This window comes from Perna viridis, chromosome 4 (genome assembly GCF_037379345.1).
Source record: "Perna viridis isolate PV_CMFRI_1.1 ecotype Kerala chromosome 4, ASM3737934v1, whole genome shotgun sequence".
Lineage (NCBI taxonomy): Eukaryota > Metazoa > Mollusca > Bivalvia > Mytilida > Mytilidae > Perna > Perna viridis.
The window spans coordinates 28,840,182-28,962,077 of NC_142448.1; the positions used below are offsets into that span (position 1 = coordinate 28,840,182).

At 32.7% G+C, this 121,896-nt stretch overlaps 3 protein-coding genes and 2 pseudogenes across 12 annotated transcripts; 3 read left to right on the forward strand and 2 right to left on the reverse strand.

The window, feature by feature from the left end:
- Positions 1-12,612: 12,612 nt before the first annotated feature.
- Positions 12,613-13,490, reverse strand: LOC148619631 (uncharacterized; annotated as a pseudogene).
- A 23,109-nt stretch (positions 13,491-36,599) lies between these two features.
- Positions 36,600-43,255, forward strand: LOC148619632 (patched domain-containing protein 3-like; annotated as a pseudogene). Its single transcript, XR_015921621.1, has 4 exons — positions 36,600-36,810; positions 37,784-38,552; positions 40,652-40,852; positions 41,328-43,255. The product of XR_015921621.1 is annotated as a patched domain-containing protein 3-like (transcript).
- A 16,267-nt stretch (positions 43,256-59,522) lies between these two features.
- Positions 59,523-76,903, forward strand: LOC148619633 (patched domain-containing protein 3-like). 5 transcript variants are annotated; one of them, XM_088579778.1, is made up of 6 exons: positions 59,571-59,589; positions 64,956-64,981; positions 71,034-71,252; positions 72,130-72,904; positions 73,480-73,680; positions 73,970-76,903. In XM_088579778.1, the coding sequence occupies exons 2-6, from the start codon at positions 64,976-64,978 to the stop codon at positions 75,394-75,396; spliced, it is 2,628 nt and encodes an 875-aa protein (XP_088435904.1). In that variant the 5' UTR covers positions 59,571-59,589; positions 64,956-64,975; the 3' UTR covers positions 75,397-76,903. The 5 variants fall into 5 exon arrangements, with proteins under 5 accessions (XP_088435902.1, XP_088435904.1, XP_088435907.1 ...); XM_088579781.1 differs by having other exon boundaries at positions 59,572-59,589; positions 64,956-64,996; XM_088579780.1 differs by lacking the exon at positions 59,571-59,589 and adding an exon at positions 64,503-64,628 and having other exon boundaries at positions 64,956-64,996.
- Positions 76,904-91,328: 14,425 nt separating this feature from the next.
- On the reverse strand, positions 91,329-101,669 carry LOC148619634 (uncharacterized). The gene is made up of 8 exons (XM_088579782.1): positions 101,335-101,669; positions 100,454-100,614; positions 99,925-100,128; positions 99,180-99,361; positions 98,790-98,964; positions 93,106-98,571; positions 92,449-92,601; positions 91,329-92,182 (listed from the first exon to the last, which is right to left on the reverse strand). Exons 1-8 carry the CDS (start codon positions 101,541-101,543, stop codon positions 92,046-92,048), a joined length of 6,687 nt encoding a protein of 2,228 aa, XP_088435908.1. The 5' UTR covers positions 101,544-101,669; the 3' UTR covers positions 91,329-92,045.
- Positions 101,670-102,240: 571 nt separating this feature from the next.
- On the forward strand, positions 102,241-119,764 carry LOC148619635 (patched domain-containing protein 3-like). 5 transcript variants are annotated; one of them, XM_088579785.1, is made up of 6 exons: positions 102,241-102,286; positions 108,638-108,663; positions 114,272-114,490; positions 115,454-116,228; positions 116,805-117,005; positions 117,298-119,764. In XM_088579785.1, exons 2-6 carry the CDS (start codon positions 108,658-108,660, stop codon positions 118,779-118,781), a joined length of 2,685 nt encoding a protein of 894 aa, XP_088435911.1. In that variant the 5' UTR covers positions 102,241-102,286; positions 108,638-108,657; the 3' UTR covers positions 118,782-119,764. The 5 variants fall into 5 exon arrangements, with proteins under 5 accessions (XP_088435911.1, XP_088435909.1, XP_088435913.1 ...); XM_088579787.1 differs by having other exon boundaries at positions 102,261-102,286; positions 108,638-108,678; XM_088579786.1 differs by lacking the exon at positions 102,241-102,286 and adding an exon at positions 108,103-108,144 and having other exon boundaries at positions 108,638-108,678.
- The last annotated feature ends 2,132 nt before the right edge of the window (positions 119,765-121,896 follow it).

The following is a 121,896-nucleotide window of genomic DNA, read 5'->3' on the forward strand; positions in this document are numbered from 1 at the left end:
AGTATCGCATGGCAGTTTGTACCTCCGAAACCAAAGGAATTTACACAAGCTATTCTTTTACCATCACAGCCGATTTCCCATTCTGATAAGCTGGTTGTCACTTTCAGTGATATCTTATTAAATTCAATTGCTGGATTTGATAGTTTTGAATGAAAATGCAATGAAGGAACTATTTTCCCATGATGCATCATCAAAATGGTTTTTATTAGTCCCGCTGTACCTGCTGATGATTCGAGGTGACCTATATTTGTTTTCACTGACCCGATAGGAATGAATTTGCCCTTTTCTATATATTGGCCAAAGAATGTGGCTAAAGCTTTTACCTCGATTGGATCACCTACTGGTGTGCCTGTTCCTAAATGAATGAAATAACATATCAATATATCATTTTTTTTTCAAATCCTGAGTTCTTTTATTGACATCAAATATATTGAGACACTTTTATTCACTCAATAACTTTTTTTTAAAAACTAAGTACATGTATGCTAGTGTTACTTGGCCTTACGAATAAACTTAAATGTAGGACAAAAACGACATTGTCAGATGGCATTTCAAATTAGAAAATAAGTTTAACAAATATACCGTACCGGTTTAATCTAAAAATAGTTCACGGTTTACTTACCATGTGCTTCGATGTATTGAATCCTTCCAGGATCGATTTCGTACTTAGCATACACTTCTTTCAGTAAAGACTGTTGTTGGAGACTAGAGGGCGCTGTGATAGGTGTATATGTATGGCCGTCCTGGTTACACCCAGTTGCTATTAATGACCAAATACGGTCACCATCTCTCAACGCCTTTTATTAACAATCAAAGTATAAAAGAGTAATCAAGTGGTAATCAAGTTATAGTGGTAATCAAAAGAATGCAATCCAGGGACAAAGACCAGACATGGAAAACAGACATACACAACAAAGAACATAAAGTAAATACAATCATACATACAAAGTAACAAAAACAAATGAGCAAATCGGACTCCACTGAAAACTGGGAGCATGGACCAGGTGCACCCGTAGGGTAAGCGTCCTCTGCTTTTCTAGAAACACCCGCCGAGTTGCTCATAAAAGTCAAGTCCGGAGTAGACAAACGAGGAAAGGAGACTATGAACCGTTGAATAAATCAGTTTTCATGGTGCAGATGGATACACCATAACGATCCACGAGTTCATGATGACGACCATAAAACTTCTGTAGTAAAGACTTCAATCTTGTAGCAACATACCCCTGTTGCAGAAGCCTATTTGTTAGAGTTCTAGCGCGATACAAAAAGTCTGCGTAGTTTCGGCAAGCTCTTGCATAACGTATGAGTTGTGATATGAAAACTCCATACGTATGTGCGGAAGGGATGTTGCTACAGATGAAGGAAAGTTGACAATTCTGAATGAAAAGTCATCACTTTTGTCGTAAAGTTTGGTCAAGAGTTTTCCTTTACCATCGATTTCTAAGTATAGGTCAAGATATGAAGCTGACCTTACAGTGTCCGAAGTATCCTTTATCTCAAGTTCTTTGGGTAGATGCGATGTATCAAATCACCGAAATTAGGATTATTTAAAGATATAATCAATATAGCGGAAACTGAGATTAAAGGATCTAGCCAAACGGTATTCTTTCTTTCTGATCAAATCAGCTATAAAGTCAGCCTCATAGGAGTGAAGGAATAAGTCAGCAAGTAAAGGAGCGCAATTTGGTCCCATTGGAATGCCGACTGTTTGTTGAAAAACACGTCCACCACACTGGACAAATATGATGTCGATTAAAAATTCCAGCATTTTGTAAACATCTATCTCTGTATATTTAGAAGGTGATTTGGAATTATTTCTTACAAAGTATGAGGAATCTCTTCCAAGAACTATTTATTTGCAAGAAAAGTACTACCTCATCAAATTAAATAAAAGTTTTCAATATTTGTCTTTATTCATGTCCAATAAAAATATAAATATATATTACCACTTTTACCTTACTGTACTTCTTCAATATGACAATTCCACATCCCTCTCCTCTGACATAACCATCTGCATCCTTTGAAAATGCATGACTTTTTCCAGTTGGTGAAATCATCTTTGCTTTACTCAAGGGAATGAAATTTAATGGTGAAATAATGCAATTCACACCCCCACAAATTGCTATTTCGCTTTCACCTAAAAAGAAATTAATACCTTTTAATTTTTTTTGCTATTGTGTATAGTACGGGAACAAATGGGTAAATACTAAAACAATAATGGACAACTGAATTTGGTATCATTTTGAAGGTATATAAAAGCCGCTTTGATTAATGTCTGTCGTAGAATTCTTCCGCGGTCAAAGGCTCATTAAAGTTACAAAATATATGCATCCATGTCATTTTCTTCTTTGAAAAAGTTTGTCTTATTTTGACGAAATTTGAACATAGCTTTACCAAGGCATTTTTCGAAGTGTAAAATATTCAAATATTTTTTTGTCCATTTCATTGTCAAAATTTGCCTACTCCTTAAAGACCAAAGAGATTCAGAAAAAAAAAACAATTGAAAAGGGTATCGATATTTTGTTTGTTTTTGTTTTTGTTTTGTGGTTGGTTTTGTTTTGTTTTGTTTTTATTTTACAGTAATAAGTGTAATTAATCGTATATAAGATGTTTGTGAAAAGTGTACATGAAATCCCCAAAAAACAAAGCGACACGTGTGCGTCAAAAGTTACCCATCTTATAACGTTGAAGCCGAATAACAATTATGTCGATGTCTCACAATGATGATAATTTTCTGAATGTAAAACATATTGAAGTGGATAAGCAATGTCTATTAAAGACCGGGGCTTGGGTAAAAAAGAGAGACAATTTGTAAAATTATGCGACTACCATTTATGGTATATGTGGAATTTAGATTTCTAATCCCGCTCTCAAGAGCAGCTTGCTTCTTAAGTACATAATTATATTTTTTTATTTGTGATGCAAGATATGCATAAACAAAGTGGGTACTCCTCACATTCATGGTCCTGAGGATCACAAATTTATTTTGAACATTATCCTCCTGTTCTGAGATAAATTTTGTGTAATGTGTTTATACTGCTGAATTTACATAGCTTCTCTCATTCTTTTCATTAGCATTATGTTCATCCCAGTTCCAATGTCCAAAAAGATTTAACATAATTTATATTTAATATAGTTTCGCTTATATCATCTGTTACTACTAAAGAAAGTTCTTCCATATTCACACTAGATTGATCATTTATATTAGAACATCAAATCTGATGATTTTCAACACTTCCCTGCAAATCAGTCTGAGACAGAACCTTGCATTGGGTGTTTCATAGGGTCTTATTTGTTTAGTTGCCTTTTAACATGTACATAAATGCAATCTATATTTGCATGGCGGAGTGGTGTGCATTTACACAAAAAAATTATTGGTTGATTTGTATTGTAAGATCAAAAAAAGTATTTTAATCAAAAATATTTATGATAAGTCCCCACAGAGTTGTTGTCCCTGGGCATGTGTTCACCTTCAGAATTAAAACAAAATATGGGGCCATTAAAAAAAGTATTTGTGCAAAGAACCTTTAGTTCCACGAAACTTTTTTTTATGTAAAATAAGATAACTAATAATATTTGATTGACATTATGTACTTATCAAATAATAAAGTATCAATCTGATAACAGGACAGATGAAATCATAAATAGCCTTTTATAGCCATACTTAATAAGTTAGGTCACAGAATTGGTCATAAACTAAAGATGTGATTTTGTTATCTTACATTTTCATTATAAGATTGGAGTTGTAACTGAATCATACAAATTACATCCAATTACATTTTCAATATGGATAGAGATACAAAATTACTTCCCTGCTTTACAAATTTTGTTCCTGATGATGACAATAGAAAGCAACAAATTTGGTCAAAATTGAAATAGAATTTCAAAAATTTAAAAAAAAATATCTGAACACAAATGCCCCAAAAACTGGCTGCATTTTAGTGCATTTTAAATGATTAAGGGATAATAAGACACCGCAGAATACTACAATGTACTAGTATATCGAAACATTTTGTTTCTGAATTCGAATAACAAAAAAAAACATAACTTCCTTGATTTCATCTGCAGTATGGTTTCTGAAAATGAATGAGCCCGAAGTTGCATGTTTTCACATATTTAAACTATAAATTGTAGTAAAACAAAGACACGTGTAAACATTTCGTAAACTTAACCATTTTGCGAAAAGACTTAAGGTTCTGTAATGTCTTCATAACCCTCTTTCAAATTTGTGTGACACCTAATTTGAAAATACATGTCACAGTATTACTGTGCTAAAAATTAGACGTAGATAAATAACCAATCACCTAAATTACTATTGTACACTAGTACAACTGTATTGACGGGCACCCACGTGAAATTATAATAAAATTTCATTTCACGTTGTAGTTCTGATGCACTTTATTACAAACAGATATTGGATTTATATAACACTATATCTATTGCATGCACTTATAAATAAGATATGCAAATTTGATCCTTCCGTATGGATTTTGTTTTCATGTTATTACCTGATAAACCTTCTATGGAGGTGCACAATTACCTTCAAAGAGTAATCAAGGGAACCAAGGTTACAGCGGTAATCAAAAGAATGTAATCCATTGACAAAGACCAGACATGGAAAACAGACATACGCAACAAATAACATAAAGTAACTAAAATCATACAAATGAGCAACTTACTCATGCAGATGAGCATGCTGAGCAACTCACTCGTGCAGATGAGCATGCTGAACAACTCATATTATTCCTTAATTGAGTGAATATTGAAAGAATATTATATACATTCAATATGTGTTCGTAAAAAAGTGTATGAGAACTACAACATGACATGAAACTTTATCATAAATTTTACTTGGTTGACTGTCAATACAATTGTACTAGTGCAATACACTTTATTACCTAAATAATGTACAAACGGTCATATGGGTCACGGAGAAGCTACTTTATGTAATAAATACAATAATTAAAAGAATAAAATGATAAAAGTTCACTGCGGGACGATATCAATTAAAAATGAACTTAAAATTATGTTCAAGCAGGTGAATAGACATGCTATAATTACATGATAAGGTACATCATTGACTTGATTGGTAGGCGATTTAAGTCATCCCCTATTCGTGAATAGGTCTCCAATCTCCATATACAGTAGAACTCATTAGGTGATTAATGGAAATTAAAACCAGTAAGCAAGGTCATCGTAAATTCAATATATTTTTCTTACCTGTACGTATTGATTGACAACCCAAATGAACGGCTACTAGTGCAGATGAGCATGCTGTGTCCAGTGTCATTGACGGACCACGTAAGTCATAGAAATAAGAAATTCTGTTTGATGTTATACTTTGAGCCATACCAGTAACCACAAAGTTGTCGTACTCGTGGCGGGCATTGTGTAAACCTACGGACATGTCGTCGTTCATTACGCCTGTTGAATTGTAATGTGCAATAACGCTGTTGTACGTAAACTATATAACAAAACATTCACAAAAATGAAAAGAGTAATATAATTATTTGCCTGTATTGTTCAATTATTCTAATTGAAGTTAGTCACTAATCTTTTTCTGCCAACAAAACATATTTAGATGTTCGTTTTTTGAATAAGAGAAATTTGCGTTTTTTTTTATACAACGGCTTATCTAATCACTAACTGAATGCCTAACCAAAACAAAATTTTGCAGTATATATATCTGAAGACAATGAATACAATTTATGCAAATCATTTTTGTCATATTTTGTATTTAATTTGAGCATTTGTTTCATCATTTACACGAGAGTAATTTTATACATATATCATACCTATATAAACAGATGTTTTTGATCCTTTTATTTTGTCCATCGTTAGTCCAGCATTTTCTAAAGCTGAATGCGTCACCTCCAGGGCAAAACAATGTTGTGGATTTATCCATTCTGCTTCAGTGTCACTAATACCAAAGAACTTGTTGTCCCATTTATCATGACTAAAATTAAAGAGAAATATACTTCATTATTCGTTAACATCACATTCATACAACTGCTGAATCGAGGAACAAGGCACTAAAAGTTGTTAAAAATTGCTTTTATGAAATGACTACCGAATGTTTCATTCACTTATATCAATACTGACTACAATGAATGTGTTCTTCAAATATTCCAGTTTTTGTTTGGGATCGTAATCCAATTTTATAACAAGAAATGTTTTCGTAACTGTGATAAGTAAAAACATTGTAAATGATTCAAGACTGACAAACATTCATACTCTTCTATTTTAAAGAAAGGCAAGTTATCATATCTATCATTAAATCAAATTAAAAGCTGTGCTACAGCTAATGCATGTAGCTACAATTGATACACAGGCTACATCATTAAGGAAACAAACAAACAAACATACATACAAAACTGAAAGAAAAAAAACCCATAACATACTCCGAAATAAGTGCTGCATGTGATGCACATTTTTTCCAAGAGATATCTGCATCTTTTACATCTGCTTTGTCGACGTTCCATCGTTCTTCAGGTACTTCGTCAATGAAACATTTGCCCTCTTTCAAATTTTCCCAGAACTCATCAGTATCATCTGCACCAGGAAATCGGCAGGCTATTCCTATAACTGCAACAGCGTTTTCGTCTTCCATGTTGCACCCAGTAACGCATAATTCTTTAAGTATATCAAAGGAATATAAATCTTAAAGTTTTTGACATAAAAAAATGACAATAACATATTTAAGTGATTTGAATGTGGCAACCATTATGCATGAGATTCATTTATTTCTCAGAATAAAACAATTTAGATTTATCTATAATTTTATCTAAAATTTATAATCGTGATTGTTTCATCGTTTTCTATTTTTTTACGATTGTAGTGATTTATAGAGTGATTTTGTTAAAAATCATAAAAACATAAAAAAAAAATACGAACCACTTATTCACATCTGATTGCATTAATTTGAAGTTCAAGCATGAACATGTCCTTTTATATCGTTTACAATCAGGAATAGGATGGTTTAATCACATGGATTGTTTAGCTAATCACGGTGAATATCTGTCAGATTATTTAAGTAACCAATAAATGGTTCTGAGAATGTAAAGAAAATCCCCTTCTTTCTAGAACCACACACAAAACAGCTGACGCATTTGTTCCTATTAAGATAGACACACCTTTATTTGCATAACTTTAAATTGATAACCATATAAGGCAATTTGATTTTTTTAAATGTTGCCAGCATACCTTTGTATTGTATCCAAATTGTCCTGTTCAAGCATGACAAAAGAGCAGCTTTTTTATGAAGGTCGGTGTTTTTCTTAATCATGTATCGTTTATGCTGCAATAACTGTTGTCCAATACATTGCTTTAAGTCAGTTTTAAGGTGCTATGAATTAAAACATTTAAGAAATTTCACAAATTTAGGACTTTTTATAAAGAGTGTTCTACCCAACTGGTGCATCTGGCCCATGTTCCCAGTTTTTAGTGGAATCCGATTTGCTCATTTGCTTTTGTTACTTTGTATGTATTTTTGAGTTACTTTATGTTCTTTGTTTTGTATGTCTGATTCCATGTCTGGCCTTTGTCCCTGTTCTTTTGAACCGCTAGATCCATGGTTCCCTTGATTACTCTTTCTACCAGACAGGTGTCTTGAAATATTTTCTGTTAAAATCAATATTTATTTCGATTGAAGAAAGATTTTGTATTTTCAGATCATCTGTTATATGTAATTTTCCTGCAGCTATATCAATTCTTTTTATGCTATGATAAATATATAAAAAAAGATGTGCATGAGTTTGAGACTAGTTTTTTTAAGAAGAAGTCTCGTTGAAATGTTGTTATTAAAGTTATCTCACTAGCACTTAAAAATAAGTTACCATTGATCACAAATTATTTGTTCATTATGTCACCGACCACGAAGTGTTGGTGACTTATTGTTTATTGTTTTTATCATTTAGTCCCCGAACACAAAGTATTTTTTGTTCGGTTTCTTATGTTTCATTATGTCGCCCCAAACGAATGTCGAGGCGACATATTGCTATTGTTCTGATTCTTATGAAGTCACTGACCACGAAGAGTTTTTATGATTCGAGGCAAAAAAAAAAAACGGCTGCCAAATAAGAAAAAAGGTCAAATTATAGAGCATTGTAATATCTCGAAAAACTATTTGCCTAGGAACTTGAAATTTGGTACTGTGATAGTTTGATGTTCCAAACAAGATTATGCAAAACAAATGGAAACGATATGTTGCCCGTTGGCATGGAAACCGTTTTGGCCGCCAACATTTCAAAATACTCCGATTTGAATGAAATTTGGTTTTTACGAGGGAAATGACATGCTGAGTTGGAATTTTGATGTTTCAAGAAGAAAGTAGAAGCGAAAGTCGCCGTCACCATGATGACTGATTTTCCAGCCTAAAATTCAAAATGCTCTGATTTGTGTGAAGATAATATTCCGCACCAAAATGTTATGTGTTGAGGCAAATTTAGTACGAGAGATAATTTGCCCCACGTTTCGCGTAACGTAAACTTGACTTGATTTATTTTATTCGGTACATGTTTTGAGTTATCATACTGTAAAACCAAATATATGAAAATAATATTTTATTTATAAATGTTTGGACGGAAATTCATTTAAAATATTCTGCCAATTCATGAATATGCATATTTTTTATTAATTTGAATAAAGAATATTGAAATTTGTGAACAATAACTGTTTAGAAATACGTTATTATCATTTTAATAGATGCCTTTTTAAAAACGATTTTAAAAAATGGAAATAGTTCACTACGGTCTATTTAGTCTATTCCATTGCTTCAATTAAGTAAAAGTAGGATATGAATTTAATCAAGAGAATCAAGATTCGAACGGTTATCAAAGTAGTATATATTGAATGGACAAAGACTATACAGAAATGGACACACACAACAAAGAACATGAAACTACCACAATAACACATATACAGAAACAAAAGTAAATCTGGAACTTTGACTCCACTCCACTCCAAATGGGATTAAAAAGTTATTGAATGAAGGATACCACAATAAATTAGTTCATATTAAGTTTTCAAATGTTTTTAGTATGGTGCAATAATCAATATAGACTTTACATGATCAATTTCCCTTTGACTTCTACTCAGAAGCAGATATTGTTTTCCGTGACACTTTCATTAAGTAATTTTATACAGTCCTTTGCTATCGCTTTTATACTATTTTTTGGCCTGTCATCCAATTAGGTATAGTTTGATGTAAAATGATGCATTTGAGTTGGAAATCCTTTCTGAATAAAATTCAATTTAACAAAAGAGCCGTTTAGTGAATTTCATGACTTCCATTATAAATAATGGAAATAAAAAAAATACCGAACTCATTATCATAATTCCTGAAGGGTGTATTAAATAGTTCATGAACTGGAAAAAAAGGGATGAACAGGTTTTATGGCCAACCATACCTTTAGCATCTAGATTGTCAATATTAGTTTCGTTGAAGGTTTGTGCTGTGCACACTAAATTCAAAATAGGTAACTTGTAGTCAATAAATAAGGGTAAAAACACAAATACCGAACTGTAATCCGTTCCTTTAAAAAAGTCAAGTCTCATGGAATAATCTGCGATATGATATCGATAATAGTGTAACATTATTTTGTAATCGTTACCACTTAATTACATTTTCCCAGAAAAGATGGAACAGAATTGTAAAATTATGGAGAGTCAATATCACAGTAGAGATGAATATGATGAAGGTGAAACCTTTTAACGCTCCCAAAGAAACAATAATAAAAAACAGCTGTGATAGTTTTTGTCAACTCTGATTTAATATAGTATACTTATAACCTTCATATATGATAAATTTTGTAACGATATATGTCCTTTAGCATTACACTAGTTGTCATGGTCTGATATATCTATTGGCCGAAATATCTGGCATTCATAATGAATTATTGGTTGTCATGGTCCGGGATGTCTTAAGGTAGAATTGTCCAACTCTGGTAAACATGATGGTTCTTAACACAATTTTTTTATTCAATTTAATTTGGCTCATTCTGTTTCGATTTGTATCGTTTAATTATGTTTTTATTACGATTTGATTCATTTTATCGAATTGTTTTGCTTCGATTCTTTCTTTTATCGATTATTTTCGTTCCGTGTTTGTTTCACAATTTTTATGACCCGCGAATTATTGGTAATATTGATTACGTAATTTCCATGAACATCTGGGCACCATACTGCACACTATTATGGCCAACCCTATCTTGGAAAAGCTATGAGACGATTTGTATTTAATAATCGAAACTAGCGAATATTTTCCGACACTAGTTTGGCTACCAATCGCACATATACAAAGCTGCCATTATGCTGTTTTTCAGCTCCTGAAAATGAAGATACAGACCGGATATTGATGTCTTTTCTTGCCATAAGTATACAGAACCAAGTTGAAAATACAACCATAAACGCTTCTTCGGGAGCGTACAAATAGAAGAAAGAAAGAAATAAAATACAAAAGAGTAACACAAGTTATGTTTAAAATATGATATAAATGTGAACTCAGAAGGAAACAGCTTGATCCTTTGGGCCTCGGGTTTCACTTCGCTGCTATGGTAAATGAATTCTCTTTCTTGCACGACACGAACATCCATGCTTGTTGGAGGTCAAACCTATTGAAGAATACCCATTAACTGCGTGAAAAACTTCTGTTACCGTTAGTAGATAAAAGTTGAGTTTAAAGTAAGAAACAAATGGAAACTTGCATCAAATTGATTTAATTTATGAAATTAAGCATTTATTTTCTAAACAAGGGACTAATTTCAGACTTTCAGCATTTTTCTATTGATTTTTCATATCACACCTCATCCCAGAGCTTGGGAGGACACTTTTAACACCGTGCTTGAAATCTTACAATTAGTCTTCTAGACATGGTTATGATGCTAAACAAGATTAAAGACATCACAAGTGTAATGTCTTTATTATGAACTTGTGCATGGAATATTATACTCTATCCACTGCACCACAAGATCACCGCGTAAAAGTTTTCCGCGTCCCTTTGATCTACCATTAACGTGGCATTTTATAAGCAACTCGGAGGAAGTTTCCAGGAAGGAGGATGATGCTTACCCTACCTTGGTTCTCTTGATAATTCTTTCGTATTAGAAATATTAAAATTAATATATTATTAATTACGTTTTGTTTACTTTATGTCAATACAATAATTAGTTTGCTGAATTTTCACTTAATGTCGCAATACGATGAAAAGCAAATAAATATCACAAAAGATGTTATTGACATAGGTTTCATATCGATTCCTATAAAAGAATTGATCTAGAAAAAAGATAAGAAAAATGAAATACATACAAAGGACCTTATAAGAAATTGTTTTATTTTTTAGTTTCCCTTGCGTCTATGAATAAACAATTCTATTCATTTTGAAAGATCAACTTTAGATCAACTTTCGGTTCTACTTTTTAAAAGGGATTGAAGGCCTAAAAATGCGTTTGCCATGCGTCACTTTTTGATACGATTTATTAAGGTTTGTTTGACTACGTACTTGTGAAATTTGCACAGAAATGTCGACATTAAATACGTATTTGGCAGTCCTGGAATATAATTTAATCTTAATATAACCCAGATATGCTTGTTGAACTTCCTTATTGCTTCATTTGAAGAGAAATTGGTTGACAAGCACATCAAGTGAAATACTTTATGTACGATTTTCGATATCTCGCCAGCCCCATGCATTGCCAATGATTCCATCGATGTTACAGAACTTCCAAATTTCAAGTTTCAAGTACTTCATTGCCCTATGTTTTTAGGCCTGTCTATTATCTTGAGTGTTACAATGTTTATAATCAAATGAGACATCAACAACTTGAAATAATTGTATTTGCAATACATAACACCTTATCAATTTACAAAAATAATAAATGTACATGTTCTGGTTTTTGTTTTTGTTTTTTTTTTGTATTACCTTATCATGGATAATCGCATTGCATTCAACTTTTCTTTTTTCGTTGTTTTTTTTTTTTTTTTTTTTTGTTTTTGTTTTTTTTTTTTGGTACACTTGTACTACATGTAAAAACGCATCTTACTACATAATAATCATAAAATCAATACGAACATTAATATAAAGAATATGATTATTCGCAATATGCACTAATTTAGCAAATAACACAGTCGAATTTATTCACAAATTGCAATTCCTATACCCGAGTTCCGTAAAATTTATGGTACTCCAGTACTGAAGGTCTTTTAACACCTTGTAAGTTTACTGGGCACAAGAATGTAACAGAAGCCATACAGTCAAAAATAAATTAAAAACAAAAACGAAAAAAAAAAAAAAAAACGACATGAAATGAAAACGAAAACGAAAAAAAAATAATACGGATACTGGTTTATCTTAGTTGCACACTAATGACAGGCTTTTCTAATATTTCATGGAGATTAAAACGCTAAATATTTACATTACATGTTCTATTGGTGAAGGTGTTTTCGGTGGTATGTTGCATCACTTTTTATTTGCATACAACTCATTGAAACCTTGCATGGGGACCTCTTCAGAAATGACAAATATGTTTGTAAAGACATGGCTTTTTGCATGATTGTCCTCTATTGAAAAAGATGCATGTTTTGATTTTTTTTGGAAACTGTTTGGAAACTGTCTTGTTAGAATTGGTGTTTTGATTGAAATCCTGAGTGACTTGAAGTGCGAAGAAATGGCTGGGGACGAACATTTGATAAGTCTCTGTTGTTGCATAAATTAGCTTCTTTGGTGTATAGCTTATCTACAATTTTCCTCCAAGGCAACTGAAATGACTCCTTTAATTTTCTAAACCTTTCACTATAAACTCTCCATGGGTCATCCTCATAGAGGTCATGTATTTCCCTAATATCGAGCATGTATTTAAGCAGTTGTCTAGCCTCCCCATGAAGTTTTTCAATTTACACGTCCATAAAAACTAAAAAGGCAGTAGTCCACTTTCCAGTACTGAGAGGAGTTTTATTCTTGCCTGTATTGTTGATGATTGAGAATCTCTTTTGAGTAACAAACAAACTGAAAGGGTCAGATTTATAGTGGGGAGACAGAATATTAATTTCAATCAATTTAATTGCCCATATTTTGTTTTTAACTTTCTGCGAAATAGTAGAACCTAATGGTATACCGTCAGATATTTGAATCTGAGGTGTATATTGAATATTTGCATTACATGTACCTGGCGGCTCACCTATAAAAAGTTCATGAACGATACTTTGTACAGATAGTTCATCTTGTTCAGGAATTGTAAAAATTTGATTACTTTCATTGTCTCTTCCTGGCACTTGTTTCGACAAATTAGCTTCAACAACTGATACATGTACAGATGTAAAATTGTGCTGTTCAGCATTGGATTGCTCGCTGGACTGTTTTTTGTTGTTTTTAAAATTTCAGCCGCGAGCAAAATGTAGTCAATATCTACCATTTTAGATTTTATTCTGGATGGTACAGTAGGTTCGATGGTTCCTGTAGATTCAGGTGAAGTTGTAGTTTTTTTCCGACGTGGCATCTTCTCCAAAATTAAGATTAAAAATGAACAGTCACAATGTAACTGCGATGAATAATAAGTGTTCAAAAATATGATACAAAGGAACCAATTACCGACAACAGAGTGGAAATAAATTTTTTTTGACGAAAAACATTACATGTATAACTGAAAATACACCGAATACAATGCATACATGTAGTTTACACTGTAACTATGTTGGGAACAAATTTATTTGAATAAAATGTTTATGTGACATATAATGTTTATGTGACATATAATGTTTATGTGACATATAACAGTTCACTCATATACAAGTACAACATATTCCACTAGACTGTACCAGTGCACATGTTGTATATAGGGTTACTCATTACACTGTAAGCAATAGAGGTAGATAGGATTATGTTGAATAAAACAGTCAACAATGTTAACTGCATATTTTACATTGAAATTCCATGTAAGTGTATTACAATGTATCACATTAGTCAAATGTACAAACGGTATGCTGTACTAATATATGAAAATGTCATTCATTCTCACACTGTGAGAAATCATATATTGTATTTGAAACTTACCTTCAAAACTAAACTTGTTATACCTTCAATGCTATTTAATACATATATAGCTACTATACTCACACTGTGATTAGATATATATTGTAATGAAAACTTACGCTGTAAGTAGTTAATATTGTACATATATTTTAATTTGTTGAGTTATGAATACCCTATAATCTTTGTCATGTTTCAATTTTGAAACTTACAATGTAAGTCGTATGCATATATAAGTAGCGCACGATTGTACTCTAAGCTAATAGGTACATTCTTTTAAATTCACACTGTGAATCTACTTTGTGTGTAAATGATACTGTATACGTAACAAGTTTCCTACAAACTGTGCAAAAGATTACTGCTATGTACATTGTGACACTATATATATATGTACAATAATTGATGTATTTCAAGCATACTAAGAATTACGATATGTCAAAAAGATCCCTAATTTAAACTGTTAATGTAATAATGCATATAAAACAGCAGCAACTACACTTTAAAGTAACGTCGGATTTCAAAATGGTTCAAATGAGTTCCATCGAAAGACAATGAGTCATGCTGTTGTCAGAATCCGCGGTGATGCCAAAACTTTATATTATTCAAACCTTCTGCTTGGATTCTTTCTTCAAGTCTTAAAAGTCTTTATCTTTTCGTTGTACCCTGGGAAGGTTGATCTTTCGCTTCTAGGTTACGGCTGACCTATGTTTATATTCTTAATTCACAGCCCAAGATGACAAAATAAAGCTGGAGAATAAATGTTAGCAGCTAGTTGGTATGCTTTATTTCTAATATTGGCAGCCTCCAATTTGAAGGAACAATATGTCTGGAACAAATGAAAAGGATAGAAAAGACGAATCCGAGGAATGGGATGGTCTTCTTACAGTTAAACCGCCTTGTGTGCCACAGGAAAAAACAAATTCATCAAAGTCTAAACGTAAATTGTAATAATTGTCGCAAGAATTCAAAAATCTATTCAAACGCCGTATAAAACTGTGTTCAAATAGCATCACATCTCGCTGGGTCATGGTTATACATTGTTTACATCCGTTAATAACTAGAGCGCCGTCTTGTGGCAGGAATATCAAGAACTAGATCAAATACATCGTATCGCGTTACACACCACTGCACAATATGAAGATGTTACTGTCAGAGTTTGTGCTCTCTATTAAAGCTCCATATGAATAACACTAATGTTTGTTCGTCGTACACAAAATATAATGAGAATATATCTAACTATTAAGTAAGGTTTGATGTTAAGATATATAAAAGTTATACTCCATTACGTCATAATTGGACACACAGTCCAGTAGATTTATATTGTAACACGAAAACTCTGAACTATCGTTAAGTTATAATGTCCAAAAACAATAAAAACACAGTTTCGGCTCCATAACCCATGGCAAAAACACAATGCAAAATAAATAAATCGATTTTCGCCAAAACAAATGTAGAGTTTTTATAGTAAATTTTCCACTGATGATACTAAGAATCACCTGAACGAATGCTTTATTTAATAAGCTGATACTGGTAGTGAGGGGTCTAGTCTAATTTTAGAAATGTTCACAATAAGCCTAACTGTAACTCCATAAATCTAACACCCGGTTGAAAATGAAACCAAACAATATTCATAGCCGATGTAAATTAATTTAGGCCCCTAAATTTGGGTTTATTGCTACAGGATGATGGAGTGCGTAGCCACGAGATATATTGGTTATGTATATTTGTATATTTGGCTCATTCAAATTGTGCATATATTACTTAGAGACTTTATTATATTTTGTATTTTGTTGCTTTATGTTTGTCTGTACCAATGAAGTGGATTACTATTGTTAAAGTTTCATACAGAAAGTTCAGTACATGTAGTTCAGTCAAGTATAAACCGTTATAGTCATTTTCAATCTTAATATTCTTTAAAAACGAGAAATGTTAGCTAAATATACATCACTATCAATCTAGTATGACTAAAAGTTTGTGTATGCATGTCTATACATTTTCTCGACGAAAATTGAATGTCAATTGAACAAACACTGATTTTTAAAGATCAATATTCCTCAACGTAATACATAGGAAAATGTATAATTCGAATTTATCAAGAAATCAAACACGAAATTGGTAGAAAACGCATTGTTTTCACAGTGTACTGCGTTCTTTTCTTTTCTTTTTTTTTAAATTATAACCCCAACAACAGTTTCTTCTGTTTTATCAAATCACACAACACGAAATGTTTGGGGGTTATTGATTTTGTATTTTCTTCTGTTTTATCATTACTATTTTTATCGACTACTACAGGGGAAATTAGAACCAAACATGGGCGTAAAGTAATTGTCCCGTACCACACAGATGTGCAAGCCCCTTGAAATTATTTAAAAGGAGTGGAATTTCGGCCACAAAGAAGGTAAGTCATAACATAGGACTTTGCGATATATCGACAACCTATGTGGACAAGAATTTGAAAATTGGTACGGTGGTAGAATTTCAGAGTCTCTTTTTATTATGAAAAAAAGTAAGTGATTGTTCATATTTAGTGTTCCAAAAGTAATGAAAAAATAACAATTTTAATATATTTTTTGTGATTTGCTCATATACTTCATAATGAGGTAGATATTACAATAGTCTCAGAAAACTTAAATCACATATAGAGCTATCTAAGAACGATCAAACGCATATTCGAGTTATTTAAGATCGTGGCCATGTTATTCAGAGACGAAATGTAAAATATTCAGATAAATCAAGACAATTATTAATGAAAATATTAAAGTATGTAACATAATATAACACAAGCACAAATTTTTGGTTACAACGTACGCCAAAATAATTAAATTTTAACCCTGAAAATTCAGTTTGGAGGGAAAAATCAGTGTGCTATCTTTACACATAAATAATTCAAACTTAAGAAAGTGAACATAAGTTATCAATAAATGTAGATCTAAACAATAGGAAAAACATTAGCAATTAAATGATAAAATCAATAAAATAAGTACCAACGATATCTCCTTTTTTTTTTGTTTTTTTGTTTTTTGTTTTGTTTTTTGATTTGTTTTGTTTTTGTTTTTGTTTTTTTGTTTGTTTTGTCTTTTTTGACGAGTTGGTCACACTATGTTCGATACATTATTTAATAATTCAATTTCATATGTAACACGCTTTGTGATAACATAAAAAAATGACCACCATTGCATGGACAAATGTTTTGTAATGTGATTGTGACGTCATCAACTTTTTTTGCTGTACTCGTTAAATTGTGATACTAAAACTTAATTATAAGGAATGCCTGTGATATTATTTTAGTCAATTTGAAATAACCACAATGCCCGTGGTGCACACTTAACAATAATCTGCTTTGCAGGTTATTTAGTATGCACCATGCGAATGAGCTTATATCCTCATAGACCAAATATATATAACAACTTTCTTAATAGGAGAAGACGAAAATTCGGTTATATATTAAGTAGCAGTCTTTATAAAAATCAGACAAGAGTCGAGTCAGCCACCAAATGTATTTGTATTCTAATTCAGAAACATTTACAGACCATACAACTAGGCAAAGTCTTTAAGTCGGTTAAAGCACTTTCGAGATAAAAGTTGTCAAGATTGTGTAAGAAATTGGCACTTTGCAAGAGTTACAGACTTTTATTTGCTTTGGTTGATTTTAGTGGGAGATGAATGTATTTTTTTCTAAAATAAAGATACGGATCTATTTACAAAGGACTGTCATGACATGTACATAGATCGTAAATCATCGATTGTTCAGTGGGATTTTCTATAACATGAATAACTTTTACCAAAGGCAGTGTCTGAATTTTATATGGACTGGTACTTAATCATACAGAGTTCATTTCATACGAAACGTCAGTCAGTTTGTTTTAATGTAAATAGAAAATACAATGACGAACTTAAATGCATAATAACAGCATACGTGAATAAAATACTTTAATGACATGTAATAAAATGATTAAATTGTATCTGTCGTATTTTATAACTTGTAGTATGGAACTGTAAACATACTAAATGTGGCATTACTTTTACAAATCATATTTTTGAAAATCCAAGTTTGTTTTAATACCGCAACATATATTAATTAACGTGAAAATTCCTCTGTTTCCTTCTAAAAGAACTACTTTAAAAAGGCCATGTTTCTATTCACTCTCTATAGTATTGAAAAAAATGATATGAAAATATAAAATTGGATCAATTATAAAAAATTAATTCAATGCAATTGTCAAGAAGGTGGACTGAAAAGGGGGTATATTTGCATATATATATAAAAAAAATTCAATTGTTAAATCAATTACAGTAACTGTAAATATTTAACACGTATGGCGTATGGGTATAATCGTGTCAAATTAACTTCTATATTTAGCATAAATATTGACGTCATAAAAAGATCTGGTTATTGTTCATTTACAAGTGCAAAAATAAACATAATCATTTTTTATTCAACACAACTTAGATAATACATTTCACAATTAATACTTTTCAAAATATTTATAACTATTTTCCGTCTATAAAAAAAGTATACTGTTTTCTAGTTAAAATTATTATGAAACAGATTTACTGTACAAATAACTCACACTCAAGTCAAACAATTTAACCTTGTGACAAACATTACATACTTTGTAATGAATACTATTGTGTGCCCATATACGACTCCAATCGACATTTCCACTCCAAAACGACTTTACCTAAAGATTTGTCGATGCAATAACCTCCCCAATCTTCCCAGCAAAAGGTTCATTTTGTTTACGTCTACTGATTTGAAGACATGTTCTTTGTTCCTATTTGTTCGTATCTTTATCAATTCATAACCTGTTTGGTAACAATATGTCAATTGAAATTAGATGATGGGTCCTTCAACAGAATGTATTTACAGACAATATGTAGAGGCAACAATTCATCTACTCACAATATTTTAAACGTTAGAGTAAGTCGTCAGAAGAATATGTCTCTTATGAAATGACAATTTGGGTTAAAAAGGTAAAATTAGTTTTAACACAACAATACAATGTTTTAAAAGGTTTGAGACAAAACAATGTTAAAAACGGTTACCACGTGAAGCCATTGCGACACAACGGTTAGTCAGTTAAAGCACGAAAGTTGTTATTAATTAATTAAAATATAACTGAACGAATTAAAATGTCGGAGTACTTTAGTCTCGTATCAACAATATCATTAAACCAATGAAGATATTGTGGACCTGATCCATTTATAATCAGCAGCCGAATATCGCTACTTTTCCCATTTTCTGCATCGTACGTGACAAAAATAATTTAAAAATTAATTAAAATCATTCTTGAATTTGGTGTTCAGTGAATAAAAATTTAATATTGATCAGTACTAAACCGGTACTATGTACATTTATTATCAAGACCGTTATTAGTAGAAATACTACTTAACATTAGTTTTTTGGAATCGATCGAAAATACAGTCCTCTTACAAGTTTTGAAATAAAATTGCCGGTATCTGTTCTGTATCTAAAATCTGTTCGATATCGTAGACGTATACAAAATAAAGCAAACACAAAAAAAATTAAGTATAGTGCTTTAAATTCAACATACACACATACTCATATTTTTTGATTTTTTGTACGTTATAGTATCACCTTTAACGTTTGTCAAAACAACAGCGTCGTTAATGCCTTCCTCATGCGTTTTTTTATTTAATTCTTCGTTTTTAAACCCATGGTCTTGTTGTAGTTGACCTAGGACAAGCCCAACGATTGACATTGGTGTTGCATTATCATCAAGCACAGCAACCACTGATATGGAACAACTTACATGTTTGTTAATGGCATTTATAAACGCCATTGCTTATATGGAATCTAAACCTAAGGAGGACAGTGTTGTTGTCGGTTTCACTATTGAGAGTTCAACTGCACATGCCTCGGCAGAAAGCTTGCAGACAATATCTAAAAGACATACTCTCCGCTCATTAAGAGATTGTTTTCGAAAATCATCAATACCAATGATGGGTATTGACATCTTTTCCTTCACGCCAAATACACGCCTACGTCCAAATACACTTTTAACAAAACATTTGATGATCAAATCTTTCTCCGAGGCCATGAATCCTTGAGCTCTAAGATGATTTTCTACATTTTCATTGACTAGTCCAAATTTTAGGGCACCCCAATTAATTGTCTGACCTGATAGACTTAATGCCCTTCTGTGAAATGCTGTTACATCTTTAAAAGAATTTCCAGCGCCATAATTTGTTTGCCCAGCATTTCCAAACGCTGCTGTAATTGATGAATGAAGAAAAAATAATCAAGTGACAAATCTTTCGTTACCAGATGCAAATTTCACGTTCCTAATATCTTCGGTCTGAGTACCTTGTCAAATTTTTCCTCGGTCATTGAAGGCAATAATCCATCGTCAATCACAGCTGCGCCATTGAATACCCCTATAATAGGGCAGTCAGGAAATCCAGTTTTTTTTTATTTTTTCAAACGTGACTGATATTGAATGAAAATCTGAAACGTCTGCGTAGAAGTATTCCATAATACATTTGTAGCTGGCAACGATTGCATCGATTTCCGACTGTTTACGCTTGTTTGGCTTACTTTGTCCCAACAGAAGAATGTTTCCTCCACCAGACATAGCGATAGTAGTCGATATTTCCCACTCAAGTCCTGTCAGACCACCAATTATTACATAAATTGCATGTTTTATGAACAGTTGCTGTCTCAAACAGTGTACTTGAAAGGCCGGAACACTGTGAGCACAATGGTTTTCACACGGATTGCAAAAAGAAAACACATCTCCTGTATCATTCGTATTTGCATTTGTACTTATTGAATCTGCAAGCATTGTTTGGTTTTTCTTCATTTTAGCCCAGACAGTAATTTGTTTCAAAATTACTGAAACAGTGTCTTTGCAAAACACTTTGTTACAATTAATGATTTTCAGTGAAAGGTTTTGAAAGCGTTGTAGTATTTTCATTTCAGTAGATTTTCCAACAAAACAGAGTACAAAATTACTTTACAACAATCCATTCTCGACACTATTGTAAGGGCATTTTGAAGTATAACAGTGTTTTTGGTCAACACAATCACTTGGAAACGACCATTTGTCCGCAAATCGACTATTTTGTCAATGGGATTGATATTTTTTAATTTTCTTCTTGAAATAGATAAGAATACTGTCAATCAGTTCAATTCTCATTCTTACTGCAGGGTCGTAATACAGCAACACCCTTGAAGTGTCATCAATTTCAGCAGCCATGAGAAAGGTCATGAATACCTCTACATGTAACCCCGGTGTGTATGATAAGAAAAGTGCTTTGGGGATTCTCTTGGAATATCAACGATATTAGCTGCAATTACAGGCATACAAGTAATATACTCTTCTGTATTGGAGTATTTCAATGGTTCTTCTCTAGAACAGTTGAAGCAACTCTTCGATTCAATCAGATGGTCATCGTACAATTTTATGACGCCTGATGTTTCCAAAAATAACTTTTTTTGACCATCCAATTCTTCTAGTATCCAGGGATTGGCATATGAAATATCCTCTGTTGATGACAGTAACCATTGCAAGTTACCAAGACCTGTAGTAACTTTCATTCTAATAGTATCGGTAGGACCAGTTGACAATTCTTTACTTAATCTCGGGACAAGCCAAATATTGTCAGGTCTACAATCATCGCCCAATCTTAATTCCAATACCTCATTCTCTGAATAAGAGTTTATTCTACTCTTAGGCTCAGTGTAGTGAAACTTACAAATTTGGTTCTAATATATTTGTCCATTTTCAATTTTGAACTCTGCTACGTTTCGCATTGTGCCGATTTTTGTATGCTGCACAATTTCAGCTACATGTTTAACATCTCGATTTATTTCAAAGTCAAGTAAGTATATTTTTGAGAACATTCTTTCTCTCATAACACATCGTGTCATTCCCCATAATTCAGAACCTATCACATTGTACCACGGATTCCCAAGGAAGTCATTTGTTTTCATCTGTGTTTGCTTTGTAATAACATACAATGGTATGTCAAATGTCGAATCGGCTGCAAGTCGTTGCAAAAAGTGCATAAGAATGATACATGACATTTTTGATGCCACAAATATTTTCTCAGATATTATGTCTGTTGATTTACAGAAAAGTCCAAGGAAGAACAAAACTTTAGAAACTTCTTTGAAGCTACCAAATTTAGCTTCTATATATTTAAATAAAACCTCCATAATTTCAGTCGTGGATATCTTATCAAAGTTAATAGGCAGGGCAACGACGTGTTTGACATCAAAGGCAGCTTTAATTAGTTGCTTTGTTGGCCTTTGAAAATGGATGACTTTTTCCAGTTGATGAAATCATCTTCGCTTTACTTAAGAAAATGAAATTCAATGGTGTAAGAATGCAATTTACACCTCCACAAATCGCCATTTCACTTTCACCTAAAAAATAAATTAATACCTTTTATTTTTTTGTTTGCTATTGTGTATAGTACGAGAACAATTTGGTAAATATTTTAAAAAAAAATTATGGACAACTGAATCTGGTACCATTTTGAAGGTATTTAAAAACCGCTTCAGGGTGCATTTATCAAAGGTTCGAGGTTAAAGGCTCATTAAAGTTACAAAATATTTGCATCTATGTCATTTTCCTTGAAACAGCTTGACTTATTTTGACGAAATATGCACATAGCTTTACCAAAGCTTTTCTGCGAAGTGTAAAATATTCAAATATTTTATTTCGTCTTTTTTATTGTCAAAATTTTCCTTCTTCTGTTCTCAGTGATGACAATAGAAAGCAAATAATGTTGTCAAAATTACAAGAAGTAATGAGTAAAACCACCCGGTTAAAAATGCAGATATTTTGGAGAAAGTTCAATTTTTTGACAGTTAACTTCAATGAGCAGAAAAAGAAATTATATGTACCAACTATGGATGCTTACATTGAAGTAGAAAAAACTGGAATAGCTCCTTGCAGTGTTTTGCTTGCAGATCATTTTCAGCGTTTTAGCCTATCTGAAATCGGCATTTCTCTTCTTTGGCAATTTATTTACCGTAGTTACAGTAGGTCAAATGGGGGATTTTTGTGTATTTATTGTTCAGTGGAATGCCCTTATGTATAAGTAGGTATGAAGTAGTGTACTAAAAACCCGAATGTAAATTCTAGAAACAACAAAAATGGCGGCGAAATTTGGTGGTTTCGAGAGGGCACATTTTCGCGACCGAAAAGGGTATGACGTCTTGGAAAAAGGACATGGCGTTCTGCAAAAAGGGCATGGCGCCGCGCATGCTACTTTGCTTTAGATTTAACTCTAGAAAAGAGAGATATCAACCAACCTATATTTTTGACAAAAATAAAATTCAAAAAGTAATAAAAGGTGAACACAATACAAACGCAGATGTTAATGTTTCTCAAAGCCATGAAAAGGTTGGCAGTCCAAGAATCTACCAGCACTTTGACGAAAATGATGTTAAAGTGCATTCTAACGACCGTAACCAAACTGTTAACAAGATAGTCAAGGTAAAAAACATTACTGTCAACCAAAACGCCACTTGACATGTCGATAAAAGGTTAAAATTGATTGTAATGAAGAAAATTTCATCAGGACCTCAATATTTAGAGATGTTCATCAGAACTGGATGACAAAATGGAATCACTTGCAACAAAGTCCATTAGGCTGTCAGAAATTATTACGAAAGAAAATGCAGGATCATTTCCTGAGCACATTGGAACAATTATCAGAGGTGAAATCCGGACTCGCAAAATTGCAGAAAAAGCTACAACTAGCCAACCTATGATTTCATAGGCATATAATATTAGTGTTTTCAATGAAAAGTTATATTATAGATATAGATAAGAAGTAAATGGTAGTTTGAAGTTATATATATATACTGTTGTTGTGTATATTAGAAATACATTATAGAAAAAAAAACTTTTTATTATTTAAAAAAATCTGATTCTTAGGATTTTTATCACATCAAATCTAGCAATACTAATTGATTGGCTAAATTGCTGTAGGGGTGTAAAATTTTCTAGGTCCTCCTCAATCTGTAAAGTATTTTATACAATTATTGCATTTTTTATTGTAAATTTTGTGTTGATAGCTGATTCCTCTCCCTATTTTGACCGTCCATGAAATAATATTTATTATACTAATGATTTCACCATTTAGAATAGTTTTGGGCACATGGTAAGATTTGTTTACTTATAAAGGCAAATTCAGTGGTCAATGTAAATGTATAAAGCTATGTCAGGATATGTTTTGTGCAAGGAAAGGTACGATTTAAAAAATAGGAATAAAAATAACCAGTATCTTTCATGAATGACCTTGTTCGGAATAAATGCATATCTTCCCAATCGCATGTAAACATATATTAAGTTTTATGCTTAACAGAAACTCTTTTTTTAATTATTGGACTCCACATCAGTATTATAATGCAACTATTCATATGTTTTCATCATTATTATTTTAATGATATTTTACTGATTTAAGGTCATTTAATTCTCAGTTCATACTGATTTTCTTATGGTCTAAATTTTTGATATTCTAAACGATTAGATATATAGATTTTATTGAAATTATTCCATTCTTTTCTCATGTTTTTGTCACTCCCTCCATACCTTTTTTGATTTTTTAAAATTTTCATTACCTGTATCTGATTTTTTTAAATTTTAGAATTGGCTGTTTTGCATACATGTATGACACTTTTATGAAATTACTTTCCAATGTAAATAAAACGAATTGTACATATCACCAATATGTTGTCTACATACACTTAAACGAAATAAAACTGCAAGAAAAATGTAATTAGCGGAACAATGAAACGGCAACTACGACCACTGTTGCCCAGAATCGATTAAAAAATAAGGCCATGATAACTTACAACCACTTAAAATAGTACCATGTAGGGTTTACCAAATCATAAAGAATTAAAGAAAGTATACACTAAGCCATGTATAGAATATATATGCAGAATGGAGCGACGGCAGTTCATGGCGACCGTTTGTCTTACTGGACATGGGGTAAATGTGTTAGTATGTCAACCGCGAGAAAAGGCATTGATAGTAACTATACACTTATATTTGTCATTAGGTTTGCATTAGCTTAAAATTTCTATTGTGACCGATGAAATCGACAAAAAATTCATGAATGATTCTACCCCTGTTTTTGACAAGGGCGGAAAACATTCGTAAAATTAACTTCAAAATTAAAGTCGTCTCTTATATCGCAAACGTGATGATACGTTCATGGAGTGATGAGAACAATGATCAGTGATCAGTGCAGGGGCATAGATCAATAAAATACACCAAATATGAAGCTCTGAATACTAATAAATATGTGAATGAATGTACACAATTAGCGTTGGTAAACATAAATTTCAATCTCTCTCTTTTTTTTTAAATAATGCCAAAACATAAAATAAAAAAAACATAATTTTTTTGGTAAAAGTAATCACGGGAACCAAGGTTATAGCAGTAATAAAAAAAATGCCATCCAGGGACAAAGACCAGACATGGAAAACAGACATACACAACAAAGAACATAAAATAACTAAAATCATACATACAAAGTAACAAAAGCAAATGAGCAACTCGGACTCCACTAAAAACTCGGAGCATGTAGCAGGTGCACCGGTAGGGTAAGCGTCCTCTGCTTTTCTAGAAACTTTTACCGAGTTGCTCATAAAAAGTCAAATCCGGGGTGGAGGAAAGGAAACCTATGACAGGTTGAACAAATTAGTGGTACAGATGGATACACCGCAATTATTCGTGAGCTCATGATGACAAACATAAAACTTCTGTAGTTAAAACATGAAATCTGATGGAAACATTTGTCTTTTTTTTTGGAGAATTTCTTTAAAAAATAAACGAAAATATCTTAATATAACATAGATTGTATTTCAAAGCAAAATAAAATAAAATATATTAAAAATATTGACGAAATGGTGTTAGTTTTTGCATTTGTTTTTTACAGTTTTTGATTTAGGAGAGGCATTTGTTAATTATCAAAATGCAAAATATAATTTTTGATCATTTTACATGGCAGAAATATCTTAGCAAAACTATGTTCAAATCTTGTCAACTTAAGTCAAATGACAAAAATTAATTAATTATGATAGCCTATTGAGTCTTCGATATAGGTCTACGACCCAATTTTTTCGAAAATTGTACCACCGAAAGCTTCTACGTCAGACATTAATCGAAACGCCTTTTAGATACTTTGGACCAGTTGCTAAAAGGGGACTATGTTTCCATAAGTATAATTAAAGAATGTCTAGTTCTATTATACATCGTTGTTTTTTCGAAAAAAAGGTGGTACACCTAGATACAAATATATAATTCTTGGTAGAGATTCTTCATACTTTGTAAGAAATAATTCCAAATATCAGAGGAAGATGTTTACAAAATGCTGGAATTTTTAATTGACAACCTATTTGTCCAGTGTGGTGGACGTGTTTTTCAACAAAAGGTCGGCATTCCAATGGAAACAAATATGCTCCTTTACTTGCTGACTTATTCTTTCACTCTTATGAGGCTGATTTTATTGCTGATCTGATCCGAAAGAAAGAATTTCGTTTGGCTAGATCCTTTAATCTCAGTTTCCGCTATATAGATAACGTATTATCCTAATTTCGGGGATTTGATACATTGCATCTACCCCAAAGAACTTGAGATAAAGGATACTACAGACATTTTTAAGTCAGCCGCGTATCTTGACCTACACTTAGACATCAAACTATTGACCAAACTTGACGACAAACGTGATGACTTTTCATTCAAAATTGTCAACTTTCCTTTCATCTGTGGCAACATCCTTTCAGCACCTGCGTATGGAGTGTCCATATCACAACTCATACGTTATGCCAGAGCTTGCCGAAACTACGCAGACTTTTTGTATCGCGCTAGAACTCTAACAAATAGGCTTCTGGAACAGGGTTATTTTGCTACAAGATTGAAGTCATCAATACAGAAGTTTTATGGTCGTCATCATGAACTCGTGGCTCGTTATGGTGTATCCATCTGCACCATGAACTCTGATTTATTGAACAGGTCATAATATTCCTTTTCTCGTTTGTCTACCCCGGACTTGACTTTTTATGAGTAACTCGGCCGCTGTTTTTAGAAAATCAGAGGACGCTTAGCTTACCCTACCGGTGCACCTGGTCAATGCTCCCAGTTTATAGTGGAGTCCGAGTTGCTCATTTGCTTTTGTCACTTTGTATGTATGATTTTATTTACTTTATGTTCTTTGTTGTGTATATCTGTTTTCCATGTCTGGTCTTTGTCCCTTGACTACATTCTTTTGATTACCGCTTTAACCTTGGTTCTCTTGATTACTCTTTCAAAATGATACAGAATTCAAATACAGGGGTATTTGGTCCATTAAACTCTTAGAATAAAAATTTTATTTGGAAATATTTTTTCCACTACGTATGTATGTATATATAGTGCAGCGGATGGCTATAAATTTTCAGAACTTTGATAGTCCTAGATATACCGACTCTATTATATGTCAGTGAATAGATAAATCAATGTAGGTTTCGAATATCATAACTGAAAAATGGTAAAATTTTCCTTTATTTTGCATTTTTTAGCGGAGAGATCAAAGATCAATCGACCCCAATACAATTTGATAAATAATTTGAGTGAGATCGTGCTTGTAGGTGTTGGAAAACAGGTAACATGGAAAGATTCCATGTATAGAATTTCAAAAATGTAAAAAAAGAACAACGTTTTCCAAAAAAAAGTTGACTATATAATGTCTGAACAAAAATGCCTTAACACTGGTTGCATTTTAGTGGTGCATTTAAAATAATTTAGGGATAATAAGACACCGTAGAATACTACAATGTATATCTAAATTTTCTGTTCCTAAATAACAAATAACAAAACACAACTTCCTTGATTTGATCTGCAACATGAGTTTTGAAAATGAGTTTGAAGTTGCAAATTTTCACATATTTTACTATAAATTGTACTACAATTGTATAATACGGAATCATTTCTGGACATTTCGCCTTGTTTCCGGGATGTTGTATGAACAGACACGTGTAAAGTATTACGTGTTCGTTACCATTTTGCAAAAAGGTTTTGAGATTTTTTCAAAAACCCTCTTTTTTAAATGTGTATAATGATCTTATTTAAATAATAAATGCACAGTATTATGTTGCTAAAATAATGATGTAGAAAAATTACCAGTGGTTCTTAACAGCCCATGACCTCAATTACTATAGTACACTAGTACGACTGTACTGACAGTCATTCACGTGAAAATTATGGTAAAGTTTCATGTTTTGTTGTAGTTCTGATGCATTTAATAACGAACACATATTAGATTAAAATGATATTATATCTATTCCATATTCTCATATATGAAATGTGGGTATTCCATCATGCCGTGTGGATTTTGTTTTCATGTTATTACCTAATAAAACAATTTTTATGGAGGTGCACGCTTACTTTCAACTACATTATGTAATGAATACAATAGTTAAAAAGAAGAAAATGATAAAAATTGAAAATGAACTTAAAATCATGTTCAAACAGGTGAGTAGGCATGCGATAATTACATAATAAGGTATATCATTGACATGATTGAAGTCATCCCCTATTTGCGTATATGTCTCTAATGTCCCTATATAGTAGAACTCAATGCGTGATTAATAGAAATTAAAACCAGTAAGCAAGGCCATTGTAAATTCAATAACTTATTCTTATCTGCACGTATTGATTGACAACCCAAATGAACGGCTACTAGTGCAGATGAGCATGCTATGTCCAGTGTCATTGACGGACCACGCAAGTCATACAAATAAGAAATTATGTTTGATGTTATACTTTGAGCCATACCAGTAACCACAAAGTTGTTGTACTCGTGGCGGCATTTTGTAAACCTGCAGACATGTCGTCGTTCATTGCGCCTGTTGAATTGTAATAACACTGTTGTACGTAAAATATATAACAAAGCATTCACAAAAATGAAAAGAGTAATATAATTGTTTGCCTGTATTGTTCAATTATTCTAATTGAAGTCAGTCACTAATCGTTTTCTGCAGACAAAACATATTTAGATGTTCGCTTTTTTTTAATAAGAGAAATTTACGTTTTTTATACAACGGCTAATCTTATCACTAACTGAATGCCTAACCAAAACAAAATTTTGCAGTATATATATCTGAAGACAATAAATACAATTTATGCAAATCACTTTTTTCATATTTTGTATTTAATTTGAGCATTTGTTTCATACTTTACATGAGAGTAATTTTATGCACATATCATACCTATATAAACAGATGTTTTTGATCCTTTTATTTTGTCCATCGTTAGTCCTGCATTTTCTAAAGCTGAATGCGTCACCTCCAGGGCAAAACAATGTTGTGGATTCATCCATTCTGCTTCATTGTCACTAATACCAAAGAACTTGTTGTCCCATTTATCATGACTAAAATTAAAGACAAATATATTTCATTATTCGTTAACATCACATTCATACAACTGTTGAATCGACCAACAAAGCACATAAATGTGTTAAAATTGTAATTTACAGACAACAATTCGGTTATAGAACACAACTTTTAAGAACGCGTCGACGTAATAACTGCATGAAACTGTTTATATTCCCAAAACTTTTCCGTAACTGTGATAAATAAAATACAGTAAATACCTTTATATTGACAAAATATGGAGAATTTTCTGGTTTTTTTTAAGAAAAGCACCCTAATGTATCTATCATTAGAGCAAGTCGATAGCTGTGCTACTACTAATAGCTACAAACGATAAACGAAACAAAAAAAAAAATTTTTACGGTGAAAATGACATACTGAGTTTGCATTTTGATGTTTCAAGAAGAAAGCAGAATGCTCTGATTTTGATGTTATTTAGTTTTTATGGTCAGAATATAATACACAGCATCTAATTTTTTTATGTTTTGAGGCAAATTGCGTACAGGAGGTGACTTGCCCCACATTTCACGAAACGTTATCTTAAATTAATTCATATTATTCAGTACAAGTTTTTGAGTTATCATACTGTAATAACAAAGAATTGACAATCATATTTTTATATAAATAATGGGACGGAAATTTCTTTAAAATGTTCTGGCCATTCTCGAAACTAAACTAATAATTATCGCTTATTTTGATCGAGAGTAAATATCTTGCATGAGTTTTGTTAATTTGAATAAAAATATTGTAATATCTGAACTTTATAATATCTAAGTTCTTTCAGTTGCAAACTTTATTTTTATGAGATAGATATTTGGTGTAGCTTTGAAACAGGGTATCATTTTTAGGATCTATGAATGATGTAATTGTGAAATATTCTTAAAACACAAATAGGATTAAACGAATAATCAAGGGAACCAAGGTTATAGCGGTAATCAAAAGAATGTAATTCAGGGACAAAGACAAGACATGGAAAAAAGACATACACAACAAAGATCATAAAGTAACTAAAATCATACATACAGAGTAACAAAATCAAATGAGCAACTCGGACTCCACAAAAAACTGGGAGCAAGGTCCAGGTGCACCGCTAGGGTAAGCGTCCTTTGCTTTTTTAGAAACACTCGCCGAGTACAATGAAAAATGAAATGGTTTCTCTTAAATCCCAAAGGACTCAAACTTGGTGTTGATGATTGTAAACTCATCATTTCAAAAGGTTTGTACTTTAAAAAGGCTTACAATAGACCACTTATGTTATATGTACCACCGATTTAATTCATTCTGACAAACTTGATTTTTTTATATGTTGAAGTTTTTTTTTATTTTGTATTATCAACTGCTGATTTTTGTTTTGTTTTAGCGTTTCCTTTTTTCAGGCATCTTTATTTTTGTATTAAGAATTATCATTTGTATACTGCCTTGAAATGAAGCTTGGTTTTTCCTGGAATTTTGTTTTTTGTTTTCTTAACTCGCCTATGCCGGAATTGAAAATTTAGAAAAAAAAGCGTGATATTTTTGTCCATTATATAAAATCACTTACAACACCTCTATAATTGTTACTGAATTAGTGTATCTCGATAAAAATCATTTTTATTTCTTACATTTATGTGAGCAAACAGGTTTCGTGCAACAACTGAATTCATCTGTAATTGTCACGTTATATCATCTTATTCACTCGTACAAAAGTCCTTCATGGAATTATGTAATGACAGTGGTAAGCAAAATACCGTGTCAACTTAGCAGCTGTTTTTAATGATTAAATAACACTATAACAATAAAGTTGAAAAAAAGGTAACACTTTCCGTACATCCGTTACACCCTTCATTGTAAAGCAAGGACAGCGTTGCTTCTAGCAGAGATTTTGACTGTCTTCGTGGAAATAAATCACTAAAATCAACAAAAAATTTTCATAAAACAATGTCAGCCGATCAATTGCACGATATGAGCTGCCTGTTCCGATACATGATGTAATAGTCGTTTTCGAGCTAACATAAATACTCAATACTATTATATGCACTCATATGTGGTATTTGTAATACATGACGGACTGCCGGATTTCTTAACACGGTTGGCTATCCTTTGGAATCTCTCGAAGACGGTGTAAAGCATTGAAACGTTTACACAGACCCTGGACGTAGCCATACCCGTGAATGTGGGTAATGGTGTGGTCGTGGAAATTAGATGTAAAGTGACCACGTTCATTCGTTAAATACATTATCACGTGATCTAATGTGTGATATGAAAACAATATGTACTGCATTTGACCACGCAAAATACATTTTGGGATAAAATCAACACTTTCCAGTGCTTGCAAGACAGATTGGTATTTTTAAATATTTTTAATATAAAAATGCTTACAAAGCAGCCCGAGAGGTAGACATATTCTTCGAATCGTATAATATTAAAAACACAAGTTAAATATCGTCCATATTTCGTCATATTTTGCTAGAGAAAAAACTGGGCGTCCAATGTTAAAAAGGACCTTACTTTTACATATCTTTGAATCCGTAATAATTATTATTCACGAACCATACACATACACGTATATTCTGTATTTGAACTTTAACTGTATGTTATTTCGATGTTTTGTTGCAAAACAAGTTGTATTGATAAATCGGGAACCTAGTACTGTAACATAATGTCTGGGGGACTGTATATCATATATAATATATATATATATATTATGTACAAGTAAAAGTACAACGTACATGTAAGTACATTCCTGAGGAGCTCTAAAAAATTATAGTTTTTCTATACATGCATAAGCTAGAGTGCATGTACTGATAACTTGTGACAAAAAAGTAAAATTTATACATGTACTAGAAATATCAATTTAGCCACCCTTATACATATACATTGCACATGTTAATATAACTCTTTTCCAAGATGTTTACCCCATAAAATCTTTTATAATATATTACCTACTATATTTTGGTTAATTTCTGATTAAAAGAAAACCATTATTTAATAACTTTATGTACATGTAATTGTGTGTAATAGTTTATGAACCTTATCCAAGCACATATGCATTTAATTAAAATTTCCAAAAACAATGAGGCGTGGTTCCTCATAAGATGAAGCTACACAACCATCTGGGTGTTTTTTTTTAGTTTTGGTGATGCAGAATAAGCTGTACAAGCACGATGGGTTCTTTATAGTCTACATTTGTTAAATCAAGCATGTTTTATACGTGTACAAAAGTACATTAAGTGTATACGGGCTTTTGAAGTCGAAACACTTAAATACATGATTAATCGTGAACAAAATTTTAACGACAAATCTGATGATTATTTTTCAGGTTTCTGTATACATGCACATGTATTTGTATCACTAAACATTTTTTCTCCATTGGAAATGATAAGATTTTGATTTTCAACATTTGAGCTTTAGCATAAAAAGTGGAGAAATAGTTTAGGAAATAGAAATTAGGTTGTATCAATCTATATTTCTGAGCTCATCTTATTATGATATAACACAGACGTGCATGTATGTTAAAGTACATTGTACATGCAATGTTTATAGTGATGTCAGATGATGTTTTCATTATAATACTCAATAGACATTGATTTTGAATAACACAGTAAAATCTACTATATGAGAAGATATATACGAGTAACGACAAATACTCAATCAATAATATCTATCAAATACATGTACGCATTGAAATACAAAATGTAAAATAAAACAACATTTATAATATTTTTTGTAAAGTAGCAAAAACATGTCTACTCTTTTCTCATATTTGCAGAAAGACAGATTTGGATGAATCACTTCTCTGTTAAAAGGAAGAGGGTATCAAGACAATAATTTGATTTCAGAAGTAACACGTTTATCATCTCATAGACCCAATTTTGTAATGACTGTGACGTTATCAAACTTTTTAAAATGATTTACTTGTTGAATTTCGGTACACAGATGATTAAGTGTACACATGATTGAAGTTATTGCTTTCTACCGAAAAAAAAACGTAACAATCATTCCTTAATAAATACTACACACAGCAAAAAATAACAAAGGTCTGTTTAATTGTGAAGAATGTTTACATGATTTCATGATAAAGAGGTTCAAAAGAAGGTAAATGACAGTGTAGTGAAGGTACTGAATGTACATACATGTTATGTTAGTTCTTAAACTAAATGATAATGGTGGTGCTTCTTGATATGTTTTATACAGCTGCACAACAAGTACTGTATTATACATTTTAGCCCAAAGAACTATTTTTGGAATATAAATGTATATAACTATTTAGAAGTTGATATAATTGCGTGATCCAATAAAAGGAATATCGTTTAGGTATATCTTTGAATCTCAGTGTCCGCTATATATATGACGAATTATTGTGAAACAATCCTAGCTCCAGGGATTTTATCCATCGCATCTACCCCAAAAACTTGAGATAAAGGATACGACAGATTGTGTGAAATCAGCCTGATATCTTGATCTACATTTAGTGATCGATGGTAAAGGAAAACTATTTTATTTTATACGACAAACGCGGTGACATTTCAATCCTTTCATCTGTGGCAATATCCCTTCAGCACCTGCGTTAGGAGTGTTCATATTACAACTCATACATAATGTTTTATGGTAGTAATCTTTAACTCGTGGATCGTTAAGACGTATCCATCTGTACCATGAAAACTGATTTGTGTCATCGCGTTTCTTTCCTCTTTCATCTACCATGGATTGACTTTTTATGCACAACTCGGCGGGTCTTTCTAGAAAAGCAGAGGACGCTTACCCTATCGGTGCACCTGGCTCCCAGTTTTAGTAGGGTCCGAGTTGTTCATTTACTTTTGTCAGTTTGTATGTATTATATTTGGTTAGTATATGTTCTTTGTTGCGTTTGTCTCTTTCCCATGTCTTGTTTTTGTCCCGGGCTTACATTCTTTTGATTTCTGCTAGAATTTTGGTTTTCTTGATTACTTTTTAATATACGATATAGTTGAGATATTGATGTTGAAGTGTAGTCAGTATCGACGGATTTAGCCTTAAAGTCCTCCATAAACTGTTTTTGTAATTTTGTTTTATATGAATTTCAAATGTGGAGTACATGACTTTGTTTCTGGAAAATATAAAAGATATCTAAAATTTGTCCATTATGTAGTTTAATTATCTTTTGCTAGAAAACAGTTTACTTAGAACTAATGTAAGAACCATGAAAACCATATAGATGTATTTTTTTAGCAAATCACACTCCTAAGGAAGATTAATGGACAGGATATTTAGGGATTTGAAAATGGAGCAATTATAAGCATAGTAAAACATCTTGCATCTGAAATGATTAAATAATGGTATTATTTGGCTCATTATACGACCGCAAAAATTGCGGTTGTATATTGTTATGGCCATGTCAGCGGCGTAGGCGTCATCGTCGTCGGTGTCCGTATCGACGTCGTCGGTAAACACTTGGTTTTTGTGTGATGATTTTAGTTATAATCAGCCAATTGTTATTAAAAATTGATATGATTTTACAAATTACTAAAGAAAGCTTCTTATTTAATTTGGAGTTCATTGCATCTACCATTTTAGAATAAGAGCTAAAATGATACATTAAAAACCTTGTAGAATGTTTGTTTTTCTTCCGATTTGGATTAGTATTTTTTGTATTATGTTCTTTATTTCATTCTTGTAAACAAATGTATCAGTAGATTTGATGCTTATTTGACTGTTTTCGAGAAATATTTGGTTAAGGGAAAATCGACTTTTTTTATCAGGTTATTGGATTCGTTATGAAACAATGTAGAATTTATAAAGCAATTGAGTTACCCAGATTCGAAAGTCTTGATATCTGCATTGATAGAGTACATGTGTTATTTTCCTTTATGCTTTTATGGAAAAAAAATTACCTTTAACAGCCTGAATTTCTTAACTGGTAATGTTAGAAATCTGGTTACTTTGTTATTTTTTCCGGCAGAACTTTTTTTAGAATTTACAGAGGCCTATCCTGATACACTGGACATTTTCGTAATATCCATTTCTGTATTGTTCCATCATAGGAATAATATTATCACCTGAAATGGTGTTCTATTTATAGCTATAGCATGTACTATTATGTATTATGCATGGTTTTCAAGAAAAAAGTTGAAGAACCCATTAAAACTACAACTTCATGTGATCTACAGCTTACAAATCAATATACTTTTCTACAACATATCAAAAGAGTAAAATGTGCTACATAAAATTGCAGGTTTGCAGCATGCTTGATTTCGACGATATATTTGTAATATTTGGAGGAGCTATTTTGCAGCAAAATTTGCTCCTTCCCTGTTCGACTTGATTTTGTATTCATACGAGACTGATTTTTTTCATAATTTCGTAAAGAATAAAAATACAAAAGATGCTAAAACCTTTAATTTCATATACATATATTGATGATGTATTGTCCATTAACAAGTTTTTCAGAAAATGTTAACCTTCAATATATCTACCACGGCTCGAGATAAATGACACTACAGAAAGAGTTTGTTCTTTTTCTATCTCAGTACTAAGATTTGTGATAAAAGAGACGTCTTAAGTTTTAAAATTTTCCTTACCTGTACAACAATATACTTTCATCTGCAGATGGTGTTTATATTTCATAGTTGATTTGCTACGCTAGCGCAGGTACTAACTAATCTGAATCTCTTTAACGCGATAGATATCTGCAGAACAGACCCCTGATTCAAGGGGAAATCTGTCAAAAACGTCTCTTTCCCGAAATCCATTTCAGATATCAGTCCTTGGTTGAAAAATACTCAGCTTCTTCTAAAACAATGAGTATTCATTGCTTATGTAAATAATTTATTACGCTGATGCGATCACCGATTTATGACATTATAGCATGCCCCACCAGTTTATTCACACTACAATGGAAGAGAAAATTTGGCGAGCTGTAAAACCCAGATTTGACCTACCATATAGTTTGAAATAACTGTGCGAAATCGGGACCATTGCGATACCAACTGCTCCGATGATATAATATCTATTTTTCTCAAATTTAATTTGGACTTGATTTGGTAATGTATCGGATTAGTGTTCCGTAATTATTGTGTTACTCTTATTTAAAATAAGTTTAATGGGCGCCTTTGTTCATTTCTTTTATGTACGTGTACACTGTCATTCTGTTATTGTTTTTTTTTTTAAAATGTACACCATGTGCATGAATGATTCACATCTTGATATTGAAGTTACTAATTTTAGATGATTTGCTTTTACAAACTACATAAAAGGTTGAGGAAGTGGTGGGCGGAAAATTTGAAAGATACGGACATTTTGTTGCTTGTCACCCTTGGAAAACATTATCGGTGTTCTCAATTTATTATTTGGACTGGGTCTTCTTAAAATCAATTCTGAGTCCGGAATTGATCGGTATGTTCCAATTGGCAGTCAAGCGAGCATAAATGAGGCAAAGGTAAGACGAAAGGTCTTAATTATATCTACGAAAAGAGAGTTGGGTTCAAAATAATCAGTTGATTATGGTCATGCATGACGGTTGTAACCAAATTGTTGAAATGAAAGTGATGAAGAAGCATTGTTTTGTTAGTTTAAACTTTTGTGCATGTTTAAATCGTAAAACAAATTATGTTTAAATCGTACAAACATTGTTTTGAGATCATTCAGAAGGGACCGAGACCAACTCTCATTATGTTGTATTTCAGGAGGTAGAACTAGAGTTAGGATATGACTTTAGAAATCAGTGATATATTTGTATCATATTAAATTTCACCAAAGCTATCAAGCTTTCATTTGAAACATAATTAAATCAGTCAGTTAGTTTGATGCTTACATGTGATTGACGTAAAATTCTGAATATAATAGGTCTAATGTAAGAATTGTGTCCCTTACGCTAGGTCTACCTCCTTAAGTTACCTCTCAGACTGTTACCCATCTTTTTTCTGTAAAAAAATGAAACATTAATTTAAAAAATACAAATTTACAACTTAAACTTTGAATTAAAATATAGTTAAAATTAATTGATTTATAATTTATATTGTTGTTGAAAATTATACTTTATTGTTTGTTATACTATTAGAATATAAATGTAATTGTATTAATTTTTGCGGTGTATTCATTTTCTCGTCTTTCGTGGTGGTTAGAAAAATGCAAAAAATAGTACCCGCGAAGTTTATTTTTAACACTATGTAACACTATTCATCAGAATTGATACCCGCTTATATATTCACTTGACAGGATCAAAAACCAATATGTTTACAGTATTCTATTTATTTCTATGTTTTGTTTTTGTTTTTGTTTTTGTTTGTTTTGATTAGTTGTTCACTTTTTCTATAAAATATTCACGATTTATTGATGACGTCTTTGACAAAGAATACAATTATTTAATAGATAATGTTTAGAAATATTGTAACTGATACTTGTCGTTTTAGGTTAGGTCATTGTTCGAAGTCAACACAACAGAAAATTTCTACATTCAAAATTTACCTGGTATTGGTTTATATGGTGAAATCATCGTAGAAATGAAAAGCCAGGGAAACATTTTAAACATTTCTAATTGGTCAGAATTACGTCAAATCTTAAACGTAATTAAAAACATTTCCGTCAAAGATTCGTCTGGTTTGGTTTATAAGTTTGATGATCTTTGTGCGAAGAGAAACAAAAACTGTGTCATAGATGACGAGTTTCTTCAAGAATCATATTTTGTTAGTAATATGACCTCTGGAGTCCATATTATAATCAGTCGACAGTAGAAACAATTCTCATAGGCAGGTTTATTGGACTCTCACATAACAATAATATCATTACAGAGGCAAAGGCCTTGAAATTTAGATTTAATCTTAATGATGAGAATTTTGACCTTTCACGTAAATGGGAAGAAACATTCGTTAAAAAGCTTGGACAGTACACCAGCAAATCATTGAATGTTAAATACTACTACTTTGATAGTCTTAGTGTAGAATTAAGTAATAATGTCAGTGGTGATATCACTGTTTTCTCAATCACTTTCACTTTTATGATTGCATTTGCCTGTTTTGCGTTTTGCGTTAATGGGCACAAATTGTGTGGACAATCGGTATAATTTAGGTTTAGCTGGTGTTCTGTCGACATGTCTAGCCATTCTTTCCGCTTTCGGGCTAGCCAGTCTATGTGATGCGGTATGTGTTGACATTGTTGGAATAATGCCATTATTGATATTAGGTGAGTACAAAACCTTAAATTGTATGTCATCTAAACATTCACTGTGTACCCGATGGCTTGTCAAATTCTGCTTTAAAAGTTTAAAAAAATAATGATTAATTGAAAACAATGTAGACAGAGGCAAAATTCAGTAACTGAAAAAATAAAGACTCGAAAAATGTCAATACAAGATAATTAGTTTCTGCTTGTAAACTAACCAAGTGGTGTTGATTAAGAGTAATCAAGGGAACCAAGATTCTGGCAGAAATAAAAAGAATGTATCCAGGGACAAAGACCAGACATGGAAAACAGATATACACAACAAAGAACATAAAGTAACTGAAATAATACATAAAAAGTAACAAAGGTAAATGAGCAACTCCATTAAAAACAGGGAGCATGAACCAGGTGCACCGACAGGGTAAGCGTCCTCTGCTTTTCCAAAAATACCCACCGAACTGCTTATAAAAAGTAAAGTCCGAGGTAGACGAAAAAGGTAGGGAAACCACTGAGACGTTGAACAAATTAGTTTTCATGGTGTAGATACACCGTAACGATCCACGAGTTCATGATGACGACCATAAACTTCTGTAATGATGACTTTAATCTTGAAGCGCTATAGCCCTGTTCCATAAGCCAAATTGTAAGAAGTCTACCGCGATACAAAAAATCTGTGTAGTTACGGCAAGCTCTGGCATAACAAAAGAGTTTCATAAGAAAACTCCATACTAAGACTAAGTTACTAATTTTATTTACAATGCCAAAGGAAAAGGGAAGTCTAGAATACTTTAGCACAGTATGCTAATAATTTGTTGGTCCATTCAAATAATAGTAATATGATTTCCGGTATATACATGTGATAGTAATACGATTGATATATAAAAGCGAGTGCCGCCAAGCGTTGTGAGCTCTACCGTTATTAAGTGTACTTTCTAACTTTCCCTTCAGGTTCCCCAATATACTAAAGAAAAAAAGTCATGTCCCGGAAGTAACAAAAAGTGAATGTCCTTACGGAGAAAATTCATCATTTCCTTCAGTCAAGCACATAAAAAATATAGGTTAAAATTGTTTTTCTGTAAAAATAAATTTGATATTTTCTGATAGTTTTCAAGTCTTTTTCTAATGTTTTACTTATTTAAAGAAGTGAATATTATGTTTATGAAAACCTCGGAAAACACGTGGATGTACGTACGTGTATCTTCGCTGTTCCACTGTTGTTGTTGTCAAGAACCTTACCCGCCTCGGAAAAAAATATAACTCCGATTATATTATCACAATCGAAGCATAGCTTTTTTAGGATAGGAATACCAATCATTTTCTTGTTTGGAATTTGCAGCTGTCGTCTGAATTTTGTTTTGCGTCACATGATATTTGTAAAATATTCCCATCATCCGTAGAGAACTGTATTATTTTCGGTATATGTACAGATTAATCTGACAGGCCAAAACTGAAATAGATGTTGCCCTTAAGGGATAAAAAATGTAAAGTATTGCGAAATTCCATAAACTTATTGACAATTTTGAGAGCGAGGGGAAGGGAGTATGCTCATGGGGTTGGAAATTTGGGGAAAAAATGTTCAAGTTATTCGTTTATTTAGAACAAAACTCCCCCATTAATTAAGAAAACAGATTTTCAAATAGAAATATTGATTTTCCTTGCTGTTAAAATATACATGTAGATAAAAATATTGCACTTGCGAAGAAAAGTTTTCAGCCAGGTCGATCCCCCCTCTTTATAATGTCCCTCATTATTCTTACGAGTCTCGCACAAACGGTACATGTATAGTAAAGCAGCTCACAGTCCTCGCTGATTTAGGCAATGCCTACCCCATATTACTCTTATAGAAAGATAGGCTAGCTTACATTTGATTATCATTTCGTTGGGAAATAGTATGATCAGTTACTGGTAATTATGTAAATGTAAACTGGTACATTTCTTTCACATATTACACTTAATATGAACATCACGTGTGGCATTTGTATTGTATATTTCCATTTTCGCTGTACGTATCGATGACTCTCCTGTCGTATTTCAGGTACTGATGTCGATAATATGTTTATTCTACCACCTGGTTAAAGACATTCGTGTCGTTACATATGTATTCTTCTATTTTATTACAGGAATTGGAGTCGATGATATGCTAATTCTACCGTCAGGTCTTGCTGACACAGCCAGTAATGACGATGTGGAGACCAGGATTGGGAAGACGATGAGAACAAGTGGTATTGCTATTACCATAACATCTATTACCGATATTGTTGCGTTCTGTGCAGGAGCAGCATCTGTCTTTCCTAGTGTCAGAAACTTCTCATGGTACACAGGTATATACTCTCTGTGATTTAAATAAGAATAGTTGTCTTTGATATTCAATGTCATCCAGTTTATTCCAAATGTATACAGAGCAATTATGACTCTGTTTTGAGTTCCTCCAACACTGCCAGTATGCATAGTCACGGGCAGCAACCATATACGTATTCAGTAAAAAATATATATCGTCAGTTATTCTTAAAATAGAAAAGATACCTTCCATAGAAAGTAACGCTCCTTTTGGAAAAAAAAATGCATTCAGTGCATAGAGAAGTAAAACATTGTTTTCTCCAAAACTACTCCAACGTTTGTGCGCCATATCTTGTAAATTGAAATGAACGATGATACAAAATCAATTCGAAATAATACATTGAAAGCATGGCGTTTTAAAGAAAACTCTTTCTAATAATGTCATTCAATTGATTTTTCCTCGACACAAATTTAATATAAATGTTTTACATACAATATTGAAAATGATTCTTGTTGTAGGTTGTGCTGTTCTATTTTGCTACTTCAACTATGTAACATTTTACATCGGAGTAATGACAATCAACGAACAGCGGGTGACAAGAAACCTCCATTGGTTTACTTGCTGCACCACAAAGTCTAAACAGGAACTCAAGCAATCGAGAAAAGCGGGAATATTTGTAGTATTGTGTGGAAGGAAGCCAAGAGAAACCCGAGAAGATGTGGAAGGTCCTATAGAAAGATATCCTAAGAAACTTTTAAAAAAGCTTGTTTTGAACAAATACTCCAAAGCTATTATAGTTTTGTTGTTCCTATGCTACATTGGAGTTTCATCGTGGGGTGCTAAAAACTTTCAAGAAGTCCTTGATTTGCGAAATCTAGTATCCCCTGATTCTTATCACTATAAGTTTTATGACACTAATATACGACTTTTTAGTCAAAATATATTTATATCATTTAATATATGATCTCCTATAAATTATTTAGACAAGACAAAAGAACAACAGACCTTACTTGACTCAGCAAAAACTGATAATGACATATAGTCTACATTTCAGCTATCGTGGCTGGATTCATATTCCAAATCAAACCACTATGATAATACTTCGTATTCAAATTTTATCCAAGGATTGCGAACATTTTTAACGACTCAAGGACAAGCTTTGAGAAATGATGTTGTAATAGATGGCAACACCATTTTAGCCTCGCATGTTCTGAGCTCAAGCCTGGTTAAGTCAAATGAACAAGCTGCTTTGATTGTACGCATGAGAAACCTAGCAGACTCTTCGCCTCTTCCAGTATTTGCGTTTTCTCCGTCGTTCAAATATTTTGAACAGTACGTTCAGATAGTTCCTCAGACGATACAAACTTTAGCAATAGCTGCATCAGTTGTATTTCTTGTTACTGCTCTATTCATGCCACTTCCGACACTAGTTTTACTGGTGACAATGTCAGTCGCAATGATTATGGTTGGGGTTATTGGGTTTCTGGAGATATGGGACCTGACGTTGAGCTATGTTACAATGATACATATCGTTATGTGTGTAGGATTCTCTGCTGATTTTAGTGCTCATATTTGTCATGCATTTGTACAGTCAACGGGAAAGTATCGCAATGATCGAGTTGAATAAGCACTTGATCTTGCTGGCGGACCTATATTAAATGGCGCACTTTCTTCTGTGATTGGCATTTTGATGCTCGCTTTCTCAAAGTCGTATATTTTCTTTAAGGTAATGTTTATAGTCGTTGTAGTTGGTGCTATGCACGCTTTATTCCTTTTACCAGTTTTACTGTCTTTAGTTGGACCCCTTTATGGGCCACCAACCACTGAACACAAAGACACACCGACATCATCGCATATTAGCCAAGACAATTCAAATGGTCTAACAAAAAGTGCTGGTAGTAATAGTCAAATATCCATCAATGAACCTTACAAAATTCCACGACCAAAGGTGTCTGAACAGCCAAATGACATTGATATAGACATGCAAACCTCTGAAATCTATGCGTAAATATAAATCATAAATGTGGAAAAGTAGATTCAGTAAAAAAGACAAAGCGTGTTCAATATAACAAGTGTGTGTGTGTGTCTCCTATATTCCTAATTGACTAATCATGAAACCGTTTCAGGTTTTAAAAATGCAGAATCATACATAGTTGTAAACAAATAGAATGCATAAAATGTTTATAAAAATCACAACGCAAAATTAAAATTTCTTAAATAAGTAAAAGGGATTTAGCCAATATTAATGATGTTTTAATGTAAATACGGTTCATATTTGAGGATGTTTCTTTTATGTTAAGAAAAACGATATATGAATTATCAAGCGTAACGTTGTTTATAGACATATTGATTTTTGATAATCGTCCTTTTGATTGTTAATTTTGCGGACACATTTTTGCAAGTAAGTTCACTGCATTATGACCCATCAAAATAAAAGGATAGATGTGTGGTATTTTGTTTCAGTTTATAGTTATTATTATTATTATTATTATTATTATTTTTAGAATGAAATAGATATTTAATTTAGTTTGCACCTTAAGTCATTCTCCACAAGAGAAAATGAAGAGAACCAGGATTTGAACGGTAACCAAAAAGAATATAACGATATAGACAATAAAATATACAACAAATAATAAATGAGCTATCTGTACTGCACCAAAAAGTGGGAGTATGGACATGATGCATCGGTAGGATGGCACCTGCAACATTGAAACTCTTTATAACAATCAATCAGTAATGGCAAATTTAGAATGCCGAGAACATTAATATTTTTACTCCACATATTTGTTAAATTTGCTTGTTGTTTGGTATTCTCTCTACTTATATCGTCTAATCACCATTCGTACAAGACACGAATCACCACTGAGGTACTAATCCATATAAAATTATATAAAAAAAATATATCTTTTTTTATATATATATTTATCTTCAATAATCCTTTCTGCATAAAAATCTCTATAAAAAACGTACACTTAATCAATCTAATCAAGAACGATAACTCTGGCAAATGTCCAATTTCATGAATAATTCTATGAACAATCGATATAATCTCAAAAGTACAACAATTAAATGAAATACTAAGAGTGGTTCTATGATCTGTTATTGTTTCTGTAAAAGTGGATTTGGTGGGTGTTAAACATAAATCACCTTCTGTCTAATGGTTAAACAGACGACAGTCCATATAGAAACCACATGCCAGACAGATCAAATGAAATGCGCCACGCACAAAGTGTTAATTTTATTCCACCATTTTTGCGACCCATTGTATTGTTAAAATCATTATGATGTCAGGGAGAACATGGAATTAAATTGGATTACTCAATTATATTTTTGATATATTCAAAATTCCTTTACAAATCAAACAAAAATAAAATTATTTTTGTTTTGTTTTGTTTTTGTTTGATTTCGAAGAATTGTCATCATAATGTTACCGTGGATTTCATTAATTTTGTTGCCGGGCCATTTTAAAGCTTACTTAAAGGTTTTCTTATAATTGGTGGAAGCATTTTGGTGATCTCAGAAATAAGTTACTATTTTGTATTTAGGGAATACGCCTGTATCATGTGTATATTTGTTTCGCTTCACCATATCCGTTCAACAAAAACATTGGCATGTGCCATGCACTGCCTATGTCTTCTGTTGAAACCTTTTTTAATAAATGTTTGAAACTATCAGTATTTAAGAACTAACAAAATATGTACGACTCATTCATGATAACGATCATAAATTAGTCCTTGCAAATATAAATACTAACGAATAATACAAGGCGTTCTTTATAAAAAAAAAAGAAATAAGTATTGTGGTATACAGTTGTCAGTCTGCCTGTATGCTTATCCATTCTGCCACACATCATATGTTCACTCAAAAGTGTGATTTTAATATCTTTTCTAAATTGATTTTCTTCCCTTTCCTTTTTTAGCATTCTCCAAGACTTTTGTTTCCAAGTTATTGGGATAACTAGTACTCCAAAAAGCGGGATAAGAATATTATATGCTACTAAGCAGCTTTTGTATCATTTAGTCTTGGGTTTGTACAAGCACGGAGTAATTTTCTACTGGTGGGGTCGTTTTCTCTTTTGACATATTCACCATATCAATTTTCGTTATATTTTTATTTAAGGGAAATATACTTAAAACATTGAAAACAAATTAGTATCTTATAGATACTGAAAACCAACCTTCAACCGAGCGAAATAAAAAAAAAGACAATAAATCCCTTACTTTTGTATATTGTAATGCAGGTTAAACATAAGGTTGGATGCAAAAATAAATAGAAGTTGAATCGAATTGTTTTCCGAAACTTGAAAATAAGTATTCGAGAACATAAGTTAGTTACAGTATATGATATTTTAAAATTTCTTAATAATAAAGGAAAATTCAGAAATGTCATGGCTCAACTTATTTAAATGAGAATTCAGACAGGTCAGTTTCTATAGAAAGGAAACTTCGACAAGACACATGGATTAATATTTTAATTAATATAATAGAAATAGGCAATACAATGTAATGTAAACCATCTTAATTTCATTAAAACTTATCTTCACGTTTAAGGATATGAAAATAATTTTACTGCTACATATACTTATTTTCACTACTCATACATTTTTTCCATAATCATATATTTCTTCTTGTCAACTCTTTCCAAGATTTTTCCTCCATACGAAATTAGTGAAATTAAATGGCTCACAAAAATAGATCGTTTTACACTTTCCATACCAAATGTAAGATTACTTTGAAAAGGTAGATGTTGTTTGAAATGTTGATTATAATGTTTTCCTTTAACAGTTACATCAGATTAAAGGTTTGCACGGACCCAATATTTATAATTACAATACATAATTCCAGGATGTACTTTACTTAAAATAAGGATAAAGGCACACATTTCGCTAATGCATAGATGCACCACGTCTTATACCAAGAGTGACCAACAAGCATTAATAACACACGAGGCTTAAATGGACAGGTTTTAAGCTCACACATTTAAACCTATATTTTGTTCATTAAGATTTTCAAAATAACAAAATGTTGAATGTTATATACACTATACAAATCTGGTAATAGGCAGACAAATACAACTTGTTTTCGTGTCCTAACATTTCACTGTTACCTAACTGCTTATCAAAATAAGAATCCCTCTACTTAAATTATCAATAATTAATCAGAAATCTTATATCTTATTGTTTACTTTGTCTATTAAGTTTGTAGTAAACAGAATAACTCGTTCTTTTTTCTTCTTCTTCAAGACAGACCATAAATTCTGCCTGGAGAATGGGTCTATACGAGCAATTGGCTTATCCAGAAATACTATCTTTGTATACAAAAAATAAATATCTTCCTGGTAATTGTTTAGGTATAAAGAATTTGACTGGACTAAGTTATGATTTTCTTTTCTTTTGATAAGATCCCATGCCATTTAGAAAATTGGAATTTTCTAGATCCTAAAAACAAAGTTTTCTCATTCAATTTGTTAATTAAACAAAAATTAAGATATGGCAAAACTCAAAATATAAGGTGACTTATCATGTCAAAGTGTTCCAACTAGGTTATCATTCTTCCTTGTAGATGCCGAGATTGTATCCAAAACTGATTTCAGACAAAATGTTTCAAGAACAGATGATTGAATCACAGACAAGGTATTGCTGTATATTCCCCTATTATGCTGGGTAATGAAATACGTAAAACTTTTATTCATGCACACAAGAATTTAACATAACTTGCAGACTAACCGGTAGACCGTAACTATCAAGATAAATGTACATAAGGCCATAATAAAAAAAATCCGAGATTCTCAAGCCCGCCATACTCGATTTTAAAAACCCAGTTTATTATTATTAGTTTTACATGTTTTACACGAATTAAAGAAGCTTGAGGTAGATTTATCCAACTTAGCACACTTGTTATACCAACAATATTTAACACATATTTTAAATTATCCAAGATGGTTTCCGTTTGATATGCCCCACCATTCAAAGTAAGATCTCCGTATAAACACAAAGAACGTGGGAAACGTGAGATAATTTATAAGACTTGCTTGCGAGCACTAAAAATCCCTTTCCTGTTTTAATTCAAGTGATCCCAGCCAAAAATTTATAATGTTCTACTTTTTTTCAAATTTAGTCGAAAAAAGCTGTAACTTGGTGGAAGTTTGAACTGGCAAAGTGTCTTCAAAAACCAGAAAACAGAAGACTGGTTCATGGTTACCATGGAGAGAGCAAGGGCCTAAAGAAAGAGCAGAAAAATGCACTTTTGACAATTTTTACAGAGAAAAGTGGCTTGACATATATATTTTTAATGAGTGTTAGATGGTAGGGTCAGAAACCTGCGAAATCCATAAAAATATAGCTACAAAACGAATATTAAGGCTATTTCACAAAGCTGTGTGCAGATTTTTCTATCTTACACCCACTTCGAAACCATAAACATAGAGGGGCTCATCGCCACCAAGGGCCCCCTGCAATATTTTTAAAGCGCAATCATCACACAGAAGAACCAAGAACCGTCAAATACAAACACAGAGACTCCATCCCCAAGCAAAATGGAGGGGTAAACACTGGGGTGCCGAAGGCGTCAATATGAAAGAAAGGTTTAAAACTTCTCCGCACATATTCTTGGGAGTGGCTCATTAGATTAAAATGATACTTCACAGTTAGAGCTACTTCGAATGATGCAGAATTACAGAATAAAAATAATCTAATAGCCGCCATATATTTAAAATGGGTACCAGACTGAAGTTATTCATTTTTTTATTTAGAAAACTTTTAACTAATGTATACCGCCATTTTGCTGATCAGAAGTTTACGAATCTGGGTGTGCATGGGCAGCTTAAGTGCCAACAAAATTCAGAAAAAACACGCATCTCGGCTAAATTTTAAAATTGCTGCAAACGCCAACTTGAATTTTTACAGCGGTCGAGAGTCACTAGTCTTTCCACGGCATTTACTATCCACATAGTGGTATTAATGTATTGTTTATTCTCAAAAATCTAAAAGATCACCTGGAAAATTTACTTAACAATATTCGTCAGCAGTCGTGTTTGGAGTTTTCATATAACAATTCATACGTTTTACCATAACATTTGAAACGAATGAAACTTTTAAGTAGGTCAATGAGTGCCAATACTATATCAGTTTTCAAGGACCCTGATGTAGTAAAAAACATTGTCTACTGTACAGGACAAATATGTTGTCGTACCAGCAGACAAAGAAAATAGACGTAGAAAATAATAGCAGTGATAAGACCTATGCTGCTACCACTCTCTCCAAAGAAGAAATTGTGGAATCTGTGCTATCCTCTTTTGGTCTCTCTACCAAGGACGATGACTGTGCTTTACCGTCTATGTACTGGATTCCTAAATTCAACAAGAATCCATACAAACAACGTTACATAGCTGGATCTGCAAAATGTACCACCAAATCTCTTTCAAAACTTTTAACTTCTATACTCACAGCTGTCAAAGGGAGTTTGCAGTCCTACCACAACATCTGTTACTCCCGTAGTGCTTTTAATTCAATGTGGATCCTAAAAAATTGGACAGATCTTTAGGAGACAATCAGTTCAAGACTATTATCAGAATATAATAACGTCAAAACCTATGAGTTTTCAACACTGTATACTTCTATTCCACATACTCAGTTAAAATCCAGACTTAAAACAGTATATATCTTGTTTTTTCCAAAAAAGTTGGTATACCTAGATACAAATATATAGCTCTTGGTAGAGTTCCTCATATTTGTAAGAAATAATTACAGAAGAAGATGTTTACAAAATGCTGGAATTTTTAATCGACAACATATTAGTCCAGTGGGGTGGACGGGTTTGTAAACAAACGGTCCGCATTCCAATGAGAACTAATTGTGCTCCTCTACTTGCTGACCTATTCCTCCATTCTTATAAGGCTGACTTTATAGCTTATTTCATCCGAAAGACAGTATACCGTTTAGCTAGATTCTTATATCTCAGTTTCCGCTTTATAGATGACGTATTATCTTTAAACAATCCTAATTTTGGGGATTTGATACATCGCATCTACCCAAAGAACTTGAGATAAAGGATACTACAGACACTGTGAAGTCGGCCTAATAATTTGACCTATAGTTAGAAATCGATGGTAAAGGAAACTATTGACCAAACTTAACGACAAACGTGATGACTTTTCATTCAAAATTGTTAACTTTCCTTTCATCTGTGGCAACATCCTTTCAGCACCTGCGTATGGAGTGTTCATATTACAACTCATAGGTTATGGCAGAGCTGCCGAGACTACGCAGACTTTTTGTATCGGGCTAGAATTCCAACAAATAGGCTTCTGCAGCAGGGTTATGTTGCTACAAGATTGAAGTCATCACTACAAAAGTTTTATGGCCGTCATCATGAACTCATGGATCGTTACGGTGTATCCATCTGCGCCATGAAAACTGATTTGTTCAACGTGTCGAAATTTTCCTTTCCGCTTTCGTCTACCGCGGACTTGACTTTTTATGAGTAACTCGGTAGGTGATTCTAGAAAAACAGAGGACGCTTACACTGCCGGTGCACCTTTTTATTGGAGTCCGAGGTGCTCATTTGCTTTTGTTACTTTGTATGTATGATTTTAGTTATTCTATGTTCTTTGTTGTGTGAGTCTGTTTTCCATGTCTGGTCTTTGTCTCTGGATTACATTCTTTTGATTACCGCTATAACCTTGGTTCCCTTAATTATCATACTTTTGAAGCTGATTTCGATATTACATTGTAAATGTAAAATCTGTTGAATCATTGCCTCTCAACCAAAGAAAGTCTGGTGCAACCGATAAATTGACCGAAAGCAAATTAGTAAAATGTGTCTTAACAAAGAAAAAATGCAAGGGCCATATAGGATAACCTATTCCTGTTCTTTGTTTTATTTATTTATTTATTTATTTATTTATTTATTCATTTGTTATTTGTTTTGTCAGTTTTGACAAGTTGGTCATATGATATTCGGTACATTATTTGATAATTCAATTTCATATGTAACGCCCTTTGTGATTAGATAAAAAAATTACCACCATTGCATGGACAAAAAAAATTGAAATGTGATTGTGACGTCGTCAACCTTTCTTGCTGATTTACTCCTTAAATTTTGATACTAAAATTAAATTATAAGGAATGACCGTGATATTATTTTTGTCTATTTGAAATAACCACAATGCCCGTGGTGCACACTTAAAAATAATCTGATATGCAGGTTATTTAATATGCACCACGTGATTGAGGTTGTATCCTCATAGACCAAATATATATAACAAATTTCTTAATTGGATAGGGAAATAATTCGGTTCAAAGATGAAAATTCAAGGTATCTTCGAATATACTTTTGTTTGTTAAGTTCTAATTTTACACAACATATATTGCCTTTTCTCCTGAAGATATGTCCGATGTATTTATATTAAGTGGCAGTCTTTATAAAAATCAGACAAGAGGCGAGTCAGACATGTCAAAAACCTACCAAATCTATTGTATTCTAATTCAGAAACATTTACAGACCACATAACTAGTCACAGTGTTCAACTCCGTTGTTGCACTTTTAAGATAAAATTATCAAGATTGCGTTAGAAATTGGCACTTTGTAAGAGTTATAGACTTTGATTTGATTTGGTTGATTTTAGTGGAATCGACAATTCCACTCCAAATCGGCTTTACTTAAAGATTTGTCAATGTAGTAACCTCCCCAGTCTTCCCATCCAGCTCTTTCAGCAAAAGGTGCATTTTGTTTACGTCTACTGATTTGAAGACATGTTCATTGTTCCGATTTGTTCATTTGTTCTTTATCATTTCATAACCAATTTGGTAACAATATATCAACAGAAAATAGGTGAAGGGTACTGCAACAGAATGTATGTACAGAATATGTAGAGGAAACAGAATGAATCTGCCTGAGCCAAAAATATTTAAAACAGTAACCAGGTGGAGCCGTTGCTACACAACGGTTAGTCGCTTAAAGCACGAGAGTTGTTTCATTAATCAAATTTTGAAATAAAATATGACTGAACGAATTAAACGATAATATTATCATTTAAACGCACATTTATTGCAAACAACTTACCGCCTTTTTTATCTCTATGGACACTAACAATGTCGGAGTACTTTAGTCTCATATCAACAATATCATTAAACCATTAAACCAATGAAGATACGGAGGACCTCTTCCATTTTTAATCAGCAGCTGGATATCGCTACTTTTACCACTTTTTGCATCGTACGTGACTAAAATAAATTAAATGAATTAATATCAGTCTTGAATTTGGTGTTTAGTGAATCAAAATTTAAAATTGATCATTTTTGTACTACCCCCGGTACTTTGTACTTCTATTTTACATGACCTGATAGAGATTTATAATTCTTGAGATGGTTACCATCGAAATACTACTCAAAATTTGTTGTGGAAATAGTTCGAAAATACAATCGTAATAAAAGTTTAGAAATAACATTGCCTGTACACGTAGCAGATTATTAGATATTCTGCAGTCTCGGTATCCTTTTAATGGGATCGAGTTTCTGTAAAAAAGATACTATTACTTGATATTTCATTTCCCTATGGAACGTTCCTTCGGTAACAAATGCCTAAAGTTTTACGATACATGACAAGTTTAAATCAACTCCATTAACTGTTCAATATCATGGACAAATACAAAATGCAGCAAACAGAAATAAATAAAATGTAGTGATTTAAATTCAAATTACACATATACGTATCTCTTTTATACGTTATGGTATTACCTCTACCGTTTGTCAAGACATCGGCTCCGTTAATGCCTTCCTCGTACCGTTTTTCATTTACGTTATTGTCTTTAAATCTATGCTCTTGTTGTAACTGATCTAGGTCAAGCCCAACGATTGATAATGGTGTAGCATCTTCTTCAAGCACAGCAATCACTGGTATGGAACAACTTACATGTTTGTTAATGTCATATATAAACGCCATTGCTTTCATGGAATCTAAACCTAGGGATGACAATGTTGTTGTCGGTTTCAACTGCACATGCTTCGGCAGAAAGCTTACAGACAATGTCTAAAAGGCACACTTTCCGCTCACTAAGAGATTGTTTTCGAAAATCATCAATGCCAATTATAGGTATTGACATATTTTCCTTCACGCTTTGCCTAACTGTTTCAAGTAAATTGAGTTCACGAAAGACAGGTTCAAATCTAGCAAAAAGATGTGGCATATCTGACGAACCTGTCATTGTATTTTTCCAGTCGACCTCAGCACAAAAGAGCCGTTCTACGTCCAAATACAAACTTTTAACGAAACATTTGATGATCAAATCTTTCTCCGAGGCCATGAATCCTTGAGCTCTAAGATGATTTTCTACTTTTTCGTTGACTAGTCCTAATTTTAGGGCACCCCAATTTATTGTCTGACCTGAAAGACCTAATGCCCTCCTGTGAAATGCTGTTACATCTTTAAAAGAATTTCCAGCACCATAATTTGTTTGCCCAGCATTTCCGAATGATGCTGTACTTGATGAATGAAGAACGAAATAATCAAGTGACAAGTCTTTTCGTCAACAGATGCAAATTCCACGTTCCTAATATCTTCGGTCTGAGTACTTTGTCAAATTTTTCCTCGGTCATTGAAAGCAAAAGTCCATCGTCAACCACACTGCGCCATTGAATACTCCCTTAATAGGGCAGTCAGGAAATTTAGTTTTTATTTTTTCAAACGTGACTGATATTGAATGAAAATCCGAAATGTCTGCGAGGAAGTATTCCATAATACATTTGTACCTGGCAGCAATTGCATCGATTTCCGACTGTTTACGGCCGTTAGGTTTACTTCGTCCCAACAGAAGAATGTTTCCTCCTCCAGACATAGCAATAGTAGTCGCTATTTCCCACCCAAGTCCTGTCAGACCACCGACAATAACATAGACTGCATGTTTTCTGAATAGTTGCTGTATCGAACAGTGTACTTGAAATGCCGTAACACTGTGAACACAACTGTTTTCACACGGATCGCAAAAAGAAAACACATCTCCTGCAACATTCATGTTTGCATATTTACTTATTGATTCTGCAAGCATTGTTTGGTTTTTCGTCATCATAGACCACGCAATATTTTTTTTTTTCAAAATTACTGAAACAGTTTCTTTGCAAACCACTTTATTACAATTGATTACTTTCAGTGAAAGGTTTTGAAAGCGCTGTAGTATTTTTATTTCAGTAGATTTTCCAACAAAACATGAGTACAATATTACTTTACAATCCATTCTCGACACTATAGTAAGAGCTTTTTAAAGTATACCAGTGTTTTTGGTCAAAAAAATCACTTGGAAACGACCATTTATCTGCAAATCGCCTATTTTGTCAATGGGATTGGCATTTGTTATTTTGTTCTTGAAAGAGATAAGAATACTTTCAATCAGTTCAGTTCTAATTCTTAGCGCAGGGCCGTAATGCAGCAACACCCTTGAAGTGTCATCGATGTCAGCAGCCATGAGAAAGGTCATAAATACCTCTACAAGTAAACCCGGTGTATATGATGGGAAAAGTGGCTTTGGGATAATGCACTCTCTTGGAATATCAACGATATTTGCTGCAATTACAGGCATACAAGTAATATACTCTTCTGTGTTGGAGTATTTGAATGGTTCTACTCTAGAAAAATTGAAGTTATTCTTCGATTCAATTATATGGTCGTCGTAGAATTTTATAACGCCTGATGTTTCTAAAATTAAGTTTTGATGACCATTCATTTCTTCTTGTAACCATGGATCGGCTTCAAAGAAAACCTCTGTTGATGACGGTGACCATTGTGCGTTACAAAGACCTGCAGAAACTTTCATTATTACAGTATTGGTAGGACAATCCGACAATTCTGTACTTATTTTCGGGACAAGCCAAAGATTGTCCTTTCTATAATCGTTGCCCGATCTTATTTCCAATATCTCATTTTCTGAATAAGAGTTTATTGTACTCTTAGGCTCAGTGTAATGAAACTTACAAATTTGGTTCTGATATATTTGTCCATTTTCAATTTTGAACTCTGCTACGTTTTGCATTATGCCGTTTTTTGTATGTTGCACGATTTCAGCTATATGTTTAACATCTTGATCTATTTCAAAGTCAAGTAAATATATTTTTGAGAACATTCTTTTCCTCATAATACATCGTGTCATTCCCCACAATTCGGAACCTACAACATTGTACCACGGGCTTCCAAGGAAGTCCTTTGTTTTCATCTGTGTTTGTTTTGTAATAATATACAGTGGAATGTCGAATGTCGAATCGGTTGCGAGTCGTTGCAAAAAGTGCATAAGAATGATACATGATGTTGTTCAATGTTTTGTTTGGTGGTGTCTCTGACTTCGAAATTTTTAACTTCAGCAAAAATATACCCACTTGAATTACGTATGAAAAGATCTATAACTGCTCCACTTATGTCAATTTCCCGAAGCCGTCCAATAACAATCATACATTTTTCCATTTGTCTATGAACTGTCAGTTCACCTATTCTTACAGGAATAGGTTTCGCAGGCTTTTCTAATCTTTGAATGATAGATATATCAATGCCAGAGTTTGTAATGCTCCATCAAGTACTGAAGGGTTTATAGAGTAACTATTAAAAGTTTTGAAAATTGACTCTGGTAATTCCATTTCAACAATAAACTCGTTTTTAGATACAAAAGAGCACCAATAACTGACAAAGAATGCCCATATTTGAAACCAAGCAAACATAAAGTGTCGTAAAATGTTGATCTTTGAACCGTTGTAGTACATCGATTTTTCATTTCTTCGATATCAATTCTTTTTGATGTGGTATGTAAGGCCTCCGGGGCAATAAGTCTCCCTTGTACACTGTGTTCATAGATGTATGGAGCGTTATGTGGGTTCAGTTCTACCCAAAATCCTTCTGATAAAGGCATAGCTGACAAGAAAGAGTGGCCTCCTTTATTTTCTAGTTCTAATCTCAATCAAGCCTTTACAGAAAGGGCTGCAACTAATAGTTCTTCTCGGTTAAATTTATATCGAGGAATATCCACCGTCTTTTGACCTTGAGAAAATAATTCTGTCCAATTTACCGGAATATCAGCATTGAATAAAGTACCAAGTGCTTATAGAAACATCTTGTGTTCATTTGGTTGATTCATTGTTGGAACAGAAGTAACATCAAAATCTAATATTTTTTAGGTGTACCTTCACAACAGGTTTTGGTCCAACTTCTATGATAAAAGTCTTTGCATTCTCTTTAAAGACTTTTTGCATCTTTAAGCAGAACAGGATTTTTAAATTTTTTTTCCAATAGGCTTGTGTTGCCATTTCTTCATCAACAATTTCACTTCCGGTGACAGAGGAGATAATTGGAATATCCGGCTTTTTACCAGAAATATTAAATATTTTCTCCTCTATCATTCTACAAGCTTCGTCCATGTGGTGGGTATGGTAGGCACATCCAACATCCAGCTATTTCAACAGACACTCTGGCATTGATTTCCGAATTTGAGTCTTTACTTTATTTACGACGTCCTTATCGCCTGACACAACACATTCTGTTTTGCTGCTGAAGACGGCACTACATATAGCTCCCTCATGTTCTTTGCAGATTTCCTTAATATCTGTCATTTGAAATTTTCCAATGACCAACATAGAACCACCGCTGAATTTTGCAGACAGAAAAGATCTGTAGTAAATCAATTTCACTGCGTCTTTCAACGATAAACAACCAGAAGCATGTGCAGCGGCCACTTCACCTACAGACTGACCTATTATACTATCTGGTTTTATCCCAAGTGTTTTCCGTACATTGAACAATGATACCTGAGTTGCAAAAATAAGCAAAGGCCCGATGTATGGGTCTGAAGTCAAAGTTTCAGGGGGATTTTCAGCAATTTCTCTGATAAAAAAGTTAGTGTAAAATTGAAGTTCGTTGTCGATTTCTGCAAATTTTCTCTGGAAGGCCGTCGAAGCTTTTAACATTTCTTTACACATTCCTTTCCAAATAGTACCGACACCACAAAAAAGAAACACTAACCTTGTATCTTGGTTCTGTACTGGTTGCAAGTCCTTTAGAGCTATATAACTGTAATGCGTTCTTTTTACCAATGATGTGAAGGAAACGTCTGCTAAACTTAAGGTTCGTGACACCGTTTGATGCAGCATATGGTCAAGGGTGTTTTTAGAGCAGGAAGGCTCTTTCCTGATAATGCAAGCAAATGATTTAAATGATTGGAATTATCAAAACAATCTTTCTCGGTTTCATGCTTTGCTAGTATCGCATGACAGTTTGTAACTCCGAAACCAAAGGAATTTACACAAGCCATTCTTTTATTATCAATGCCGATTTTCCATTCCGATAAGCTGGTTGTCACTTTAAGTGATATCTTATCAAATTCTATTGCTGGATTTGATAGTTTTGAATGAAAATGCAATGAAGGAACTATTTTTTTCATGGTGCATCATCAAAATGGTTTTTATTAGTCCCGCTGTAACGGCTGATGATTCGAGGTGACCTATGTTTGTTTTAACTGAACCGATCGGAATAAATTTGCCATTTTCTATATATTGGCCAAAGAATGTGGCTAAAGCTTTCACTTCGATTGGATCACCTACAGGAGTGCCTGTTCCTAAATGAAGTAAAAACATTGTATTCATATCGAATGTATTGCAATATTTATACTCGCTCAATGAATTCATTTTAAAACTAAGTATGCTAATGTTGATTTGTTTTACGAACAATTTAAAATGGAGGCAAAAACGACATTGTAAGTTAGCATTTCAACTGAGATCAAAAGTTTAATAAATATATCGTACCAGTTTAATCTTGAAATAATTCACGGTTTACTTACCATGTGCTTCGATGTATTGAATACTTCCGGGATCAATTTCGTACTTAGCATACACTTCTTTCAGTAAAGACCAGAGGGAGCTGTGATGGGTGTATTTGTGTGGCCGTCCTGGTTACATCCAGTTGCTGAAAATGCCCAAATGCGGTCACCATCTTTCATTGCCTTTTATAAACAATGGACGTATGAAGGATAGTCTAGTTTCCTATTTGCAATCGGTAGGTTTGTAACTTGTATAATTTGTAATGTTATTCATACATGTAAATTTGGAAATACGCTCTGAGAGACGAGTACTACTCATATTAAACTCATTTGCAAGTTCTAAATATTTGCCTCAATTTATGTTCAATAAAATGATAATAATATATCATCACATTTACTTTATTATATTTCTTCAAAATGACGATACCACAGCCCTCTCATCTGACATAACCATCTGCATTCTTTGAAAATGCATGACTTTTTCCAGTTGGTGAAATCATCTCCGCTTTACTTAAGGGGATGGAATTCAATGGTGTAATAATGCAATTCACACACCCAAAAATCGCCATTTCGCTTTCACCTAAAAATAAATCAATGCCTTTTCATGTGATTGTTTTCTATTGTTTATGACTTTAAATATAACATATGAAAGACTGACGATTAACATCGCATGTAAAAAATCCAAAAGTACGATAGACCTATAGTATATAGTGTAAGTTCTTTGCAATGCTATGCACCTTTACAACACCTTTCATTCCGGGAATTAACATGCAATGTTGAACATGTAAAGAAATGGTAACAGTTAAAGTAGTTAGTGAGACCCAAGCAATATTCTAGCTGTTTAATGTTTAATTTGTCCAAAATAAAAAGTCAATATTACCTGTCTTATCTCCCTTACAACGTGAAGAGAAGTTTTTCGATAAGATTTTAGGGGATGTTTTGGGGGGGTTGGTAATTGGAAAAGGAAAAACAAATTTCTCATATGTTTTGCATAACCCTCTTTTATGATTCTGTATAAAGATCTATTTTGAAAATACATGTCACAGTTTTATGACGCTAACATAATGATGTAGAAAATTGTAGTTTTTCAACAAATAGAAAACCAGCAAATTATGTCATTGCGAAGTCAATATTTTATTCTTACTTGTACGTATTGATTGACAACCCAAATGAACAGCTACTAGTGCAGCATGCTGTGTCTAGTGTCATCGACGGACCACGTAAGTCATAGAAATAAGAAATTCTGTTTGATGTTATACTTTGAGCCATACCAGTAACAACAAAGTTATTGTACTCGTGACGGGCGTTATGTAAACCTAGCGATAGGTCGTCGTTCATTGCTCCTGATGAAAAAAGTATCGTTCAATAACCTTATGGTCCGTAACATATACTACAAAGCATGCACAGTAAATATTGCTTATTTGTTCTAATTTCAAATTAGTCACTAATATTTTTTCTGCAGACAAAAGATGTGGAGGTATTCGTTTCTTAAATAAGAGAAAAGGGTGTTTTTTTTATATACAACGATTAACCTAACTATTAACTAAATGTCTACAAAAATAATATGTTGCAGTTTAAATACCAAAAAGCAATGTACAAAATTTATGCAAATCATACTTTTCATATTTGATATTTGAGCATTTGTTTCATACTTTACACAAGAGAACTTGACACATATATCAAACCTATATAAACAGATGTTTTTGATCCTTTTATTGTGTCCATTGTCAGTCCAGCATTTTCTAAAGCTGAATGCGTCACCTCCATGGCAAGGCAATGTTGTGGATTCATCCAATTTGCTTCACTGTCATTAATACCAAAGAACTTATTGTCCCATTTATCATGACTAAAATTGTTTGTTTGTTTGTTTGTTGGGGTTTAACGTCCGAGCAGCAATATTTCAGCTATATTCAGACGATGAACATGAAATTGATGATAAAATGAACATAAAATGATGATGAAATGAAAAAGGGATGGGACACAAGGACAATTGGGTCGACAAATTTTGATTGCCACTGGAAATAGGGAGAGGTAGGTAGGGTCGGGTAATTTAGCCTCCTGTGGGGGAGCCGTATGGTTCCTTCTCCGGGAGAAAACCAGAGTAAGGTTCTTTAATGTGCGAAGAACGTGGCATCTTTCCCACCACGGTGCACCATTATGGTTTGCGGTCAGGTTTTCCGTATTATAGCCTGACAACCCCAGCATGTAACACGCCAGGGGTACCCCATTCCACCACCTTGGCACACATTCCAGTTGCTCTGTGGGCAGAGCGCCCTAGCCCCCGGCTAGGGTTCTGAGCACTATTTAGTCGCCTTATACGACAAGCTTAGCGCTGCTGCAGGCCTATTCTTTTAACACCCGGACCTGCACGGGGCGTGATATGAAAGCGAGTCGAGTCATATACATTCATTACTCAGGCTAAAAATAATTATTTTTCATGCTTTTAAAAAAAATTTAAATAGTTTTTTGTTTTTGTTTTTTTTATATTTTTGTTTTTGTTTTGTTTTTGTTTTTGCTTGTTTTTTTGTTTGTTCTGTTTGGTTTTTGTAGCCTATTTACAACGATGGTAGTGATTTATAATGGAATTTCAAAGAAAAAATCCGAAATAATGAAAAGAAAGATACGAACCAATAATTCAAATCTGATGGCAATAATTTGAAGGTCAAGCATGAACATGTCCTTTTATAGCTTTAAAACCAGGAAGATTGTTGTTTGATCACATGGATTGTTTAGTTGATCAGCTAAATATTTGTTTGATTAATAAAGCAACCAATAAATTGTTCCGAGAATGTAAAGAAAAATCCCCTTCTTTCTAAATACACACATGATCAGTTGACGCATTTGTTCATATCAGGATAGTCCTACCTTTATTTGCATTACTTTAAATTGATAACCATATAAGGCAATTAAATTTCTGGAAAAAAGTTACCGACACACCTTTGTATGACATCCAAAGTTTCCTGTTCAAACATGACACAAGAACAAATTTTTATGAAGGTTAGTGTTTTTTTTTTCTGAAATATAAAACATGTTTCTTCTAGGCTACGATAAAAGCTGTCCATCATAGTGTTTTAAGTCTTTTTTTAAAAGTGGTCTACAAGACAGGCTTCATGAAGCATTTTCAAAATACAATAAAATTTCATTTCGAGGAAAGAAGAATAGTATTCTGAAATCATCTTTTTATAATTGATACTTTGGCTATATTTATGCTATGATAAACACATCTAATGTATTTGAGACTTTGCGATACAAGTCAGTAATCATATATATATATATATATATAGGTTCACTACTTGCCCGTTTATTTAACAAATAGTTTCGTCAAAATATATATTTATCCCACTAGCATATTAAAACCATTCACCATTGAATATGAATTTCTATCATTCAATATTTGTTTTTTGTTATTATACTGTCAAAGCAAAGATATGGAAATCCTTTTTTAAATGTTTGGGTGAAAATTTACTTCAAGTATTCCGGCCAGGTTATTAAGATAATTTATTGAAATAAATTTGTATTGTTTTTAAATTCTAAAATTCTATTTTATTTTGATCGATGGTGTGAAATCTTTCATACTTTTCTTAATTTAAATTCAAAATATTGTAATGTATGAACTATTTAAGTATTAATGTGATGATACACATTTTTTATTTAGAATGATTAAGAATTTATTTTAGTAATTGCCTTTTAAAAACTATTTTTAAAAAATAACGATAATTTTTGCAATAATTTGATATTACAAAAATAACGCTTACAAAGAAAAAATAGTAAATGAGCAACCTGATCGATGGTGTGATATCTTTCATACTTTTTTCTTAATTTAAATTCAAAATATTGTAATGTATGAACTATTTAAGTATTCGAGTGATGATACACATTTTTTATTTAGAATGTTTAAGAATTTATTTTAGTAAATGCCTTTTAAAAACTATTTTAAAAAAATTACGATAATTTTTGCATTAATTTGAAATTACTAAAATAACGCTTACAAAGAAACAATAGTAAATGAGCAACCTGAACGCTAACAAAATAGGATCATAGACCAGGTGCTTCAGAAAGGTAAGTGCCCTCTACTTTACTAGAAACACATCCGAAGCTGTTCACAAAATGTCACGTCCGGCTAGACCTAAGATGGAAACGTTAACAATCTGACACAATTATTTTATGAAAAATCCCACCATAATGAAAGTTTTATTTGACTATTTGTACCATCAAAATAGAGAAAAAAAAAACAACATTTTCATATCACTTTGGTAAATTGAGTTATAATTTCATTGTAATACACTGAAAATAAACATTTCAAGGGAAAATAACTCTGACAAAAACTTCATTTTGCTTATTTTCTTCTGAAAAAATTCTGAGAAAATCCAGTGATGCCGAGATTAAATAGTGGTCTTTTCAAATACATAAATCATCCTTTAGCAAATTTATTAAGTCAGATTGGTGATGTCTTGACGTGCAAGTTTCTGATTTTCCCCATTGTGCCTGATTCTTACAAAAAAACTTACACTTAACTATTTACGATTTGAACTTTGATAATTTTTTTCTAAATTCTTGTTCTGTAGTAGCAAAATCTATTGCAATAGTTTCCATGTCTGGTCTTTGTCCATGGATTACATTCTTTTTGATTACTGCTATAACCTTTGTTCCCTTGATTACTCTTATATAATATTTCAGTTCTATCAGTTACTAACATTTTTTTATGAGCTAAATGTTTTGTGTAGCTTTGAAATAGTGTATCATTTTTACGATCTAAGAAGAGAATATTCTCAAAACTCAAATAGGATTCAAAATTATTGTATAAAGGAAACCACAATTAATTAGTTTAATTAATTCATATTAAGTTTTTAGTTCGCACAGACAAATGTCTTTTATACGTACGATATAATAATCATTTGAGATATTACATTATAAATTTCCCATTGACTTCTACTCAGAAGAAAGTATCTTTCACAGAACAAGTTACATACAGTCCTTTCCTATATTGTTAAGACTTAGTTTTGGTATGTCATCCAATTACATATAATGTGACGTGAAATGATGCATTTGAAGTGGAAACTCTTTTCTAAATAAACTTCAGTGTAACGAAAGAGCCGTTTTGTGAATGCCATGTCTTCTGTCGCATAAATAATGGAAATTACAAAATTACCGAAATTATTATCACAATTCCGGAAGGGAGTAATAAATAGTTAATGAACTGGCAACATCAGGGGTTAACACTATTCAAAATGGGTAACTTGTAGTCAACACAAAGGGTTACAATACAATTATCAATCACTCATCCGATCCTTAAACAAGCCAAGTTAAAAAAATCTTGCATCACCAAAGTAGCTGGTACCGCAATGGTCATATCTTGGTACAGGCATTTCGAAAGAAATATGGTTTGAATTCTGGTTTTACAGCACGCCAACCCGCTCTCTTTTATTGCGACGCGTGAATATATCGGTGGTGATTAAATAAAAAAGTTTTAAAAGAAGTGTAAAATTAAGGCGAGCCCATATCATATTAGGGATAATAAATAGGACTACAAGAAAGAAATAGATGAAATACAAAAGAGTGATACAAATTATAGTTAAATATGATATACAGGTGAACTCAGAAGCAAACCGCTTGACCCTTTGGAGACCGGATTTCACTCATGCGCTATGGTAAATAGTTTCTCATTCTTGCACGACACCCATATTATCGCTTGTTGAAGGTCATATCCAGTAAATAAAATATCCATTGACTACGCACAAATTATAAAACAATTTATAATAGTAAGAAAAAAGTATGTTTCCGTTAGTAAATAAATGTGTTTAAATTCTAAAAAAAATGAACACTTGCATCAATTTGATTCAATTTATCAAATTCTGCATTTCTTCTAACTAGGGGACTAATTTCAGCACCAGCCTATGGATTTTTGCCAATTATATCTGACCTTGTTGTTGCTACACATATTTTTTTTGTACCGCTCTAGACTTCTTACAACTAGGCTTCTGGGACAGGGGTATGTTGCTACAAGATCAAAGTCGTCACTATAGAAGTTTTATGGTCGTCATCTTGAACTCGTGGATCGTTACGGTGTATCCATCTATACCATGAAAACTGATTTATTCACTGTGTCATTGTTTTCCTTTCCTCTTTTTTCTACCCTGGACGTAACGTTCTATGAGCAACTCGGCGGGTGTTTCTAGACAAAGGGAAGACGCTTACCCTACCGGTGCATCCGGTCTATGTTCCCAGTTTGTAGTGGAGTCAGAGTTGCTCATTTACGTTTATGTCTTTGTATGTATTATTTTGGTTATTTCATGTTTTTTGTTGTGTTTGTCTGTTTTCCATGTCTGGTCTTTGTCCCTGGATTACATCCTTTTGATTTCGGCCAGAATCTTCGTTCCCTTGATTGCTCTTTCATACGTTATGCGCGGACCTTTTATGCCGTACTTATAACTTACGATTAGGCTGCTGGGCATGGTTATGTTGCTACAAAATTAAGTGTCATCACAGTCGTGGTCTGTCATGGTGCATCTATCTGCACCATGATAACAGATTTGCTCACCGTGTAATAGTTTTCCTTTTCTCTCTGATCTATCACGAACGTGGTATTTTATAAGCAACTGAGAGGGAGTTGTTTTTAATAATGAGGAGAGTGCTTATTCTATCTTTGTTCCCTTGATAATTCTTCCTTATTAGAAATATTGAAATTAATAGCATTCAAATCACCAAAGTTGTTATTTACATAGGTTTTCCATCGTAGTTTCCTTTAAAAGATTGACGATACCAAGAGAAAGGATAAGAAAAATGACATTCATACAAAGAACCTTACCATAAATTGTATTATTTATTCGTTTACTTAGCGTCTATAGCTAAGCAATTCTATTTATTTGGGAAGAGTATTTTTTCAAAATGTAATGAAGATCAATTGTCAATTCTACTTTTTAAAGGAGATTTAAGGCCTATAAATGCGTTTATCATCCGTCACTTATTGACATGATGTATTTAGGTTTGTTTAAATGTGTACTTTTGAAATTTGAAGAGAAAAGTCGACATGCAATATATATTTGCAAGTCTTTAAATATGATTTACTATTAATATAACCCAAGTACACTTGTTGAACTTTTTACTGATTTATTAGAAAAAAAAATGTTTGATAATCACGTCAATTGGAGAGCCTTTACGTACTTTAAATTAGATTTACGATATCTCATCAGCCCCATGTATTGACAGTCTCTCCATCGAAGTTTAAGAAGTTTCAAGTACTTCATTGCAGGATGCATTTTGCACTCTATTCAAAAGTAAAAATTCACAAAAACAATACTGAGAAAAAAAAAAGGATTTTTAATTTGGCCATTTTTTTTTTTTTTTGGGGGGGGGGGTGTGTTTTCTAAGCATGGAAAGTTGCATTACATTCTACCTGAATGTGTTCTAATTTTTTTTCTTTGGTTGACATATTCTACATGTAAAACACATCTTATCACTAACGATTGTACAAAATAACATTAATAAAAAACTATTTGTACTATCAACTAAAAATGTTTTAATCTTTACTCTTTTAATTTCCCCCGGAAAAGAAAACCACACGCAATTTTCTTAATATCATTACGAACATCGATTTAATTCATATGATAATTCGCCTTAGAATCAATATTCAGCAAATAACAGTCTTTGCAATCTTTCTAAGGGACTCAATTACTGAAGTACTTTTAATACAGTTAAGTTTACTGGACACAAGAATCTAACAAAAGCCATATATTAAAACAAACAAAAAAACAATAAGTCATATCTGGCATCAGCTGTATTGGTTTATCTTGATTAATCTAGTTGCACTCAGATGAAAGGGTTATCTAATCTTTCAAGAACCACAAAACGTCACCAAGTGCACAATAAATAGCTATTGATTTTCTACGGTAACACGCTAAATATTTACATCACATGTTCTTTATTAATAGTTATGACACAATGATCATGGTATTAAAATGTCTAGCTCTATAAATTTCTTTTTCTATACGGAAATACCAATTTTAATATAGACACCTGCATGCAACCGATTGAGTATGGTAAGATTCCAAATGTTTTTTTTATGTTAAAAGTTATTATTATATAATATATTATATATATATATTGAATTATATTTAGATTATTTCATAAAAGACCATTTCCAACTTTTAGAAAAAAGCTTTTGTCATATCTAATCAAGCATTAATCACTAGTTCGTTCTTATTGTAATTTTATTTGTTTCCCATAATTTTGTTTCGACAGGTTTTTGACTTTATTTTCGTTTAAGACATTCGTCTTTTGGCATTATAAATGTGCAAGATAAAGTGATTGTAATGTCATTAATTCATGTATAATAATTTCAGCATCGGTAATTACTTTTGTTTCAGAATATAGCAATGTATAAAGAATGAACGTAAGTTAAAGTGGAGTAAGTATTAAATGTGATTCAGATGTATTGAATGCTTATAATTTTTGTTTAATTATTAAAGAAAAATATTGCAATTAAAACTTTTTCGTGTAAAAACATTTGACATGACAAAAAAAAAAGGAAAAACTTACAACCTTAATACTAAATAATATTATCTTATTTCATTTTTTATGTTCATTGTTTATATATAGATTTAAAAAGCGGCATAAAATAATTTCAATTCAACTTATAATTCTTTAACAAACCCAACATGAAAAACAAATTTGTTTCAATCAAAGGCGAATAAATGTTCAGTATATTAGCTTAACACTAACTTTTAACTCTGGATACATACAAAGATGAAAAATGCTTTGAAAAACTGAAAAATGAAATAGTTTCTCCTCAAAAGATCCAAGTTTGAAGTTAATGAATATCAATTCATTATTTCAAAAGGTTTGTATTTTAGAAATGCAGTAAGATGAATTAATTGACACATGTACCACCTACTTAATTCATTCAGGCAAATTTGATTTTTTTTAAACTGTTAAATGTTGTCTTGTATTATTGAAATTAGTTTTAAATAATGCCCTACAAGAAAGTAAAGTTGGATTTTTTCTTGGAATTTTTTTTTTTGAATTCTAAACCCGCCTATTCCAGAAAAATCTTGTTTTAAATTTAGTTAAAAACTTGAAAATTTTCGTCCAGTATTAAAAGACTATATAAACAATTGTATCATCATTTACAGTGTATCTCTATAATTGTTACTGAATTGATGTATCTGAATAAAGATCATTTTTATACACTCAGTGGAATAAGGGGGGATACTTTTACATCTTTTTATTTATATTTGCAAACACGTTTCGTTAAACAACTAAATTCAGCTCTTATTATCAAATTATATATCTCGAACACTCGTATAACTGTCCTTCATGGAATTCTGGAATGACAGCGGTGTTTTAAGCAAAATGCCGTGTCTACTTTGCACTTTTTGTAATGATAAGTAAATAATGGGAATTTTTTATGTAAAAGATGAAATGTCTTTCTTGAAAACTACATTTTACAACGACAAGTCCACAAAGAGGATAATCATTTCACAAAATGTATTGATAATATTTCAAAAACACATATCCTGTCTGAATATTTGTTTGAAAAGTAATTTCCGATCGAGCAGCCAAATGATAACTTTCATAATAATTATTTCTTTCTATTACTTTTCTACGTTGTAAATTTAACTATGTGTCATAACGTTTTGTTGACAGAAAAAGGGACGTGCGTTAAATGACAGTCTAAAGCCCCATACTGATGACGAAAATTTGCATGCATAAGAATTTCCACATCTGCAAATTCTCCTGAAAAATAAATTTGCTAAGCGTTCATATGATGTTTTTTTTTTAAATATAAGATTTTTGGGTTGATTATTTTAGGCTTATTTATCGGTTGAGATCCTCAATTATGTTATATTAATAAGATATTATCCTTGATGAGGTTATTACTAATATGTTGGTAACTGTTATATCCGCTGTCGCATCATTGATTGTATCAACTGACTTTTAACTTCACTAAATGTACCCCTTGAAGAAGGGAGAATCATGACTTCGAGAAAGCCGACCGCTTTTTTTGATGAAAAAATGTCATTTTTGTTTTTGTTATATACTCTTCAAGAGATGAAGTTCAATGTTTTACGGATTAAATCTATACTCTTACTACAGCTCAAACGTTTTCAATATGTTATTACATGCAAAAGTATGAGCTTCTACTTTTTCTTGTCTTATGTAGAAAATATATAATTTTCTAAAGTATCAAAAGGTTGTATCCGATGGTTGGACACCCTTTTGTATGTTCGAAAGTTTTTGGCAAAAATTGAGCAAATAATAACGTAGACACCTCATGATATTAAAAATGGAATCTTTTCCCTTTCTGGATCGGCCCCTGAGTCGCTACTATTGGAATTTCCTCTGTAGCTATATCTACCTGAATGTATATTTAGCTCTCAGTCAAATAACCTTACTTATATATCTTCTGCAAGCGAATTCAAATTGTTCTTTAAAATAATAGCAGTATTTACTTGTATAAAAATCGCCTTTTATATGAATTCTACTGCTCACTAGATAGATAATCTGGTCATTATTACCTAAAATGATTGTAATATGCAATTGGATTTATGACTTATCAATTGTGAAGTATGGGCTTATAAAGAGTCACTTTGGAATTCTGTACTCATACATGTTTTAGAAATAAATATTTAAGGTTGCACAAAACCGTCATACATTTGGTATCTTGAGTAACCATGACAAACGAGTATGCATATTTCATATGGATATCCAGATATCCTGCAAACGTCTCATCCAAAAGAAACCATGATTGCTTTTTCGGTTAACCATACTTAAAAGGAAATCTGGCACGATTGAGAACAACCATTTTAAAACACATGGTTCTATTTGTAAATAAACAGAACTTTGTAACCCGTGAGATATAGAAAAAAAAACGTTACATCATATAAACTTTCAGTTATAAGAATAGTATTAAGTCTAAATGTGTGGGGTTTTTTTATTCGAGTAGAGTGTTCGGCTAATTTGTCGAAAAATGGAGGTTTGCAAATTTAGCTATTTGTTTACATGTAAATGTGTTAGAAATTTTGAAAAATGTTTACCCTGATACATTTGCATATGTGCAAAAATGAATACCACTTGCTTCCGGCCAAGTGCAATTTATACACGTGAGTAAATGCGTTCACGTAGACAAATTTGCGTCCGTGTGTAAACTTACAAATATTCGAATAAATTTCTACATGACGTCAGACACGGAATTATTTAAGTCGCAGAACAATTTTGAAATTATTATTGGTCATAACGGCTGAAGTAATTGACCTTTAAAATCGTAACTTATTCTGAAATATTGATAGCATCCATTTACTTTTGACAACTAAAACAGATATTATTTAATTACAAATATGTTATAATGGGAACATATGGATCAAACATTAAGCAACTTTAGATTTAAGTCATATGCCATCATGACTATGGATGGTAATGAACCACTGGGTCAATACCACTGCTGGTGGACCTGAGGTCCCCGAGGGTGTTCACCAACCCAGTAGTCAGACTTGTCTGACCCCGAATAATATCACATTTTATCTACCTTTTTTATGACATCTTGCAGTATTCCAAATTTAAAAATATGCAAAACACCGAGGCTTCATTCCTTGCATTGTATATGGTAGAACCTCTCGGTGATGGATTTGGCTTCCTCTTTCGATAGATTTGGTTTTGAGTACTTCTTGTATACCACTAATGTTTTGATTATGATCTTCCTACATATTTGATTTTAATGCTGCTGATGAGAGGTTACTCCTTGAAACACGTGTATAGTATATCGAAATTTACACTATATAACTGGTATTTTTTTGTATTCGATTCATGTTAAATAAGTATTCGTCCATATCGGGTGCTCTAAATGGTCCCCAACAACCCGCCTGCACCTATAACACTTGATATATTTTTTTAACTCAAATAATAAATTGTGGTGGTCGGAAATCACATTTGCAATCAGTATATCGACATATTCATAATACATTTTGTGGTAGTATCTTTCCTTTCCTTTCCTTTTGATATCATTTTTGTTAGAAACAAATTTAGAAACCGACAAATTTCTGGTACAGATTTGAATAATTTATGTAAATTAATCAACGTTAAGAATATCCTAGTTAACATTATACATCGTTGTTACTCTAGAAAGGTACGCCTAAATTCAGTTACATAATACTTGGTAGCGGTACCCGATACTTTGAAATAAACGATTCCAAATCATCTCCAAATAAAAACCGAAGAAGGCGTTATCACAAGTCAGAATTTCTGAAGTCATCACTACAAACGTTTTACGGATTTTTTACGTCATCATGATCTCATGGATCATTACGCTGTATCCATAAGCACTATGAGAACCAATTTGTTCACCGTGTCATAGGTTTTCTTTCCACTTTCGTCTATCCCGGACCTTACTTTTTAATAGCAACTCGCCGGGTGTTTTTGAAAAAGAGGAGGACGCTTACCACACCGTTGCACCTGTTCCCTGTTTCCAATTTTAAGGAGAGTACGAGTTGCTCATTTGCTTTGTTTCTTTGTATATGTCATCTTAGTTATTTTTGTTCTTTATTTCAGGTGTCTGTTTTTCACTATCTGGTCTTTATCCTTTGATTATATTCTTTTGATTTGGCGATTTTTGGCTTCTCATTATGAAATTGTATCTAAAGATCTAAAGAAGTGTGTCAATAAACGATCAAAGTCCGTATTCAATGACCATGAAGCACTTGAATGCATTTCTTTATGTTATCTTCCTTGCGGACAAAGCTTCAAACAACATTGTATGTGATTATAAAGTCCATTACCGCAATTGCCTTAACATGATATTGGGCATTGATAGTAACAACCCAGGTTATACAAAATACAAAGGTACTACTTTTGACAAAGATGAAATCTTAAACAACCACAAGTGCTCCATGTCCTCCATAAACATCGATACATCGAGGACTTGCCTTCCTTGTCTTGGATTCCCAAACTTCTTAAGAATTCATACGAAAAAAAGGTACATACCTGGATACTCATCTTGCCCCACAAAGGAGATGTCAATTCACCTTATAAAAATGGTGTTGGCAGTGAAAAATGGACAGCAAGCAAGTTGCAATATCACCCAATCACGTAGTGGCATAAATCATATGTGGATACTTAAAAAAATTTTAAGAATCTTTAGATTTACTTGAAAACATAAAATCCCGTAGTGTTTCGGAAATTAGTTCTCTACAAACTTTTGACTTCTCAACTCGTTACATTACGCTGTCACATGAAAAATTGAGTTCTCATTTAAAGTTTAAAATCGTTTGCTAATTCGAGTAATCATGTTGTACTAGGTTACAAATCCAGATACTTTTCTGAAACATCTCAGAAGGGTAAAGTGCCCTACGCAGAAAAAAAAACAGGTTTGCAGTATGCTTGTTTCCTCATTGATCACATATTTCTGACATTTCGAGGAGCTTTATTCAGCAACAGTTGGCATTCCAATGGGCACTAATTGTGCTCTTCTTCTAGCCGACTTGTTTTTGAATACATACGAGACTGAATTTTTTTCAGAATCTTGTAAAGAATAAAAATATAAATTATATAATTTCACATACTGATATATTGATGATGTATTGAACATCCTGTCGTTTAGAAAAAGGTTACCTTATATATATTCACCAGAGCTCGTGATCAGGGAGACTATAGAAAAAGATTGTTCAGCATCTTTTTTGAACCTCCATCTCGAATTCGTCAACAGTAGTCATTTCAATTCTAAGATTTATAATAAAAGAGACGTCTATAGTTTTAGAATTATAAATTTGCCCTACCTGTGTAGTAATATACCTTCATCTCCTGCATATTGTGTTGATATTTCACAATCGATTCTCTATGCTAGAGAAAGTACTAAATTCTCTAAATTCTTTGAATAACATAGATATCTGCGTAACAGACTCCTGAATCAGAGGTATGAGGAAATATGTCTCAAAAGGTCTCTTATTAAATTATTTTTTAGATATCAGTCCTTGGTTCAAAATACTCATTTCTTCTAAAATATTGAGTAAAAATTGCATTCTGTAAATTATGCTTTGTGCTGATGTGATCGCTAATTTTCCGATTATGACATTACATCATGCAAATACTATTTAATAGCTACTCAGGTGGTGTAATATCTATTTTGTCAGATTTTATTTGGGCTTGACTTGTTTAAGGACCGGATTAGTGTTCCGTAATTTTCTTGTTACCCTTGTTTAATATAAGATTAAAAGGTGCCTTTGGTAATTTCTTTTATGAACGTGTACATCTTTTATTCAAAATGTACAGCATGTACGTGAATGTTCAACATCTTGAAAAAATCGTACTTAAATATCAAATTTATAAAATAAACATTATCTGAATACAATATAAAATTCAAAATCCAGATTCAGATTCCATTTTGATTACTTTCTCTGATAAGGCTGCATAATGACGGAAAAGTAAGCAATTTATTGTTGTTTCACTATTTTTAGATGATTTGCTTTTACAAACTACACAAGAAGGTTGAGGAAGTGATAGGAGGAAAATTTGAAAGATACGGACGTTTTATTGCCCGTCATCCTTTGAAAACAACCATCATTATTGGTATTCTCAATTTATTGTTTGGACTAGGTCTTCTCAAAATCAATTCCGAGTCCGGAATTGATCAGTATGTTCCAATAGGCAGTCAAGCGAGCAAAGATGAATCAACGGTAAATAAGATGAAAGGTTTTAATTATATTTGTAAAAATAGTGTGGGGTTGGGTTCAAAATAATCAGTTTGCATCACAGCCCCATCTGTTCATTGATATACCGATCTCGTAATTGCATCTTCTCTTAATTTACTCAATAGATTATGATGGTATTTCATGGATATCATAGGAAGGATAGTTTTGACTGTAGAAATGAGAGAATAATTGTTTGACATCTACATCTGGAGATAATCTTAAAAAGAACAATAAGCACAACACCTCCTACAAACGTAATGAGATTTAATGAAATTTGACTTGTTTTTGCGGCATTATTTGTACAAATACTTGAATTTAGGTCATACATGGCGGGCGTAATGGATAGTCATGAGGGGACATTGTTTCTGTTATTTTGTTTAAATCCTACAAAAATAGTTTGAATTCCTTCGTAAGGAATCAAGATCAGCTCTCATTATATTAAAGTTACATCTCAGACTTTTCCCATCCTTTTTCCTGCAAAAAAATGAGAAAACAAAATATAGTATAATTGAAATACATAGGTAAAATTATTTTGATTGATAATTTTTTTTTGTTGTTGTTGAAAATCAAAGTTTATTCTTTGTTATGCCATAAGAATGTTACTATAATTGTATTAATTTTCGCGATGTACTTATTTTCGCTATTTTTGCGGTGGTCAGAAAAATGCAAAAATTGATACCCACGAATATATTGACTTCACAAAATAGATATTTTGGTCTGATTTGTTTTGTTTTCATTTCTTTTTTTTTTTTTTTTTTTTGTATAAAATGTTCACAATTTCTTGTTGCCGTCTTTGACAAAGAATACAATTATTTAATAGATAATATTTAGAAATATTGTAACTGAATACTTGTCGTTTTAGTTTAGGTCATTGTTCGAAGTCAACACAACAGAAGATTTCTACATTCAAAGTTTACCTGACTTAGGTCTTTATGGTGAAATCATCGTAGAAATGAAAACCTATGGAAACATTTTAAACCATTCTAATTGGTCAGAATTGCTTGAAATCATAAATGTAATTAAAAACATTTCCGTTCAAGATTCGTCTGGTCAGCTTTATAAGTTTGACGATCTTTGTGCAAAGAGAACCGGAAACTGTGTCATAGATGGCGAGTTTCTTCTAGAATCATATTTTGTTAGTAATATGACCTCTGGAGTCATTTCGCATCCATATTATAATCTGCCGACAGGAGAAACCATTTTCATAGGCAGATTTATTGGAGGACTCTCACATAACAATGGTGTAATTACAAAGGCAACGGCTTTGAAATTTAGATTTAACCTCAACGTTGAGAACTTTGACCTTTCACGTAAATGGGAAGAAACATTCGTAGAAAAGCTTAAACAATACACCAGCAAATCATTGAATGTTAAATACTCCTACTCTGATAGTCTTAGTGTAGAGTTAAGTAATAATGTCAGTGGTGATATCACTGTTTTCTCAATCACTTTCACATTAATGATTGTATTTGCTTGTTTTGCGTTAATGGGCACAAATTGTGTGGACAATCGGTATAATTTAGGTTTAGCTGGTGTTCTGTCGACATGTCTCGCCATTCTTGCCGCTTTCGGGCTAGCCAGTCTATGCGGTGCGATATTTGTTGACATTGTGGGTATAATGCCATTCCTGATACTAGGTAGGTGAATTGCCCTTTTTTATATAATGTCACCTTAAGCATAAATCTTGTGCCTGACGGCTTGTAAAATTTTGTATGTAAAGTTTTGAAATATTTTGTACCTATTTTAAACTTATTCAAGTCTAATTTAGATATTTACTCAAAGTCGCTGTTAATTGCATAAAAAGGGGCTTTAAGTAAGAATTCAAAACGGGTCAAAAGAAATGACAAATTAAAAACAATTTAAACAAAGACAAATTCAGTAACTAAAGATATAAACGGTTCGTAAAATATTGATACGAAGTACGCATGCTTTTTTTTTGCCTACTAGTCAAGTGGATTACGGCTACTTTTGTTTACAATGCCATAGGAACACAGAAATTTAGAATACTCTGACACAGCTAAATGAGTTGCGCGTGATAATCATATGTGGCTCGATTCAAATGATAATGATATGATAATATACTTTTTATAATAATATGATTATCATATGATTTTCATATAGAAATACAGGTTTATTCATATTTGGTTATCATTTCTTTGTGGAATATTATTAAATGATTATCATGCAATTGGTGATTACTGTCTTGTTACAGGCATTGGAGTCGATGATATGTTTATTCTACTGTCTGGTCTGGCTGATACATCAAGCACTGACGATGTGGAGACCAGGATTGGGAAGACGTTGAGAACAAGTGGTATTGCTATTACCATAACATCCATTACCGACATTGTCGCCTTCTGTGCAGGAGCTGCATCTGTCTTCCCTAGTGTTAGAAATTTCTCATGGTACACAGGTATATACTTTTTGTGATATTCAATAAAAATATTCGTGTTTAATGCTCATTATCGTCCAGTTTTACTTAAATGTGTACAGAGTATTTCGTTTCTATTATAATAGAAAAGATACCTTACATTGGAAATAACGCTCCTTTTTTTAAAATATATTTTCCAAAGCTATTACACCATTTGCCTGCCTTATCTGAAAAGATCGAATGAACGATGAAACAAAATCAATTCGAAATATAATCACTCCACTTGACACAAATGTTTACCATTCAAGATTCAAATAGATTCTTGTTGTAGGTTGTGCTGTTCTGTTTTGTTACTTCAACTATGTAACATTTTACATCGGAGTAATGACAATCAACGAACAGCGGGTGACAAAAAACCTCCATTGGTTTACTTGCTGCACCACAAAGTCTAAACAGGAACTCAAGCAATCGGGAAAAGCGGGAATATTTGTATTCTTGTGTGGAGGGAAGCCAAGAGAAACCCGAGAAGATGTGGAAGGTCCTATAGAAAGATATCCTAAGAAACTTTTAAAAAAGCTTGTTTTGAACAAATACTCCAAAGCTATTATAGTTTTGTTGTTCGTATGCTACATTGGAGTTTCATCGTGGGGTGCTAAAAACTTTCAAGAAGGTCTTGATTTGCGAAATCTAGTATCCCCTGATTCTTATCACTATAAGTTTTATGACACTAATATACGACTTTTTAGTCAAAATATATTTATATCATTTAATATTCGATCTCCTATAAATTATTTGGACAAGACAAAAGAACAACAGACCTTACTTGACTCAGCAAAAACTGATAATGACATACAGTCTACATTTCAGCTATCATGGCTGGATTCATATTTCAAATCAAACCACTATGATAATACTTCGTATTCAAATTTCATTCAAGGATTGCGAACATTTTTAACGACTCAAGGACAAGCTTTTAAAAATGATGTTGTAATAGATGGCAACACCATTTTAGCCTCACGTTTTCATGTTCTGAGCTCAAGTCTTGTTAAATCAAATGAACAAGCTGCTTTGATGGTACGCATGAGAAACCTAGCAGACTCTTCGCCTCTTCCAGTATTTGCGTTTTCCCCGTCGTTCAAATACTATGAGCAGTACGTTCAGATAGTTCCTCAGACGATACAAACTTTAGCAATAGCAGTGTCAGTTGTATTTCTTGTCACTGCTCTATTTATGCCACTTCCGTCACTAATTTTACTGGTGACAATGTCAGTCGCAATGATTATGGTTGGGGTTATTGGGTTTATGGAGATATGGGACCTGACGTTGAGCTCCGTTACAATGATCCATATCGTTATGTGCGTAGGTTTCTCTGTTGATTTTAGTGCTCATATCTGTCATGCATTTGTACAGTCATCTGGAGAATTTCGCAACGACCGAGTTGAATCGGCACTTGATCTTGCTGGTGGACCTATATTAAATGGCGCACTTTCATCTGTAATTGGTATTTTGATGCTTGCTTTCTCAAAGTCGTATATTTTCTTTTCTTTCTTTAAGGTAATGTTTATAGTCGTTGTAGTTGGTGCTATGCACGCTTTGTTTCTTTTACCGGCTTTACTGTCCCTAGTTGGACCCCTATATGGGCCACCAACCACTGAGCATAAAGACAAACCGATAGCATCGCACAATAGTCAAGACAAATCAGATGATCGAACAAAAAGTGCTGGTAATAATAGTCAAATATCCATCAATGAACCTTAAAAAATACCACGACCAAAAGTGTTTAAACCACAGAAGGATATTTATAAAGACACGTAAACCTTTAAAGACACCTATACAGTGAAATGACCAAATCATAATAACACATTGTGATTAATTATGCGTAAATATGGATCATAAAGGTAGAAATTTAGATTCAGTAAAAAGATAAAAGAAAAGTTTTTAATAACACCCGTGTGTGAGTGTCTGTTGTAAGCAAGTCATGACACCGCTTTATGCTTTTAAGAATCGAATCATTTAAGACCATGCATAAAATGCTTATGAAAATTACATTGTAAAATTCATATCTCTTATATTTGTAAAAATATGTTTCCTATGTAAATGTTTTTTTAATGTAAATAAGACTGATATTTGAGAACGTCTTTTTTATATAAAGAAAAACGATATATGAATCCTCAACTGTAATGTCGTTTATACAACTCATTGCAGAGACATATTGAATTTTGTTAATTACTCTTTTCATTTCAATTGAATCGCTTTATATTTTCGAGACAGTTCACTGAATTATAACGTTTCAAAGAGTAATCATGGGAACCAAGGTTATAGCGGTAATCAAAGGAATATGATACAGGGACAAAACCCAGACGTGGAAAACAGACATACACAACAAAGAACATAAAGTAAATAAAATCATACATACAAAGTAACAAAACCAAATGAGCAACTTGGACTCCACTAAAAACTGGGAGCATGGATCAGGTGCACCGGCAGGGTAAGCCTCCTCTGCTTTTCTAGAAACACCCGCCGAGTTGCTCATAAAAAGTCAAGTCTGGGGTAGACAAACTAGGAAAGGAAAACTATTACCGTTGAATAAATCAGTTTTCATGGTGCAGATGGATACACCATAGCAATCCACGAGTTCATGATGACGACCATAAACCGTCTGTAGTGATGACTTCAATCTTGTAGCAACATAACCCTGTACCAGAAGCCCATTTGTTAGAGTTCTAGCGCCATACAAAAGGTCTGTAGTTTCGACAAGCTCTGGCATAACGTATGAGTTGTGATATGAACACTCCATACGCCGGTGCTGAAGGGATGTTGCCACAGATGAAATGAAAATTGACAATTTTGAATGAAAAGTCATCACGTTTGTCGTTAAGTTTGGTCAATAGTTTTCCTTTAGCATCGATTCCTAAGTGTAAGTCAAGATATGAGGCTGACATCACAGTGTCTGTAGTATCCTTTATCTCAAGATCTTTGGGGTAGATGAAATGTATCAAATCCCCGAAATTAGGATTGTTTAAAGATAATACGTCATCTATATAGCGGAAACTGAGATTAAAGGATCTCGCCAAACGATATTCTTTCTTCCGGACCAGATCAGCTATACAGTCATCCTGATAAGAGTGAAGGAAAGAATTGCATTTCATAGTTGTACGTGATAGTTAATTCATATTTTAAAGCTTTTTATGTTTTGAGTGTTTTTTTATTATGTTTGTTTGTTTGTTTTGTGAATTTAAAAAAAATAAAATTGATATTTAATTTAGTTTGCAACTTAACTCGTTTTTTACGGAAAAATGAAGGGAATTAGGAATCGAACAGTAATCAAAAGGAATATAACGACTAGACAATAAAATAAGCTCAACAAAGAATATTCAAATAAATAAATATCTTAAATAACATGCACATAAAAAGAAGTAAATGAGCAATCCGTAATCAACTTAAAAGTGGTAGTATGGACAAGATGTATCGGTAGGAAGCACCTTCAATATCGAAAATATTTAAAACAACCAAACAATAATGGCAAATTTAGAATGCCGCGAACATTAATATTTTAACTCCACACATTCGTTAAATTTTCCCGTTGTTTGTTATTTTATCTACCTTATAGCGTCTATTCATCATTCGTACAAGACAGGAATGATCGAATTCTCATTTAAATACAAATTCATATAAAATTCCGGCACTGCCAATGATAGACATAATTCATGGTACAGAAAACCGGTCAAAGGATGCCCTTTCTATGCATATACAGATGTTGTCAACAATCTTTCTGCATACAAATCTGCCTACACACGTTTTATCTCAATAGTACAAAAATGAAATGAAATACGACGAGTGGTTCATTGGTCTGTAATTGTTTCTACAAAAAGACATAATGGTGGATTTGGTGGATCTTAGTTAAATATCACATCCTGTCTAATAGTTATATTTCGGAGACTGTCAGTGTAGAAACCATATGCCAGGCAGATCCTATAAAATGAGATGCACAGGATTAATTTCCCCCCATTTTTTTTCTAATCCAATTTATTGTTAAAACCATTATGACGCCAGGCAGATTTTGGATATTAAAGTGGATTTCTCAGAGTACATGTGAAAAATTCCCTAACAAATCAACAGAAAATAATATTGCTCTGGTCTTTGTCCGTAGATTACATTCTTTTGATTACCGCTATAACCTTGGATCCCTTGATTACTCTTTGTCTAAGTACGAACATATGAAAAAAAACCTGTTTTTAGCATTTAATAACACACATGTTTTTATAACACTAAAGTATTTAGCACCATTAACATGAAACATAGCATTATATCTAGCATCTTTTATCAATAAATAAGAGACTGGCATTTAATATATAAACCGAGGAAATATCACCGTGGAATAAGATGATAAAGATAATATCAAATGCATGCAGTAGAGTAACTTTTAATAGAATGACTGTACTGTCTCTATATAAATAATATTGGATAGAAGTTATCTTTTGATTGGTTGCAACAAACTAAGGAAGTCAGAGCCACTGTAAATGTCCATCCACATATCATACTTGCCAATTTTGTACTTATTGCAGAACATGGCAAATCAATATTTTATCATGAATTTCTATTGATATCTGATGTCATGTTCGATACAGGTTTATTACAGCAACTGTAGATTATTCACAGTGATCATTGATGCATACACATGTTGTGTTTCAATTAACGAGAAACTAGTAGTTGATTGAACAAGGAAAATTTTCTCTTTAGCCATTATGTAATCATGTAAAAATGAGCCCATCAATAGATAAATTAAAACAGCACTTGCTTTTTTTTCTGTTTTTTATTAAGGTAAATGGGAATGCAAAAATCCAATATCATAATCTAATCAACTAATATGGATAAAATTTAAATTGTATGGCGAGTACATTTACATTGTACTATTAAATATATAAATTTTGGTCCTTTTAAAATCGATCAAGCAATGATTCTGTTTTATACATTTCTAAATGAGAAAATATAGCATGCATTGTTTTCTTTAATAAAACAAAGCTTACAAAATATGATACCATTACTATTCAATATTACATGAATGATCATAAAATAATTTGAAAACATTCATGATATTTATGCATATAAGAATCTAGAGAAAAGTGATATATAAATTATGTCTCCTGCAAAAAGAAATTTTACTTGGACATCCATGATAAGAATTTATATAAATCACACAAAGTAAATATTTTACTAAATTTGAGAATATAAATGTTACCCAATACACAAAATCTCCTAAAATCACTCCTATCCAATACACAAAATCTCCTAAAATCAATCCTACTTAATACACAAAATCTCCTAAAATCACTCCAATCCAATACGCAAAATCTCCAAAAATCACTCCTATCCAATAACACACATTCTCCATAAAATTACTCCTATCCAATACACAAATTCTCCCCAAAATCATTTCTTGAAGTTGTTTACACAATTTAATTGCTAAGATCTTAGGTCACATGACAAAAACAGCCTGGTGCAAAAGTATATTGATAAATCCTTTCTAAGCATATAAGCAGAGGTCAAGTTAGGTATAATGATCTTCAACAATCCCAATTCTTTCAAAACAGTAGTCAAGAAATAGAAAATATTATGACTGGTTAAGTATCTAAGGGGAAAAAAGCAAAAAATACATTCCAGTTTTTTAAGAGAATTAATTTGGGTGATATTGGAATATGCAAATGAAGACAGAGAAATTATTTCTGGTATTTCCAGTATAAGGGTTGTATTCTGTCAACAAGAGGGGTGGAACTTGATGCAAGGTATGTTTATATACCTCATCTCTGTCAACCAATGAAAAACTAAGATTCGTGCATTAAGTATCAATAGTTTCCAATTGGTATATTGCAATGGTACCAACATATCTATACTGAACACACCTACAGTAGAAGAATATACACTAACTGCTTTATATAGCTATAGTTATCAATAATTTTAGTTATAACATACACCGGTACATGACAATGACATTACTTATTATCATCAATTAAAATTACACATCACTAACACAATAAAACTATTCTTTGTCAATCACTTAATTTGTGTGTTAAGACATTTAAATATGTATGCATCATCATTTTAATTCTATTAAAGCGGTTTTTCTATTATTATCCTTAAAGTAGTATTAAAGAGTAATCAAGGGAACCAAGGTTATAGCGGTAATCAAAAGAATATAATCCAGGGACAAAGACCAGACATGGAAAACAGACATACACAACAAAAAACATAAAGTAACTTAAATCATACATACAGAGTAACAAAAGTAAATGAGCAACTCGGACTCCACTAAAAACTGGGAGCATGGACCAGGTGCACCGGTAGGGTAAGCGTCCTCTGCTTTTCTAGAAACACCCGCCGAGTTGCTCATAAAAAGTCAAGTCCGGATAGACAAACGAGGAAAGGAATACTATGACCCGTTGAATAAATCAGTTTTCATGGTGCTGATGTATACACCATAACGATCCACGAGTTCATGAGGACGACCATAAAACTTCTGTAGTGATGACTTCAATCTTGTAGCAACATAATCTTGTTCCAAAAGCCTATTTGTTAGAGTTCTAGCGCGATACAAAAAGTCTGCGTAGTTTCGGCAAGCTCTGGCATAACGTATGAGTTGTGATAAATTCATTTAACTCACTAAAAACAAATGTAAAACCATATATATTATGCCGTAGTTATCTGGTTTTGAGGTCAGCACGGTAGAAGGTTACATTTTGGATTACACCAATGAGAGATGTGTCTTGAAATGAATTTGATCTTTGCATGTTTACAATCAGTTTACATTAACCCTGACCTAGCCCCTAGCATAAACATGCAAAATAACTCTTCCACTGAATGTTTATACTGTAATTAAAAACTTGCCAAATCTATAATTCTGTCATTATTTGTAACTGATCAGGAAATAATGGATATCGATAGCTGACAGCTTGTACAATATAAAACTTATATCTTAGCTTGTACAGCATAAAACTTTTATCATAGTTTGTACAGCATAAAACTTTTATGAAAGCTTGTACAACATAGAACTTTTATCATAGATTGTACAGCATAAAACTTTTATCATAGCTAGTACAGCATAAAACTTTTATCAAAGCTTGTACAACATAGAACTTTTATCATAGCTTGTACAACATAAAACTCTGATCTTAAGAAAAACTTCACAGTCCAATATCTGACATTTTCATTACACTACATTTGAAGAAGATCTTTTCTTTTCTTGTCCATGATTTTCTTCATCTGTCTGCTTTTTTGCAAATTCTATAAATACCTATAAAAAATTAAAATGTAAAACTTTACCTCGAAGTTTTAAGTCAGCCGTCCATTTGAGTAACTCAAAGGTCTTCACTAAAGTGTCAATGAAATTAGTTGAAAGTCCCTGTCCTAAGTTAAGGAAATTCAAAGGTTTTATGTAAGAAACTGAGGGCTCTGGACTTAAGACCACAGCTAATTTGAACCCCTGATACTACTCTTAAATATCAAGGTCTGTCACAAGAACAGATCATAAATTAATAAAAATCTTTGCAGAATGCAACTTCATACAATGTTGAGTGCAGTGAAGTATCCGGTTTTATAAAAAAAATCTCAAATTCAGATTTTCTTCAAATCTTTCCTTAACTGAAATTTTGACCAATCAAATTACTTAAAATTGTGGATTCTAGGAAAAACGGCAGCCATGTTTTTCGATGAATCAAATATCCCTATATCAGTTCTATGTAGGATACCCCGAGGAATATTTATACCAAGTTTGGTTCAAACCAGTCAAGGAGTTTCAGAGGAGAAGAATTTTGTATCATTGTTAATGACGACGACGGAAGGCGACGACGGATGCCAAGTGATGGCAATAGTTCACATGGCCTTTGGCCAGGTGAGCTAAAATACCTTTATGTCTTCGTGTAAATCAAAATATTGAGATTTTTTAAATAGATACTGAGTATGACTTCACCCGAACCAAACATGACATGAGTACTATTCCAACAGAAGCAAAGAATGACCTGAGTACCTCACCAGAATCAACATGACCTGAATACGATTTCATCAGAATCAAATGTCACCCAACGTATGCAATGTTCACATTTACATTGTAACTATTAGCTGAACAATAATAAAGCATCATCTTAAAATTAATTGACATTTTATGAGCAACTCGGCGGGTGTTTCTAGAAAAGCAGAGGACGCTTACCCTGCCGGTGCACCTGGTTCATGCTCCCAGTTTTTAGTGGAGTCCGAGTTGCTCATTTGCTTTTGTTACTTTGTATGTATGATTTTAGTTACTTTATGTTCTTTGTTGTCTATGTCTGTTTTCCATGTCTGGTCTTTGTCCCTGGATTACATTCTTTTGAATACCACTAAAACCTTGGTTCCCTTAAATTACTCTTTAAGGAAGTGTTCAAATAAGTATTAAATACAGGAGAAAAATTATCACTATATTAGTGCCCCACATTTCAAAATGCAGGGGTCCATGTGTCATTTGTGTATAATGATTTAGAAACAATACTATACTACATAATTTCAGATTATGGTTAATATACACCCGAATGGAGTTAAATGGTACAGGAGTGCAACTGGTAAAAACTTAAAAGAAGGATCACAATGAACCCCTAAAAATTCATCAAGATGGCGGAAAAGGTGTTTTCCATAAATTATTTCTTTCAACTTGTACTGAGAAATGAAAGACTACTATAACAGTTTTTGTCATCAACAAACTTCTACAAAATAAAGGGCTAGGGCCTGAGACTAAGATTGAATAAGACCAAACAGCTCCAAGAGTAATTAGGGGTATGAACCTATGTTTTATTTAGAGTGTTTCAAGTTTCACCTGTGTCATATCATATGATTTATACCTATTTGTAGCACATAATAATTCTTAACTTACATATTCTTGACACAGTAAATTAACTCTAACAGACAGTATAACATAATCCAAAAGTGTAAAACTTCATTTTGTTATATTTTCGAACTCTTCTATGACTTACCAACTGAATCCCTAATGAGGACAGGAGGATTATTGAATGTAGCTGGTGCCATTGTATGATATGCATACACTCCTAATCCACTGCTGAAGTTCAAAGCCACTGGTGCTGTTTTTGGAGATGGTTTCGACACCTTACTGATTATAAACCCTCTGATAACAGATATGACAGGATATATCAGATTTATTACCAATAAGCCTTTATCTTTGATGCTACGAATGTACCGCACTCGACTGAAAGCCCAAATCTGCTGAGCTCCAAAACTAGGGTCTTTTCCAACAAGAGGTGAAGCTTCTGTATCATTCACTACGTTCATATTACTTTTACTCAATGTTTCAGTCCGCCCATTTTTATCAACGTCTCATTGCTAGCGCCATGCCCAAGTTTCAAAACGTCCTTAATTTCCATAGAAACTTCATCTTCCTTTGAATTTGAAAAAAAAAGAAGCTAATAATACTTGCAATGCTGAGATCATTAAACTATTTTTCAGGTTTTGGTGAATCAGGTGTGCCATATATATGTATTTCTCCTTTGATTTTAATTTAGCTGTCTTTTTGACATATCAAAAGTCATTCTGATTTTCCCAAAGCATGAATTTATATAAACACTAATGGATACACCATTATAAAGAGAATATAACAGCAAAATACCCTCTACTAGTAATTAATATTCTGCTTTTTAGTTGTCTATTGTCTAGTTTGAGACTGGTTTCATATATGTTGCCTCTTCTCTGTCTATCCAAGTCCTCCATTTTCTTATTCTGTTTTTTGTGTGTGCTTTGGCGTCTTGGGTAAGGAAAACATTGTTAACAGTCATAGTTACCTTCCTCTAAAGTTGTCATGGAAACTCCATAACTCTTAATTCCCATAGATTCTGCCAATGTAGAAACTCCATTTTAGTTTGACTCCAGTGCAGCAAATAGATCTGATATATGCATAAAATAATTTGATTAATAACAGGAAAAACTGCAGGGTGGCCTAACATTGATAGACTTTTCTTTCATTACTAATGCATATGCAAAAATAATGTTAAAGAAATTCAAAATCTGAGTCAAGAACTCAAAAATTGCTCCTGAAAATTTTTAAATTTCAAACATATACCAACCCAGCTTTTGTTGTGTCATTTGTTTCAAAGAATTTTGAAGCAATGTTTATTATCTAAAGGAAATATATTTGAAACATTAAGTAGCACTCCATATAAGAATCATGCAAAATGTGGTTCATGATTGGAAAGACTACATATTTTTATTTTTGATATTTTGTTTAAAATGTTATAGTAAACAGAAATTCACATGTGGCTTTTCATATGATCCTTGTTCTTAGGAAATAAAAATAATATAGAATGTACTGTAGAATTCAAAATTAAGGGAGATAAGTCTCCAAATGACACTAAATACAATGAAAACTGTTTGATTTTCAATGTGGACTATCTCCTATGAGCAAACAGAATGGAATGAATAATTAAACATTTCATTATATAGATCTACAAAGCAACATATAACAAATATAAACATGTGTAGCGTTTTTTCGGGTGTATCACATTTTACAGAATATGCATGATTCTCACAAAGACTACTAGTATAAAACAAATAAGTATCTTATAGATACTATAAACCAACTTTTAACAGAGTGAAATCATTTTCGCTTATTTCACGAGCAAGGAAAAAATGTGAAAACAGACATTACGTCCCTTAATTATATACATTGTGATACAGGTTAAACAGAATGTTAGATAAATATAAGTGAAATCGAATTGATTTCTGATACTTGAAAATAAGTATTCGCGAACATTAGTTGCTTACAGTATATGATATCCTAAAATTTCTTAATAATCAAGGACTATTCAGATAGGTCATGGCTCAAATTGTTGACAAGACACATAGATTAATATTTTAATTAATATAATAAAAAGAGACAATACAATGTAATGTAAACCAACTTAATTTCACTAAAACTTCTCTTCACGTTTAAGGATATGAATTTAATTTTACTGCTACATGTACTTTTTTTCACTACTCATACATCTTTTCCATAATAATAGATTTATTCTTGGCAACTATTTCAAAGATTCTTCCTCCATACGAAATTAGTGAAAATAAATGGCTAAAAAATAGGTCGTTTTACACTTTCCATACCAAATATAAGATTACTTTGAAAAAGTAGATGTTGATTAAAATGTGAATGATTTCTTCAAAAGAACAGAAGGACAAAGAGAGATAAACAAGCAAGTCTCAACTCCTTCGGACCAGCGAATAAAACAAGCATGCAGAAATTATATCAAACTATGATAGTAACTATTTTGAAATGTTTCACTTCTAACGAAAGTGTATAAGCCAATTCCTTCCAATGAGTCCTTAATTTAGCACCATCTACGTGTTGGCATACAATATCTGTTATACTCTTATGGTCAGTTACTTTGTCAACTACCATACTGAAAGGGAGAAGAAAATGCTGCCATAGTAAAAATAAAATAATATTTTCCTTTAACAGTTACATCAGATTAAAGGTTTGCAGGGACCCAATATGTATAATTACAATACATAATTCCATAAAATGATGATAAAGGCACACATTTCGCCAATGCAGAGATGCACCACGTCTTATACCAAGAGTGACCAACAAGCATTAATAACACACGAGGCTTAAATGGACAGGTTTTAAGCTCACACATTTAAACCTATATTTTGTTCATCAAGATTTTCAAATTTTGAATGGTATATACACTATACAAACTGACAGATATAGGAAAGCGCAAATCTGGTAAAAGATAGACAAATACGACTTGTTTTCGTGTGTCCTAACATTTCACTGTTACCTAACTTTATCAAAGTAAGAATCCCATTACTTAAATTATCAATAATTAATCAGAAATCTTATATCTAATTGTTTACTTCGTCTATAAAGTTTGTAGTCAACAGAATAACTCGTTCTTTCTTCTTCTCCTTCAAGACAGACCATAAATCCTTCTTGGAGAATGGGTCTATACGAGCAATTGGCTCATCCAGGAATACTATCTATGTATACAAATAATAAATATCTTCCTGGTAATTTTTTAGTTATAAAGAATTTGACTAGACTTAGTTATGATTACGATCCCAACATAAAAAACCATTAAATGCAAGTTTTTTTTACATGTAGATATATGCTATAGTCTATGGTAAAGGATAGCAATATCCTTCTTTTCTTTTGACAAGATCCACTGCAATTTGGACAATTGGAATTTTCTAGATCCTAAAAAAAACTAAGTTTTCTCATTCAATTTGGTAATTAAACAAAAATTAAGACATGGCAAAACTCAAAATATAAGATGACTTATCATGACAAAGTGTTCCAACTAGGTTATCATTCTGCCTTGTAGATGCCGAGATTGTATCCAAAACTGATTTCAGACGAAATGTTTCAAGAACAGATGATTGAATCACAGACAAGGTATTGCTGTATATTCCCCTATTATGCTTGGTAATGTAATAAGTAAAAACTTTATTCATGCACCCAAGAATTTATCATAACTTGCAGACTAACCGGTAGACCGTAAATTATAAAGATAAATGTACATAAGGCCATAATAAACAAAATCCGAGATTCTCAAGCCCACCATATCCAATTCTGAAAACCCAATTCATTATTATTATTTTTACATGTTTGACACGAATTAAAGAAGTTTGAGGTAGATTTCTCCAACTAAGCACACTTGTTATACAAACATTATTTAATACATATTTCAAATTATCCAAGATGGTTTCAGTTTGATATGGCGCCCGCCATTCAAATTAAGATCCCCCGTATAAACACAAAAAACATGGGAAACGTGAGATAATTAATGAGACTTGCTTGCGAACACAAAAAAAACCCTTTCCTGTTTTAACACAAGTGATTCCAGCCAAAAATTTATAATGTTCTACTTTTTTTCAAATTTAGTCGAAAAAAGCTCAAACTTGGTGGAAGTTTAAACCGGCAAAGTGTCTTAAAAAACCGAAAACAGAAGACTGGTTCATGGTCACTATGGAGAGAGCAGGGGCCTAAAGAAAGAGCAGAAAAATGCATTTCGACAATTTTTACACTGAGAAGTGGCTTGAAATATATTTTTGTAATGAGTATCAAATGGTAGGGTCAGAAACCTGCGAAATCCAACAAAAATATAGCTACTAAACGAATTTTAAGGCTTAAGTGGCCACATAATTCAGAAAAAAACACGCAAAATTTTAAAACGGCTGCAAACGCTTCTTTCGAAATTTTTAACTTATAATTCTTACAGCGGTCAAAAAGGATCACTACTCTTTCCACGACATTTGCTATTCACATGGTGGTATTAATGTATTGTTTATTCTAAAAAATTCAAAAGATCACTTGGAAAATCTACTTGACAATATTCGTCTGCAGTCGTGTTTGGAGTTTTCATATAACAATTCATACATTTTACCATAACTCGAACCACTACAATTTTTTATGGTTGTCATCATGAACTTGTGGATAGTTGTTGTTTATTCATCTGCACCATGAGATGAACCATTTTGTTCTCTCTGCCATAGTTTTCCTCTTTCTGTTGCCCCGAACGTGACATTTTATGAACCGGTGTTTCCAGAAAAATTGAAGACGCGTACAATACCATGCAGTGAACCTGGTCGATCCTCCTAGTTTTTAGTTCAGTCCGGATAACTTACTGAATTTTTGTTTCTCCGTACGTGTTATTTTGGGGATTTTATATTCTTTATTGCATGTGTTTATTTTTTGTAGTTATCCAAGAATTGTGTTCTTTTCGTTCACCGATGGATCCTGGTCACATTGATTTTATGAATAGGCAATAATAGTATATTTTTGTTTATTCATACACGTGTAAAAATAATCTTATTTAGTGGGCTACAGGAGATTCAATTATTGACATTCTGTCGCTTTTTTATGCTCATATCTGCCGATGAGTTTGAATTATCGGTAATGTGTCTTGAAATATTTTCCCAATATTTTGCAACATTCTTTTTTCAAATACCGTGAAAGCACTATTGTTCGTGGTTTTCGTGGGTAGACCAAACCGCGAAATTTAGTTCCCAACGAATGAGAGATTCCCATTGATGTGTACAGTCAATACATTTTAACCACGAATTCAAGAATCCACGAACTTGTGGTTCCTCCCTGAACCACGAAAATTGGTATCCACGAATTTTCACAATAAAAGCTGCTATATGATGTCTCAATAAATTAGCCCGCCAATTTATGACCAGCTTTGTTAAAGGTTTTTATGCATCTTTGTTGTTTTTTCTTTGATGTATTGGTAAACAGTTTACGAGTACAATGTTTTAGTCCCTGTTTTAACTTAGAAATAAAATGAAACCATACATATTCAATTATCCTAAATACGATTAATACCATAAACATTATTTTTCACATCCTCCATCACAAAAAAATGTTACCAACAAAGTTCCCCCATATTTCAAAGACAAATCCATACAAATTATTTCATATTCTTATACTTCACTCATTGCATCCAAAATTTTCAATTATAAAAGGCCATTGCTGAACATCGAGATTGAGGACAGGACTTCAAGGCTAAACCACCTGACTGTTCTTGCAAAATCTCCCCATTCGAAAATGGTCCTTCCGGTCACGTCGTTACGGGAGATTTCTCCATCATCGAAAACGAATCTCTACGTAATATCCTTTCTAAAGTTCCCAAGTACCGTGAACCACGCTCCATAAATTGGAATTATAGCTTTAAAGTTCTTATGGATGCCGTGGAGGACTATGCAAGAAAATGGATAAAACGAAAACAAGAAGACGTCGATTCTCTGTCAGAGTGGTTAAAGGCCGTGAGGTCCTTAATTTTAAAACGAATAAAAGTTTTAAGTAGGTAAATGAGTGCCAATGCTACATCAGTTTTCAAGGACCCTGATAGAGCAAAAACATTATCTACTATATATGACAAATATGTTGTCGTATCAGCAGACAAAGCCAAAAACAACATTGTTTTTGTCTGCAAAACGTTCTACATCAAATGTTTATTAGAGGTAGACGTAGAAAATAATAGCAGTGATAAGGCCTATACTGCTACCACTCTCTCCAAAGAGGAAATTGTGGAAAACCATAAATCTCTCTACCAAGGACGATGACTGTGGTTTATCGTGTATGTACTGGATTCCTAAACTCCACAAAAATCCATACAAACAAAGTTACATAGCTGGATCTGCATAATATACCACCAAACCTTTCAAATCTTTTAACTTCTATACTCACAGCTGTCAAAAGTGGTTTGCAGTCCTACCACAACACTTGTTACTCTCGTAGTGGTATTAATTCAATGTGGATCCTGAACAATTCGAAAGATCTTTTGGAGACAATCAGTTCAAGACTATTATTAGAATATAATAGCATTAAAACCTATGATTTTTCAACACTGTATACTTCTATTTCACATACTCATTTAAAATCCCGACTGAAAAACATTATACATCGTTCTTTTTCCAAAAAAAGATGGTACACCTAGATACAAATATAAAGTTCTTGGTAGAGATACCTCATACTTTGTAAGAAATAATTCCAAATCATCTTGCTAATATACAGAAGAATATGTTTACAAAACGCTGGAATCTTTAATCGACAACATATTTGTAGTGGTGTGGTGGACGCGTTTTTCAACAAATGGTCGGCATTCCAGTGGGAACTAATCGTGATCCTCTACTTGCTGACCTATTCCTCAACTCTTACGAGACTGACTTTGTAGCTGATCTGATCCGAAAGAAAGGATATTGTTCAACTAGATCCTTTAATCTCAGTTTCCGCAATATAGATGACGTATTATCTTTAAACAATCCTAATTTTGGGGATTTGATACATTGCATCTACCCCAAAGAACTTGAGATAAAAGATACTACAGACACTGTGAAGTCGGCCTGATATCTTGACCTACGCTTACAAATCGATGGTAAAGGAAAACAATTGACCAAACTTTACGAAAAACATGATGACTTTTCATTCAAAATTGTCAATTTTTCTTTCATCTGTGGCAACATCCCTTCAGCACCTGCGTATGTAGTGTTCATATCACAACTTATACGTTATGTCAGAGCTTGCTGAGAGTACGCTAGAAATCTAACAAATAGGCTTCTGCAGCAGGATTATGTTGCTACAAGACTGAAGTCATCACTACAAAAGTGTTATGGCCGTCATCATGAACTCGTGGATCGTTACGGTGTATCCATCTGCGCCATGAAAACTGATTTGTTCAACGTGTTGTAGTTTTCCTTTCCTCTTTCGTCATCCCCGGACTTAACTTTTTATGAACAACTCGGCGGATGTTTCTAGAAAAAAACAGAGGACGCTTACCCTACCGGTGCACCTGGTCCATGCTCTCAGTTTTTAGTGGAGTCCGAGTTGCTCATTTGCTTTTTTTACTTTGCGTGTAAGATTTTAGTTATTCTATGTTCTTTGTTGTGTGAATCTGTTTTCCATGTCTGGTCTTTGTCCCTGGATTACATTCTTTTGATTACAGCTATAACCTTGGTTCCATTGATTACTCTCCCTTATACTTTTGAAGCTGTAAATGTAAAATCTGTTGAATTATTGCCACTCAACCAAAGAAAGTCTGGTGCAACCGATAAGTTGACCGAAAGCAAATTAGTAAAATGTGTCTTCACAAAGAATAAACGCAAGGGCCATATAGAATAACCTGTTCCTGTTTTTTTTTATTTGATTTGATTTGATTTTTTTTGTTATTTGTTTTGTCTTTTTTTTGACGAGTTGGTGATATTATATTCGGTAAATTATTTAATTATTCAATTGCATATGTAACACGCTTTGTGATTAGATAAAAAAAAAAAAAAAAGACCACCGTTGCATGGACAAAAAAATTTGCAATGTGATTGTGACGTCACCAACATTTTTTGCTGATTTACTCCTTAAATTTTTATTCTAAAATTAAATTATAAGGAATGACCGTGATATTATTTTTGTTTATTTGAAATAACCAAAATGCCCGTGGTGCACACTTAAAAATAATCTGCTATGCAGGTTATTTAGTATGCACCATGTGATTGGGGTTGTATCCTCACATACCAAATATATATAACAATGTTCTTAATAGGATAGCGAAAAAATCGATTCAAACATGAAAATTTAAGGAATCTTCGAATATACTATACTAATATTGTTTGTTAAATTCTAATTTTACACCGCATATGTTGCCTTTTCATCTGAAGAAAAATATATCCGATGTATTTTTATTAAGTAACAGTCTTTATAAAAAATCAGACAAGAGGCGAGTCAGGCATGTCAAAAAACCCACCAAATGTATTTGTGTTCTAATTCAGAAACATTTTACAGACCATACAACTAGTCAAAGTCTTTAAGTCGGTTAATGCACTTTCGAGATAAAAGTTGTCAAGATTGTGTAAGAAATTGGCATTTTTTAAGAGTTCAAGACTTTTATTTGCTTTGGTTGGTTTTAGTGGGAGATGAATGTATGGTTTTCTAAAATAAAGATCGGATCTATTTACAAAGGACTGTCATAACACGTATATGGATCGTAAAAGGATGGCTTGTTCAGTGGGATTTTCTATACCATGAATAACTTTTACCAAAGGCAGTGTCTGAATTTTATATGGACTGGACTGGTACTTAATCATACAGAGTTCATTTCATACGAAACGTCAGTCAGTTTTTTTTTAATGTAAATAGAAAATACAATGACGAACTTAAATGCATAATAACAACATACATGAATAAAATACTTTAATGACATGTAATAAAATGTTCAAATTGTATCTATCGAGGGGAAAAAGATTATTTCAAAAAAGTTTTGCAATGTTTTTATTACTGGTAAAATTGCGATCGACTTCAAGATTCCATTCCCTTTATAACTTGTAGTATGGAACTGTAAACATAACAAATGTGGCATTTCTTTTAAAAATCATTTTTTTTGAAAATCCAGGTTAAGACTGGTATGTTTTAATACCTCAAAATATATTAATTAACGTGAAAATTCCTCTGTTTACTTTAAAAGAACTATTTTCAAAATCCCGTGTTTCTATTCACCTGTCTAAAGTATTGAATATACATCGTTAACAGTCATGTGAAAATATAAAATTAGATCAATTATAAAAATTCAATTCAATACAAAATATTGACGTGATAAAAAGATCTGTTTATTGTTCTTTACAAGTGCAAAAATAAACATAATCATTGTTTATTCAACACAACTTAGATAATGCATTTCACAATTAATACTATTCAATATATTTATGACTATTTTCCGTCTATAATAAAAGTATATAGTTTTCTAGTTAAATTATTAAACAGATTTACTGTAGAAATAACACATACTCAAGTCAAATAATTTAACCTTGTGACAAACATTACAAACTTTATAATGGATACTATTGTGTGACCATATACGACTCCAATCGACAATTCCACTCCAAATCGACTTTCCTTAAAGATTTGTCAATGCAGTAACCTCCCCAATCTTCCCATCCAGCTCTTTCAGTAAAAGGTGCATTTTGTTTACGTCTATTGATTTGAAGACATGTTCTCTGTTCCGATTTGTTCGTATCTTTATCATTTCATAACCTATTTGGTAACAATATATCAACAGAAAATATGTGAAGGGTACTGCAACAGATTGTATGTACAGAATATGTAGAGGAAACAGAATGAATCTGCCTGAGCCAAAAATATTAAAAACAGTAACCAGGTGGAGTCGTTGCTACACAACGGTTAGTCACTTACAGCACGAGAGTTTTTTCATTAATCAAATTTTGAAATAAAATATGACTGAACGAATTAAACCATAGTATTATCATTTAAGCGCACATAAATTATTGCAAACAACTTACCACCTTTTTTATCACTATGGACACTAACAATCTCGGAATACTTTAGTCTCATATCAACAATATCATTAAACCAATGAAGATACGGAGAATCTGTTCCATTTATAATCAACAGCTGGATATCGCTACTTAAACCACTTTCTGCATCGTACGTGACTAAAATAAATTAAATATATTAATATCAGTCTGGAATTTGGTGTTTAGTGAACCAAAATTTAAAATTGATCATTTTTGTACTACCCCCGGTAATTTGTACTTCTATTTTACATAACCTGATAGAGAGTTATAATTCTTTAGATGGTTACCATCGAAATACTACTCAAAATATGTTGTGGAAATTGTTCGAAAATACAATCGTAATAAAAGTTTTGAAATAACATTGCCTGTACAAGTAGCAGATTATTAGATAGTCTCAGTATCGTTTTAATGGGATCGAGTTCCTGTAAAAAAGACACTTACATGATATTTCATTTCCCTATGAAACGTTCCTTCGGTAACAAATGTCTATAGTTTTATGATACATAACAAGTTTAAATCAACTCCATTAACTGTTCAATATCATAGACGAATGCAAAATGCAGCAAACAGAAATAAATGAAATGTAGTGATTTAAATTCAAATTACACATATACGTATATCTTTTATACGTTATGGTATTACCTCTAGCGTTTGTCAAGACATCGGCTCCGTTAATGCCTTCCTCGTGCCGTTTTTCATTTACGTTATTGTCTTTAAATCCATGCTCTTGTTTTAACTGATCTAGGACAAGCCCAACGATTGATAATGGTGTTGCATCTTCTTCAAGCACAGCAATCACTGGTATGGAACAACTTACATGTTTGTTAATGGCATTTATAAACGCCATTGCTTTCATGGAATCTAAACCTAAGGATGACAGTGTTGTTGACGGTTTCACTATTGAGAGTTCAACTGCACATGCTTCGGCAGAAAGCTTACAGACAATGTCTAAAAGGCACACTTTCCGCTCACTAAGAGATTGTTTTCGAAAATCATCAATGCCAATTATAGGTATTGACATATTTTCCTTCACGCTTTGCCTAACTGTTTCAAGTAAATTGAGTTCATGAAGGACGGGTTCAAATCTAGCAAAAAGATGTGGCATATCTGACGAAACTGTCATTGTATTTTTCCAGTCGACCTCAGCGCAAATGAGCTGATCTACATCCAAATACAAACATTTAATGAAACATTTTATGATCAAATCTTTCTCTGACGCTATGAATCCTTGAGCTCTAAGATGATTTTCTACTTTTTCGTTAACTAGACCTAATTTTAGAGCACCCCAATTAATTGTCTGACCTGAAAGACCTAATGCCCTCCTGTGAAATGCTGTTACATCTTTAAAAGAATTTCCAGCACCATAATTTGTTTGCCCAGCATTTCCGAATGCTGCTGTAATTGATGAATGAAGAACGAAATAATCAAGTGACAAGTCTTTCGTTAACAGATGCAAATTCCACGTTCCTAATATCTTCGGTCTGAGTACCTTGTCAATTTTTTCCTCGGTCATTGAAAGCAAAAGTCCATCGTCAACCACAGCTGCGCCATTGAATACTCCCTTAATAGGGCAGTCAGGAAATTTTGTTTTTATTTTTTCAAACGTGACTGATATTGAATGAAAATCCGAAATGTCTGCGTGGAAGTATTCCATAATACATTTGTACCTGGTAGCGATTGCATTGATTTCCGACTGTTTACGGCCGTTAGGTTTACTTCGTCCCAACAGAAGAATGTTTCCTCCTCCAGACATAGCAATAGTAGTCGCTATTTCCCACCCAAGTCCTGTCAGACCACCGACAATAACATAGACTGCATGTTTTCTGAATAGTTGCTGTATCGAACAGTGTACTTGAAATGTCGGAACACTGTGAACACAACTATTTTCACACGGATCGCAAAAAGAAAACACATCTCCTGCAACATTCATGTTTGCATATTTACTTATTGAATCTGCAAGCATTGTCTGGTTTTTCTTCATCTTAGACCACACAGTAATTTTTTTCAAAATTACTGAAACAGTTTCTTTGCAAAACAATTTATTACAATTGATTACTTTCAGTGAAAGGTTTTGAAAGCGCTGTAGTATTTTTATTTCAGTAGATTTTCCAACAAAACATGAGTACAAGATTACTTTACAATCCATCCTCGACACTATAGTAAGAGCTTTTTTAAGTATACCAGTGTTTTTGGTCAACAAAATCAGTTGGAAACGACCATTTATCTGCAAATCGCCTATTTTATCAATGGGATTGGCATTTGCTATTTTTTTCTTGAAAGAGATAAGAATACTTTCAATCAGTTCAATTCTAATTCTTAGCGTAGGGTCGTAATACAGCAACACCGTTGAAGTGTCATCGATGTCAGGAGCCATGAGAAAGGTCATGAATACCTCTACAAGTAAACCCGGTGTATATGATGGGAAAAGTGCCTTTGGGATAATGCACTCCCTTGGAATATCAACGATATTTGCTGCAATTACAGGCATACAAGTAATATACTCTTCTGTTTTGGAGTATTTCAATGGTTCTACTCTAGAAAAGTTGAAGCTATTCTTCGATTCAATTAGATGGTCATCGTAGAATTTTATAACGCCTGATGTTTCTAAAAATAAGTTTTGATGACCATTCATTTCTTCTTGTACCCAGGGATCGGCTTCAAAGAAAACCTCTGTTGATGACTCTAACCATTGTGAGTTACAAAGACCTGCAGAAACTTTCATTATTACAGTATTGGTAGGACAATCCGACAATGTTGTACTTATTTTCGGGACAAGCCAAAGATTGTCCTTTCTATAATTGTTGCCCGACCTTATTTCCAATACCTCATTTTCTGAATAAGAGTTTATTCTACTCTTAGGCTCAGTGTAATGAAACTTACAAATTTGGTTCTGATATATTTGTCCATCTTCAATTTTGAACTCTGCTACGTTTTGCATTATGCTGTTTTTTGTATGTTGCACGATTTCAGCTATATGTTTAACATCTTGATCTATTTCAAAGTCAAGTAAATATATTTTTGAGAACATTCTTTCCCTCATAATACATCGTGTCATTCCCCACAATTCGGAACCTACAACATTGTACCACGGGCTTCCAAGGAAGTCCTTTGTTTTCATTTGTGTTTGTTTTGTAATAATATACAGTGGAATGTCGAATGTCGAATCGGTTGCAAGTCGTTGCAAAAAGTGCATAAGAATGATACATGATGTTTTTGATGCCAAAAATATTTCCTCAGATTTCATATCTATGGATTTACAGAAAAGTCCAGGGAGGAACAAAACTTCGGAAATTTCTCTTAAGCTACTAAACTGAACTTCTATATATTTAAATAAAACCTCCACAATTTCAGTCGGAGATATCTTATCAAAGTCAAAAGGCAGGGCGACGACGTGTTTTATCTCAAAGGCAGATTTAATCAGTTGTTTTGACTCGACAGTAAATGTTATCGCCAATGCAGATTCTGGAAGGGTAAGTTCTTCCTCTGATATTCTAACAGCTTTAATTCTTTTCCATTTTGTTACATAAAAAGTATCATCTTCTTTGTGTCTGGTGTTTTGAGTAGTGGTGTCTCTGACTTCAAAATTTTTAACTTCAGCAAAAATATACCCACTTGAATTACATATGAAAAGATCTATAACTGCTCCACTTATGTCAATTTCCCGAAGCCGTCCAATAACAGTCATACATTTTTCCATTTGTCTATGAACTGTCAGTTCACCTATTCTTACAGGAATAGGTTTCTCAGGCTTTTCTGAATCTTTGAATGATAGATATATCAATGCCAGAGTTTGTAATGCTCCATCAAGTACTGAAGGGTGTATAGAGTAATTATTAAAAGTTTTGAAAATTGACTCTGGAAATTCCATTTCAGCAATAAACTCGTGTTCAGATACAAAACAAGCACCAATAACTGACAAAGAATGCCCATATTTGAAACCAAGCAAACCTAAAGTGTCGTAAAATGTTGATCTTTGAACAGTTGTGGTACATCGATTTTTCATTTCTTCGATATCAATTCTTTTTGATGTGGTCGGCATTTTTTCCAGAATGCTTCCTTTACATACGGTATCTTTTTTCCTTTTTATAAAAAAATTGGAGCCGTCAGTTAAATGGACTTGAAGCTCAATGGTTTGATCTTTGGCAATAGCAAGGGGACGAACAAAGTTAAGTGACAACTTGATGTAAGTAAACGGAATTTGAAGCATTTCTTTTGCTACTGCAAATGCAATCTCTCCATGTAAGGCCCCCGGGGCAATAAGTCTCCCTTGTACACTGTGTTCATAGATGTAAGGAGCGTTATGTGGGTTCAGTTCTACCCGAAATCCTTCTGATAAAGGCATAGCTGACAAGAAAGAGTGGCCTCCTTTATTTTCTAGTTCTAATCTCAATCCAGCCTTTAGAGAAAGGGTTCCAACTAATAGTCCTTCTCGGTTAAATTTATATCGAGGAATATCCACCGTCTTTTGCCCTTGAGAAAATAATTCTGTCCAATTTACCGGAATACCAGCATTGAATAAAGTACCAAGTGCTTGTAGAAACACCTTGTGTTCATTTGGTTGATTCATTGTTGGAACAGAAGTAACATCAAAATCTGTAATATTTTTTAGGTGTGCCTTCACGACAGGTTTTGGTCCAATTTCCATGATTAAAGTCTTTGCATTGTCTTTTAAAACTTCTAAAACAGCATCTTTAAGCAAAACAGGATTTCTTAAATTTTTTGTCCAATAGGCTTGTGTTGCCATTTCTTCATCAACAATTTCACGTCCGGTGACAGTGGAGATAATTGGAATATCCGGCTTTTTACCACAAATATTAAATATTTTCTCCTCTATCATTCTACAAGCTTCGTCCATGTGGTGGCTATGGTAGGCACATCTAACATCCAGCTCTTTCAACAGACACTCTGGCATTGATTTCCGAATTTGAGTCTTTACCTTATTTACGACGTCCTTATCGCCTGACACAACACATGCTGTTTTGCTGCTGAAGACGGCAATACATATAGCTCCCTCATGTTTGTTGCAGATTTCCTTAATATCTTTCATTTGACATTTTCCAATGACCAACATAGAACCACCGCTGAATTTTGCAGACAGAAAAGATCTGTAGTAAATCAATTTCACTGCTTCTTTCAACGATAAACAACCAGAAGCATGTGCAGCGGCCACTTCACCTACAGACTGACCTATTATACTATCTGGTTTTATCCCAAGTGTTGTCCATACATTGAACAATGATACCTGAGTTGCAAAAATAAGCAAAGGCCCGATGTAAGGGTCTGAAGTCAAAGTTTCAGGGGGATTTTCAGCAATTTCTCTGATAGAAAAGTTAGTGTAAAATTGAAGTTCGTTGTCGATTTCTGCAAATTTTCTCTGGAAGGGCGTCGAAGCTTTTAACATTTCTTTACACATTCCTTTCCAAACAGTACCAACGCCACAAAAAAGAAACACTAACCTTGTATCTTGGTTCTGTACTGGTTGCAAGTCCTTTAGAGCTACTAACTTTGAATTTCCTATACTTTTCAGATCTTCAAATGAGTTGCTTACAAAAGATAACCTATAACTGTAATGCGTTCTTTTCACCAATGATGTGAAGGAAACGTCTGCTAAACTTAAGGTTCTTGACACCGTTTGACGCAGCATATTTTCAAGGGTGTTTTTCAGAGCAGGAAGGCTCTTTCCTGACAATGCAATCAAATGATTTAAATGATTGGAATTATCCAAACAATCTTTCTCGGATTCATGCTTTGCTAGTATCGCATGACAGTTTGTACCTCCGAAGCCAAAGGAATTTACACAAGCCATTCTTTTATTATCACTGCCGATTTTCCATTCCGATAAGCTGGTTGTCACTTTAAGTGATATCTTATCAAATTCTATTGCTGGATTTGCTAGTTTTGAATGAAAATGCAATGAAGGAACTATTTTTTCATGGTGCATCATCAAAATGGTTTTTATTAGTCCCGCTGTACCGGCTGATGATTCGAGGTGACCTATGTTTGTTTTAACTGAACCGATAGGAATAAATTTGCCATTTTCTATATATTGGCCAAAGAATGTGGCTAAAGCTTTCACTTCGATTGGATCACCTACAGGAGTGCCTGTTCCTAAATGAAATAAAAACAGTGTATTCACATCGAATGTATTGAAATATTTATACTCGCTCAATGAATTCATTTTAAAACTAAGTATGCTAATGTTGATTTGTTTTACAAACAATTTAAAATGGAGGCAAAAACGACATTGTAAGCATTTCAACTGAGATCAAAAGTTTAATAAATATATCGTACCAGTTTAATTTTGAAATAATTCACGGTTTACTTACCATGTGCTTCGATATATTGAATCTTTCCGGGATCAATTTCGTACTTAGCATACACTTCTTTCAGTAAGGACTGTTGTTGAAGACCAGAGGGAGCTGTAATGGGTGTATTTGTGTGCCCGTCCTGGTTACACCCAGTTACTATTAATGCCCAAATGCGGTCACCATCTTTCATTGCCTTTTATAAACAATGAACGTATAAAGGATAGTCTAGTTTCCTATTTTCAATCGGTAGTTTTGTAACTTTATAATTATTAATGTTATTCATACAGGTAAATTGTGGAAATACGCTCTGAGAGACGAGTGCTACTCATATTAAACTCATTTGCAAGTTCTAAATATTTGCCTCAATTTATGTTCAATAAAAAGATAATAATATATCATCACATTTACTTTATTATATTTCTTCAAAATGACGATACCACAGCCCTCTCCTCTGACATAACCATCTGCATCCTTTGAAAATGCATGACTTTTTCCAGTTGGTGAAATCATCTTCGCTTTACTTAAGGGAATGAAATTTAATGGTGTAATAATGCAATTCACACCCCCAGAAATCGCCATTTCGCTTTCACCTAAAAATAGATCAATGCCTTTTCATGTGATTGTTTTCTATTGCTTATGACTTTTAATATAACATATGAAAGTCTGACGATTTACATCGCATGTAAAAAATCCAAAAGTACGATAGACCTATAGTATATAGTATAAGTTCTTTGCAATGCAATGCACCTTTAAAACACCTTTCATTCCGGGAATTAACATGTAATGTTGAACATGTAAAGAAATGGTAACAGTTAAAGTAGTTAGTGAGACCCAAGCAATGTTCTAGCTGTTTAATGTTTAATATGTCCAAAATAAAAGTCAATATTACCTGTCTTATCTCCCTTACAACATGAAGAGAAGTTTTTCGATAAGATTTTAGGGGATGTTTTGGGGGGTTGGTAATTGAAAAAGGAAAAAACAAATTTCTCATATGTTTTGCATAACCCTCTTTTATGATTCTGTATAAAGATCTATTTTGAAAATACATGTCACAGTTTTATGACGCTAACATAATGATGTAGAAAATTGTAGTTTTTCAACAAATAGAAAACCAGCAAATTATGTCATTGCGAAGTAAATATCTTATTCTTACCTGTACGTATTGATTGACAACCCAAATGAACGGCTACTAGTGCTGATGAGCATGCTGTGTCTAGTGTCATCGACGGACCACGTAAGTCATAGAAATAGGAAATTCTGTTTGATGTTATACTTTGAGCCATACCAGTAACCACAAAGTTATTGTACTCGTGACGGGCGTTATGTAAACCTAGCGATAGGTCGTCGTTCATTGCTCCTGATGAAAAAAGTATCGTAACATATACTACAAAGCATGCACAGTAAATATTGCTCAATTATTCTAATTTCAAATTAGTCACTAATATTTTTTTCTGCAGACAAAAGATGTGGAGGTGTTCGTTTCTTAAATAAGAGAAAAGGGTGGTTTTTTATATACAACGGTTACCCTAACCACTAACTGAATGCCTACAAAAACAATATGTTGCAGTTTAAATATCTGAAAACAATGTACAAAAGTTATGCAAATCATACTTTTCATATTTGATATTTGAGCATTTGTTTCATACTTTACACAAGAGAACTTGATGACACATATATCAAACCTATATAAACAGATGTTTTTGATCCTTTTATTGTGTCCATTGTCAGTCCTGCATTTTCTAAAGCTGAATGCGTCACCTCCATGGCAAGACAATGTTGTGGATTCATCCAATTTGCTTCACTGTCATTTATACCAAAGAACTTATTGTCCCATTTATCATGACTAAAATTAAATAGAAATATATTTCATTATTCGTTAACATCACTTTCATATCAATTCTGATTCGATGAACATTTTTTATAATACAGATGCAAAACGATACATTTTGTCGAAACATAATAAAATCGTTAAGTACTAGTTTCACTTGTCTAGATTTTTTTTTTCTGATTAAAAATGTTTTCTTCTCAACATGGCGGTAACCATTTTTGTTTTATTTTCGTATGACGTGTGATTTTGACGACGATTTTTATTTGCTTAAAGTTGACAACATCAAAATTCATTCACATAATTAAACTATGGCACATAGATTTATATAAACAAATAATCTCTAATAGAAAGAACATTTTTTGCAGATAGAAACGATCGTTAAATGCATTCAAAGCCCCAAAGCATAAAAAGTGGTTAAAATTGATTTTATGAAATGTCTCTCCGTACCAACTTTTTATTCACTTTTATCAATACTGAATACAATGAATGTTTTCCTTAAATATTACCGTTTTTTTTTGGTTGAGACCGAATCACTGTAAATGATTTTATATTGACAAACCATATAGAGAATTTTCTGTTTTAAAGAAAGGCACACTAACATATTTATCATTAAAGCAAATCAAATGTTGTGCTACAACTAAAAGTTAAAAATGATAAACAAAACCGTCTACACCTAAAACGAAACAAACAAACAAACAAAACAAACAAAAAAAACCAAACAAGCACATAACATACTCCGAAATAAGCGCTGCATGTGATGCACGTTTTTTCCAGGAGACATCTGCATCTTTTACATCTGCCTTGTCGACGTTCCATCGACCTTCAGGTACTTCGTCAATGAAACATTTGCCCTCTTTCAAATTTTCCCAGAACTCATCAGTATCATCTGCACCAGGAAATCGGCAGGCTATTCCTATAACTGCAACAGCGTTTTCGTCTTCCATATTGCAATACGTTAGGCATAACTCTTTAAGTATATAAAAGGGTTGCAAATCTTAAAATGTTTTACATAAAAAACATAATAATAACAATCTGTGGTGATATGAAAGTGATACCAGTCAAAGCCGAGTCATATACATTCATTACTCAGGCTACAAATAATTATTTTTCATACTTTTAAAAATGTTCTAAATAGTTTTTTGGGTTTTTTTGTTTTTTTTTGTTTTTGGTTTTTTTTTTTTTTTTGTTTTGTTTTTTGTTTCTTTGTTTGTTTTTTCTTGTTTGTTTGTTTTTTTTAGCCTATTTACAACGATGGTAGTGATTTATAGATAGAATTTCAACGAAAAAATCCGAAATAATGAAAAGAAAAAGATACGAACCAATTATTCACATCTGATGGCAATAATTTGAAGGTCAAGCATGAACATGTCCTTTTATAGCTTTAAAACCAGGAAGATTGTTGTTTGATCACATGGATTGTTTAGTTGATCAAGCTAAATATTTGTTTGATTAATAAAGCAACCAATAAATTGTTCCGGGAATGTAAAGAAAATCCCCTTCTTTCTAAATACACACATGAACAGTTGACGCATTTGTTCATATCAAGATAGTCCGACCTTTATTTGCATTACTTTAAATTGATAACCATATAAGGCAATTAAATTTCTGGAAAAACTTATCGACACACCTTTGTATGATATCCAAAGTTTCCTGTTCAAACATGACACAAGAACAAATTTTTATGAAGGTTAGTGTTTTTTTTTCTGAATTCTAAAACATGTTTCTTCTAGGCTACGATAATTGCTGTCCATCACAGTGTTTTAAGTCTTTTTCAAAAGTGTTCTACAGGACAGGCTTCATGAAGCATTTTCAAATAAAATAAAATTTCATTTCGAGGACAGAAGAAAAGTATTCTGAAATCATCTTTTATAATTGATACTTTGGCTATATTTATGCTATGATGAACACATCTAATGTATTTGAGACTTGGCAATACATGTCAGTAATCAAATATATATATATATATATATATATAGGTCCACTACTTGCCCGTTTATTTAACAAATAGTTTCTTCAAAATTAATATTTATCCCACTAGCATATTAAAACAATTCACCATTGAATATGAATTTCTATACTTGTTTTTATAAGTTATTATACTGTCGAAGCAAAGATATGGAAATCCTATTTTAAATGTTTGGGTGAAAATTTACTTCATGTATTCCGGCCAGGTTATTAAGATAATTTACTGAAATAAATTTGTATTGTTTTTAAATTCTAAAATTCTATTTTATTTTGATCGATGGTGTGATATCTTTCATACTTTTTTCTTAATTTAAATTCAAAATATTGTAATGTATGAACTATTTAAGTATTCGAGTGATGATACACATTTTTTATTTAGAATGTTTAAGAATTTATTTTAGTAAATGCCTTTTAAAAACTATTTTTAAAAAATTACGATAATTTTTGCATTAATTTGAAATTACTAAAATAACGCTTACAAAGAAACAATAGTAAATGAGCAACCTGAACGCTAACAAAATAGGATCATAGACCAGGTGCTTCAGAAGGGTAAGTGCCCTCTACTTTACTAAAAACACATCCAAAGCTGTTCACAAAATGTCACGTCCGGCTAGACCTAAGATGGAAACATTAACAATCTGACACAATTATTTTAATATTTAAGTGTCAGTGTCTGTACGAATCAGGCAGTGGGTGAAACATGGTATGAAAAATCCCACCATAATGAAAGTTTTATTTGACTATTTGTACCATCAAAATACAGAAAAAAAAAACAACATTTTCATATCACTTTGGTAAATTGAGTTATAATTTCATTGTAATGCAATGAAAATAAACATTTCAAGGGAAGATACTTCATTTTGCTTATTTTCTTTTGAAAAATTTCTGAGAAAATCCAGTGATGCCGAGATTAAATAGTGGTCTTTTCAAATAAATAAATCATCCTTGAGCAAATTTAGATGTCAGATTGGTGATGTCTTGACGTGTAAGTTTCTGATTTTCCCCATTTTGCCTGATTCTTACAAAAAAACTTACACTTAACTATTTACGATTTGAATTTTGATAATTTTTTTTTCTACATTCTTGTTCTGTAGTAGCAAAATCTATTGCAATAGTTTATATAACATTTTTTATTATATCAGTTACTAACATTTTTTCATCAGATAAATGTTTTGTGTAGCTTTGAAATAGTGTATCATTTTACGATCTAAGAAGAGAATATTCTCAAAACTCAAATAGGATTCAAAATTATTGCATAAACGAAACCACAATTAATTAGTTCAATTAATTCATATTAAGTTTTTAGTTCGCACAAACAAATGTCTTTTATAAGTATGGTGTAATAATCATTAGAGATATTACATTATAAATTTCCCATTGACTTCTACTCAGAAGAAAGTATCTTTCACAGAACAAGTTTCATACAGTCCTTCCCTATAGCGTTTAGACTTAGTTTTGGTATGTCATCCAATTACATATAATGTGACGTAAAATGATGCATTTGAAGTGGAAACTCTTTTCTAAATAAACTTCAGTGTAACGAAAGAGCCGTTTCGTCAATTCCATGTCTTCCGTCGCATAAATAATGGAAATTACAAAATTACCGAAATTATTATCATAATTCCGGAAGGGAGTAATAAATAGTTCATGGACTGGCAACATCAGGGGTTAACACTATTCAAAAAAGGTAACTTGTAGTCAATAAAAAAGGGTTACAATACAATTAACAAACACTCATCCGATTCTTAAACAAATCAAGTTAAAAAAATCTTACATCACCAGAGTAGCTGGTACCGCAATGGTCATAACTTGGTACAGGCATTTCGAAAGAAATATGGATTAAATTTTGGTTTTACAGCGCGCCAAACCTCTCTCTCGTTAATTGTGACGCGTGAATATACCGGTGGTGATTAAATAGCATTTGCGTGCTATAGTGTAATAATTGGTAAATTTGTGGTCTTTTCAGCAGAAAGAATAATATAAATATATAAATCATTACTCATTGCTTTATAAGAAACTTGGTATTTTTAAACCAAGAACTAATATCAGAAAAAGAATTATGTTAGAGACGTTTATTTATACCAGATTCAGGAGTCTGTTATGCATATATTTATGGCGTTCAAGAAAATCAGAGTAGCTGGTACTTGCTCTAGAGTAGCAAATCATCTACGAAATATCAACACATAAGAAATGAAGGGATGTTGCTGCACAGGTAAAGATAATTGATAATTTTTAAATCAATGTCGTGTCTTTTATCATAAATCTTTATACCGAAATTGCCACTGGTGTAGAATTCGAGATGTAGGTCCAAACAAAGCTGAACAAGCTGTTTCTGTAGTTTCCTTTATCTGGAGCTCTGATGGATATATTGAAGATAACCATTTACCAAAAGAAGGGTTGTTAATGGATAATACATCATCAATATGTCTGTATGTAAAATTCAAATCAAAGTTAGAGGTGCAAAACATTATGTAGTTATTTTTATTTCGTTATCATGAAACGATCTGTGATATCGACAAGAGAACATGACTACTACTTTTCGGAAATGACGAATATTTAAATAAACGAATAATGTCTAATTTCTTTTTAAAAGTGTTATATCATTATTTATTCGTTACCACTTAATTACATTTTCCAAGAAAAGTTTTAACAGAAGTGTAAAATTAGGGCGAGTCCATATAATATTAGGGATAATAAATAGGACTACAAGAAAGAAATAGATGAAATACAAAAGAGAGACACAAATTATGATTAAAATATGATGTACAAGTGAACTCGGAAGCAAACCGCTTGACCCTTTGGACACCGGGTTTCACTCGGGCGCTATGGTGAATAGTTTCTGTTTCTTGCACGACACCCACATTATTGCTTGTTGAAGGTCATATCCAGTAAAGAATATCTATTAACTACGTACAAATTATAAAGTATGTTTCCGTTAGTAAATAAAGGTTGTGTTTAATTTTTTTTTTTTAAATGGACACTTGCATCAATTTGATTGAATTTATCAAATTATGCATTTCTTCTAACTAGGGGACTAATTTCAGCGCCAGTCTATGGATTTTTGCCAATTATGTCTGAGCTTGTCGTTGCTACACATCTTTTTTGTACCGCGCTAGACTTCTAACAACTAGGCTCCTAGGACAGGGTTATGTTGCTACAAGATCGAAGTCATCACTATAGAAGTTTTATGGTTGTCATCTTGAACTCGTGGATCGTTACGGTGTATCCATCTATACCATGAAAACTGATTTATTCAACGTGTTCTAGTTTTCCTTTCCTCTTTTTTCTACCCTGGACTTAACTTTCTATGAGCAACTCGGCGGGTGTTTCTAGAAAAACAGAGGACGCTTACCCTACTGGTGCATCCGGTCTATGTTCCCAGTTGTTAGTGGAGTCAGAGTTGCTCATTTACATTTATTTCTTTGTGTTATTTTATGTTCTTTGATGTGTTTGTCTGTTTTCCATGTCTGGTCTTTGTCCCTGGATTACATCCTTTTGATTTCGGCCAGAATCTTCGTTCCCTTGATTGCTCTTTCATACGTTATGCGCGGACCTTTTATGCCGTACTTATAACTTACGATTAGGCTGCTGGGCATGGTTATGTTGCTACAAAATTAAGGTCATCACAGTCGTGAACTGTCATGGTGCATCTATCTGCACCATGATAACAGATTTGCTCACCGTGTAATAGTTTTTCTTGTAATAGTTATTTTTTTTAATAATGAGGATAGTGCTTATCCTACCTTTGTTACATTGATAATTCTTCCTTATTAGAAATATTGAAATTAAAAGCATTGATCGTAGTGTCCTTTAAAAGATTGACGATACCAAGAGAAATGATAAGAAAAATGACATTCATACAAAGAACCTTACCATAAATTGTATTATTTATTCGTTTACTTAGCGTCTTTAGATTAGCAATTCTATTTATTTTGGAAGAGTATTTTTTTCAAAATGTAATGAAGGTCAATGGTCAATTCTACTTTTTAAAGGAGATTTAAGGCCTATAAATGCGTTTGTCATCCGCCACTTATTGACATGATGTATTTAGGTTTGTTTAAATGCGTACCTTTGAAATTTGAAGAGAAACGTCGACATGCAATATATATTTGCAAGTCTTTGAACATGATTTACTATTAATATAATCCAAGTACACTTGTTGAACTTTTTACTGTATTATTAGAAAAAAAATGTTTGACAATCACGTCAAGTGGAGAGCCTTTATGTACTTCAAATTAGATTTACGATATCTCATCAGCCCCATGCATTGACAGTATCTCCATCGAAGTTTGAGAAGTTTCAAGTACTTCATTGCAGGATGCATTTTTGCACTCTATTCAAAAGTAAAAATTCACAAAAACAATACTGAGAAAAAAAATTATTTTTAATTTGTCCATTTTTTTTTTGTGTGTGTTTTCTAAGCATGGAAAGTCGCATTACATTCTACATGAATGTGTTCTTATTTTTTTTTCTTTGGTTGACATATTCTACATGTAAAACACATCTTATCACTAACGATTGTACAAAATAACATTAATAAAATCTATTTGTACTATCAACTAAAACACATAAATGTAGAAGTATCATTTACTCTTTTAATCCCCCCCCCACGGAAAAGAAAACCACACGCAATTTTCTTAAAATCATTTCGAACATCGATTTAATTCATATGATAATTCGCCTTATAATCAATATTCAGGAAATAACACAGTCTTTGCAATCTTTCTAAGGGACTCCATTACTGAAGTACTTTTCATACAGTTAAGTTTACTGAACACAAGAATCTAACAAAAGCCATATATTAAAACAAAAAAAAAACAATAAGTCATATCTGGCATCAGCTGTATTGGTACCAGTATCGTATTGCATATCCCTGAACGGGTGTACGTCAAAACATGGATGCTATAAAAAATATAGTGCATTTTCTTTTTGCCTCTCTACAAAGTAATGTTTTGTAAAAAGATATGAACAATGACTTATAAAATAGGGCAAACATCACACTGTAAGATGAAGAACTTTTTTTGAAAAGAAAATCTAACATAATATCATAAAAATGTTCCACTGAAAAGGTTGGTTTGGTGAGTGCAAAACGAAAATGAAAGTAGGGAAAATGGCTATTTATAGTTCAAGACTACTTTTCTGTCCGATCTTCGTGGACTAACCCTATTTTTTGTGCGGGAAATAATTTCTTTACATATCCCTAGAAATGCTACATCAGTGAAAGTTTTATTGAATCAATTTACATATTTTTTTTTTAAAATCCTAAAAATATGCACTTCACTATAGAAGTATATGGGAAAATTAATACGATACTGAGACCTATTGGTTTCTCTTGATTAATCTAGATGCACTCGGATGAAATAATTATCTATCTTTCAGGAACCACAAAACGTCACAAGGTGCACAATAAATAGCTATTGATTTTCTACGGTAACACGCAAAATATTTACATCACATGTTCTTTAGTAATATTTATGACAAAATAATTATGGTATTAAAATGTCTACCTCTATAAATTTCTTTTTCTATACGGAAAACCCAATTTTAATATAGACACCTGCATGCAACCGATTGAGTATGGTAAGATTCCATTTTTTTATGTTAAAAGTTATTATTATATAATATATTATATATATATATTAAATTATATTTAGACTATTTCATAAAAGACCATTTCCAACTTTTAGAAAAAGCTTTATACTTGAAGAAATATAAGGCTTCTTTTAATATTTTAATGCTTTTGTCATATCTAATTAAGTATTAACCACTAGTTTGTTTTTATTGTAATTTGATTTGTTTCCCATAATTTTGCTTCGACAGTTTTTTACTTTATTTTCGTTTAAGACATTCGTCTTTTGGCATTACAAATGTGCAAGATAAAGTGAATGTAATGTCATTAATTCATGTATAATAGTTCAATTTTTCTTTTGTTGTTGTTGTTGTTTGTGTTTTGTTTTTTGTTTTGTTTTTGTTTTTGTTTTTTGTTGTTTTTTTTAACGTAAATCAAAACTTTCAATAGAAACACCAACATGCGATTGAGAATTTCTAGCATCGGTAATTACTTTTGTTTTAGAATATAGCAATGTATAAAGAATGAACGTAAGTTAAATTGGAGTAAGTATTAAATGTGATTTAGATGTATTGAATGCTTATAATTTTTGTTCAATTATTAAAGAAAAATATTGCAATTATAACTTTTTCGTGTAAAAACAATTTTCATGACAAATAAAAGAAAAACTTACAACCTCAATACTAAATACTGTTATCTTATTTCATTTTTTTATGTTCATTGTTTATATGTAGATTTAAAAAGCGGCATAAAATAATTTCAATTCAACTAATAATTCTTTAACCAACCCAACATGATTTTTTTTTTGTTTTTTTCAATCAAATAAAATGTTCAGTATATTAGCTTCACTTTAACTTTTAACACTTGATACATTCAAAGATGAAAAATGCTTTGAAAAACTGAAAAATGAAATAGTTTCTCCTCCTGGACCTCAAAAGATCCAAGCTTGAAGTTAATGAATGTCAATTCATTATTTCAAAAGGTTTGTATTTTAGAAATGCAGTAAGATGAATTAATTGACACTTGTACCACCTACTTAATTCTGCAAATGAATTCAAATTGTTCTTTAAAATAATAGTAGTATTTACTTGTACAAAAATCCTCTTTTATATGAATCCTACTTCTCACTAGGTAGAGAACGAACCTGGTCATTATTACCTAAAATGATTGTAATATGCGATTGGATTTATGACTGTTATCAATTGTGAAGAATGGGCTGATAAAGAGTCACTTTGGAATACTGTACTCATACATGTTTTAGAAATAAATATTTAAGGTTGCACAAAACCGTCATACATTTGGTATCTTGAGTAACCATGACGCACGTTTATGCATAATTCATATGGATATCCAGAAATCCTCCAAAAGTCTCATCCAAAAGAAGCCATGATTGCTTTTTTCGGTTAACCATACTTAAAAGAAAATCTGGCACGATTGAGAACAATAATTTTAAAACACATTGTTCTATTTGTACATAAACAGAACTTTGTAATCCGTGAGATATAGAAAAAAGAAGTTACATCATTGAAACGTTCAGTTTCAAGAATAGTATTAAGTCTAAATGTGTTTTTTTACCCGAGTAGAGTGTTCGGCTAATTTGTCGAAAAATGGAGGTTTGCAAATTTTGGTCACAAACTGCTGATACATTTGCATATGTGCAATAGCATTTGCTCCCGGCCAAGTGCAATTTATATACGTGAGTTAATGCGTTCTCGTAGACAATTTTCATCCGTGTGTAAACTTAAAAATATGCAAATGTATTTCTACATGACTTCAGACACGGAGTTATTTAAGTTGCAGAGCAATTTTGAAATTATTATTGGTCATAACGGCTGAAGTAATTGACCTTTAAAATCGTAACCTGTTCAGAAATATTGATAGCATCCATTTACTTTTGACAACTAAAACAGATATTATTCAAGTAAAAATATGTTATAATGGGAACATATGGATCAAACAGTAAACAACTCTAGATTTAAGTCATATGCCATCATGACTATGGATGGTAATGAACCACTGGGTCGATACCACTGCTGGTGGACCTGGGGTCCCCGAGGGTGTTCACCAACCCAGTAGTCAGACTTGTCTGACCCCGAATAATATCACATTTTATCTACCCTATTTATGAAATCTTGCAGTATTCCAAATTTAAAAATACGCAAAACACCGAGGCTTTATTCCTTGCATTGTATATGGTAGAACCTCTTGGTGATGGGTTTTGCTTCCTCTTTCGATAGATTTGGTTATGAGTACTTCTTGTATACCACTAATGTTTTGATTATGATCTTTCTACATATTTGATTTTAATGCTGCTGATGAGAGGTTACTCCTTGAAACACGTGTTCAGTATATCGAAATTTACAATATATAAAACTGGTATTTTTTTGTTCGATTCATGTTAAATAAGTATTCGTCCATATCGGGTGCTCGAAATGGTTCCATCAACCCGCCTGCACCTTAAACATTTTATGTATTTTTTTAACTCAAATAATAAATTGTGGTGGTCGGAAATCATATTTGCAATAAGTATATCGACTTTGTCATAATACATTTTGTGGTAGTATCTTTCCTTTCCTTTCCTTTTGATAACATTTTTGTTAGAAAGAAATTTAGAAACCGACGATTTCTGGTACGGATTTGAATAATTTATGTCAATTAATCAGCGTTAAGAATCTCCTAGGTAACATTATACATCGTTGTTACTCTAGAAAGGTACGCCTAAATTCAGTTACATAATACTTGGTAGCGGTACCTGATACTTTGAAATAAACGATTCCAAATCATCTCCAAAATATACCGAAGAAGGCGTTATCACAAGTCTGAATTTTGATCGACAGCATATTAGTCTAGTGCAGTTGTGGTGTATTTCAACAAACGGTTGGCATTGCAAAAGGGACAAATTGCGTTTTGCTACTCGATGACTTATTCCTTCAATTTAATGAGGCTGACTTCGTAGATGATCTTATCAAACAGAAGGAACATCGTTGAGTCAGATCCTTTTATCTCTGTTTCTGCGTAATAGATGACATTTCTTTAAATAATCCTAGTTACGGGGGTATTACTCATCGCATCCATCACTAATAACTATAATAGATAAAGAACACTATAAAATCAGCGTCATATCTTAACCTACACTTAAAGATTGATTGTAAAGGAGAGCTAATGATAAAACTATAAGACAAACGCGATAACTTCCATATTGTCAAATTCCTTTCTTTTTGGAGGCATCCCTTCAGTACCTGCGTATGGGGTTTTCGTAACTTATACGTTATGCCCGAGCTTGCATAACTACGGCGCCTTTTTGTACGGTGCAGACTTCTGAAGCACGTTTATGTTGCTATAAGACTGAAGTCATCACTACAAACGTTTTACGGTTTTTTACGTCATCATGATCTCATGGATCATTACGGTGTATCCATCTGCACTACGAGAACCAATTTGTTCACCGTGTCATAGGTTTTCTTTCCACTTTCGTCTACCCCGGACTTGACTTTTTAATAGCTACTCGCCGGGTGTTTTTGAAAAAGAGGAGGACGCTAACCATACCGTTGCACCTGTTCCCTGTTCCCAATTGTAAGGAGAGTACGAGTTGCTCATTTGCTTTGTTTCTTTGTATGTGTCATCTTGGTTATTTTTGTTCTTTATTTTAGGTGTCTCTGTTTTTCACTATCTGGTCTTTGTCCTTTGATTATATTCTTTTGATTTGTCGAATCTTGGTTTCTCATTATGAAATTGTGTCTAAAGATCAGAAGAAAGGTGTATTCAATGACCATGAAGGACTTGAATGCATTTCCTTATGTTAGCTTCCTTGCGCACAAAGCTTCAAACAACATTGTATTTGATTATAAAGTCCATTACCGCAATTGCCATATCATGGCATTGGGCATTGATATTAACAACCCAGGTTATGCCAAATACAAAGGTACTACTTTCGACAAAGATGAAATATTAAACAACCACAAGTGCTCCATGTCTTCCAAAAACATCGATACATCGAGGACTTGCCTTCCTTGTATTGGATTCCCAAACTTTATACGAATTCATACGAAAAAAGGTACATACCTGCATACTTGCTCCACAAAGGAGATGTCAATTCACCTTACAAAGATGGTGTCCGCAGTGAAAAATTGACAGCAAGCAAGTTCCAATACCACCTAATCACGTAGTGGCATAAATCATATGTGCATACTTAAAAATTCTTTAAAAAATCTTTAGATTTACTTGAAAACATAAAATCCCGTAGTGTTTCGGAAATTAGTTCTCTACAAACTTTTGACTTCTCAACTCTTTACACTACGTTGCCACATGATAAATTGAGTTCTCGTTTAAAATCGTTTGCTGATTCGAGAAATAATGTTGTACTAGGTTACAAATCCACATACTTTTCTGAAACATCTCAGAAGGGTTAAGTGCGCTACGCAGAAAAAAACAGGTTTGCAGTATGCTTGTTTCCTCATTGATAACATATTTGTCACATTTGGAGGAGCTTTTTCAGCAACAGTTGGCATTCCAAATGTGCACTAATTCTGCTCTTCTCCAGCCGACTTGTTTTGGGATTCATACAGGACTGATTTTTTTTCAGAATCTTGTAAAGAATAAAAATATAAATTATATAATTTCACATACTAATATATTGATGATGTATTGAACATCCTGTCGTTTAGAAAAAGTTTACCTTATATATATATTCACCAGAGCTCGTGATCAGGGAGACTGTAGAAACAGCTTGTTCAGCATCTCTTTTGAACCTTCATCTCGAATTCGTCAACAGTGGTCTTTTCAATTCTAAGATTTATGACACAAGAGACGTCTTTAGTTTTGGAATTATAAATTTTCCCTATCTGTGCAGTAATATACCTTCATCTCCTGTATATGGTGTTTATATTTCACAATTGATTCTCTATGCTAGAGCAAGTACTAAATTCTCTAATTTCTTTGAACGGCATAGACATTTGCGTAACAGACTCCTGAATCGGAGGTATGAGGAAATGTGTCTCAAAAGGTCTCTTATTAAATTTTTGTTTAGATATCAGTCCTTTGTTGAAAATACTCATTTCTTCGAAAACATTGAGTAAAAATTGCATTTATAAATTATGCTTGTGCTGATGTGATCGTAATTTTCCGATTATGACATTACATCATGCAAAAGAGTAATCAAGGGAACCAATGTTATAGCGGTAATCAAAAGAATGTAATCAAGGAACAAAGACCAGACATGGAAAACAGACACTCACAACAAAGAACATAAAGTAACTAAAATCATACATACAAAGTATCAAAAGTGAATGACTCCACCAAAACTCGGAGCATGGACCAGGTGCACCGGTAGGGTAAGCGTCCTCTGTTTTTCTAGAAACACCCGCCAAGTTGCTCATAAAAAGTCAAGTCCGGGGTAGACAAACGAGGAAAGGAAAACTATGACCCGTTTCATGGTGCTGATGGATACACCATAACGATCCACGAGTTCATGATGACGACCATAAAACTTCTGTAGTGATGACTTCAATCTTGTAGCAACATAACCCGGTTCCAGAAGCCTATTTGTTAGAGTTCTAGCGCGATACAAAAAGTCTGCGTAGTTTCGGCAATGTCTGGCATAACGTATGAGTTCTGATATGAACACTCCATACGCAGGAGCCGAAGGGATGTTGCCACAGATGAAAGGAAAGTGAACAATTCTGAATGAAAAGTCATCACGTTTGTCGTAAAGTTTGGTCAATAGTTTTCCCTTACCATCGATTTCTAAGTGTAGGTCAAGAGATGAGGCTGACTTCACAGTGTCTGTGGTATCCTTTAAATACTATTTAATAGCTACTCCAGTGGTGTAATATCTATTTTGTCAGATTTTATTTGGTCTTGACTTGTTTAAGGACCGGATTAGTGTTCCGTAATTTTCTTGTTACCCTTGTTAAATATAAGATTTAAAGGTGCCTTTGGTAATTTCTTTTATGAACGTATACACCTTTTATTAAAAATGTACACCATGTGCGTGAATGTTTAACATCTTGAAATAATCGTACTTAAATATCAAATTTATAAAATAAACATTATCTGAATACAATATAAAATTCAAATTTGATTACTTTCTGTGATGATGACGGAAAAGTGAGCAATTTATTGTTGTTTCACTATTTTTAGATGATTTGCTTTTACAAACTACACAAGAAGGTTGAGGAAGTGATAGGAGGAAAATTTGAAAGATACGGACGTTTTATTGCCCGTCATCCTTTGAAAACAACCATCATTATTGGTGTTCTCAATTTATTGTTTGGACTAGGTCTTCTCAAAATCAATTCCGAGTCCGGAATTGATCAGTATGTTCCAATAGGCAGTCAAGCGAGCAAGGATGAATCAACGGTAAATAAGATAAAATTTTTAAATTATATATGCAAACATAGTGTGGGGTTGGGTTCAAAATAATCAGTTTGCATCACAGCCCCATTTGTTTATTTATATACAGATCTCGTAATTGCATCTTCTCTTAATTTACTCAGTAGATTATGATGGTATTTCATGGATATCATAGGAAGGATAGTTTTGAATGTAGAAATGAGAGAATAATTGTTTGACATCTACATCTGAAGATAATCTTTAAAAAAAAAAAATAAGCACAACACCTCCTACAAACCTAATGAGATTTAATGAAATTTTAATTGTTTTTGCTGCAAATTTGTAAAAATACTTGAATTTAGGTCATGCATGGCGGCCGTAATGGATAGTCATGAGGGGACATTGTTTCTGTTATTTTGTGCATGTTTAATCGTACAAAAATAGTTTGAATTCCTTCGTAAAGAATCAAGATCAGCTCTCATTATACTAGAGTTACGTCTCAGACTTTTCCCATCCTTTTTCCTGTACAAAATGAGAAAACAAAATATAATTAAATTGAAATACATAGGTAAAATTACTTTGATTGATCATTTATTGTGTTGTTGAAAATCAGTTTATTCTTTGTTATACCATAGGAATGTTACTATAATTGTATTAATTTTCGCGATGTACATATTTTCGCTATTTTCGCGGTGGTCAGAAAAATGCGAAAATAGTACCCGCGAAATTGATTTTTAACACTCTATAACACAAATAATTTTTGCAACCGCAAAAATCGATACCCACGAATATATTCACTTCACAAAATCGAAAATTAATACGTTTGCAGTATTTTATTTATTTTATGTTTTGCTCTGATTTGTTTTGTTTCCATTTCTTTCTTTTTTAGAATAAAATGTTCACAATTTCTTGTTGTCGTCTTTGACAAAGAATACAATTATTTAATAGATAATGTTAAGAAATATTGTAACTGAATACTTGTCGTTTTAGGTTAGGTCATTGTTCGAAGTCAACACAACAGAAGATTTCTACATTCAAAGTTTACCTGACTTAGGTCTTTATGGTGAAATCATCGTAGAAATGAAAACCTATGGAAACATTTTAAACCATTCTAATTGGTCAGAATTGCTTGAAATCATAAATGTAATTAAAAACATTTCCGTTCAAGATTCGTCTGGTCAGCTTTATAAGTTTGACGATCTTTGTGCAAAGAGAACCAGAAACTGTGTCATAGATGGCGAGTTTCTTCTAGAATCATATTTTGTTAGTAATATGACCTCTGGAGTCATTTCGCATCCATATTATAATCTGCCGACAGGAGAAACCATTTTCATAGGCAGATTTATTGGAGGATTCTCACATAACAATAGTGTAATTACAAATGCAACGGCTTTGAAATTTAGATTTAACCTCAACGTTGAGAACTTTGACCTTTCACGTAAATGGGAAGAAACATTCGTAGAAAAGCTTAAACAATACACCAGCAAATCATTGAATGTTAAATACTCCTACTCTGATAGTCTTAGTGTAGAGTTAAGTAATAATGTCAGTGGTGATATCACTGTTTTCTCGATCACTTTCACATTAATGATTGTATTTGCTTGTTTTGCGTTAATGGGCACAAATTGTGTGGACAATCGGTATAATTTAGGTTTAGCTGGTGTTCTGTCGACATGTCTAGCCATTCTTGCCGCTTTTGGGCTAGCAAGTCTATGTGGTGCTGTATTTGTTGACATTGTGGGTATAATGCCATTCCTGATACTAGGTAGGTGCACTGCCCTTTTTTATATAATGTCACCTTAAGCATGCATCGTGTGCCTGACGGCTTGAAAAATTTTGTCTGTAAAGTTTTGAAAATATTTTGTAGCTATTTTAAACTTATTCAAGTCTAATTTAGATATTTACTCAAAGTCGCTGTTTATTGCATAAAAAGTGACTTTAAGTAAGAATTCAAAACGGTCAAAAGAAATGACAAATTAAAAACAATATAGACAAAGACAAATTCAGTAAATAAAGATATAAACGGTTCGTAAAATATTGATACGAAGTACGCATGCTTTTTTTGGCCTACTAGTCAAGTGGATTACGGCTACCTTTGTTAACAATGCCATACGAGCACAGAAATTTAGAATACTCTGACACAACTAAACGAGTTGCGCACGATAATCATATGTGGGTCGATTCAAATGATAATGATATGATAATATACTTATTATAGTAATATGATTACCATATGATTTTCATATAGCAATATACCGGTTTATTCGTATTTGGTTATCATTTCTTTGTGGAATATTATTAAATGATTATCATGCAATTGGTGATTACTGTCTTGTTACAGGCATTGGAGTCGATGATATGTTTATTCTACTGTCTGGTCTGGCTGATACATCAAGCACTGACGATGTGGAGACCAGGATTGGGAAGACGATGAGAACAAGTGGTATTGCTATTACGATAACATCCATTACCGACATTGTCGCCTTCTGTGCAGGAGCTGCATCTGTCTTCCCTAGTGTTACAAATTTCTCATGGTACACAGGTATATACTTTTTGTGATATTCAATAAAAATATTAGTGTTTAATGCTCATTATCGTCCAGTTTTACTTAAATGTGTACAGACTATTTCGTTTCTATTATAACAGAAAAGATACCTTACATTGGAAATAACGCTCCTTTTTAAAAAAAAAAAAATTTTCCAAAGCTATTACAGCATTTGCCTGCCTTATCTAAAAAGATCGAATGAACGATGATACAAAATCAATTCGAAATATAGTCACTCCACTTGACACAAATGTTTACCATTCAAGATTCAAATAGATTCTTGTTGTAGGTTGTGCTGTTCTGTTTTGTTACTTCAACTATGTAACATTTTACATCGGAGTAATGACAATCAACGAACAGCGGGTGACAAGAAACCTCCATTGGTTTACTTGCTGCACCACAAAGTCTAAACAGGAACTCAAGCAATCGGGAAAAGCGGGAATATTTGTATTCTTGTGTGGAGGGAAGCCAAGAGAAACCCGGGAAGATGTGGAAGGTCCTATAGAAAGATATCCTAAGAAACTTTTAAAAAAGCTTGTTTTGAACAAATACTCCAAAGCTATTATAGTTTTGTTGTTCCTATGCTACATTGGAGTTTCATCGTGGGGTGCTAAAAACTTCCAAGAAGGTCTTGATTTGCGAAATCTGGTATCCCCTGATTCTTATCACTATAAGTTTTATGACACTAATATACGACTTTTTAGTCAAAATATATTTATATCATTTAATATTCGATCTCCTATAAATTATTTAGACAAGACAAAAGAACAAGAAACCTTACTTGACTCAGCAAAAACTGATAATGACATACAGTCTACATTTCAGCTATCATGGCTGGATTCATATTCCAAATCAAACCATTATAATAATACTTCGTATTCAAATTTTATTCAAGGATTGCGAACATTTTTAACGACTCAAGGACAAGCTTTTAAAAATGATGTTGTAATAGATGGCAACACCATTTTAGCCTCACGTTTTCATGTTCTAAGCACAACTCTTGTTAAATCAAATGAACAAGCTGCTTTGATGGTACGCATGAGAAACCTAGCAGACTCTTCGCCTCTTCCAGTATTTGCGTTTTCCCCGTCATTCAAATATTATGAACAGTACGTTCAGATAGTTCCTCAGACGATACAAACTTTAGCAATAGCAGTGTCAGTTGTATTTCTTGTTACTGCTCTATTTATGCCACTTCCGTCACTAATTTTACTGGTGACAATGTCAGTCGCAATGATTATGGTTGGGGTTATTGGGTTTATGGAGATATGGGACCTGACGTTGAGCTCCGTTACAATGATCCATATCGTTATGTGCGTAGGTTTCTCTGTTGATTTTAGTGCTCATATCTGTCATGCATTTGTACAATCATCTGGAGAATTTCGCAATGTCCGAGTTGAATCGGCACTTGATCTTGCTGGTGGACCTATATTAAATGGCGCACTTTCATCTGTAATTGGTATTTTGATGCTTGCTTTCTCAAAGTCGTATATTTTCTTTTCTTTCTTTAAGGTAATGTTTATAGTCGTTGTAGTTGGTGCTATGCACGCTTTGTTTCTTTTACCGGCTTTACTGTCCCTAGTTGGACCCCTATATGGGCCACCAACCACTGAGCATAAAGAAAAACCGATAGCATCGCACAATAGTCAAGACAAATCAGATGATCGAACAAAAAGTGCTTTTAATAATATTCAAATATCCATCAATGTACCTTACAAAATACCACGACCAAAAGTGTTTGAACCACAGAAGGATATTTATAAAGACAAGTAAACCTCTATAGACACCAATACAGTGAAAGAACCAAATCATAACAACACATTGTGATAAATTATGCGTAAATATGGATCATAAAGGTAGAAATTTAGATTCAGAAAAGTTTTTAATAACACCCGTGTGTGAGTATCTGTTGTAAGCAAGTCTTGACACCGCTTTATGCTTTTAAGAATCGAATCATTCATGAAAATGCATAAAATGCTTATGAAAATTACATTGTAAAATTCATATCTCTTATATTTGTAAAAAGATGTTTCCTATGTAAATGTTTTTTTAATGTAAATAAGACTGATATTTGAGGACGTTTCTTTGATATAAAGAAAAACGATATATGAATCCTCAACTGTAATGTCGTTTATACAACTCACTGCAGAGACATATTGAATTTTGTTAATTACTATTTTCATTTCAATTGAATCGCTTTATATTTTCGAGACAGTTCATTGAATTATAACGTTTCCAAGAGTAATCAAGGGAACCAAGGTTATAGCGGTAATCAAAAGAATTCAATCCAGGGACAAAGACCAGACATGGAAAACAGACATATACAACAATGAACATACAGTAACTAAAATCATACATACAAAGTAACAAAAGCAAATGAGCAACTCGGACTCCACTAAAAACTCGGAGCATGGATCGGGTGCACCGGTAGGGTAAGCGTCCTCTGCTTTTCTAGAAACACCCGCCGAGTTGCTCATAAATAGTCAAGTCCGGGGTAGACAAACTAGGAAAGGGAAACTATGACCCGTTGAATAAATCAGTTTTCATAGCTCAGATGGATACACCATAATGATCCAGGAGTTCATGATGACGACCATAAAACTTCTGTAGTGATGACTTCAATCTTGTAGCAACATAACCCTGTTCCAGAAGCCTATTTGTTAGAGTTCTAGCGCGATACAAAAAGTCTGCGTAGTTTCGGCAAGCTCTGGCATATCGTATGAGTTGTGATATGAACACTCCATACGCAGGTGCTGAAGGGATGTTGCCACAGATGAAAGGAAACTTCTGTAGTGATGACTTCAATCTTGTAGCAACATAACCCTGTTCCAGAAGCCTATTTGTTAGAGTTCTAGCGCGATACAAAAAGTCTGCGTAGTTTCGGCAAGCTCTGGCATATCGTATGAGTTGTGATATGAACACTCCATACGCAGGTGCTGAAGGGATGTTGCCACAGATGAAAGGAAAGTTGACAATTTTGAATGAAAAGTCATTACGTTTGTCGTTAAGTTTGGTCAATAGTTTTCCTTTAGCATCGATTTCTATAGATGTGTACATAAAGATATGAGGCTGACTTCACAATGTCTGTAGTATCCCTTATGTCAAGTTCTTTGGGTAGATGCAATGTATCAAATCCCCGCAATTAGGATTGTTTAAAGATAATTCGTTCATCTATATTGCGGAAACTGAGATTAAAGGATCTAGCCAAACGATATTCGTTCTTTCGGATGAGATCAGCTATAAAGTCGGCCTCATAAGTGTGAAGGAAAGAATTGAGTTGTGGTACTAATATATTAATGTATTTCATAGTTGTACGCGATAGTTAATTCATATTTTATAGATTTTTATGTTTTAAGTGGTTTTTTTTATTATTATTTTTATAGTTTGTTTGTTTGTTTTATGCATTTAAAAATAAAATTCATATTTAATTTAGTTTGCAACTTAAGTCGTTTTTCACGGGAAAATCAAGGGAATTAGGAATCGAACAGTAATCAAAAGGAATATATCGACTAGACAATAAAATAGGCTCAACAAAGAATATTCAGATAAATAATATCTTAAATAACATGCACATTAAAATAAGTAAATGAGCAATCCGTAATCCACTTAAACGTGGTAGTATGGACAAGATGTATCGGTAGGAAGCACCTGCGTCATCGAAAATATTTAAAACAACCGAACAGTAATGGCAAATTTAGAATGCCGAGAACATTAGTATTTTAACTAGACACATTCGTTAAATTTTCTCGATGTTTGGTATTCTCTTTACCTTATATCGTCTATTCACCATTTGTACAAGACAGGAATGATCGAATTCTCATTTAAATATTAATCCATATAAAATTCCGACACTGCCGAAGATAGACATAATTCATGGTACAGAAAACCCGCCAATCAAAGGATGCCCTTTCAATGCATATACAGACGTTGTCAACAATCTTTCTGCATACAAATCTGCCTCCACAAGTTTTATCTCAATAGTACAAAAATGAAATGGAATACTACCAGTGGTTCATTGGTCTGTAATTGTTTCTACAAAAAGACATAATGGTAGATTTTGTGGATCTTAGATATATATCAAATCCTGTCTAATAGTTATATTTCGGAGACTGTCAGTGTAGAAACCACGTGCAGATCCTATGAAATGGGAGGCACAGGGTTAATTTTTTCCCACAATTTTTTTTCTGATCCAATTTATTGTTAAAATCAGTATGACGTCAGGAAGATTATGGATATTAAAGTGGATTACTCAGAGTATATGTTAAAAATTCCCTAACAAATCAACTGAAAATAATGTTTTTAGTTTCATTTGGAAGAATTGTCATCGTAGTGCTCTCCTGGATTGTATTACTTTTGTGGATTTGTGGACAGGCCCTTTCAGAGCTTACTAAGATTTGTTTTGTACTTGTTGATCTCTGAAATTATTACTATTTTGAATTTAGGGTATTCGCCGGTGCATTTGTTACGATTCACTATATCCGTTCTTCTTTCTTTTAATTTATAGTAGATCAAAGAATTATTTCCCGTAATTCCAACGTGTTTTCTTTGTAATTTATTTCATTCTTACAAAAACAACTTCCAGTTTAACTCCGAAACATGAGTTTGGGATCTCAGACGGATACAAATTATTTGGAAACAAAATTTGGAATGTGCTACCCACTGCCCGGGGCTTCCACTGACACCCTCTTAAATAAGTGCTTGAAACTGTTAGTATTTGCAAACTATCAATATCATAATGATGATCATAAATTCGCTTGCAAATATAAATATCGATGAATAATACAAACCATTTCTTCCAAAGGTTAAGTAACGGTAATAGTGTACGCAGAAAAAAAAACAAAGTAAAAGACAAATTGGAATAGTCGCATTACAATATTGTTATTAAAAT

Bases quoted from the DNA above. Each gene is read 5' to 3' on its own strand.
- LOC148619633 (XM_088579776.1), top strand. From the start codon at position 59,536: ATGACATCCAAAGTTTCCTGTTCAAACATGACACAAGAACAAATTTTT. The intron at 59,590-71,033 runs GTTAGTGTTTTT...CACTATTTTTAG, and splicing joins AAGAACAAATTTTTATGAAG to ATGATTTGCTTTTACAAACT. The intron at 73,681-73,969 runs GTATATACTTTT...TTCTTGTTGTAG, and splicing joins AAATTTCTCATGGTACACAG to GTTGTGCTGTTCTGTTTTGT.
- LOC148619634 (XM_088579782.1), bottom strand. From the start codon at position 101,543: ATGGAAGACGAAAACGCTGTTGCAGTTATAGGAATAGCCTGCCGATTT. The intron at 100,129-100,453 runs GTTTGATATATG...TTTTTTCATCAG, and splicing joins AAAAACATCTGTTTATATAG to GAGCAATGAACGACGACCTA. The intron at 98,572-98,789 runs GTAAGTAAACCG...TATTTCATTTAG, and splicing joins TCAATATATCGAAGCACATG to GAACAGGCACTCCTGTAGGT.
- LOC148619635 (XM_088579783.1), top strand. From the start codon at position 102,260: ATGACACAAGAACAAATTTTTATGAAG. The intron at 114,491-115,453 runs GTAAATAAGATA...TTGTCGTTTTAG, and splicing joins CGAGCAAGGATGAATCAACG to GTTAGGTCATTGTTCGAAGT. The intron at 116,229-116,804 runs GTAGGTGCACTG...GTCTTGTTACAG, and splicing joins AATGCCATTCCTGATACTAG to GCATTGGAGTCGATGATATG.